The sequence below is a fragment of the Harpia harpyja genome, chromosome 14, assembly GCF_026419915.1.
Source record: "Harpia harpyja isolate bHarHar1 chromosome 14, bHarHar1 primary haplotype, whole genome shotgun sequence".
Classification (NCBI taxonomy): Eukaryota; Metazoa; Chordata; class Aves; order Accipitriformes; family Accipitridae; genus Harpia; species Harpia harpyja.
In genome coordinates this window covers 2013204-2156858 of record NC_068953.1, presented here as the reverse complement: position 1 = coordinate 2156858, position 143655 = coordinate 2013204, and the positions used below count along the sequence as shown (strand labels likewise).

Genomic DNA, 143655 nt, shown 5'->3' with positions numbered 1-143655 from the left:
ATATTGCAGAATTCTTTCTTTTCAATTCTTTTTCTTTTTTTTTATTGCAGCTTATTTTTCTTCCCTCCTGCTCTGCATGTCAAAAGATGATTGATACGTGTAGAAGTGGGCCTTAAAAACACAAGTCATTGCCCGAGGTTCTTCCTATAATCAAAGCACATGCCCACCCAGAGCTAATTAGACATTAGCCTAATGTCAACTGGTTGATTTAGAGCAGTCCTACCACCCACCCGAAAAAGAGCACAGAGCCTTTGACAGTGGCAACGGAGGGAAAGTGGCACCTGAAGAAGAGGAGGTTTTGCCTTTAAAAGTTCGTGACGTAAACCCTATTTGTGTATATTTGTGTAAAGAAGATGCAAAGCAGTTTTTTCCTCTTTAGTGTTTGTGTTAAACAAAAGGAACTGATTAGCAGGAAAAAAAAAGTTAAGGTCCATTCCAGACAAATTTAGGAGGTTTACACTGTTGAAAAGTTAAGTGTAGTGGAGTATGTCATCATGCAAAAGCAATGGTCTTGCCTCACCCCCAAGCACTGAGGTGAGACCTGGCTGTTTTGCTGGGTCTAGTCTTGCACTTTGTCATAAGCTAGGAAAATACATTTGGCTACGATTTAGGTACAATTTTTCAAAATCCTTTGCATTTTTTTCTTTTCTTTTATTTTCTCCCCCTTCTCTTCCCTCCCTCCCAAACCCCACCACCCTCCCCACTCTGGATTTATGGGTCAGGAACTCTCAAACATGTCCTGATGGATTAAGCAGAGAAAAGTTGTATCGAGTAAATTAAAAATGAAATAGTTACAGCTGTTGGAACAGTCTCAGGGCCAGAAGAGGTAAAAGACTTTCTACCCTCAAGGGGCCTGAAAGTAATCTGTGAAGCACCAACTGCTTAAATAAAGACAGCTTGAGCGAGGGCTGGTATCCCGAAGGATGGAGAGAGCATCCAACACCCTTGGGCTTGAGCATGGCTTAAGGGAAAGCAAGGGAGCAGCTACCCTCCAAACCCTGCTTGCTCCAAGTGTCCCCAGACCCCCGGGTCCCAGAGCCGGGAGGGGAGAGCAGGGAGGACAGTGAAGAGGGCATTTTGGGACAAGCGAGTTCAGGGATTTCGTTGCTGTTATTGTGAATCTCTGCCATATGTCACCAGCCCATGGGGATTAAAGCTAGAAGTTGTCTCGTGGTTTCCAGGCACAAAGCAACACTGGGAATGCTACAGAGTTGAAGGCACACAGACTCAGGAGTAAGAAACCTACCCTTCATCCTACCTAACATCTCCCAGACAGCCAACCCTACGGGGCATCTGTTCACAGGTGGTGACGCTGAGGCTGACCCGGGTGAAGATACCCGAGTTCTCTGTTGTGTTCAGCCACATCTTCTTCCTCTCGTTTGGCAAATGCTTTGCTCTTCAGATGCCCTTTCTCTCCCCAGCACTCTGCTTTTTATATTCTGTTTACATGCTGTCTATGCTACTGTCTTGCTCTGGTTTTTGTGGGTTGCTTTTAAAAAAAAGCAACTCTAAAAAGAGTAGCATCGAGCCGAACAGGGCGATTCAATGAACCAGGGACTGTAGCAGCGGCAGTATTACAAGTACCCAGAGCTAAATACTATGGCACAGGGAAGGCAGCGTCTTATCCGAGGGCCTGATCCTGTTTGATTCAGCTACCCGCAAAAGCATAGTCTCTCCCTATTGATAATAAATCAAACACAAACACATTCATAATTCACCTTTTGTGAATTCCAAAGTTGTACAGAATGACCCTTTTTAGTCAAATAAAAGCACTCCAGAGTGCCTCGCTGCAGCAGGCGCTGGCGAGCCTTCCCCTGGACACACACATACGTACTAACGATGTTTGGGCCAGTCCCAGAGTTAATGGAGCAGAAACGACAGGGACAGCTGGGAATAACACATAGAGGAATTTTTCATCCCGACTCATCTTCAAACAGCGCCCATGAGGTGTCTCTGCCTTGCACGCAGCGATGAACCACGCTCTGCTCCCAGCACCAGCAACAAGTTCTGCCTCTGAATTACTGCCTTCAAACAATGTTTAAGGTGGAATTTGTCTCCGCAGATGAGAGGAGTGGCTGAATGTGGTCCACGATGCAACACTCCCCTTAACTCAGCAGCATCTGCGGGAGGAAGCGGAGGAGGACGCATCTCCAGCAGCAGAATCTGTGCAACTTAACGTTTCTCGGCTATAAACCTTTCAATAGCTGGAAGTAAATCCTTCAGCTTTCTACTAGAGCTCAGCTTCTGCAGCTGCAAATTTATTCGGCAGGCAGAGAATTGGGCCAAAAGAAGTAAATATGAGCAATGTGACTGATAGTGCTAGAATATTACACAACCTCCCACACAGCTGTGGTGGAGGGCAATTCCCTGGCTGCTAATTCCCCGCTGGAGATCTCCTACCAGAAGCTGGAGCCATCCTCCCCAGGATGCTGGGCAAGGGAGGGGGACATAGCGACAGGAGGGAGAAGATGTTTCTGGAGGGGGGGGTCTGCAGAGCTCAGCTCTGGAGTGGCAGTTTTAGGCTACAAGGAGAGCTGCAAGCAGGGATGATGCCCTTCTCCATTTTGTTTAACATGCCACACACCTCATTGTCTCACGTATATAAAAGTACTATAAGGCTATTTATTTGTGACTACTGGAGGTTTAGCTTTTAGTGGTGGTCAAGCACTAGTCAGCACATGGCACTGGCAACACCACAGAGGTCCTATTAATTGTAAGACTGTCAGAGCAAAGAGACTTACTTAAAAGCATAAAGACCTCACCGCACAGGAGATGAGCATTTTGCCACATGTGTTACCCCGTAACCGTCCCCAATTAACGCACAGTGCGTTAAGCAATACTCTGGGGCGAGTCTCGCATTTTCGCCGTGCTCGGGCAGTTCTGCCCAGAGCCACGGAGGGAAGCAGACAACGGGGATGCGGGTTTGCCCGGAGGGACTTGGCAGCAGCCGCAGGTGCAAAGGGTGGGGAGTAATCCCAGGTCACACACGCCACCATGGAAAATCACAGGGGTTGCCCGGGTTAGGAGGCAGAGCGAGCGAGACAGCTCTTAATCTGTCTTTCCTGGGCTCTCTTTGCACAGCAGCCATTGCTTCCCAAAACGCGGAGTAGCATCTCGGGCTGTACATGAAGGGGCTATACACGAGGAGGAGAACACCCCTGTGAACCCATTTCAAAGGCTGGGTGGAAACATGTATTTATCTTGCCTTTCCATGCGAAAGCCAGTGAGCTGATCTTTTTAATGCTGCTCTCCAGGACGTCTGCCGCGGGACAGAAGGTCCTTCAGCAGCATTAGGGGCTGCTCTCTAGCTCTGCTCACAGGCATCTCTGCCCAGAAACCAAACGAGCCACAATAAGGGTGTTTTTTTAGGAACTGTCAGAAGTTGCTGCCACTTTTTAGTACTCAACACCTCAGAGAGCAAATCCCCCCCCTCCCAGCCTCCTGGTTCACCTCGCTGCTCCACCCCGCATTGGAGACTGGTTTCCATTAACACTGTAAAGCTAATAAGTCTCCTGAAATCGGAGTGACCTGGATCATGCTGAGAGAGTGTGTGTGTGTGGGTGCTGCTGGCTAGTGAAGACAAAATGTTAGGTTGGGCTGTTGTGCACACAGACACACTTAAAAGGGGAGAATATTTCTTCCTTTAACCCTTAGGATGCCCTGCTCTCAAACTTTACCAAGCTGCAGCTATATGAAGCCAGGAGGGGCTCTTTCTCTTTAGTACTTCTTATTTTTTCTATTAATTGATGGGGTATCCTTTTATCACAGCCTTCGTCTCAAGAAGAAAAGGATAGACACCTATCCTACAGCGCAGTATAGGAGAGAAGGGATTGGTTGACTAGTTGCAGCATTTCAGTAAAGCAGTATTATTTCTATATGCCAAACTGCCATGATGTAAGCTGGGGCAGAGGGATGTTCATTGTCTTCTTTTGTAAAACTCCGGGTTTGGAGTCATGTGAATCTCAAATTTCACTTAAATCCATGCTGCTTCTAACGCTCTTGTTACACAGACAGCAGAAACTATGATCTGAAATACCCTCTCAAGTTTTAAAAACTAAAAACCAAACATGAAGGATCCTCATTTTCAAATAAACCTTTATTATTTTCATTCATTTAGCCAATGTCTTTCTTCTGGAAAAACAATTTCTTGAAAGACTGTGCTGGTAATTAATATTGAAGGTGCTGCACTGGTCCTCGACCCAAAGAAATACAAGAGCTGTTCCCTCCCAGAGCTGTGCCAGCTCAGGCTCCAGAAAATGCAATACGGCCACGTCGTATTGTGCTACCGTTGCCTTTCTGCTTTATTGTATTCATCCATGCAGTCACACATTATAGCTGCCCAGGTAAAAATCAATATAGTCTGGTAGTCCAGTGGCGTGTGTGCTGAGCTGGGTGAGGTGGATGCCAATATTTCTACTGGTGTTATTGCTGTTGTTGTTGCTATTATTACAGTTCCTATTGAATTAACACCTAGGTCCCCTGTCACAGAGTGAGAGCCCTCAGTGCTAACACTTACAGATGTGAAATAAAATTGTGAGGACTGGCCCAAAGCATCTATAATCTGACTAATACTTTTCCTCCCCCTTACAAATTGATGTTGCTTAATACTTTTGGAATCTCGCAGCATTTCAGCCATGTGAGATTTTTTTATAGCCTTTTTTTGTACAGGGACCTTTTGGGCTTGGAGGGGGTTGTTTGGTTTTGTTTTGGCTTTGCTTTGATTTTGTAATTTAAAGGAATTCCTTGCCACTGTATTGTAAAGGGGTTCCATCAACTTGCAAGCACATTGACAGCACACAGCATCTAGCTTTCTCATTTGAAAAGGACACTTCATTTGGTTGGGGTCTTTCCTGCTAATTTTCAATGCAGCAAAGCTAGCTTTTGATCCAGAAATATCTCCAACATGTAGTCACTTCTTCAGAAAAAGAATGGGGGGAATAGCATCTATTCTGAGTGCTGAGGCACCGAGATAATGCTGGGCTTCAGAACAAGCTTGCATGGGTCTGCCTTTTTCGGGAATAACAGTGTGGAGCATCTAGATCTGGACTTGAGTTACTTACAGAGTCTATGCCACCCCCATCACCCCAGGAGGCAATGCCCCTGAAAAGGGACAGGCCCCACAACTGATGGAGCGTGGCGGTCCCTTGGCAAAACACGGGCTGTCCCTCTCCCAGCAAACCCCCAGATTACAGCTGCAGCACAATAACTTATTTTTTGCAGTAGGTCGCCCAGCGATGCCACAGACGTTACTCACGGCTGCATCCTGGAGCCCAGACGAGAACATTCATTTCACACCGCAAACTTATTTTTTTCCCCCTCCGACACTTTCTTTTATCGAGTTTCAATATAATAAACAAAGGGGACGATATTATTTCACTGGCAAAGACTCCAACTAATGCACAAACAGTTTTCAATACTGGCACACGGAGGGACTTTTTCACCATATACTGGCCAGTCAGACCCGTATCAGTCCTAATGGCACAGGGAAATGGAAATTCAGATCTTTCACCTTGAAGAATAGCTGCAATTCATACACTGCTTGTACTCCCCTCTCCCCTTTTTTCTCTTTTATTGCTAGCGCAGCAAAACAAGTCATCACAGTGGTATCAAAGGAAACTTTTCCAAGCTGTTGACAACAGCAAAGGGACAGTTTCATATAACTCAGCATTTAATTTTCTCAGACCATGGCACTGTGCTTTGTGTGCACACTTTGGTTCTCATAATGACTTTGGGCACGTTGCTTCACTCCTCTGGGCTTCTGCTGCCCTTTTAGATGGTCCATTTGGATATAAATTCTTCCATCTGAAAATCATGAATTTAAGCCTTATTCTTGTGTGCCAAAGCCATTCCCAACAGACTACGTCAAAATTGGTACCTAATTAATTGGGACAAAGGGTCAGAGGCAGCTGAGTCCAGCTCCATTACTTTTTCTGTCCTATTGGCTTTTGCTACAGGTGCCCTTAACCGTGCTGGCTCCTGGGCTCCAACAGCCCTTTGACTAGTTACCAATACAAGCCATATTTCATGTATTTGATAAGCTTATTCTATAACTCTATCTATTGTTAATCTAACGATAAAGCACCAGCAGTGGTTAAAGCAAACAAGCACTTTTTTATTTTTTTCAGAGTTAGCTTTTGAGCATTCCTTTCTGGAGCTGAAAAGATACTGAACTTGCTAAAGACAGCCTCTGTATGAGTGTTTTATAAAAGCAGAGGTTTTGCAGGCAACCCCACAGTATGAGATCCAGAAGTACCTGCCAACTTTCATGGCAATGACAAACTGGAGTGCCCATCCCACCAGTACATCCACAGGGTAGCACTGGGAGAGCACACTCACGGAGGGAAGTGCAGGCACTGGTAACCAAGAAAACTCGGGGCGGGGAAAGCAAACCTAGCGCAATGCATCTGGGTAACTCCATCAGGCAAACTTCTCTACCCAGAACAAGCCAAGATTCATTTCTGGCCAAAATTCCTGCACTAACACTAACCCCCACTTGATTAAGTGATTTTTCCTAAGATGATGATGCAAGTCATTGTCAGAGGAAGGGGCTTATGCAAGGCTGCAGCAGTCCCTGCTGAACGCTTGAGCCATTCAATGGCCCAAGCCACCGCATAACCCGTCAGGCCTGTTACCTGCAGTCAGCTCCCCCATTGGAAAAACATGCAATTTTCCAAAGGTAAGGGAGTCTTGGGTTACTAGGAACACAAATCATTATGAGTAAAACTGCATTCCCAATTTATTGTATTTGTTTTATTTATAATTTTATTACTTACTCCACATTTTCCATATTTTCCATGTGTTTCACGTCATCCTTGTCCATTCAGGCCTTTACGTGGAAACTTGGGCGCTTCTCCACTGCCTAATGTGTTGAAGGCTTTATAAACAGCCTCGTTTCATTGTTTGCTCTGCATGTTTCCTTCCAAGAGCATGCGACTAACATTCTGCCTGGTGCAAGTCTGAATGTTCTCTCACTGGGGAACAAGATGGGGCAAGAAGTGAAGAAAAGCAACTATTAATGTGATAAGCTGGTAAAAATAAAGACCATCAACTTGGTCAACTGGAGTTCTAACAAAGAACAGCTTGAGACTCCTCTGATTCGAGTTGGGTTTTTTCACGTTAGGGATTTAAGTTGTCAAAGACAGAGATTTTTTCCATGCACCGCAGTCAAGGCTGAAGACTGATCAACGTTGCATGTGCACACCCAGATTTCCCACCAAACCAAAAACCACAGTTCAGTGAATGACAAGGAAACTCCTCCCAATGCTGGCAGGTTCCTTCTCTGCTCTACGCTTCTGGAAGGTAATATCATGCATTTGTGTGCACAGTTAATTCACTATTTTCCCCTCTCCTGGATGCATAGGCAAGTATTTTCTTTCATGCTCACTTCTGACGGCAATCTGTGAGCAACTCAGGAGTGTTCAGCAATGCCGCTTTTAGCTGCGCTTTCAAGGTTTTGTGTCAACAGGAACATTAGGTCAATTTGCAAGCAGCCTTGGAAAATCTGGTGCAGCATCTCTAATGCTATTGACAGGGCCTGCTTAAATTCGGCATTGCCGGGCTAACAGTTGTCATTCAGCTCTTGAGCATATTTACACCATCTCATCTATTTTTCATCAGTCTTGCACCCTTCATGACACCCTTATCAATTCATGAGCGCATTCATTCTGATTCAGTGCAATCCCACGAGTACTGAGTCACACATGAACCTGAATAATCTCTCAGATGATAGCAAAAGGATGCTCAGTTCCTGCAAAAAAAACGCAACAAGTTTATTCTAGATTCTATAGTTAAGGTGACTTTTTCATATCAGGGACTCAAAAAACAGCATAGTATTTGATGGCAGAGGAGGGGCAAGGAGATTGGATTAAAACATCTGGCGAGGTAATTAGATTCACTAAAAAGTTTACGCTCCAAACTGCCCCTACATAATTGATGGGACTATTGTGATGTGTCACTTCCACTTACTGGCGTTCAGCAGCCGCTCTCGCCTTGCTGCGCCCTGCGCTAACCTTCGCAGCTGACCTGCTGCGGTCCCCCTATTAAAGCCGCAATTATGGGGTGACTCTTAATAGCGAGGTCTTGCTTCAGAGTGGGGAAAAATGTTTCTGTAGCTCACATGCGACAATTAAAGATAATTTAAAATGTAAGTAATTGCACTGGGTTTCTGGAAACTACTGTAGAGGTCTTGTCCCAGGCATCTGACAGGCATGGTGGTGTATTTTGACAAGTTTTGCGCAGATTTCCATTAAATACCAACTAGCAGCTCTATTTTCTTTGGAGTCATTGGTCAGGAAATGGAGATTGTGAAAGGTCAGGCCTGGAAGATTTGGGAGGGGATGGAGGTGTTATTCATGTTCTGATCCATGGGGATCTAGTTCCAACGTAAATCCTTCAGTCATTTGATTCTTGCTTTCTGCGTAGTCTTTGAGCAGGAGAAAGGTAAGGACCAATCCACGGAGAAGAGCTTCTGTTGAGTTACTTTCACTCCTGCAGAGATGCCAGGCAAGGTGGGACCCACAAAATGTCCATCTGGTCTCTGGAGACCTATAGAAACCTGGTGAGTCTGGCTTGAGAGACCTGGCAAACACCAAAATGTTTGGTGGGATCTCCATCCCACCACAAGCACTGCACTAAACCTCTTAGTTTGCAAAACTAGATTTGAAACTGCAACTTCTCCAAGGCTTCTGCGAGGTCAGTGAAGTGTGAACATCATGCAGAATGCACCCAGATACTTTCAGAGATTCAGCAGTCCCTGAAAGAGTTTTGTATCATGAAAACAGACTGTCAGATGAGTTTGGATTCTGCCACATGGTCCTAGTGATAATAAGCCATCTGTGTGCATCGTGCTGCACACCACCTTTCCTCTCTCAATTTTGTCTCCACTTTTCTTCCAAGCCCTCTCTGATTTGACCTACATTTAAGTAACCCAACAAATGCCAGCAGTGCACATAGCAGAGTTAAATACGCGCTCGGTTACCAACATGCTAATGAAGAGTGAGTCCATCTACATCAGAGTGAAAATAAACACGTGAAAATAGGATGATCCATAAAATGGAAAAGGCCCCATCAGGAATATAATCACCTTCTGCCACATTTGACTGATTTAGGCTCCTGTCTCTGATAGTGGGGCTTTTGCTCCTAAATCACTTGGGGTAGGGTTTTAAAAGATGTTTGGTAACACAAAATGCAGAGAGGAAACTCGTACGACATTGAAAATTGCACTTTTATTTGCTTTTCCGTAGCTGGATTTCTAAATTATGTTCAAAAGCTAGAGCTTACATCTCTGTATTATAGATGTATTCAACTTGTGCCACTGCATAATAAAATTAAATATGTTTAAAAGCAGTTGCAGGATCAGGATGTCTGAAAGCTTTACCCCTTGTATAACTTTATATAGGACAAAATACATATAGGAAATAAAAGCTAGGACAGACTTGCCTTCATTATTGCTTTCAAGTGGCTGTCTTTCTGCCTGTAATATTTCAGATGCATTGGTAACACCATGGCAGCTCACCACAAAAAAACCATTGCGGGACTTCATAAAAACCAGAAAATGAAATTAAATATAAAAAAAGAAAGAAATTAAACATGTCTCTGAGGCAAACGCAGTGAAATGCAAACTTAAACTGCACGACCACAAAAGAAATTGCATCAAACTTTAAAATTATTTTTCTTCCTTTCTAAAACGAAATGATCCCAAATAAGAATATGCCTGAGCCCCTGGTCTTTATATTTATTCCAGTGCGGTGTTTTTAATGAGGGACTCAAAGAGAAATTACCCTTGAATGTAAAGAGAGGTTCAGTTCTTATTTTATCGTGACTCAAGTATCACTTATGCCATGGTCAGAGCCTTATGGATGAGCCAGAATGACAGGAACTGGTTTGGGGGTTGGTTTTTGTAACCCAAAATCGCTTCCTTTTTTTTTTTTTTTTTTCTTTTTTAAATTAAAAAGTCATCGATGTGCTCAGACACAACACAACACATGTAACAGTGACCCAGACAGAGGGAAAAGGGTCCGCGCCCTCCGGAGAGCCGCGGCTGAGTGCGCCTGACAAATGCCACCGCGTGGCACCGAGCAGAGACAGGCGCTGCAAAAAGCATTCCTGGGGAGATTTCCTGGTGCCTCTCCAAGCTGACAGAGGAGGTTTATATTAACATCACATGGCTGTCTTCAGCTGCGTTTGTTAGCACAGCCCATTTGGAGATCTTGCCATGTTGGGCTGCATGGGGAACAGGACAGGGGGGGAAAAAAAGGGAAAAAAAAAAAAAAAAAAAAAGCAAGCAAAACATTTTGGTTTTGAACGCCAGCATCTTCATTGGTACCGCTATCAAACCCAGGGTCCTCTGGCCTTGTCCATGCAAAACCTTTGTACAACACTTGGAGGGCAGCTTTTAAAAATGTTTTTGAACATATAACACATAGGAAAATAACACATTATAGAAACTTGGCAATGAGTTTGCCTCAAGTAGCCAAGCTGGGCATGGAAAAAAAAATTAGACAATAAAAGGTCATTTCTAGCCAAGTTTTAAGTGAGTATACAATACATACCTTTTTTTTCCCTGCTCTTTGCCTTAGTTATTGGCCAACTTGGCTAGGAGCTTATGGAAAACACTGAAGTGGAATTATTATAATTGGGGTTTTTTTCTCTTTTTGACCAAGCAAAAGTTCTTATAAGCAATAATTTAATTACGGCAAAAGAGTAACACAGACACGGTTTTTAAGGATGCATCATCAAAAAAACCCTCTTTTCTACACCATACTTTAAACTAAGGCTAGTTCATGAGAGCCAGTGATCTAATACTACTGCTATTTATGATTTTTTAAATTATTTATTATAAAGTATGTCATAAAGTGGAAAATTACTGGTGCCGATCACATTTCCAAGCAGGCTAATTTAGAACCGAGTGCCGTAAGTCAATTAGGATAATAAACCTGCTGGAGTGAGGAGGGGGGACTTCTCTTGGAATTAACATTTTCGTCCTGCTGCTGGCGTGCTGTTACGTGGGGATCAAACAGGAGACGTTTAACAAGTGGCTTCTGAAGGCACCCTTCCGCCTCGCCGTTTGTGTGGCAGCTCTCCTCCGAGATGGCTTCAGTCTGTTGCAACATGTTCCCACAGCCTCCTTCCTTGCCCCCAGGTATTTCAGGTGGATGGTTGATTACGAGCAAGCTCCTTGCTGACGTAGGTTGCGTATTTAACATCCTGCTCTGCTTCATACCTACATGCGCCTTGGGTATTATTTTATTTTTTTGGAAGGGCAGAGTTTGAAAAAATCAATTAAAAGGAAATACGGGATTTTTTCCCCTCTGATAGCTTAACTGGAGGCATCCTCCTCACCTTTTGAAGGCTGTGGGCTTTTTGTCTGGAGAGATCTTCTGAGATGTTTGACCTAGAAACATGGGTAATTCAAGCTTGCATCAGCCCAGGCGTCTGTGTGGCCTGGACGAGATGATACTTCAGAGAAAGTTGCATAAACAGCTCATAGACAGCAGCTTCTCTGCGCTGAAATATCCTAATGATGCTGGGCTATTTTGATGCAAGGACGCTGACTCTGGATGTAAGATGACATAAGATCAGTTTTGAAAAGCTGACCTCCTGCATGAGAGAGAAAAGGAGTCAGGCATGACAGTAAAAGGGGAAAAAAAAAAAACAGATTTGAAGATGAAAAGCAAAAAGAAACAGGGACCACAAGCCTGAGACCAACAGAAGTTTATACGCTGCAGGTTTGGGCTATGTTTAAATAAGAACAACGGTTTCCTCTCTGTCACTTGTCAATGGAAGAAGGCAATTCCTTTTCAAATAGAGCTGATCTTACATTTTCTCATATTCTCTTGGAAACATCCTTCCAAGCTGGATTACTTCTTTTTTTAGTAAGTGAAGGTTTTGCCAGATGCATTTACCTCTTCGAGGTTTTTTTTGTCTTTTCACAAAATAAGAATCTAAAGTTAAAAAAAAAAAATTCCATTTCCATTTATGCTACTGGAAAATGGGAGGAAGCTGCAGCAATGGAAAAAGCAAAATATCTTCAGTTTGGAGAGACTGATTTTTTAACAGAAAATATTCATGGCCAAACTAATTGTGCAAAGAGAAGGGTATTATTTCCCCCGCCCCCAGTAATATTTCATAGCAGAGTGCTACAAGTCACCTCCAAGCCCACGTTGGTTGCAACATGTAAGCAGCAAGCAAATGGGAATGGGTTGTGAGCAGAGAGCATCGCCCAGCTGGCTGTCACGACTGTTTTTTGCAAACCCACAGGCAGGCGTCTCCAGCCCATGAATTTGGCACCGGGCGATGCGCCGCAGCGATGGAACAGCCAGCCCTCTGGGCAGACTTCATTGCAAGCTGTTTACTTGTGCTACTGGGGGGTTCGCAGCCCAACAAGCCTTGTCAAGCTCAACATGTGTAAGGCGGGTGTGGCGATCTCTAATTATACCCCTTGGGAAGGACTTACATGACCTAACATATCTAGCACATAAGAAGTCCATTCCACACTGTTTAGATGGCATTCGTTAGCTGGCACGACTGGTTCTGCGCTGCAGCAGCAGGGAGTTGGGTGGAAAGTAAACATGGTGAGTAACGCCAGAGTCACGTTGGATGTGGCAGGTAATAACTTGATTTGTGACAAACGCAGTGGAGAGACTGGCTGATGCGACTGGCTGCCTCAAGGAATTGTCTCTGGTGATGTACTGCTGGTGCTTCGCGTTCATGACTTCATCTGCAGAAACATCTACAGGTGAGACTATCAGCCATAGTGGTTCAAAAGCACTGGATGGACCTCCTTGAAGAGAATCAGTGGGAAGGGTATGGGATTGGGCTACGCTGCTCCTACTGCCTGCCCTGTCCCCGTCTCATCAGGCTGCACATTTTTTGGCGAGGGGACTCTCCTTTATTCAGCGTTTGTGCAGTGCCTCTCTTGCATCTTTCTCTTTGGCTCACCTGTTTGTTAGTCATGCTCCAGGAGAGCTACTGAGAACTTCAACCACCCAACAGACGCGTGTGCATCACTGTACTTCTCTCATCGCTGGGGAATCTGCCCAGTGCTATCGTAGACAACTGGGGAGGGGACAGGGCAGCCTGCTACCCTTTCCTCAGTGACAGGACTGTGTATTCCTGCACTGGTGTCTGCAGAAGTGCCATAAAATGAAATTTAAAAAAAAAAAGTCTGTGCAGAAATAATGAATAGAGGAATATGCCTTTTGCTTGCAAAATCCAGAACTCATCCCACTGCTATACCATCAGTTCTACTCTTGGTCTCTGCGATCGCCTTGTCTCTTCCTCAGCCTTGCCCAGACACAACCCACTCACTCATCCTTTGTGTTGATGGGATGCAAAGTCTCACCCAAGTGCCAGACCCTCAAAGCATCAGCAGGAGATCCCGCCTGGCCAAAGAATCTGGAGGTTTCTATCTTTTACAAGTCATTGTCGTCATCTTAAGCAACATTAGAAGGAAATTGCTTTAGGGCACTGTCATTAGTGTTTGAAAGTATTTGTTGACAGTGCAATGACTGTGCCATTTTTATGAACCTCAGGCTGGGTTAGATTTGAATGCAAGATCACCAGCTTTAGCACCTATACATCAGCCAGCTAATCTGAAAAATGAAGGTCTCGGCATCACCAGGAACTGGCAGTTGCTTAAAAGTTACTACACATCTTTGTGCACAGTCTTTGCCAGCGACAAATGAAAAATGATGGACCTAGCTTAGTTGAGGACAAAATATAATTAAATGCCTACATACCAATGTAATTACAAAGAGGTAGGTGATTAAATACCATTACCAAGCTGGACCAAAACCTGTTAGTAGGAAACAGTAGATTGCAAATAGTTACACACTTTTGCTAATGAGTTACACAATCTTACACTCCTACAGCTACCAAGAATCTGCACGTTTCCAGGTCTGGCTGGCGCTCACATGGTCTGATGGCATCACCAGGAGGGTGCTCATTTATTCCAGACAGTGAAAGTAGCATAGACTGGATGTTTCCCATGCAGGAATTAGACTGACCCATGCATCATCCAAAAGCCCTCCTCCACATACATCATTGTAAGACATGTCACTAAATTTAGTGCTTACAAATGAACCTCCAAGTAGACATCACAGGTTTTACTAAAAATTAGGTGTGCATTAGCAAGGCTGCTAATCACTGGGCCATTTTCTCCCAGCTTTTCCTCCTTGACAGCTCACAAGATGCTAAGTCTCCACCTTCTTCACCCCAGAGATGACCCTGGATTCAGTGTGAGGAAATGAAGATTAAGTGAGAACAGAAGTTCCCTTTTCCTTCTCCTCGACGAATCCCACCACCAGTGATTTAGAGCTAGCACCTTTCATGTCAAGAATTAGATGCCAACATGACCTTCTGCAATAGCTTTTTGCCCTGGATGCTGAAGTTATCTGGTGTATATGAAAATGGAAAGTCTATGATGCTGATTGATCAGCACAGGGCCAAATTTGTACAGAGGTAACTATTTGTAAGTATTTGACAACCCCAGCCTCCAGCATCCCAGTCTTTAGGCAGCTGGTGGCAAGGTCCATGGAGAGTCTAAAGTCTGGATGGAGGAAAGAGGCAAAGGGGTAGAGAGACAGAGAGATGTCATTATCGTCATGAAAGTTAGCCCTCCCGTCCTTTTCCAGTTGGAGGCTGTCTCATGCTGGTGAAAGGTAGGGATGGTGGCCTTTTCAGGATCAAGCCATCAACCTCATAGAGGAGCCAGGGCACTTAAAAAGCAATGAGAACATCCCTGCGTGGAAGGTGTCCTGCTGGAGAGAGGTTCCCCAGTGCAGGCAGAGATGAGGTGGACAGCACAGGGCTCCCCTCCGAGGGTGTTTCCCATTCCTTGCCTTGCAGGCAGCTCCACCGCTCCAGGCTATTGACTCACCGTGACAGCTCAGGATGCGTAACCTCATCATCCTCTTAGCAGAAAGCTATTTCTGTCTCCCAAACAAACATAGGAGAAGCTTTGGGGAGGCAGAATGAAAAATTGCCGCGTGGGTTCCCTAAAGGACGCGAACGCAAGGAGGTGATCGTCAGCCATCTCTTACCATCTGATGGGGCTTAAACCCAATTTTGTCCAAAATCTGTGGACAAATAGCAGTGCTCTAACCACAGGATAACACACTCAGAAAGGCTGGCTGAGATCCTAGTGTAGCTGAAAGCAACTTGAGACCTGGCCAGCCCAAGCAGAGTATTTTGTTGTTGTTTTTTAAAAATGATATTCATTAAGACCAGGAGTCGGGCAAGGTTCCTCTCTTTTCGTCAGGCCAATGTGCTCTTCTGCAACTGCTAGTATTGAAAGAAGGAGATGGGGGAAAAAGAAACCTCGGAAAATAAAACTTATTTGGCACTGCTGATTAAAACCAGTTTGTGTTTCATTGTGAAAGGCTGTGTTTGCTCAAGGTTTATTCAGTTCTGGTCTCTTCCATCCACATAAGGTTTGTTTTAATGACCGTGGAGTTATATGAATCTATTAATTTTTTTTCCTGAAGGTTTCATAATAACAATGCCTGTTTTTTCATATAGCACTTTACAGCCACGCGTCTGGAAATGCATTGCAAATGGGCAATTAGTGTCAGCCCTATTTTGAAGATGGAGAAACTCACACAGAGTCCAAGCAAGACAATTCCTACAATAGCAATGCCAAAATCAGGCCTTTAGCTTGATCTTGAAAAAATTGGAGCCAGAGCCTGAAAAAACTCTCAAAGACAGTTCAGCAAAGACAAACGCAAAGCATTTCATTCAGCAAGGAATAACAGAGTGCACACGCACAGAAAGGGGAATGACTGACACAGAGAATGACTGTCGATCACTGGGCGACCCTGGGACAGCTCATGTTGTAGTCAAGCAGGAGTCACCAGTCATCTGCCCTCACGAGGAAGGCGACCACTCGACCAGAAGGTATAAATAGGATTATGGCGTGCAAAGGCCTTAAGAGACGCACTTTCCTGCCACCAACCCTGGGATGCTCACTCCAGCTCATGGCACCCATCATCTTGTAGGAGTGCAGTGGCCCGGGACAGACAGACGAGGGGACGGTAGCAAGGACGGATTGACCCACGTGGGTGCCTTAACCTGAAGAAGAGAAGGAGGAAGAGGACTGTTTCAGTAATGACAGACTTCAAAGAAGCCGCTGCAACCACTTATATCCCAAATCCAGTGCTGGGGGAACCCACTCTAATGAAGGTTTAGAGGTTCCTATTTTTTGACAAGGTCTTGTTTCTTTTTTTTCCCTCCAGGTGTTTTAATGGGAAAATCTGGAAAGGTTAAAGCTCAGAGGAGAAAAACACCGAGATAATATTGAGGCAAATCTCTAACCCTTTACTTGGGCTATGTGGGAGGCAAGAGAAATGTTATATACAGGGGAATATTAAATTATTAATATTATGTCTAGGTTGATTCCAGAGATATAATAACCACCTGCTGCCTCCTCGGCTATGGATGTGTGGAGGTGTGCATTTAATGAGCAGACTCGCACGAGGAGGACCACAGCCTGCAGGGAAACAGGTCCTGGGGCATGACACGCTGCCTTGCACCGCAGGTCTGAATCCAGCCCACCAGGGAAAAAACAGCAGTTGCGCAACAGCTCCTTGTGCAGCGAGCCGAGCAAGCACCTGCAGTCCCACCAGGAGTCACGGGGAGTGGGAGGGGGCTGACCCAGGCTGTCTTCCCACCCTCCTGTGTGGATGGTGCAACCGCAAGCTTGTCTTCCCTTCTTTTCTCCTCCAGGATGAATGGATGGTGGGGAGACTTGCTACCAAACCTGGGCACCACCGGAGATGCTGACACCAAACCTGCCCCCTTCCCCGATGCACTTGGCTGGATAGGCTTCTGCAAACGAGAGGCTGTGGTTGTGCCGGGGCACGGCTGCCGATTTGCTCCCAGAAATATTGTGGAAATGCATTCAGCCCTTGTCAGAGCTGCTGGGTGAAACTCCGCAGCCCCTGCAAAAGCTCAAAACAGTCTGACCCCGGGGCACTGCGCAGCCTCCTGACCTCTCCATCGGGTCCAGCCCGCGCCGGGCTGCAGCATCCCGGGATGCCTGGCCCTGGCTGGTGCTCCTGAGCCACTCTTCATGGATGGGCCACTCCAGAGGAGCACCCACGAGCCACAGAGAAGTAATTGAGGTGGTGCAGGGCACGTGGGCTGGCAGACAGCTGGGAGGAACTGCCGGCAGGTTGGGGACATGGGAGTGGGGCGAGATTAGAGCCAGCCGGAGAGCCGCCGTCATATTTCACTTTTCTGCTGATCCCCAGAAACCTGTCCATAGATCATCCTGCAGGAGCAACACGTGGATCCAATTCTCTAATGCCAGGCCTCACTGCGCCGTTATCCACATAAATCCTGAAGCCCTGACACCAGCCTTTTCATCATTTAACTGGAGTTTGTAAGGAAAAGGGAGAGGAGGGAGCGTAGGCTTGGAGGGAGAGATGGGTCTCAGCAGCAGGCATGGCTCCTCTTTCCTTGTGGCCTTTATCCTCCTTAATAATCCTCTCTCTATTTCATATATCAGCTGATAACATGTGGGTCCTATTTCCCCCCACCCTCCCCACATCTGAACGAGATGGCAGATAAAGCCGTCCTGCGATCTGAGGCATGTTTGCAACTGCTCTTGATTAAAAAAGAAAAAAACCTCTCGATGCGATGAATGCAAGGCTCAGAAGGGCTCCCCACGCCATCGCAAAGTGCCCTGGGTGACTTTGGTTTCAGGCTTCATGGTGCATATTCTTGGAGCTGAACCTCTCCTGCCTTTGAGGTTACGGGCCAGTTTCTCACCTGAGGCTCACTGGCACAGGGAGAACCCTGCCTTTTAATTACTCTCCCAGCTCACTTTATCTACTTAAACAAATATTAAATGCATTAAATAATTTCAGTGGCATTAGGAATAAACATATGCATTTTGGGGCAGGAGATTCTGAGAGTGTTTCATCCAAAATGTTTTTCAGTGTGAAAAATCAGGAGTTTTTTGTTTAAAAGAATAGAAAAAAAAGCCAGAAAATCTGCAATTTTAAAATCAGAAGGGGAGGGGGGGAGGAGGATTAATGAAGGCAAAAATTCTCCCTCTTTTTTGCGGGGGGTTGGAATTAATAGAAGTAATTTGGGGCAGGGGGGTGGGATGCAGTGGAAAGAAAAATTGCCTGATCAAGTGAAGTAACAGAGAAAGTATCAACCAAACTGGGGACATTTTCACCCGTCGCTGCAAGTCCTTGAAGTTTCTCCTTCCTAAAAAACAGAGAAAGATGATTAATTCAGTGCAGAGCTCAGGACCAGTTTTGTCCTGAGATCATTTCCCAGCACCATCAATAGCATTTAGCTTCACACGTTCATTTATCTATCAATTCACTTGAGCAGATGATAGTCTAAATTTCCAGCCTTCCTTTTGCATTACCACCCATCGGCTGTAAATCAGGTCCTCCGTAGGTTTTCTGTGGCTTTGCTGCCAACCCAGCTGTGGGCTTGAATCGAGGGGGAGGGTGCTGCCACCCAGCCCCGTGCCAGGGCTCTGGGGCTCATCCCTGCACTTGGGTACGTGCCCATGTTCCATCTGGAGGAGTAGCCCTTGCTAAGCCCTATGGTTTGGAACGATCCTGCACCAGGCTGGTAAATCTCAGTTAATTCCATTAGAGAGCAGGTCCTGTTCTTTGAAGCTGCCACACACCGGAGCTTATGAAAAGTGAAGAGTGAAGAAAAATTTAGAAAAATACAAAAGAAGAAAAGATACTGAGAGGGAAGGAGATGGTGAATGGCAAGAAGGGAGTTAATGAGAGCCAGAAATGCAAGTTGGAAAAATGTTGATTTTATTTAGCATTAATTGCAGGAAAGAGCCTATAAAGTGCGGTAAAAAATTATTAAGTACCACTATGCAATGCCAGCTTTGTGCCAGCCATCCCTACGAAACAGGTGTATTATTCCTAGTTCCCTAGGTATAAATAAATAATTGCTTTCCCACATCTTTTTTATGATGGCATTTCATTATTTTTTACTGCCGTATTGTTACGGCTCCAACTCCTCCAGAACAGATTTGGAGATCGGCCGGCGAGGGAATGCGTGTGCATGTGCGTGTACGGAGGCACACGTGGGTTGGCACGTGTGAGGTGGGTAAGCGGTGAGGTGTCTCAGATCATAGCATCCCGAGGGACCATGCAAAGCCTCATCCCCCTGCCCACAGGTTGAAACAAGGTCTCACCTGTCGTCCAAGCTCTGACAACAATATCCAGATGAATACAGAAAGGAAAATTGTGGCCACAGATACAAGACAATGTGCATCACGTCAGGGAACCACTCAGCAATCCAGAAGGAACAGCTGTAATAAACAGGTCAGCCAAGTTACCTTTCCCAAGAGAGGAATTGCCCTGGGACAGCACGTTTTGGAGGACGTCACCCTGGTTCAAACACTGGTATCGCATCAGCCCGTTTATCTTGATGTCAGGGACACAGAGCTGGGGTTTCCCTGAGATATTCCATCCATCCATGACCCCCATTTGCAGGTACTGAAATTACAAAAGGAAAATAAAACCTGTATTCCACTCTGCTTTTAATTTTCTGCTCATGATCTGCCCATATGCTCTTCCCAGCATCGTTACATGCAGACTCTGATATTGCCTGAGTGAAGAACAACGAGGCCAGATCAGATTTTTCCTGAGCAATGTTTATATCAGCATTTTGGGGCTTGTTTTATCGAGTCTCTCACTTCTCAGAAGGAGACTCAGCAGGGAGATAAGCGCTGGATGCGTTTTCCTAGCAATGTCTCTTGCTTCAGATGAGGCCACCAAAGACGTTCAGGGAAGCAATGATTCCCTGGTAACGCCTCAGTCCAAGCTCTGACCTGGAACCGTGGGCTCTGCAAATACGCATAAATCTTCAGCTCACGTCCAAATCACTGCAAGGTTCAGTGAAAATAGCAAAACTGCCAGTGAATCTAACCTAAGCTTTAATCCAGCTCCGGCATGATTTATGACCTCAGGTGGAAACCATGAAACATGATGGCTTCAGCCCCAAACTGGAGGATGGTTGGCTACCCCAGCCCGGAGTTGGCTGTGTTCAGTGCTGAAGAACTGGGGACAGCCAGAAGCACAGATGAAATTAAGCAGCACAAACACATCCCAACAAAGTCTTCAAACCCTGTTCATCGTGTGTTGAGTAAACATAGCTGACACACAAATCAAACCAGTGTCCTGCTCAAGTCAGAGACAGGAAATTAAACAAATCAAAGAATAATAAGGGCAAGCAAGCAATGAAGTTACTTTTTCTGGTTGAAAAATAGCAATTCACTAGCTTCACCATTTGTGAACAGCGCTTCCCTAAATGCAGAACTCTGCAATAGTGCTATGGTATTTCGGGACATTTATAATGGCTTTTTAATATTTATTCCCCTATCAAAATATTATTATAGACAGTAGGAGACACAATTATTTTTTCCTACCTAAAAAAAAGAGGAAAGAGAGGGCTTCAGTCTCAGTGACCCAATTTGCTAGGGAAGAATGGGTGTCACATCAGCAGGGAAAGATGCTTCTGTTGTTCTCTGCTGGCAAAGTTCCCTCCAGACAGAAGCAGGAATGATTATCTCTACAGAGCATTAACGAGGCCATTTCCTCTCCTTTCTCTGACCCTCGTTATCTATCTACATATTAGCTTGGAAAAACTAACCACGATAACAATTAGCATAAGATCCCAGGTGACATGACCAAGAAGACTTTTGACCAGTCTAGATATCAACACTGCGTATCACTAGTAACCTCCAAATAATCATTCTCATTCAGCCCTTGAATTTTGAGTCTTTTTGATAGTTTAGCTGAGAAATTGGTGGGTGGGGAGGGGAAGGATGGGTGAGGGAAGGGATTTCTGCATCATTACCGTATTGAAAGGCAGCCACGAATTGCTGCTCGGCTCCGAGCCTGCAGTTTACAGCCCATGTTGACGTGGGCTCACGGCTGTAACATCTGTATCCCGTCCTGGTGCCAAGTTCGTCTTTTTTCCAATACTCGGCATCCCCCCCCCCATGTGCATGTAAAGGGAAACACTGCATCATGGATTTTGACCAAAAAGGTAATCCCGGGAGGTACGTTATAGCAACACCTGCAATGCACTGTGCCTTTTCCAGCCCAGACTACCGTTATTGTGGCACCGGGCTTCCACCCCCCCACACCCCCGGGGACCCACAGACGGCCGTGAGCTAATAAGCCGCAACGCAGATGGTTTACAACACCCCACAGGCTTTTGGGTCACGAGGCGATGAGAAACGGGTCACCCGGCCAGCGACTTCGGGGGCTCGGGGAAGGCGATGCCGTGCGTGCAACAGCCCCGTGCAGCGCCCGGACCAGGCTCAGCGTGACAGGGGCAGGGGGCTGGTGGAAAAGGCACGTGCCACGTCAAGACAGAGATGCCAAGAGCAATCAGGGTGCCAGGGAATGGGACAAACTGAATTTCTGCTTGCTGGTTGAACAGCACCCAGAATCACTAGCTCTCTCTCAGTGCTACTTCCAAGCATTTCAGTTACTGTTTTCTTCCATTTCTTTACGCTGAAGGTGAGCGACCGCTGTTGCGACAGCGAAGCTGAAAAACCGAGTCCTTGCGGCTTTTCCCAATTCTCCCCCATCTCTGCCGGGTGCTGTGCAAAGGAAGCTGGAGGCGAACGGCCCTTTCTGACGGCAGCACTGTGAAAGTGATGATTCCCTGTTTCTGGGAACATTACCGATGTACCTCATCTGTTCTGCACCCCTCGGCAGTCTGCAGCCTCCAGCGTATTTACCAGGCTCCTAACACTCGTGACACAGCCGCTCCTGCCTTCAGAGGGGTTAGACTAGCTGGAGATGCTCAGGAAAACATCTCTGATGCTGAATGGGTTTAATTCACTGCAGAAGCAAGAAATGAATCACTTTACCTTTATACCACATCCATTTCTTCAGGCAGCCTCCTGATTTTTCATAGCTATTTCTCATCCCTGAGATAGCAAGTGTGATGTGGACATAGATGTCACAAAAAAGCCGCCTCACCCCAGCGCTCTCTGTTAAAGCCTAACACGTCTGGCCTAGTCTGATCAAGCTTTTTCTTTGAGGTGGATGTTGGCAAAAACATAATCCAGAGGGCTTATTCGCTCCTTCTCTTTCAGTGCAAAACCAGAGAGATTCCCAGCTCTCCTCATAGGAAAAAGTAAGCTTGCACTGAAAGGGTTTCTGCAGGACCTACCTTGTAAACGAAATGAGATTAGTAACAAAGTTTTTGCCTTTTTTTTATATTTCAAGTGAAAGAAAGAGTGTGACAAGGAACCAGGAGTCTGTCTGCCATGGAATATTCCTGCAGTACTTGGGGCTGTGGTTTATTTTACTAGTGGTGACTAGTTCAAGCCACATTTAGTCAATAAATATGAGATATGAGGTCACTCCGCCATTTAGCTGTTACCCTGTCTACATATTTCACAGCTGGGTAGTAACCTTTTAACTAGCGTCTACCTCGGTGGGGAGTCTCCATAAAAAAAGAGCCAGGATCCATTGGTCGTGGTGGGGGATCAAGGCATAGGAGCACCACGGAGATTTCTGAGCAAGCTGAGTGGGAGAAAGGGAAAGCTCAGGGCTTCGCTTTTCACTTTCTTTCCCCACTTTCCAGTGACGTAGCACCCAGCCGAGGCTCAGGAGCCTCCGAGCTGGCCCTGCATCTCCGTGCAGATAACGGGCAATGAAACAGCACATCCCACACGCTGAGTTTTACAGTGAGTTTTCCCATGTTTCATACAGGAATGGGTCAAAAGACAAATTTCCTCCGGTTTCCAGCTTTACAGAACAAACGTATCCGAGCCAAACATTTCCAAGGTGTTAATTTCTCCTTTTATCCACATCTTATAGGATTTAACAGAAATTCAACTTCTTTAAAAGGTTAATTCTCCTTTTTCCGAGTCCGTAGCTTCTCCTTGCTGCCTTTGCTTTGCTTTGGGATGAGGAGGGCTCTTCCCTGGTTTCTGAGCTGGTAACTCCGGGCTGAGTCTGGTTAAGATGGAGCACCCCCGAGTCCAACATTAAACCTTCACACCAGCACATGTTGCAACGAGAGCAAACTTTCTGTGATAGTCCCAGCTACAACCGGGAATAGAAGGTGCATCCCCAGCCCTGCCCCTGCCCTGATTTGAAACCTCCAAGGTTTCAAAGTAAGTGGATCTTAAGGTGTTGTTCCTGTAACCCTACCTTGTGCCCATCCTGCTCCATCACTGGCGTGGTCCCGCCGAGGGCTCAGCCCCAGAGACGGCGGCAGCAATCCACAAGAAAGCAGCCAGCGCCAGAAGGGACCCGGGCCAAGTCACCTGGCCCGGCTCCAGCAAGGTATTTAGGTATCGAACAGAAACGAACTGTACGAGTGGATGCGGGGAGAAGCGGGCAGGGAAGAGAAAGCAAACCCGCGAGTGAAAGAGGCCATGTTAGGGAAGCCAGCTGCGGACCAGATCATGGAGCCGTATTGCTTTACACCAGCTCTGCCCATCGTGCCGGTGTACGTGCGCTGGAGATGAACGGAGACCTAGGACCTCAGCTGGCCTCGTCCTTCCCTGCAAACTCCTGTACCTGCAACGCAACTGCCAACAGTAAACCCAGGGAAGGGGGGGAGATGTGCCCGACCTGCGGAGCAAGGTGCTAAGAAGTCCCTTCCAAGCATTGCACACAGTCTCCAAGAGGCGAGCCAGGAAAGCAGCAGCTCAGCGCTGCTGGCAGGGCCGCGGCGATAGCTGGGGTGAGCGCCCGGCTCCTGCCCTCCGGCACGCCGGGAATCCCAGCCTGGCTCTCCCTCCCCGACGTCACGGCCGGGGCTCGGCACCAGCAGACGCGGCTCCGGCGCCGGGAGACGAGGCCGGCTCCTCCCAACTCAGCTGGAGCCTCCAAAATCAGAACCTCTTCTGTCAGCTGCCTTTTATAGGGCTATAAAACCACAAGTTCATGTACGAGTCTGTCAGACGTTGGCCGGCACCAGCCTCTGCCACCTTCATCACCACCTCCCCGGCTCCCGCACACACGTGGTCCCTGCTCCCTCCACCTCTATCCCCAGAACCACCACCTGAGGACCAGTACCCCTCAGATGGACAAGTGGACGTGGAAAGATGGACTTGCAGCAATGCCAGCTCAGGTGGACGTGCCCAAGCAAAACCGGGTACGAGCGAGGCAATGAAATGCCCTTGATTTGGAGCCTCTCCATCCTAACGATGCTCGGAGGCGTAAACAAGCCCGGCACCATCGGCACGGGGCTGCGGCTGGACACCCACCCACCAAACCCTCCCCACCAGCCACCGCCGCAGCCTCCCAGCCCCTCACGGCAGGTTGGGACCAGGCAGTCGTGCCACACGCTATTATCAGACGCCACTAATAACGTGTACACTTGTAATGCTGGGCCCAGCGACAAGAATAACATGAAATAACACTGCACCCACCCACTGAGAACACCAAGTGTGTCACACTCCTCTGTGTCATGTGTTTAAAAATATCTCTACTGACGGCCTTTTTTTTTTTTCTTTCCCCCCTTTTCTCTTCACATTTATTTATATTTTTTGAACGCCTAACTTGGCCAGGTGGAAAAAGCTTGCATCAGAGCCGAAGCAGAGGATGGTGACGGGTGTCTGCTTGTTTTACGTTAAATGGGAGGAAAGGAAAAAAAAAAAAAAAAAAAAAGAGTTTGCAATTACATGTTCTTTGCGGAGAGGTGTGGCCATTGGCACGGCGAGACGTTTCAGCCTAAACCGCATAGACAGATGCTCAGGGAGGTGGCTTTCGTGGCCAGTGGAAATACACAAACAGGGGCAGCCTGCAGCTGAGATTTTATGGGAGCGAAGGGATTAGAAGCTAATTGAAAGGCTGAGGAAGAATTTGGTCCTCCTGAGGGCTTCCGCTTTGTGTTAGTCGCTTTGCCCAAAGCTGCATAAGAAGTTGGCAGCCCCGGGTGACAGCGCTCGGATCCCCGTCCAGATCTGCGGCCGCTCATTCCGGCTGAGGATCTTGTTGCCGTGGGGCTGGCGGCTGTGGCCATCCTGAGCAGCGAGTCCCCGTCGGAGGAGTAAAGCTGCATGAGCCTCGACTAGCCAAAACCGGCAGCGCACCAAGGTCCATACCCCGCATAAACATTTTTCCTACCCTTTCACTGGCTGCAATTTCTTTTTTCCCCAAAAATAAGTGTTGAGGTTATATTTAAATCATCAATACGCATAAGTTAGCTTTCAACCTAAAGCATCCACAAATGGAGGCATCTGGGAGCAAGGCATATTTGGAGAACAGCCAAAAGTAAACAAGTCAAATAATGGGTCAAATCACAGGCGTAAGGGGAATTTTGCCAGCTGAGAATCAGGGCTTTAAGGCAAGGCTGAAGGAATTGGCAGGCTGGGAAACAATGGAAGTGCGGGAGAGAGAAAAAAACCAAATTTTGGTAAAATAAAGGCTGAATCCCTCTATGTTACCCTTGTCTGCCCTACCAGCCTTGCCAAAATGACGTAAAATTAAACCGAGGACAATTACGCTTTTAACAGGTACACCTTTACACTGAAGACGGGACGAGCCAGATGAGCGTGAGCAATGCAGGCGTGTGCAGCTGGGGGAGGCTCAATTTCTTTTCCCTTGAAATTCCTGGTGCCCCTCTGGGGCAAACTCTTCCTTTCTAAACCAGCATAGAGTAGCTTGAGTTTCTAGATGTTGCATTTAATTGTCTTTTATAAACCTTCCCAGAATTGGTCAACCATTTTTTGTCTTTTCCTTTTGCATAGGTTTCCAGATTGTCAGAAATTTTGGACTTTCCCCCTTCCCAACCTCACGCTGCAGCCATTTGGGCTTCACCCCATCATGCAATCAATCCTGCAAACATTGATCTCCCAGGTACAAGAATGTCCTTTCTACTGCTGACGCTGTTGATGCCCACCACGAGAAAACATACTTGAAATTAATCGCTGAAACAGTCCCAGCTGTAAGTATTACATTATACTATATTAGGTTTTGAGGTTTGTTTGGGTTTTTTTAATCGGACAAAAGCACAGCCACACAACAACCATCTAAAAGTACTTCAGTGATGCTGAACTACTCACATCACTAACACGGGGTGTGCCAGGCCGTGGGAGGTACGATATGGCCGTAGCTGCACTCCCTGTGGAAACCTGCTGGCAGAAAACTCGTCCTTGAGCCCTCGGGAGCTGTGGCCGGAGCTTGGCTCCACCAGAACACTTAAATTCACAAAGTCGACATGACTCTGTCTTGCCCAACGAGGCATAAAAGCATCAAGAGCCGGACAGTGCTGTTTCTGTCATCTCTTCAGCCTAATTTAATCGTGCAGAAAAATGGGCTTTGAGCTATTTTTGATTCTTTTTCCAGGATGGGAAAAGGATAAAAACAATGCAATGGGAGGCCCTGAGCTTAAAATCTCTCCCCTTAATTTTTTTTCCCTTCTTGCTTTCTTCCACAATAGCAGGCTGAGACACCAAATCAAATTGCTGGCCTAACGCACGGCTGCTCTAGGGTAGGAAAAAAGCAATTGAGCGGTGCCTACAATTGCCATGTTGTGGCTTTCGGGAGGCTCAGCTGCCGAGCTAATTTGGTGCAGTTTCCTGTTTTTCTATAGCAGATAGAAAGAGAAAAGGGAGATGCAGCTAATCTGAGCTGCCTGAGCTTGCAGCTCTCGTGCTCCTGGGCTGAAAAGCTCAGTGCAGCACGCTCAAAGCCCCAGCTCAAGCCCATGGTCAATACCAAGCCCAAAGCAGCTTGCCTACTGTGAGGCAACAGATACACAAACTACCAGCTGGCTCTCACAATGGAAAGCCAAAAGATGGGGGTTGATTCGATTGCTTGGCAGTCATTTCATTTTGCAGCATGGACTGCGGCTGACCAGCCAGCTCGGAGCTTGCACAAGCCCCTTCCAGCTTTGAACGATCATCGCCGACATCCCCCAGGCTCAGAAACCACTGAGTCTACAATGCTTAAGCCTGATAGGTGAGCATTAACTTCATCATTATTCTCCAAGTATAATGGTGACATACATCTCTAAACTCCTCAAAGTCTCTGCACAACACACACAAAACCAAGAGTGTATGCATGTAAATACGTGTGTACACACTGCATATACACACACACTACATACATATATAATCATATTAATAATACATAACATACACATATGTTGAATGCATTGTAAGGATAACAATTTCCAGGGCGCTACTATATTTTCAGGAGCCAACTTATTGACAGCAACACTCACTTGGCACCGTGCTGAGCTGCACAGCCATGCCCAGCTCCTGAGACAGGCATTACAGGCTCAGACCAGAGTCAGCGACAGCAATTCGCCAGCCAGAATTAAGCAGGGGCTGCTCATAGAGCCCCCCAAGATCTCTGAATCAAGGAAATACCGCTTATAAACAAGCTGCTTTGGGGGCCTTGCTGAAATATCTGCCCCACCTCCCTTCACCCAGCGCATCTGTGCAAATAAATACGAGCCACTTCAAGCAACGGCCGTCCCTTCTGCATGAGGCAGGGGCTTGTGCCTAATCAGTAACAGTGAGAAGGCTGTGCATGCCACAGCCCCTTGTTTAAACATCTGCTGTCCCTAATAGGAACGGCAAAGTACAGCACACGCCAATTCCTGACATGGATGGCGATGGATGGATCTTAAAAATGCATTTCATCATCTGCACAAGGGAGGGATTTCACCACAGCCAGTTGGTCCCATCACTAGCACAACATCCACCGTCTCAGATTATGTGACGCTGCAGCCAGGGACTTCAAAAAGGACAGGATTATAGTCTAATTGGATTTCTGGTCTCAATTAGGGCAGAAGGGAAACCAAATGCAAAGCTGACAGGGAAAGCTTCAAACATCTGTAACAACAAGTGGCTAATTTACAACGTACCCACCTAGGAGCATGCAAGCAGGATGCAAACCTTCCTCTCGAGGTGACCAGGGACTCACCTGCTCCTAAATGAGCCTGCGGATACTTCAGATCAATAAGGACCAAATATAATCAAACATTGCCTCCCTTCCCCGCAGCATCGCGGTGATGGGGATGGTACCCGGAGGAGCGGGTTCAGCAGGTGATCTCTGACTCCTTCCTCCTTCCAGACACGGGCTCGACTGCAGGAGACAAGCGGGATTGAAGGGGGCAGCACCCCTGCAGCTCGTTTGAGAAACCTCAGGAAACTCAAATCGGTTTCACCTTGAAATCAAACAGAGATTAGGGCCTAACAAGCAGCTGAAGCAAAGTAATGGCCTGGGCCACATGTTGCAGATCAGATGCCATGTGAGGCTAATTATTGCAGCCCAAAGGTTAGAATGGCTGCTCAAGCATTTCCACATGGGCTTTGAGAGCCAGCTCTGGAAGCACCAAAAAATAAATGAGTGAGTCAGTACAGAGGTACCAACAGCTGATGGCCAGTGCTCCTGCTGCGCTACGGGGAGAGGCAAAGCCGGAGCAGGGGGGAGCCGAGGCAGCCCCTGTGACCGATGCAGCTACTGGTGTGGCCGTGCCATCCTGTGCCTCCCCAGCACTGTCCATCAAAGGACCCCAGAGACCTTTAGGCTAAAGCCAGGCTCATCCTGCTGCTTTGTATTGCTACGGCAAAGCAGCGCTGGCAGCAACCCCAGCTGCTGCGTGCACAAGGCTTGTACCCCAATCCCTCCTCCCTATCCTCCCAGCACAGGAGGCGGGAGGAGATGAGACTGGGACATGTCCCAGATCACCCAGTTAACTGGCACTGGGCTCTGCCAACCAAAACACCGGTGATTGCACCCCCATCTCTTGCTGCTGAGAGCCAAAGGGCTTCCTTACAGTCACTAAAATCCAACGGCAACCTATAGCTTTCAAAACCCGTGCTCCTGGGAAATAAACCCTGGGAATAGCCACGCTTCATGCTCCGACTCTCCCTCTGCTGGCTGCTGGACCGTGGCCACTGCCCACCCCTCGTTCCCGGGACCCCCGCGACAGCCGAGCCGGGAGCGGAGCCGCTTTCCCGTGCACCGCGTGCGGCCGACAACCGGCTGCCGGCCCGCGTGAGCACGAGGATGGGTCTGCTCCATCGGTCCCGCTCTGGGCTCTTCAAATGCAAAAGCATCCCCACAGCAATGTACGGCACCTCTCCCCTCCTTGATCTCCGAAGGGCATCGTGCCGGGGGACGAGCCCGCCTGTCCTTCCCACGGGAAGGGGCTCCAGGAGCCTGGCACTCACTCTGCCAGCACTGCCTTCCCCTCTGCGAGAGCAGGAGGTTTGCATAGCATTAACATTTCCCTTCAGGGCTCCAGATTAGATTGTTTAACTATATCTTGCCAGCTGATAGAAAATTTGGGTTTGCATGCATTTCACGGCATGTTTACGTACCCATAGGGCTAAATTCCACTTTGTGAACGCGCCATAGATGATGCAGTAACCCCAGTGGCTCCATATAATCCCACTCCTGCTCTAGCATCACAAGACAAAGGGAGGGAGCAGAAAGTACATTAATGTTTGGGGTGACAAACTCCTCCATCCCACTGCGTACTGTGCTGATGCAATGAAAAAATGCACAGTGCACCGTTTTTTTCCCCAAAAAAAGGCCTGTTTCTTGCTGACCCATTCACCAGCACCCTCCAAGCCACTGGGCTGCGGTGCTGTGGCCGAGGGGCCGCAAGCATACCGGGGCTGCAACCGGGGTGCACGGGCAGCGGAGGGGACCGCAGCCGCGGCACGCCACGCAACCGCATCTTATTTATGAGACAGGTTCTCATGATCGGCTGCAGCCACGGAGGAACTCCCAGCAATTTCCACCCTCAGTAGACACAGGTTTTCAGCACCGGCTATTTTTGCTGCCCACAAGTATTTTCATTCAGCTGGTTCAAAATCAGGGCTGTAAATGTAGCAGGCTGGATGCTGAGTGGGTGCGAGCGGCTCTTGCTCCATCTAAGTCCAAGGGAGATGCTGCCATTCTCACCCACACAGCATGAGATTATTGCTTGGCCCCTTTCCAGAGGGGCTTCCAAGCTGGTTTTTCCTTTCTGCTGAGCAATCTGGAATTTGACTTTCCTCTGCTGTGCGTTTTCCTCAGCGGTAGACATGGGGACTGAGGGTTCGGCACAACGTTTTTAATGCTGCTGCTCAAGAAGGGCTGGAAGCAAGCCTTGGTTTTTGGAGTGCATCAGCAGTAGGATTGGGAAATGAACCCCTGGCGGTCACCAGTGCTCTCTCCTATATCGAGGCAAAAAATTAAATGAAATCTCACAGAGATGGCACAAACAGCAAACCAAGTGGAAAGAACAAATGCTTAGGAGAAAAAATAAAACAAACCACAAAAGCTGCAAGCAAAGTGGTTATAGAAAATGTATGCAGTTTAAGTGTGTGATTCAGAGTCTTGTCTGAGTGTCAGAGGTTCAATACTATTGCCTCCAATTTAAATCATTTTTAAAAGAAGTGCAAAAGAAAGGTGATGAAAGGGCCCTAACGTTGTTCCCTGGTCGGAAAAACACAGCCCACTTGTGCACTGTGGTAAAGTTTTGCATTTTGGCTAGACATCGCGTGCAGGGCTGTGCTGGAGCCTTTGCTTATTTTTAAAAGTTGAAGTCACCAGTGATCCATGGAGGGAGAAAATGCTTTTGCCTTTGAGGAAGATGCTGTAGAAGCAGCATCTTCCAGAGGAAGGGAGCACAGCCACTCCTGGGGGGTCCGAGGGGGCCATCACACTCATGCGTGCCTCCCGGTCCAGCAGCGCGTGGGTGAAGACCAGACCTTGGACTGCCACCTCCTCCTGCTCGCTGGCTGAGGCCTGCCATAGATCATAGGATGGTTTGGGTTGGAAGGGACCTTCAAAGATCATCTAGTCTAACCCTCCCTGGGCAGGGACATCTTTCACTAGACCGGGTTGCTCAAAGCCCCGACCTTGAGCACTTCCAATGATAGGGCATCCACAACTTCTCTGGGCAACCTGTTCCAGTATCTCAGCACCCTTGTGAAAAATTTCTTCCTTATATCCCATCTAAATCAAATCATAACCACACTCCTCTCCCCACTCCCACTTTGGAGCGGTACTCGAGGACATCAGAACTGCTCACAAGCAGTGGCAGGCAGAGGGTTCCCTCTCCAGCACGGAGAGCCACAGATCAGCCACGCCGCTGCAGGGACCGAAACACATGCATGCTGGGATGGGGATGCACGGCCACATGCCGTAGCTCTCACAGCACCCTGAGTTTGGGTAGCATCACTCAGCAGCAAAGCTATCCCCATCCCTGTGCGTGCAGGATCCGAGCGACCCCGATCCTCACCCCCAGAGGCACAGGCAGCAGGTTTTGACATACCCACCCTGGCTCCCAGCCTCGCCTGGGGTTCCTGGTAGGGAAGGCTGAACCCTGCGTGTTTTCCAAGATAAATACGCTGGGCTTTAGGCAGTTTACTCTACGGAGGGCTTTTGCCACGGCCCGTCGGCTCTGACCAGATGCTGGAAGTGCCGCGGCACAACACGCCAGCCCGCCGGGAGCGACCAGCGCATCAGCCTTGGAAGCGTGGTCCTCCCCGAGGTCCGGGTCCACGCCAGCACCCTCCCCGTGGGGAGATGATGGAGAGGTGGCCCGCTGCAGGATCCGGCCCATGCGGTTGGAATCACCGGGGTTCGCCTTGCAAGACCTGAGGTCCCGCATCCAGCCCCTGCAGTCCTCAGTGGAGCCTGTTCTCCAGACAGCACAGTGCCGCAGCAATGCAGAACTCCATCGCCCTCCAAAGAGGACGGAAAAGCCGGGCACAGGCATCCACGGACAACACTGGATGGCTGGAAACAGCCACTTCACTCACGGAAACTGCTTTGCACTCACATTTTAAAACAAACTGGGGGGAGAGGAAAAAAATATAATTTTTTTCTGCATTATTCATGCACCTAGACATTTCATGCACCAAGCTGGGGTTGATAACCTCACCTGAGCACGGATCACTCCTGTCCCTGCATTGCATCTTAGATTTTAAGCTCAACATGAGCTATTATTATCATCCATCTCCTTTGTAACCCAGGCCAGAGACTTTCGCTGCTGTATCAAAACAATAACTTCTGAGTAAGCCTGCCAAACTACTTCTATGTGGATGTTCCCTCTGTATTTTAAAGGAGAAAGATGCGTAATGAACACCCTTTCATTACAGCAGCCTTGTGGATTTGGGGTGTCCATATGTGTGTATGGGCTTGTACTGAAAGATAAGTTTAACAATCATGTGATTTTTTTCTATTTTTTTTTTTTTTAACTCCCCTCCTGCTTATGCAGTGAGTTACTAATATCCTGATTGGAACCAGATTTGCATGAATTAGAAGTCGAAATTGGAGCAGCAACTGCTGTGCAGAGGATGTAAAGGGAATAAAATGAATGGGGTATTAACCTTCAACCACTGAATATTAATCAGTGTTTCACAAAAAAGAAAATACAGAGGCTGCCACACTAAATATTTTTAGCATTTATTGACGGGCTTGATTTCCTCTCTCTTTTAGACCTTTTGCTTCCAATCACAGACCATAAAAAATCACATAGAAGATGTGGAGGGCCAAAGAGGGGGAGGGGGTGAAGAAAAAAATAAAGATCATCCATTTTCTTAAATGCTGGGTGATATTTGTGAGTTATAGAACACAAAAACCCACTAACCAACAGAGTACCTTATCCCACAACTGATCGGTTCAAAGGCTCATTTCTCCAAGTCCCAAACCAAACAGAAATCTACCCTGAAGTACAGCGAAGCCTTCGGAAATGAATGCACGATAAAGAAATAAACTTCTTAAAAGCTAAACTTCCCGTGTGCTGAAAGGTAAAATGCAGTTGAAAATCAGCCTAATAAAAGAATCAGCTCATTAAACGAAGACTTTTTCTTTTTTTTTTTTCCCCAGTGTGCTCCAGTGCAGTTCATAAAATAGCTCCATGGAAAACAAAATATAAAAGCTTGCCGAAACGCTCCTTGAAACGGTGACATCTCCATCGCGCTGGAAATGCCTTGGCCCGAGAGCAATAGCCAGAGCACGGCTGGATGCCGCGTCCCCCAGGTCCTTGGGGGACTCAGCTCTTCAACCGCCCGTAGGATAATGGCTAAATTGGGAATTTTATTGGCATTAGCAGCAATGGCCACGGTTCTCCTCGTGGTGTTACGGGGTGCAGGGGTGGGTTGGGCTGTGGGAAGGGTGGGCAGGTGGGTGCGATGGGTGGGGGGGGTGGCTGCTGGGACCGACGCCGGGAGCGGGGGCTCCTCGGGAGGTCGGGGTTCATCGGGCGGAAAGCGCAGCCCCTCTCGCCCCCCGGTGCGAAACAGCTAGCAGTGAAACCACGTCGCATTGTATGGACCAAACCATGTCATCCCGGCGCTTTCTCACAAACGTCTAAAATAACAAAAAAAACACAGAAGTGGAAAACTACAGAGCCTCTTCTTTTGCCATTTCTCCCCTGCAAAATTTGGCACCGGGGGATTTTAAAGCCAGATGTCCCTTGAAATCTCTTTTCAGCAGAGACAATTCCCTCCCTTCCAAACACTGCTGCCCTTCTCCTCAATGCACCTTTGCAAAACAGAATTCATTTGTTTTCATTAACTTCTTATCAAGTTACCTGGATTTGTTTCAATACTCAGAATGTATTAGGGAGAGGGGGAGAGAGAGAGAGAGAAAACAGTGGTAGGTTTTCAGGAAATAGCAAGTTCTTTTTCACTGAGATAGAAATCATTTGGCAAGCCACAGTGAAATACTTCTAGGTTCCAGAAGAAAGCAAGGGGGGGGAAAGCAAGCAAGGAAAGGGAAGATGCTAATGAACTGCAGAGGAGAGAAAAATAAAGTTTAAAAGAAAATGAAAACAAAAGAAAAAAAATGAAACACTAACGTTGTTCATACATCCACATCCAGCTGATCCGTAGAGGGAAACTGCAGCATCTCTAAGTCACTAGATAAGGACCTACCCTCCTTTCTTGGTGAATGGTTAAGGATAGGAGGCGTTGAAGTCCCAGAAATAACCAGCATTTAGATCCTTTTTGCTAATAAATCCCTAGGCACGAGGTCAGCAAAAATTTTAGGGGCATGCTTCCCTTCTGCCTTAGTAAGACGAGAGCCCAGCAGGTTTCTGTGTCGGTGTAAATAGCAATAAACATGCCTAACTTTAGCACACGCTTAAGTGCTTTCTTCTTAAATGGCAATAACTGTGTTGAAGTTGTGCTAGACTCTTTCATTTGGTGCTCTAAAATCTCGTAACATACCAAAAACCCCTGGGTTTGCTTTAATTCCTGTCCTGCAGCTGAGCGTTAGACCAACACAACGAAGAATTGGGTCCGACTTAGGCAGGGATCAGCTGCCTCCAGTCCCGGGGTAGGGTAAATACCGCAGTGTTTTTTCCCAGGAGAGGGCCAGGACATCCCAGCACCTCCTCAGCCGCCTCCCAGCACTCCCAGTCAAGCACTAAGAAGCAGCCTCGCACGTGCACGCACACCTTGACTGATGTGTATTTTGGAGCTCTAAGCACATCGAAGTAGCAAAGTTGACTTATTCCGTATTCTCAGGCCTTTAGTGCTCACTCGGCTTCTTTCCTGGGGAGGAAAGGAGGATTTTTTTGCTCTTTTTCTTTCTTTGCATTTTCTCAGAAACAAGGCTGCATTCTAATTAGTTTGCATTTACAGGCTGCATAATGGAAACGCGATCCCTCCTCTAACCTTTATCATCTGTTTCTTATCTTCAGAGCTGCACAGTCCCCTTAACTCTTAACGCACAGGGAGACATTTAAAAGCCCTTCTGCTCTGAGAAGAGCCACAGTGAAATGGGGAGAAGGAAGAGGCAGCAGCCCCAACCCACACGTGTATCGTGGGGGGAACGGGGACACGGCTCTCTCCTCCCACCCCCGTTTCTGCTGGCACACCACCCCCGGGAGATGTACGGGAAGATGCTGGCTGCCGTGTTCATGTGGGCTGCACGGTTGCACCACCGAAGGTACAACAGCACCTCGTGTTCATCCTCTCCCAGCATCTCCCTATACCGACCGTCGGTGGTGGCAGGACAGTGCGATGTGCCACGGGGACCACGAGGGTGATTCTGGATGGAGGAGCGGGGAACAGAAGACACCATCTATCAGACATGCTTTGAATTAATCTCTGTTCTGCCCAGACCTTCACACCAGAGGCTAGAGCAGCACAAGGAGCAGCACGCAAACGAGCCCGAAAATGCAGCAGGAGGGAGCCTGCAAAGGCGCTCGGTCAACTCGCTTTGCAGTTGCTAACACCGGTCCGGCCGAAGCCGGCGGTAGCACTCCCAGAGCAGTTTGGCAAGTGATGAGCGTTTCTGCAGAGCTGAAAATTTAATCGCTTATTTAGATCTTAAATAAGCCACATGCCTGAAAAAAACATCTTTCTGCAGCAAGTGTCTTCGGTTAGACGTTTGTATATATAGCCCCTTTGAGCCGCACGTTAATTGTAGGTTGCTATAAAAAAGTTTTTTCCCCTTGCACATTTTAAATCTGTCAGTTTTGATTTCCATCACATGCTACTAATGCGAAACGTCCTGGGGACTCTCTCGGCGTGGAGCAGGGCTCATCCCGTGCTGTTCCTCCTGCGCTGGGAGGGGAGGAACGTCCTTTGAAGTCCTCCCGGTGATTCATGCCCGAGTCCTTCCTCTCCCCTCCCCAGGAGAGGTTTCCCCAGGCTGCCCTGACCTCCTCTCCTCTCCGACTCCGTGGCAGACGCAGGGAAGATCAAGTGACCTTCCCAAATCCCAGGTCAAGGAGGAAAGCCTTCCTGCCCTGCTGAGCCTTTGGCAGCGAGGGGACCCAATTCTTCCAGTTTTACACCAGAACCGGATTGGATTTAACTGTATGGGAAGACAACCTGTTTTCAGCCTTACAAATACTCCGTGGGGTTTTTTCACCTGGGAGGGATCTATTAGGATCTTTTTCAGCACAAAGTTCAGGGAGTTTCACCAGTGATTACAGTGGTGAGACAAACAAAAGCCTTATTTGTTGGCATCCACGAATCTCCATCCTGCATCTTGCTTTGATAATAGAAGAGTGCCAGCTGGATTTTTTTTTTTTCTGTTTCTCTTTCTTCTTTTTTTTTTTTTTAAACAGACTGTATTGCTTTCTAACCATTATCCTGTGCACGTGGTTCAGCCTTTTACAAAACAAAACAAAACAAAAAATCCCTAGGTGTGAGAAGATTAAAGATTTTGGGATCTGGACATTTTCAAATCAGAAACACATGTTTAAAATAAATCAGGCTGGCAGTCAGCCACCACTTTTAAAAGCCAAAGAGCTGTTGCATTAAAAGGATCCCCCAAAAGCCTGAAGAGAACAAGAGCATCAGCGGCTCCCTCCACCCCGCCGGCAGAGCCAGGGCCAGGACAGCTCCATGGGGTTTTATCATGCATCTCCATGGTCTGTGCTGTCTCCTACCCACATGAATGTCACAACCGTTTTTCAACCAGCCCTAGCGTTATCTGTGTGCACACACTCTGTCCATCCATCCCCAAAACTTCAGCATGCTCAATCTCCTCTGAGAAGACCTCAAAGCCCAACCTCTTTCCTGCATGGCCCAAATCAGCTCCCGCCAAGATCTCAAGGGGAAATTGCAAGGACAAAAGCTACAAAAGCCCCAGTCTCACCTGAATTCATCAGGCAAACAAGACAACCGCCCTGCAAAGGACAAGGGAATGGCCAGAGCCCTCTCTGCTCCCATGAGCAAAAAGCACATCCCTGCAGGGATGTCAGGAAGAAGAAGCAGCCAAAACTGAAGAAGAGCATTGCTGGATCCAAGTCTCCTGGCTCGGCCAGGTAGCTGCAGTCAGGAGGAGATGGCTACAAGCTGCCTCTTCTACCTCTTCCCAGCTGCTTTCTGCCTGCAATCAAGGTTCCGACTAGCTCGTCCCCCAGCAAAGACCCAGACCATAAAGACATACATGCTAGCCAAACAAGCTCTCCAGTCCTTAATTTAGGTCAAATATGCATCATCTCACCAGCAGCAACTGCTGTACAGTACTGGGGACCCTGAGCTATCTTGAATTTTGCTGGCGGGAGTGCTCACAGAACCTGGCGTGGCTGAAATGCCTGCCCAAGAGGGTCCATCACAGCTGGGATGGAGCTGCAGACTGCCAGAGCATCCAAAATAACCGAGTTTTTTTCTACATGACAAGGTAGCGGCATTTCCAACCAACAGGAGAACATTCCAGAAAGAGTACCAGGCACTTTGCTCACCACCGCCCAATTTTCTCACTCCTGGCATTTTCCTAGTTATTAGCAGGAGAACCATCTAGAGCAGGACTCTGGGTTTTGGGGACCTAATTGGTGAGGAGAAAAAAAGAATGAACATAATTACCTCACCATGATGTTCAGAACCTGCTTTACACAGAATAATATTCTTCGTCCTACAGTTGTTTATAGGGTCTTTAACTCTTCCCTTTTTATAGGGGGGTTTCTGAAATCTATTTTATTAGGGGAAAAAGATTTGAGTGTATTAGGCAAAGTGCCAGTAGCCATGGTAACCTCGGATTTTTCCATCTTCATTACAAGTTCAAGTAAAACCTTCATATAAAATCTAAATGAAAGGGTACATTATAAGTCCATTTTGAAATGTTTGCCTGGAAGTAAAACTTTGGACTGCATCCTTTTTTCTCTGCTGAACATTCTGGTTCTATGCGGAACACATTTTTCAAGTCAGATTTTTGTTTTCTTTCAAATTTTATTCCGTTTGCTCATACAGGGTGGGTCGTCTAGTGGTTAGAGCAAGGCATCAAGGCAACTGGTTTCCAGTCTCAGTCTGTTCCTGATCGGTCAGGGAGTGTTCCCAATTTTATCCAGGTGACTTGGGCAAATCCTGTCAGCTCTAAAAATCCTTTTTTTTTTTCCTTCCTTACCAATATAACAATGATGATAGTTACAGTCCTGAGGTTGCACCAGGATTCACTCATTAACGTTGAGAAAGAAGTTGCTCCCCAGAAGAGCAGCTCATCTCTTCCACTGCATTTTCTCCTGGGTCTGGAAGCCAGACTGAAAGGTTGAGGAGAGGTCGCTGCTAGAGGATGGCATGAATTGTCTGTTTTCTTTCCAAAGACTTGATTAGGAATTATGACATTAGACTGCCTGCTGTAGATACTGACACAATGTTGTTCCAGGAGATACTCAACATACTTAGACAATCCTTTGGTGCCACTTGAGCGGATTAATTCTTGCACTGTGCCATCTTAAAGTGCTCTGGTTTCATCCAGTCTTGGGAGGAGGCAAATTCTGCAGCTGCCTTTCATTTCTGGGCACCATCTCACCTAGGGTCAGAAAGCCCTGATCATTGCGAGGACTTCCTTCTCAAACAGTCCCTTCTAGTGTACATTGCTGAGCTGCTTCTCTAAGGCTGAATCAGAAGGAGAAATCTCCTCTCCAGCCTCTGTCCCGTCCGTGCAATGCAGCCCACCCCTGGGGACCCTGTGGAGCACCTGGTACTTTGGTTTTCCCCAGGAGATCTTGTCCACGGCCCGTTCTCAAGGCTACAGAAACATATGGGCTGACGCACTGTATGCAAGGAGAATTTGTAGAAAAGCTCTGTGTTAATCCCCTCATATTTCAGCCCATAGATGGGTATCGTTAATGGCTAGAGCTGGTTTGGGCTCGTGCCGTGGCTGCAGTGCATTTTGTCTCTGCATGGGCTGAGGGCGAGTCAAAGTGGTATTTCAGTGCTTTGTCCTGGCTCTGGGCTAGCTGCAAAGCTGGCTGCAAATGCTGGGGGCATGACTTCTACCCGTTCATGCTAAAAACAGCACTTACCTTCACAAACGGGGTTTTATCGGAGCAGTCCCCTGGTCCATGCATTACATAGGGTGCAGCATCTGCTGACGGTGGGGCAACTTTTACCCTAAAGGACCACCACGTGTGGCTCAGAGGGGCTGGAGCATGCTGGCACGGATGCCAGCAGTCGGGGCGAGGCGAGCAGGAGGCATGCCATGCTACGTGCCAAGAGCTGCATACAGCAGACAGGGCAAAAGCAAGCCCTCCTGCGCTCCTCGCTGGGCAGGGACAGGGCACAACCCAGCCTTTAGTGCTTTTCATCCTTTCTAATGATGCTAGAAAACATTTTCCACATCTGCTATTAGACTGAAAGGAGACCCTGCTCCTGTTGAATCTGATTTCCCTTCTGCTCTGTTACAGTGAAAACTACAACCTGCTGCCTCCTGGCCGTGCGCGTTTTGGGAAGGGGAGAAGGGGGGTTACGAACAGCGCGGAGGCTTTTTTCTTTTTTCGATACATCCTTCCTTCCGCTCTTCGCAATCAATTAGTGGGCAAAGACTTCCGAAAAGCTCTTTCCTCCCTAACCTTTCGCAGCCTGTTGCGATAATGACTCTGGAGAGCTCGACCTGGGCCTTTGCGTGGGGTTCGTTACCTTCCCGGGGCAGCGGAAGGTGACCTTCATCGCTCCCTCCTCTTCCTTTCCTACCCCTGCAGCTCGGATGGTCTCAGGGAGGAGGAGGAGGGGTTGAAGGTGCCTCACTCTCAGCAGATAGAGTTTCTCTCCAGTGTCTTTTTTGCAATCAAAAGTCAGACGGTGGTTCTAGAGACAACATAGACCCTGGGAGGTGGAGGGGGGCTGCCCTTAAAAATAACGATTGTAATTATGCATACCTTGAATCAAGACATCAGGAGATGGAGGCAAAAGGGGCTTTCTGGTTTTAATTTGTAATTTCTTTCTCCCTCTCTCACGAGGCATGCTGCTTTCCAGAAACCAAGCTCCAAGCTGCTGCAGCTTCCCCCCAAAACACAGCTTACAGCTGAAGCAACTTATTTTGCCAGCCGTAGCAGGGGGGGCGGGTTCGGTCCCTCCATGATGCAAACACACAGGTACGATGTACTAGCAGAAGTTTTCCCTGGCACCTGCAGCAGCTTTCGCAGCCCGTCTGCCTGGGGACGGTGTATCGTGGGCTTTTCAAGCAACACCTTCTACGAAAGCATCCCTGCTCCACAGGGAAGCTTTGTGCTGGCTCCCACACAGGCGGGAAGGATGGGAAGGACGGCGGATATATCCTGGGACAAGCACATTCCACTCAGCATTTACACAAGGTCTTCTTCACAGCCCTGACAATACTTGCCAAATCTGGCAAGTGCCTCTCCCGGTGCACCACCGTCACAGCATCCCTCCTCCTCCACCGCTCGCAATTCCCCGCTCCGCGGAGCCGCGGTCCTGCCGTGCCGCAGGTGACACTACAGTGGTTTAATGACTCACATCACTGTCCCCAAAGAGGAAGCTTTCCAGCTCATTTTTCCTCCTGTCACCAGCAGGATAAATGAGGGAGCCACCTCCACCCCAGCGCTGCTGCCCACGGAACAGCTGCACCTGGGGAGATACAGCAAACCCAGAAAAATAGCTGCTAAAACCCATGATTGGGACCGTGCAACCCACTAAACGCAACACTTTAAACATATCGTCCTGATACAGTCACAGCTGCACGGATGCAGTTCCTTCTTCAAATGCAAAGTGACCCCCTGAGGAGGAAAAAAAAAAAGGGGGCATTTTTTAAAGTTACTGCCAAATTCAGATAATGCAGGAGATGTTTTTCTCCCCGACCATCACCTGTACCAGCAGGGTGTGAGCAGCCACCTGTGCTTCAGCTCCTCCCTGGCTCAGCATCACCCCATTTGCCCCCCCAGCACCCCGCACCCATTTGCTGCCCACTGCAAAGGCACTGCACATAATCACGACCGGCTCTCACCCACTGACGGCACGTAATCGAAACCATCACATCCAAACCCAGCTGAGAGCAACTGGAACCACTTTGAGGCGAGAAGCCTATTACTGAGTTATAAACCTCTCCCATCCTCCGCAGGAGGCTTTCATAGGGCCAGCTAGAAAAAATAATAACTCAAACCCATGTGGTGAGAGGGAGAGAATACAGTGTCTCCAGGTAACAAGCATTTGCTTCTTTCGCTATTGTTCCAGCCATAAAATGGATTTATTAAAAAAATCCAGAATCTGATTTAATTTGAATTAAATGTGAATGTGCCCCTTTGCTCCCCACTGAGCGTTGCTTAATATTTTTTAAACCACGAAGTCACAGCTGAGTGCGTATGATACAGAAGGCTAGGCTCTCGACGGCTAAAATAGCCCGGCTTCGTTGGCGTCAATGGATTAGAATGGATTTACATTAAGTATTAAGATTGGGCATATGGCGCGTATGTGCAGGCAGCGAGTCAGCATGAACAGGTCTTGCCACAGGCAGATTTTCTCCTCCACCATCCACCGAAATGCAGAAGTCCCGGTGCCCCTCGGCGCATGGACTGCATCCCCGCTGCCGATGTTTCACATCAGCTCTGCGCAGTAAGAGTAATAGGAAGAATCAAACTTCTGAGCCGCTACCGTGAAACAAAGCCTTTTTTCCTCACCGTCTCCAGTTTCAAAAAAATTCCCCAATTTTTGTTCGTATAACTTTTCCCCCACGTGGCCCGGAGGGGCTGGGAGAAGCTCTCATCTGCTCTCTGTAAGCGGGAGCTGAGCAGAACCGTGCCCGTGACGCGGTGGCAATGCCGCACTCCCGGCAGAGGCCGGCTGCAGCACGCTGCCCGCCCTCCTCGGATTCCCAGAAAACACCTGAAACTTCCAAATTTCCACATTTTGCTTCCCCATTTACTCTGCTTGAACTGGCACCACCAGCCTCTCGCCCCACTCCAGTAATACCCTTTGGAGGGATGGGATTCCCTTTCACGTAAGCAAATGGATTAAAAATCAAAATTTAGGGTCGTGGATCTGCCCGAGACTGAGATAACAGCTACTGCGCAGGAAAACTTCATACCCATAGGACAAAAAGTCCATCACTACATGGTCTTTTAGGATCATTGCTTTTCTGCTCCTTCTCCCATGAAATCTCATCTCTGGCCACTAGAAGCAGAAGAGAAAGTCAAGAGACAAGCAGAGGACATGGTTCCTACTGCTTTGCCCCCTCCTTCGCCCAAAATCTAATAAAGATGATTAAATTACATGTCTTTTCCTCCCATTGAAATCACCGCACATTGCTCGAATATTAGAGCTCAGGAAATAAGGCACGACAACTTCCCTCGTGAAACTTAAGAAGGCAGAGCAGGGGTCTGGAGCGACAGGCCTGCAAGACTGGGCTGCTCTAATTAAGAAATCACCCTGCTGAGCAGAACCTAATCTAAATAAAATAGAAAAAGGAACTTAGTTCAAAACGCTGCCTTGCGCTCGCCCCCCTTCCCGCCAGCCCACCTCCCCCCCGTAAGGAACCCATCCAAGTCACAGGGAGTTTTTCTCTTCTGCTCTTTCTTGGAGGGTGAGGTAGGCTCACAGAGAGCCCTGTGTGTGCTTGGGGTGGCCAACTTCCAAAGGAAAAATACACCAGCCATGTATGGCAAAAGGCTGTGATTTTTTTTATTGGTGATTTTTTTTATTTTTTTTTTTTTTAAATGATACTTGGCCTGCTGTTTGCTAAGGAGGGGAAAAAAAAAACCAACCCTCTGATGATTACATTGTTGGTATGGCTAGTCAAAACTGGTTTGGGACAGAAAATTGGAGGTTAGGTTACACTTCCCCCTCCCCTGACAAAGTTTCTGCCTTTTGTGGAAAAATGTTGAAAAAATGAATATTAAAACTAAAAAAACATTTTTTTATTATAGAATTTAAAACCAAAATATTTAAGCCAAAAATCTCAGCTGATTTGATCATTTACCACCTCTTCTCAAAGAATTTCGTTATGTTCCCGTTCACCCCAACAGATCAGATTCCCCAGATGAAACAAATCTCCCGTGAACCAACAGCCCCACCTCCCTTGTGCCAGTGCCACAGATCGCCGTCCCCCAGCCTGGACCAGAGATTTGACCATCACCTGCTGCTTGTCCAGGTCTCCTCCAACCCCCTTCTCCTCTTCTCCCCATCACCCCATTTCCCAGACGCCCGTGATTTCTCTCCCCCTTTCCAGTTTGGAGTAGGTGTCCCACCACGCGCTACGGCCGCTCGGTTCATCAGCTCCTCGCATTCATGAATTTCACAAGCGTGAAGTTACCATGCGAATCGCTATTTAAAAGCTCAGGCACAGAAAGATTTATAGCAATAAACAGAGGAGCACAGACATTCCCGTGTATGTTTTAAAAAAGTACTTACCTGCTTAAAAGGGAAAGTGCTGCTACTTGAAGGTTTCCTGGCCAGACCTGAAAAGTAAATCAAACAAACACTATTTGCATTTATTCATAATTCCCAGCAGATTGTTGTTCTAGGAGCTTTTGACTTCAGTGGAGTTAATCTGACTCTTGCCAGCAAAGGACCGTGCTGGCTGAAGATGTTCTCCTAAAGACATCAGGAACAGAACGAGACCAGAACACCAAAACCAAACACCCCAAATCCATATTGTGCAGGTAGGCACCAGCTGAATGACCATGTGGATTGAGAAACCTCAACTAGAGGACATCTCCTTTCCTCCTCCACGTGACGTGATGCAATGCTGTCAAGCATCATAGATGCAAGTGCACACAAGGGCTGCCATTGCCAGCACATCATTTAATCTCTGAAAGAACCAGAAATGAAACAGAGAGGAGGGCAGAGCCCCGTGCAGCCTACCCAAGGGGGTTCACCACCTGCAAGACCACATCTGCAGTACCGTGTCCAGTCTTGGTTCCCCCTCGTACAAGACGGACACGGACATACCGGCTTGAGTCCAGCAGAAGACACCGAGATGGTGGAGAGCTGGGGACAGGCTGAGAGAACTGGGTTTGATCAGCCTTAGAAAGGAAGAGGATGGATCTTATTGCTGTCTTCAATCTCCTAATTTGAGGGCACAGAGAAGATAGAGCCACGCTGTTCTTGGAGGGGCACAGGACAAGAGATAATGGTCACAAGCAGGGACATGGGGCATTAGGAGAAACTGTTTTCACCATCAGGGTGGTCGGACACTGGAACAGGGACATGGAGAGGTTGTGGGATCTCCATCCTTGGAGATATTCAAACCTTGACAGGACATGCACCAAGCAACCCAATGCGGTTAGCCCTGCTTTGAGTGGGGTTGGACTGGAGACCGGCAGAGGTCCTTTCCAGCTGAAATTCTTTGCAGTTCTGCATCTTTCTGCACACACACCCCCACCAGTGCCCCCAAGTGTCCTTCCAGCCTGCACTTGCTCCCAAGCCTCTGAAGGGGTGCAGCGTGCTCCCAGATGTATTACTCTCGCAATTTCTTTTCGAACAGTGTTACCATTTCTCCATAACTCAGCTAAAGCATTAACACTCCTGTTTCAGTTTTTTTTATGATAGCCTCAGGCTACTGCCAGCCAGGTTCCCCTCATCACCCAACCCACTCCACAGCAACTCCAACTCTCTTACAGTGCTGCCTGTTCTCCAATGGAAAAAAAAAAAAAGAAAAGTAAATAAATACGCTACAGAAGAAGAACGTTGGAGTTATCAGCCAACAGAAAATGGCAACGAGCCAGCATGAGTCCTCAGGTCCACGCTGCGCCCACCCCACACGCCACACGTGGGTCCAACCTGCTTCAGCCAGCAGAGCTGCCGGGATGCAGCAAGGCTGGTCAGAAGGACAGCAGGGCTCTCGGCTGGTTATCTACAGGGTTTGTGCCCGTTCTTCATCCCTCGGGCTATAAAGGGGAAAAATAAAGGGACTGGAGTGGAGTCTGGTGGGTTTTCTCCCTGCCGTGGTCTCTCCTATTTTCCACAGGGCTTTGCACAAGTCCCACAGCTGCTCCTCTGACTCTGTTTCTTCCCTGTAAAACGGAAAAAAGATTGTTTTAACTTTACCGAGCGTTGTGAGAATGAAACCCACTTGCAATGTATCAGGTGAGGGATGGCCACTGTTGTATACAGGGAAAAATAAACTCCTGCCAACGTCTGCTCCCCAGTGGGGAGGCATTATCACACACACACCCCCCCCACAACCGCTCCCCCTGAATACAAGTGGAAAGTGCGTTATGCAGCGATCCTGGTCTGAGACTGCATTACTATTTCTCCTAGGTGTGACGCATTGCACTCGGGAAGTAGCACCAAATAGACAGCATATTCCTGCTCCGAAGAGCTTATGGCCTGAGTAGATTTTAAGTGTGGGAGCGTGATGACAGATGATTTCTCAGCTTAGTGCTGCATGCAATATTTTATCACAGTGTCAGAGGCGTCCTTTGCATCTGCTTCTTTCTCTTTTTTTAATAAAACCAATAGAAGACTTTCCTCTAACATCTACCAATGACAAACTCATGGCAAATCGGTTTTTCCCCCCACCTCTGATTCATTCACTACGAATTTCTGTTCACTTCAGTGTTCAGAACAGACCCTTGATATTTAGTGCAGTTCCAGTGTGATTCCCTGGGACACTTCAGTAACTGCGGTTTCATTGCTATCGCCTGAGTGAATACATCAACACTTACCACAAAGACTGTGCCCTCCTTCCCTATCTCACCATTACTGGGAGTGTTCATAATTAGCATCATTCTTGTTGAATAGATGGGAAACTAAGGCAGCGAGACACATTAAGTAATTTGCCACCGGCAAAAAGCATAAGCAGAAAGGGAAAAATGTTTCTTTTGAACCTGAGCCTCTGTTCAACCCCCAGGCAAGGCTCTCCTGGGTGTCCATAGTCATCCCTCCATCCTGCTAATGAGGACACACGTTTCTAACCACCTTAACCTCACTCCATTTTGCAGAAATAGATAACACAATAAAGTGCAGCACTGAGAGGCATCATCACTGGGTAAATGCCAAGTAACACATCAGAAGAAAAGAAAAGAAAAAAAATATTCTAAATCTACAAGGAGATTTTTAAAAATTCCTGACGACCTAAATGTTCATTGCAACTTAAAATTTTCTTAGCTGAAAACATATGCACAGCTCAAAACTACAATCACCATAAATTTTGTGCTCAATATTACGTAAAAGCTCTGTACTTGCACAGCATATAGCATGCTCTGCTGTGTACCTGTATATGGACAACAGATCTCTATTTTACATTATTAATACAGTTACTATTTTACTCATATCTTTTGTGAATGCCTGCTAAACTTCAAGAAATGAGTCAAACCCTTTAATAAAACAGAGCATGCCAGAGAGGAAAGCTCAGTGAAGACGGGATGGTGCCAGATGACATTCAGCCACTGCCATTCCTCTCCCTGGACCGCTGCAGCTCCGTTCCTCAGCCCTGCTCCAGGAGAAGACACGTTCAAAGAGAAGATCCTACGGCAATGCTGCTAAGACCCTGTACAGCTATATAGTTTCCTGACCTTTGAAGAAGTTAAACTCTCAGCAACAAAAAACTGGATTTACTTCCCATTTCAGGTTGGGGAAAGAAGATGTTAAGAGTTTTCGCACGGGCTGAACATAGTATTGCTGGGACAGGAACAGAGGGAGGGCACATATACTGTACATATACATATACACACACACATAGGCATATACATACCTACACATCCCAGGGTTTATGCGAAGCCATTCCAAGGTCATGCTCTTCATTTTCTACCCTGTTCATCTGTGGTGGGGATCCCGGGGCACCTCTGCAGACCACGGATGTCCAGCCTCCCCAGAACAACACGGTGCCATCACCTGGACCACGTCTCTGTGGTGCTACAGAAACCCTCGCGCTCACGGGTGAATTCACAGCCCAGAGAACACTGCAACGAGCCGGGCAACACACCAGGCAGGTGCATGGCCACTACTTGCCCACTCCTCAGCGAGCGAGCACCCGTGACGCTCACGGGGACCACGTGGCCCAGCTCGAAGGACAAGTTGCCCCAAAGCCCCTGTTCAGGACCAGCTTCCCCCCTGTCTCTGTCCTCGACTTTGTTTTCTGCAATGCCAGAGCTTCCCAGAGAGCAGGGACCACCGAGCCGCAGCCCCGGCATCCCACCGCGCTGCAGCAGGGACGAGCAGCGAGCCGGCTGCCGCCGCCAGCAAGGAAATGAGGCTGGAGCACGCTCCAATCTCATCTTTTATACCGCTTTGTTTATAAGCTCTCGACCCATTTTGGGAGGCAGCGGCAGCGAGCAGGCACACGCAGGGAATGGAGAAGATGATGGGTTTTAGCAGGAGTCCAAGGACACCTTTTCTTAAGCTTCATTCATAGCGGCAGGCACGGTACAACAGCCCAGCAATTGTTCTCTCAAACGTCACCTTCCCATGGAGGCCACTGACAAAAACCTCCCCTTACAGGCACACGTGGAAGGCAGGACTCTTTATTTTTCTAAGCATTATTTTTTTTAACCCTGCAAATATCTCCAGAGAAATTCCACCACGCACAGACCAGGATTTTTTTTTTTTCCCCCCCTCCCAGCTCTTCCTTCTCTCCTTTGCTTTTCCTTTCTCTCCTTCTCCCTCTCTCTTCCCTTCTTCTCGTAGCTGGAACAATTTGGCTCTGTTCACCTGCATTCCTGCGGGCCTGCTCCTCGGGCTGCCCGCGCCGGGCTCGCTCCGTGCACGGGGGACGCACAAGGTCTGCATTCAGGCAGGGGAGGGCAGAAAAGCGAATCTAATGTACTCGGGGGATTGTTGTGCCATCAACTTAATACCTGCGCAGGGAAAACAAAGGCGCTTTAGAGAAGCGACTTTGGTGCCGTGACCCTTCCCCCAACCCAGAGGAACCCGAGAGATAACAAGGGCTGAAAGAAAAGGCACAAACATAATTAAAACTACCCAGGAGATTTCTGGAGGTATTATAGATGATGATAGCCCAGAGGATAATAGTATTCCTGGTATTATTAACATCCACTGGCACGAAGGGACAAGCGGTTTGTTTGCTTTTTTCAAGCCCTTCAGCATAGTTATTTTAGAGGGGGAGGAAAAAGTTCTTTTTTGGAAGAGAAACCTGGGTGCAGCCGGAGCCGGGAGCGGCGCCGAGCCCAGGCTCCGCGGTCCTTTCTGTGTGCAGAACTGCGGCGATGGGACGGGCAGCCCCGGGGGTACGGCCACCTCGTCCCCTTCCTCCGGACCACTCCGACCCACGGGCTCGGTGTGCCAGGGAGACGTCGAGGCTCCCCCGTGCCAGCTTGGGAGTTCAAACCCATCAGGCGCAGCTCGGCGCTCTGTCCCGCGAACGCGTTGACTGAAAAGCACGGTTAATTCCTCTGCTGCGGCCGGTTTCTTCTTGCCTGCAGTGTCATGCCTGCTGATGCAACCCCGGCCGGGGCAGAGCGAGGTTGAACAAAGCTAAACAGGTGCAAGGGATTAATATCCCAGACGATCTTTTTGTTCACGTGAAAAAATTTCAGGCTCTCGGCTAATGAAGCCCAGAATCAGGCTATTCATCTTTCTGCCCATAACAACGCTTTCTTAATCAGGCCAATTGATTCCCAAACCCAGGCTTGTGGCACGAGCGAGCATCCCCTCCATCCCTGCCAGTACACGCTGTAGGATGGGATGTTCCCCAAGCACCATGTCACGGTGGCCGGGCAGACCCCAGCCCTCTCCTTCCCTTGGCTTCAGATGCTTTGCCAGCCCCACTCCCACCGGTAGCACAGACACGTTCTGTGGGGTTTAACTATTCACCTAAAGAAATACCACCAGTCACTTGGGGAAAGTGCCTGTCCAGCACGTCTGGCCCATCATACAGGCTCAAGCAAGCCAGGTCCACGTTCCACCACCAAGCAGACCTCAGCTCTCACAAGCTGGGAGTTGGACTCGGTGATCCTTACAGGTCCTTTCCAATTTGAGTTATTCTGCGATTCTAATTTGGGAGTTTTCCCCATCAGTCATGCCAATAGTCCACATCACTTTGAGCCTGGATTTGTCAGTCCCACGGTGCAGAGCAGCAGGTTGGGGATTCAGGTGGGAAAAGCACCAGCGAGATCAAGTGGAAAAGGCTCCCCGGGCTGGGCCAGATGGGTTGTTTCGGCAGGGTGGCTCGAAGCCAAACAACCACAACCAGTCAAGGCAAGAAAATGGTGTCACGAGCATCACAAAAGTGGAATTTTCCTGAGAAATCACAGAGATGTTTGCAAAGAGTTTTTCACCCTGGTCTGTTGCTAGATAGAGCCAAATTCCATCATATTCCTGTTGCATAATATAATTAATAGTAATACAAGCTCTGCCGTTATGCAAGAAAATTGGGGACACTTTCTATTCCAGTTTCATCTCACCTTAATCACTGTTTTCTTGCATCGGAGATAACACTGTTTCCTCACTCTGCACTCAGTGTAACCTCATTAAGCAAAAGCATAAGTCTGTATTATTTATTTATTCCACATGATAAAACCAGGATATTACTCACTGTGATAACATGGGTTAATTTTCAGCGAAGCCTCTCTTGGCAAATTTTTAATACAATGAATAACACCCCTATCAGATCCAAGATAAAAGGCTGTCATATTGTAACCTCATTTCAGTCTTTGGCCCAGTAACGCTACACTTCAAGGTGCTGTAATTACGTTCCGCTTTTTTTCTTAATTGTTACTCATAAAAACCGAAGCATAAAATTAAATTACTACGATGTTATTTAGCATGAGCTTTGTCCAAAGCCAGAGCCCGCATCAGGCCGGGAATGGCTGTGTTAAACTCCACTTCCAATGCACCTCTCTGCTGGTCTTTACGTTTGAAATTAGGTGGACAGCAGTTGGGGTGAGTGGGATAAATACTGTCACCCACTCCCTTCTAAATATTGTCACCCAACCTGCGCGAGAGGGTGCAAGCAGAGCTGGGGGCAGCCCTTGGCCATCCGAGCCCCCGAAGCTGCACCGGGAGCGGGTATCTCAACGCTCCCCTTCTACGGATGGGAGAAAAATGGGGGAACAAACCTGACAGCTGTTAATTTGAGCTATTTCTGGTAAAAGCAAAAGAGGAAGAAGCCATTACAATTTGGGGGGAAAAAATACGAGAGAGTCACAAATTAGAGTTACCATTTTGAGCCACTCCAGCTGAAGTCTGGTTGCAATGCTAGACCCTAAAAATGAGCCTTTCCTCCCGCATGAGGCTGCTTTAGTCCCAGCAGAGCCCAACGCTGCTTCTGGGGCAAACGTAAGCAATACGGGCAATGCAGTTAACAGTTTCTGAAAGGCTGGATCGGCCTCATTGACCTCAGATCACTTCTTCCAGCTTTATATTCTACCAGCATAAGCGAGTAGAGAAATGGCCACATGATTTGAGGGCAACGGGGTTATTTTAAAATTAGAGGAGCCTTCGAATAAGCTATTCCATGAATTTACTTTGCAAGTTTACCTTTTTCTTTTTGAATATCTAGGACAGCAAAGGAGTAAAAATCTATGCAAGAGATGGCATGAAGCATGCTGTTAAACCAGGGAAGCCTTCACGAGGTGTCAGAGCCATGATAAGTCCTGTTTAAACTTTACCCAGAGCTAAACACCAAGTGTCAACATGAGCCGCTGCCCAAGCTCTCTGATCAGGCCAGGCAAACATCCAATCAGAAGTATAAATCAAAGCCGAGACACATCCAAGTGAGACTGGAGTGTTTAACTCTACAATTCCCATCTGACCAGGACTTTCCCAGCAGGTTACCCACAGCCAGGTCTCTCCCCAGACATTTATTTATATAAGAAACCCAGCTGTATGCATTATTTTTGTATTTATTTTCCCCGGTAGGCACAGACACAAAGCAAATGCTCCGCAGGGTACACGGTGTACCAGCCCTGCAGCATCCACGGGGACTGCTGGTAGATGTTGTATTTGCTTTTCCTCCCGCCCCATCTCCCCACCACCAACCCTGCTGGCCCCAGGAATCGGCTTCTGTCGGCCGGCCCAAAATTGCAAATAACAGGAGGGAAAAACCACGCTCCTGATCTCATCCAGTGGGAAAGGAGAGAGAGGGTCACGCGTTAGCTTGAGGGTCATCGGCCTCCCTCCACGTCACCCTTCCTCCCCCTAAATCAGGGATTATATTCCCCATGCGAAGGGGCACGGCAGGGAGGTGCTCTCCTTTCGGGAACTCTTTAAAAACCCCCAAATGCCGCTTTCTTAAACCTCCATCAGAGCCCACCGTTACCTACAAGACTGGACATCTACTGCCAAGGACGACACGACATTTTGGCTGCCAACTACACATGCCTTTGGGAGCTGTTGGCCGCGGCAGTCACCAACCGTTTGCTTCCAGGAGTGGATTTTGCAGTTTTCCCTGCCAATCCTGGTGCCTGGAGAAGAGGGGGGACCCGCTCCAGCAGCCACCCCCACCGTCACCCCACAGCCCCCCATCCCCGTTGCCCTGCTCCGGCGCTTGCCCATGTGTCAGCATCCATATACCTTAACACGTGAATGTATTCCGGGCTGGCAGTCTGTCCCCTGAGCTCACTAAGCTTCGGATTAGGCCTTCAAGTGATGTAACTCATAATTAAAAACCCATGTCAATATTCTGAGAACTTTTTTTTTCCAGATTGGGCAAAAGAAAGGTTAAAAAACACCATCTGTCGTGGTAATTTTTTTTCATATTTCTCTGTCCTTTCCCTCGTTAAAGGGAAGTGGGGAGGGGAGAATGTTCATTTGAAGCTTGCAACATGTTTTATTAATTGATGGCAAATAATCCCAAGATAAAGTGCACAATAAATTTTTTAATGAGAACATATGGTGGGGAAAAATGATAGGACTGAGCCTTTGAAGATTTCTTTGCGAGCGCAGTTACAAGAGGAGCAGGCAAAGACTTGCACAGGGGAGCCCGAATACTCCTTAAAGGGAGACCAAGGCAAGGGGAGATGGGGGGATCACTGCCGTCACCAGCCAGGTACCAAGTGCTCCAGCTAGTCATGGTCCCTGAAGCGATGCCCCAAAACCCGACGGGTCACAGCCAGTCTAAACACAGAAGTGTTAAAAGCTCTCTAAATTCACCTGTGACTTTGATCCATGCCAGGTTCCCTGGTGCCACTGGCTCTGGGGACACTCCTTGGCATCGACCGGTTAGGAACGGGCTTAAGCTAAACTGAAATAAGCTGCTCATAAAGAACAAGTGGCTCAGGAGTTTATGCCCATTTGGCCACCTTAATTAAACAAGAGTGAGTTTGCACAGGGATGCAGGCTTGCTTTGGTCTGCTGTAAAGCTAACAGACTCCATCCTGGAATGACTTTGGTAAAATCAGGAGGAAAAAATCTTGTGTTTTCATGTTGCTTCCTGCTAAACCCCACGGATGACCTTTAGCTCCTCCATAACCTATCCTCTGCAAAGCCATGCTACACGGAGACGATGCAACAAGGAGATGGGACGCCTGAACCGTGCCCTGTGCCCGCTGCCCTGCCCAGCATCCCCTGCCCCTCCTCGCTTCCCTCGCTGTAAAACTGCTGTTAAAGAGCAGCCAGTTTGGGCTCTGTCCTGAGAAAGGCAGCAAAGCCCCAGCCAAAGGGAAATGCCCAAAAGCACATCAGGAACTGTCTAACATGAAGTGTTTTTTCTTAATAATGTAATTCATTTATTATAGATTTATTAGCAGTACCCAGCTGTGCTGCCAACACATTCACAAAAAAAGGGGAATACGACAGCGGGGATGGTATTTAAAGCAGCATCTCTCTGACAAAAATAAATAAACAAAAATTACCTCCCAAGAGCAACCTGATCCCCAAGCAGCCATATCCACATTAAATATGGGATTCTTCCAGGGACAAAGTGACTTAGGCGCACAGGCCTCCAGCTGATTTTTAGAGGACTTGTGCTCACTTCGGCATCTCCAAATATCCCATTCTAATACAGGTCCATAAACAGTTACACCTTCCAAATCAAACACACCCTGGCCCTTAATCCACCACTCCCAGAGGAGCCTGAGAAAACAGCCGAGTCTTGCAGGGTATGATGAGAATTAGCTCATGTAGCCAAGCGCTCCCCACCACCCACCAGCACGTTTCGGCGCTCGTGAACCAGTTCTACGTCAACGAAGCCCGACCCCTGCCCCCCAGTCTGTCTGCTGGGGATAATACCTTCAAAATACATGAGATTCACTGCGTGTGTTTTGGGAAGGAATTTTGCCTTGTACCCCGCAGCGAGACACAGCTCTGGGCGATTCAACACACTTAGCATCCCCTCGAGCCCCATCGCAGGGTGCGGATGCACAAACAGCCCCAGGGACTTGGGCTCAGGCTGGTGCTGCAGGGCTGGAGACCATGCAAACCAAGTGCTACAAGCAAGAAGTGTCCCCAGACTTCATCAAACAGTCGCTTTAACATATAATTAAATCCCTCATTAAATGGAAATAAAGAAATAATGAAATGAAAAGGGCGTCTGGCTTTCACATTGTTCATATTCGCTCAGGGAAGTGGCTCTCCTCCACTGAAATTTAGCTTTCAGGTAGGGAAAGTCAGGATTCACACGGTTCCGGGAGCTGGAGCTTTAAGGAAAATATCCTCAGAGCGGAGAGCCCAGTGCTTTTCCAGCCTGTCGATATTTCTTGGCCCCGTTCGATTCAGTCATGAGACCTGGCCGGGGCACCTCGGGTCAGGAGCTGGAAGTGCCAATTTGCGTCTGTAACCCATTAACCACAGGCAGATACGGATATTGAAAGAACTTTGATTTAAAAACATATAGCCCCAAAATAAGATGCCTTGCACCTGGACTTCACAGCTTTTTGCCATTCATTTAGGACTCCTGCCTAACACTTTTAAGACCCTGATGAGACGGACAAACAATTCTGGACCAGGAACACAACGGAGGCTTATAAATATAGATATTTTTCAGTAGCACGTGATAAAGGATACTTCCATTTTCAAGCAACCAGCCCTATAGCCCTTCAGGGGAGTGGTGAAAACCATATCTTTTGAAGATACGACCCAAAACCAGCCATCAGCCCCCCCTGCCCTGGGTGCTCCTGCCAGCTCCTGCCCTGGGCAGCGCGGGAGGACCCCCAGCTTCCCGGCCCCGGCTGATCCCGGTGGCCTGAGCCGGCAGGATTCCTCTCATTCTTCACGTGGACTTTCACCGCTCAAACCAAACACGGGAGCAGAGCCGCCGGGCAGGGCGGGCAGGAGGCAGCAAGTGCCCAGGGGAGGACGGGCAGGATCGGCCAGCCCTGCCGACTTTCCCACGCTTCCCGTGATCTCTTTTTATCGGTGTAGTGACGAGAGATGTCAAGGACTTTCTAATGATGCCAAAGGTGCCTCTCTGGCTTCGTGGGAGACTTTGCCTTCCTACGGTGGGTCCTTCCTCGACACGGCAGCCGGATCCGGGACAGCTCTGGGACCCGACACACGGGAACACCTCGGTGCCATCCTCAGGAACAAAATACTGCAAAAAAGCCCCAGAGCCGGCAGCACCCCGTTATCATCCAAGCTGGCACAGAATCCTGCAAAACACCCCCGGGGCAGAGAAAAAGGTCCTGCAAATAGGGAGGGGGTGAACAGCAGTAATAGGAGGGGAAAGAGCCAGCAAAACCTGGCTGGACATTAAAACGGGCTCAGGACCCCAGGGCCGTAACGGTACAGCCCCAGGGAGGAGCGCCTGCAAAGTGTCCGAATACCTGCACTGGCACCTGCTTTAGGGAAAAACTTTTGGAAAGGCCAGGATCGCTATCGGTTTGTTTAACACAATATTCTGGGAGCAGCTGCGGCGCTCCCTCTCCCCACTCATTTCTAGTGGGTTTTCCAGCTTTCTGGGGCAGGTTTTGAAGGAAAAGATGTTTTGTCAGAAAAGGTGTTTTGTCATTTCGCGAGTCAAAACTAAATGCTGGGCAGGGGCAGGAGGATGGTGAGGGTTTAAGGGGAGGGCACTTTTTTGGAGGAACGGGGGGTTATTTGCTTGGAGAGCCATATGCCCATCACTGCCCTTCCTCCCTGCCAGTTCCCCGCACAGACCGACCAGTACACGCACAATATTCACCGTTGTTCATGCACCTACTTCCAAAAGCCTGCTCTTTATCCCTGCCAGTTAAAGACCTGAGACATAGGCAGGATAGGGAGGACAGAAAGAAAGATTTTTTCCTATTGCAGCGCCTAAAATTAAGATATACAGAAAACAAAGGCAAAACAAAAAAGGTAAGGAACTGCGTAAAAATACTTGCAACATTTATCTTAAAGTACTACTGGAGCAAAAGGCAATCAGTACTGAACTGAGATATTGCCTATAGCTCTTGAAAACTGGCCAGTTCCATTAACGCAATAAAGGCAATGTGCAAGTGTGTGTATATATTTTTCTTTTTACATATATATATATATATATATATAATTTTTCCCACAGAACTTTGGACTAAGTGGAAAGTTGGGCCAGGAATCCTATGAGAAGAGAACAGGATTTCCCAGGAGATTTCCATCACTTCCTCCCTATGCTCAGGCCGGAAAGCTGGTGCTGTGAGAATTGTCCTTCTCTGGATATTTTGGCCCATCCTCTTCCAGTGCGGAACAACCCGGGGCCAAACTGATGGGAAACATCAGATTATCTCTGGTTTTTTAATTAAAAAAAAAATATATATATGTAAATATCATTCACGATTTGGATAAAAGTTCAGACTTCAGAAGCCATTTTCAAACTGGGACTCTGCGATCAGACACAGGCAATAAAGCTGTTGGAGCCTGAGGTTGCTCCAAAACAACATTGCTTTGCAGTGGGACCCACCAGCTGAAATGTCAAGCCACCGATGCAACCCAGACCAGGCGCCCTTTGGAAAACAGGGCTTCGGTCATTTGGACCATGCCTTGTTCCTATCTGTTCAAAAATGAGGCATCCTTCTTTGGCATAAAAATAATCCATCGAAGGGAGAAAGAGTAGGATCAGCAGGCTACAGGTTTTCAAGAAAACCCTTTTCTTTGCTCCCTGGGACCCAGAGGTCAGGCCATTCCACCCTCAGTGCACTCTTTGGGACAGACATACTATATAGAGTGGAACTTCTCTACTAAAAAAATTATTTTCCGTGTTTTTTAAGTTGGGCTAAAGATACTTTTCCTTATTGGCTGGCGTATCAAAGAAGCAATCATAAATCTTACCTAATTTTAAGGAAGTGGGGCTCTGTAAAGAAAATGGAAATGCAACATACAGCCCTGTCATATTTGGTTACTGTCCCCATCAGTAGCCTGACCAAAGGGAGCCCCACGAGGCCAACAATTCGCCCTATGCCAAAGAAAAATTAATTTGTGACTTTAGAACTTCAGGCAGACTAGGAAATATGACAGATTTAATTTTTTGCAGACCTACAATAATGAGCCACTTTCTCTTCACAGTCACAGACAGAAACCTGCAGAAAATGCTTTGCCCATCTGCTCCTTCCCCACAGAGCAATGCAGTATCTGTAATTCTTTTTTTCTGTCTAGAGACTAGATGACAGGTCCTTGGGAATCTCTTTGCATTGTTATGTGCATGACACAGTACGGGCAACAGCACTGAAAAATTCCAGTTTCTAAAGATTAGGTACCAGCTGAAAAGCAAACTGAAAACAAGACAGTTGGATGTCCCTCACTTCCAAACATCCAGCACTACTACATAAATAAAACCCACCAAAACTATCCAACCTTGCACCACGGACAAGGTTTCCCCAGATTTATTGTCTCTACCACTGTTTTTGCTCTGATTATCACCAAATGCCAAACTCATTTCTTTACGGTAGCTTTTTTGGACCCACTGCTCCCAAGCAGACGCCAAATTCAGCCACAGAGTCCCATCACCACCCAACGCCCACCTAGGGATTTTCTCTGTACAAGTCCTTCCAATTAAGAAAATACAAATCTTAGGGGGAAAAAGCAAAGGAAGGATCTCAGGAGCTGGACTGAGGGTTTTTCCAACTTCAAAACCTGGAGGTCTCACCTTTGTGAGGAAAGAGCAATGCCCACACCCAACTCGGCACACAAAACCAGCCCTGTGTGCTCAGCGGCCGTAACTCACCCACATTTCGGACAGTAATTAGCGCCGCGTGTCCCTCCCCAGCTCTGCCCGCGTTCAAGGAGGTCTCAGGTCAGCGGGGAGGAGGTGGGAAGGGAAAGAAGGGGTGTTTAGAGTGAATTTCAGACTTTCGCATCCCCTCTCCAGATGTGCCGGGTAAGCGCCCGGGAGTGGAATCTGACTCCGGAGGAAGGGATTTAAGACATGATTTAGCAGTTTACCTCCAACGTTTGTCCTGAATTTTTTACGGAGCGGTTCGAAGTCAAGCTGAGAAGTTTCTCAAGCCCTTGTCCAAGCCGGCGGGGCCGCCACACCGGTGCCAACCCTCGCCCTGTACCTCCCCGCAGATTCTAGGAACTTCACCCGAGCAAGGGAGGAATTTTTCTGCAACCTCCCTACCTCGCCCTGTGCTTTTTGGCTGGGGCTGCGTAATACTGTTTGGCCTGTCCTGGCAGCCAAGTGCCAAGGTATATATGTACGTACCGATCAAAATGAATGGAGCTGCTGAATTAAGTGTTGGAGCAAAACCCCGCAGGACAATAAAATCCATTGATGGTGGAGCAGAGTCCAAGTCTCCGTTGCTCCGAGACAGAGCTCCTACAGCAGAGCCCTCTTGATCTGAGCCATCCCTGCTGTGGGATGGTCACCAGCCTCCCGGCTGGATTCCTCCTGGGGAAAAGCCACTTCTCTCTGGAAGCATGATGGGCAGACCTCTGCTGCCAGCTCAATGCGGGCTTAAGTCTTCTTTCGGGGCACCTACCACCTAGCTCGTAGCCCTCTCAAAAGCTGCCCAAATCCACGCTCATTGGAAGAGGGAGTCCACACGCAGACAATGTCCTCCCAGTCACTCAGTCCACATAAACTGGCACTAGGCACGGATGAGTATGTATTGGTCTACGCCGAGTCCAGCACATGCCCTGGAAGCCTGCGTGACTCGAAGCAACGGTGGCTGCTGTCCCTTTGCTTTCTGGTGCTTTCCATTTGCCATGCAAAGCAAAGAGTGAAAGCAGCTTCCAGCTGCCACGCTGAGTTTGGGAGGGAGAAATCTCACTGCGACTCATAAATGGAGCAAATTTGATACGGACAGCCATTGACAAGGGATAAATATTTTAAAAACCCTAGGATGTCAGTTTTACAGTTGCTCTCTGGCTCTTTGCTGACCGTAACCACACTTTAAACACTAGTTTATGATGCAAACAGCCAGCAACCTACTGCTGGAAGCTTGTGGAACGAACTACCCACTTTGCAGAGATAGCAACAGCCCAGGTAGACATGGGCAAGCCAGCTCGCTTGAAGGCTGAGCCAGGACAAGACGACTTGCTTGGCTCTGGGACGCAAACCACAGCTCTGAGCCATTGATGCTGGCCATCTGCATGTGAAAAAGCAAACATATAAATAAAAATTACTGTGAATGGCAGAAAACGATGCCGGAGTACATTCCCGCCGGCTTGGCTTCTCCTTAGCCCTGGAAGCAGAGCTGCATCGCAGCCAACGCTCAGCCAGAGCCAGCCTGCAATCGCTCGCCCACCTTCGCGCCCAGGCGTGCAGGCTGGGCTGCAAACCCTCTCCCACCCATGCTTGTTGGAACAAGGGAGAGGCTGTACGCTTGCAGCTTTGAAAAATTATTAATAAAAATGCCAATCGGTTGGTCAGACCTTTTTTTTTAAAAAAAAAAATTTGGTTTTGAATGACACTAACCCTCCTGTGTTGCAAAAACTCATCTACCACAGGTCAGTTTTGCAAACAGCGGAGTTTGTTTTCTGCAGAGGACTGATCCGTGGTCTGCCCGGCTTTTGGGTGAGGATGGAGGTCAGAGAACTCACTGGGCTGCCTCCGGGACGGACCTGCTGCATGACCTCAAGAGCTCGTTTCAGCTCTCCCCCGTGGTAGCTGGTTTCTGCCGTTGAAGGCAGGGGAGATTCACGCTCGATGGCTGCACCGTTGCCACCAAACTGGTTCCTGGGGGTTGCTGGCAGTGACACCCCAGTACACACGGGGAGTTCGAAGTGCAGCAAAGAGGCAGGGGCAGATTCTGCACCGTGTTCCCCGCTCACACACGGCCGCTCTGCAGCAGCTCTTGAACACGGAACACCCTCACTCTGTTTGCTGGATCTTAAAAAAAAACAAGATGAGCCAAGAAGTGTGCTGGATACCCAATCTGAAAGCTGCCACACAAAAAAAAAAATGCAACCTCAGCCTCTCTTATTTTCACTTCTTTTTCTAAAGGACAGTTATGTAGTTTTCCTCTGTGTGTCCGTGGATCTGTCAGTCTCATAACTTCAAAAGTTATTTAGATAAAGTGACCCTTTGGCCAGTTTCAAGCCTGTTTGGGAAAGGATGGAGCTCCTAAAGGATGAAGCTCTGTGGCAGAACATGGTCAGGGAGAGGAAGAGAAGCCTATGGATGTGGTGACTGAGAAAGGACTGCCCTGTGGACACACATCACATAGATGCATTGGACATAAGAGAATTTACCCAGAGAAAGCTTTTGTCAACGCCCCAGTAATGGGAAAAGCTTTCACCTGTCTGCCCTGCTAACAGAATAAGAGTTTCTCCCACCTCCACCTCATCTTTGGAACAAGATTTATAGGATAGGAACAATTTATTTCTAGCCCTCTTGAGCCAGATGTGCAGTAGCTGCACACCAGCACCAGAGCATGGTCTCACGCCGCACCCAGCACTCGGCTCTTTCAAAAAGCCCAGTCGTAACCTCTTACACTTGCCATTTACCACGTTCCTGCAGCCTGTGCCGATGCCACTGCAAAGGCTGGGACTCTCCAGCAGGCAAAGCATGCAAAAAAGGCCATAAAGACCGAGAAGGTCACACCGTGCCATTCACACGGGGTCACCAGCCCCTACAGTTTTTTCCACCATAGCAAACCCTGCCACTGCAAGCAAACACCCTACTGATCACCCTGCAGTTACCAGCAGATCTCATTAATGCAATTCACCCTCCTGAAGATCATAATTAAATAAAAAAAAAAAAAAAAGAGAGACAGGTGGCACACCCTTAAATAGAGAGGTTTTCATAATGGTTAAGCATTGGCCTGGAGCCAGACCACAGCTCTGAAAGCTCAGGGGCAGGAGGAAGGGACTTAGGATCTGAACTCCAAATTTCACAACTGGTCCCATGCACGCATAGGGACTAGCCCAAACCCCCACATTCAGGAGGTTGAAGTCAGATCTCGATCTGAATTTGGTGGCTTGGGCCAGTTTCAAGAATCACAAATTACCTCTACTTATTATTATTAATAATAATAAAGTGTTATTTTATGCAGGAGCTTTGAGGTTCATTGTGATATGCAGACAAGCGGTTAGACCAGGGGCAAAATGCGCAGCTGGCAGGAGCAGGTGGGATTTGCATTGTCTCCAGCGGCTCCCAGTGCCGGGGCCGAACTCTGCCTGAACTCCGTGATGGGAACATGCCACGTGCAGGTCTCGGCACCACCTGAGCTCCACACCAGTCCCCGGCCCGAGGCTGAAGGCGTTCACCTCGAATCCCCGCTCCCGGCTGTAAAAAAGCAGCAGCTCAGCCTCCTGCACCTTCACCATGCTCACCACCGGCCGGGCTTGTCCCCTGCGGTGGCCGCAAGCCCAGGGCTGGCTCTTGGTCTTCTGCCAGGGAAGGAATTTCACCCGCCAGAAGCAGGGCAAGGTGAGATGCCGAATCAGTTTGGCACAACCCACGCTAGCTCAAGTCTGCGTACGGCAATCTTGTTGGGCTTTCGGGGAAAAACTTTGTGAATACGGTTGTCTAGTTGTTCTTCTTGTACTGCCCTGGTTTTGGAGTTTGTTTAGTAAAAGACAAACCAAAATTGCAAAATAAAGATGTTGCTTCAACCTACAAAAGGAGGAGGGAGGGCTGGAGCCTGGTGAGGACCCACTGGAGCATCTCTTTCCAACCTGACTTCCAACAGTTTTCCAAGAGCCCAGCCTGAGCTGCTGACCATCTTCAGGCCGAGCCAAACCGAGCCAGCAAAACCCTCTGTGTTCCCTAGAAAAGGACGCAGACAAGCAGCGTTTCTGCTGGTGCCAACTGCTCCACTGGCTCCCACCAGCTCAGAACCTGGCCCCAACCCCTCAGCAGACAGTTTTGCTTCTCCTCTGTCTTGCCTTGCAATGCAAAGCCTCCCCCACGATCTTCGACATGCACAGCCAGGTCGGTGCTACCAGACTGGCTGCCTTCAGGCTAAGACCACTGGAAGAGCTGATCATGTTCCTCAATCACGTTTGCAAATGAGCACTCATTTCCCGCTGGCCGGGCGAATGCGGGCACTTTGTCCCTTTAAATCCTTGTCTTTGGCCAACGATACCAAACACCGAGCAGCCCTCGCTGCAGACGTTCAACGTCATCAGATTCAAGGAGTGGGTAATTAATATTGAAAGGTGTGATTGCAGCTGAGCAGGCTGGCTAATCAGCTACTGATTTTGCTCTAATATCCTAGATCATTTAGAAATATAATCTGGAGGTGGTGGGAGGAACAGGGGAGCACTAACTGGAATTACTGTGGAAATGCAGTATTCCTTTCCACGTCTAAACACTGCACAATTACAGCAGCGACTCAGTTACCTCCTTATTCATCAGGCCAAGGCCAAGTTCCCAAACTAAGGAACGTGGATGTATTTTTTCCTCTAGCCCTTTTCTGCACCGGGTCAAATGTGACTCTGCAATACTGCGATCCTTTCCAGGGTACTGCATTAGCAGTTGGATCAGGGAAAAAACTTCAGGGTCAGTTGGGTATCTGCCTCCCCTAAATCATAAAACACAAATACCCATTTCCTAGTCATACACTGCTATAACACAGACCCAGCCTACCTGCACGCACATAGCCAGACCGAGGCTGTTCAACTGATGCAGCTCTAAGCACAAGTAAAGAGAAGAAGAACACGGCACCATCTGGAGATTTCTTTATCACAGATTACCAACTCTGTGGATTTTGTAAAACCATTTAAAGTGGTGCATTACTGTGACTACGTTCAGAGATCCCATAACAGAACTGTTTCTTTAAAATTCAGTACAAACCAAACCCCGTGCTTCATTTATAGGGTATTTTATAAGTGCACTATCTTGTAGATGGGCTATATTAATAGTTGGGGTCCTGTTTTGAGGAGTTGGAGTCTGCAAGGAACCATCTAGTTGATTTGGCCTCAGGGAACTATCAGTGGCTTCTCAAAACGCAGACCCCCGAGGTGACCATAGCTGGGACCTCAGCAGAGTAGGTAGCTCTCAAAAATGACTTACGACACAGCTGAAACCTGCCACCGCATCCCTCCATCACTCCGGTCTTCCTTATCCCTAACAACGTCTTTCCACTAAACAAGCCACCCCGTGGCACAGCAAGGGCACGGTCACTTAGCACAGCACTGTAAATCTCCTTGGCCAAGCTCTTTGCATGCCAGAAAAATGCGGTGGAAAGCTGATACTGTGCTGAGAATTTCATCCCCTCTTTTCTGCAGAGCCCATCACCAGTCCTGGTGTGCCGGGACAGAAAACACTCCCCAAGCCATAGCCACAGGGTGTTGTCCCACCTTGTGCAAAGGAGATTAGAAACCAGGATCTTAACACTACAAACAACGATGCATTCCTTCTCCTAGATTTCAGCAGATCATTGCTCTCCCTCCCTTTTTTAATTAATTGAAACAATCCCTCCGCAAAAACGTTCCCGGTTTTTCAACCCGCGAGGGTTTCCGCACCTTCCCCCTCCCGCTCTCGGAGGGGAGGACAGCCCTGGGACGTCAGGACGGTGAGAAAGCGCACAGACCTGGGAATCATCTTCAGCGAGCCTGCATCCCGCGCGACGGCTGTTTGTTTTGGATGCGAAGCCTGGTGCGTTGGGTTAGATGTTAGTTAAACTGACCTTTCCTGTTTTCTGAGTCAACCGTCTTAGATCAGGCAAGTCAGGCACAAGATGTTGAAAATTAATCAGCATCTGGGGCTGACAGGGAACTGCTTGATTGGAGAAATGGCATGTGGTGGGAGCAAACAGCCTCATTTTCTCAGCTGAAGCGAGGACCCCTAATGCTCTGCTAAAAAGCCTTCCTGGGGCCATCAGGAGCCGCTGCAGAAGAAAGCTCTCATAAAGCACCGAGGAGTCACAACCCCACCACGGAGTCAGCTGAAAGCACTCAGCATCCTGCAAGGTCAAACTCCAAGTGCTGATTGCTGTACAAGGCTAATCCTGCTGATTGCCAGGACTTAGCCTTTGCGGGAGGGAAGCACCGATTCCCCCGGGAGAGCTCCGATTGAGGGTGGCAGCACCAGGTGGGGAGTTAATGGCTCAGAGCTCTAGCTTCGTTAGCCCAATCCACCAGATTCCCCTAAAATAGTCCAGTAATTTCCGATATTTGCCTTAAGAGCCTTACCCAGGCAGAGAGGTCTCCTCTCACACGGGGACACGCTCCACAGTCACCCAGTTGTACTCCTGGCTTTTTCTTTCACAAATGCTGCCAGACCAGTAAGACTGGATTTGATTTTCTTCGGGGGGGGGGGGGGGTTGGTTTTTTCTTTTTCTTATCCCAAAATACATCCCTCCTACCCCAGTAATACAGAAAAAATGTGGGTGTTATCTGTGTAGTTTCAGGTCATTTTGGAGACCTCAGATTTGTCACCTTCTCAAGAACTGTGTCAGAGAAACAGACCTCTTGGAAATGATTTGGTTTGGACACCAAACCTGGACCGTTAGACCCCAAAAGATTTAGGATCTGATTCCGGACCTGAAAATCAGACTTTGACCCAACTTAGGACAAATGATAAGGTGATGAACAAGCAAATAACTAAATAAAGCCCGCGAGGAGTGGTATGGGCAGCAGAAGATGGGAGCCTGCCTCCCTACAGATAGTCCTCAGCATCTGTGGATTCTCTGAGGTCTAGTATAGGGGAAGCTCACGTCGCCATTCTTTTTCTCAGCAGTGTTTTACTACATCTTCACAAATTACAAAAAAAAAATCCCTGATCTCTTCAACATCCTCTTTGTCGAATTTGGCTGAAGTTGGAGCAGGAGTTGAAAAAGGAGGACGCAGGGCACTGATGAGGGAGGAGGAGACACACATATACATACTTGTACTCTGTTCGGTTTGAGTTCAGGCACACAAAAGGGACGCTAAGAAGCCTCGCTAATAGCAGACAGGAAAAAAAACCACAACCAACTGTTTTATAAAAAGAAAACATTCCCCACTGCCAGGCCCTGGGGCTGGTGGCGCAAGGACGGTCCCGTCGCAAGACTGGCAGAGCAACGCTGTCCCAGGCAGAGCTGATCCAAGATCTTCCTTTGTTTCTCAACTTGGCTCTTTGAGTTTTCTTTGCCTTTTTTTTTTTCCCCTTTTCTTTTCTTTTTTTCTTTTTTTTTTTTTTGTAAGGTAACAATACCTCCTTTCAGGCACTGCCAAAGTCCTACTCAAGCCCACTCAGATAAGAGCTGGCAGGAAAGGTAACTGCCATCAATATTTTGGTGAATGTTAACTACCTGAGGACAGACTGGGTGGGGGATCACAACAGTCAGTTGCGAGCACCTGGGCTATGTTTAAAAACACCACATTAAAAGTCATCTCCCTCCCCGGATCCCCCTGAATTCCCAGTAAAGTCTCTCCAGCGTAAGTGGCTGTAAAAGACAGCGCTTAGCCAGTCGGGACTAAGTCGCCAGTCGTGCTCCACACGAAGGTATGTTTTCATGATGCTTCTTTTGCGGCCGTTTCATTTACTCCACTAAAATATTATTCTTCAGCCAGAGTTTATTTTGGATAAGTGCGGCAAGTAGAATTTGTAGCCCTAGATTCTCAAGTGCAGGTTTCAGAATTAAATGTTAAAAAAAAATAAAAATAAAAATAAAAATAAAATTGGGGATGTCTTCTTTTGCCGGGATTTCCCAGAGAGCTGCGGGCTATCGCTCCCTCACCCAGGCTATGGGAGAGCAGCGTTTTGTCTGTCTTTTCTGAAGGCAGCACCTGTTTTCATCCTCTTCTTCAAAGTCAAAAATCGTTTTGTATGTTATGAGTAGGAACCCAGGATTACGATAAAGAGTGGTTTCAGACTGACAGCAAATTAAACTGCAAGCCAAGGTATATATACACCATTCGGAGACATATTTATAATAGGTTTTTTCCTAAAACCAGAAAATATAATGATATTCTGTCATGGAGTCCGAGACTTTCTGTGTTATTATTAAGACATAGCAAACATTTCTAGGTAAAAAACTGGGAGCTGGATGGTGTTATTCTCAGAATAAGCTTTTCCCACTTAGCAGCAGGATGATTTTTTTCTCGTGTTCGTGCAAAAAAAGTATGATTTTTGCCAACCTAAATGGCCAGCACATATTTCTAATCTGTCACAGATAGGAGAGGCAGGTAGACAGGCAGACACAGAAAAACCAGTACTCCCTGCCCTCCCGATTTCTGTTTTTCTATCATACTCCGCTTTGCTATATTAATTTTAACACGATGAGCGTTAGGCTATTTTTTCTTTTAACCGTAAGCATGCTGTTCCTGTGACAGCCATTCCTTTTTTTTTTTTTGGTACATAAATAAGGCAAATGAAAATAGAAGGAAAATGGAATAAATGATACGCCCCTGCAAAGTTTCATTGTTAGATTAAAAAAAAAGTAATTCTGTTTACGGAGTAAACAGTGATTTAGAGAGAAATTAAAACAGCACACCTCTGGCTTGGCTGTCCAGCACCAGAGCAGCTGCCGGGCTGTCCAGCCCGTCGGAGGCTCTGGGTTGGGACGGGTCCGTACGGAGACCTGGACCTCAGTCCAGCCCCAGGGCAGTTATTTCAAATCAGCCTTTAATTTCAGCACCTTTTGAACAAGGCTCACAGTCCTTACCCCGGCCCCTTTGGCCACCCACCCCGGGAAACTCCTTTAATTATCAGCACGGGGCAAAAAAGGGAGGAAATGGGTGAAGCCACCATGAACTTCTCAGGGATGCTGGTCTGCCAGGAGCATCCCGCCAGCCCCGAGTCCCCGGGTGCCCATCAATGCCAGCCAGGCACCACCATCAAAAATGGGCACTTTAAAAATGCCTTGAAATGCTTTTGCCATGGGAAAAGGAGCCTGGGAGCTGCTCGGTGCTGTGTGCCTTGCTTCCCAGGACAGAACACCTTCAGCATCCATGGGGAGCGGGGAAAACGACATCCCACACTGAGTAGCATCCTTGGGGCTAGGAAAATGCTCAGTGCTCGCTCCCGGCCACATCCTGCCCCTAACTGATGGGGAGACACGGCCACATCCAACGGCTGAGAAACCAGGGCAAAAAAGCGCCCAAATTTAAGAAAAGCAAACCCGGACTGCGGCGGTTTCAGCATCCCCTGCGGTGGGTGCCCATCGGGACTCACACAAAACCAGACACCGAGAAGCGAGGGAACAGGGTGGCCCTGAGCACACCCTTCGCTTTCCCCATCCAGCAGCCCCGAAGAAGTAGTACAACACCAAACGCAAAAAACTTGCTCTCTAAATTCTTAGACACGTCTGAAGATTTATGTTATATGTAAAATAAAATATTTATATAGCGCTCGGGCACGTAGCTATGCACTTGGCATAAAAGAGGAACGGCAAGACACAGATATACATATTTTCAGTATATATGAGCGCATGCATACGTGAGTCTGTCTTTAGATATATATATAAAAAACTAAAACAAATCCCTGTTTATTACTCAGTAGAGAAAACTGCAGGTTTTTTACATAAATAATCCCAGTGTAAATAAACTCCCCACCCTGAGCAAACTAAAAGTGATCCCATAGCAGATTTCTCTATTTTTCAAATAAATCATCATTCCACCCGAACATGGACCTGGCAGCTAGAATTTCCAAATCACTCAGGAGCAGCGGTGGGATGGGAGCTGGAAACAACCCAAACAAACAATTTTACAAGTTCCAGAAGTCGAACTCCCCTCTGCCCATATCCACCATCCCCTTCTTTTTTTAATTTCTTTTTTTAATTTCTTTTTTTAATTTGAAGAGCGGGAGGGGTGGGCGCTGCCGCGTTCGTTGGCCCATAGGAAATCGGTGACCCAGGGACATCTGCAAGCCATTAGGACACAGACTTCAGGTAGCTCCCAGAAACACGTGCTGTCCACATTACACCCTCCAAGTATATTTCCACAACTTTACTTCTCCAAATAAACAGTCGGGCTCTCCCTGCATTAGCAAGGAGCTGCACAAACAGGTAGAGAGAATGGCAGTTTTATTCCCCTTTCCAATTCTGATGGATTTCTTGTAAGCTGTCGCTGGGCTGTGTAATTTGAACTATTGCTTGGAAAACATAATAGGACCGGTTTAAAATTACAGCCATTTATTTATCTGTATGTGACTATGAAACATCATGTATGATTTGCACAGCATGTTAGCTCGCTTCCACCCTTTACCCGAGCTGCCGCTTATAGGACCGTGCTGTACGGAACAAATGGGTCAAAATAAAACTAAAAAAAAAAAAAAAATATATATATATATATATATAAACTAGAATCTACCAGGACTTATAATTGGGTTGAGATTTTTTTTTTTTTAATTTATAAGCAGGTTTTATACCTTGCAAAGCAATCACACTTCTCTTTAACCTCGCTAAGAGAGTGAGCCTTCGCGATGCCACGCACATCCCTGCATGAGCACGGGGAGGTGAGCGGTGGTGGCTGAAGCCACCGTGAACGGAGGCAGCGATACCGACGGTGCGGCACTCATCCATTTATAAGAAAAAATGGAAGAAAATAGGTAGAAGCTGATGCTGACCACTTGTTGCCAGCATTCGCTCTAGGGCATTTTTCCTTTTCTGGAGAGCTCAGTATTGTTATGAATGAAAACTATGTCTTTTGTCCTCATTACCGGAGCTTTACTTTTGGCTTTGATCAGTTTACCCTGAGTGATTCGAACCAGATTGATTTATCTTAGCATCCGATGGAGAACCGCTTCCAGCTCTGGCTGACATCCGCTCCGAGGGGACGGCCAGGGGATGCTGTGGCTGGCAAACAAGGCAAATCCACAGCCAACAGCAGAGCAACAGACACTTCTGATCAGGCCAAAAGTAGTCACACAAGTTAAAGGTGCACCTTAGGGGGAAAAAAAACAAAAAAAAAAATAATAATTCTCCTCTTTTTCTCCTAGGAGAAAAATCCGGCACTTTTAGGAGGGTATTTCCATTCCACTTTAACTGAGCCTGATAAATTTTCCATTTACCCAAGTTTGCAGAGCTTCGAGCCAAATGCTGCGAGCAAATAAATAAATAAATAAATAACCCCAAAACGTATCGCTTTAATCTCCAGAAAAGAGCATTTGTGAAGTACAAGGTTGTGCGCAGCGGTTTCCAGCTGTGGGAGAAAGAGCAGAAAAGAACGGCGAGGTTATGTCTATTTACTATGGCGGAGCCTGCGCGGGAGCCAGGGAGTGTTAAAACTGCTCCAGCGCTGCTCAGCTCGGAGATCTGGACTCCAAAATGTGAGTGAGAATAAATCCGTCACTGGATTTTCCTGCGGGGGAGCAGCTCAGCAAACCGGGGAGCTGCTGATCAGCGCCGGGATTTCTTATTAGCGAGTTAAAAATCCCTGTCCTTCCCCTCCTTTTCTCAGACCCTCATATTTTTAGCATTTTCAAAACTTTTTCCAGGGGGGAAAAAGCCTTTCTCTGATCCAAAAAGACCACAACGCCTTTACCACCATCTCTGAGACTCAGCCTAACCCTGATCACCCCCGGCAGGATCCGGCCCCCGGCAGCTTCGTGTTCCCAGGATTATTTTTTAAGTGGTAAATCTCGACGCTATTTAAAGTGATGCTATTTCACCAGCCACAATGAGTGTGCAGTTATTTAATAGCTAAAACAGACAGATGTGGTCAAATTAACACTGCCACCCAGCTCAGCCCTTGTTAATAATCAGAATCATTTTACTGCAGCGCTGAGATTATTCTTCTGAAACTTCTGAATTTCTTTCACTTTATTCTACACAGTGAGTCCATCAAGACAGTATTTTTAGGCATGAATTAAAACGCCGTAAAAGCAAATATCCTTCAGGCACTTGCCTTGGAGTCTTCAGGCTCCCTGTTACCTTACACGCTGAAAAAGGGGGAAAAAAATGCCCGTCCTTCAGCTTTCTCGCCCATTCCCAGGTCAGCATTTGCCAAGCTTAAATCAACACACTGCATTGTCTCCAGCTCAAGCCGTAGCAGCTTTCGAGGGTGGTATATTATCATGACAGGCCAGAGAAATAGATAGATTTTTTTAAAAATTAATACAATGACGTAAATATACAACATTAAGGAATTCTCAGCTAAATTTACAAAATGAATGACAGTTCTGCCCCCAGTATATCACCAATCAACTACTGCTCTTTCTCTCTTTTTTTTTTTTTTTTTTTTTAACTGTACAATGACCTTCCGATAAGGACATGTCAGAACATGCCTGAGAAACGCTGGGGCTTTTGAAAAATAAATAGATATAGTACAAAAGGGGACAGGACCGCAGCTCTGCGCAAGGCAGAGGCTGCAAACCCTGCCCGGGAGGCCGTGGCAGACGTGGCCAACAGCCCCGGCGCGAGGTCGTCTCCGCATCGGGTGGAATCCGTCGTGGCATCGAGGGTCACCTCGGAAGCGGGTCGGCACCGACCTCATGTCCTGGGGACCGCGGCCGGTCCCACGGCTCTTGGGCAGGTCACCCTATAAACCAAAGCGCAAGCCCCATTCCTGCATCGGTAACGCTTTTGAGATGGGAAAGAAATACAGGTCGCTTAACGCAGTAACACCCAAATGGGAAAGATGTAAGAGACCTGCCCCGGAGACCCGACCGCGACTGAAAAAAGGTGATGGAGAAAAATTAACTAAAACGCTAACATCTTGCGCTGCACGTGAAAACGTTTGGTGGCGACCAAGGGGACGGCTGACCCTTCCCAGCTCGCAGCCCTCCTTCGTTAGAGAGGAAAAACCCAGAGCGCACAAAGGCTGTTCGGCTGCTGGCATTATTTTGTGCTTGGTGGGATGCAGCACAACTCTCGTTTTTAATAAAATATCATTGTTTAGGAGGGAGCGATTTTTATAGGAGGGAGCGATAATTACACTGCAATTAACTGCGCTGCACCACCCCCGGGACTTGCCTGCCGAAAGCCGCCCTCCGAAAACACCGGAGCAGGCTAACTTCAAAGGCACGATCGTATCTGACGTTCGTGTTTTGTGCCATCGATCAACGATCGATACGGTTTTGCTATCAAAATTAAGAGACCTGGTGCGGGAACACCTGTGTTTTTCGAGAATTCCACTAGAACCCAAATCCTGCAGTTTTGCCCCCATTTCGCACCGTGGCAAGCGCGAGCAGGGAGAGCGTTTCTCTGGACGGGGAGACAGCGCCAGCTTCTCCTTGGGTTTCTCACCGACCCGGGGGGGGGAGACCGCTTTGTGCCAGGGCACGGAGACGCTGCCGGCCCGGCGTGAGGTCAGAGGGGATGGGGTGACATCACAGCGCCCGTCAAACAGCCAGCCCTTGGCCGGGGGGGTCGGACCGCCTGCAGCGGGGAGGAGAGGCACACAGGCTTTAGGAAGGAGCAAACTTCATCAGGTGCAAAAGGGGGAGCTGGATCAACCCCCCCCAGCTCCCACAAAACAGCAGTAAAACATAACTTATTTTGGCATAAGGGATCTGCCGCGCATCGATATTGTATTTGTAAGGTTGGAGAGAAAAACCTCCCCAAATACCCCACACGGGTGCTATTCCCTTCGCTACCAAAACTCCTTCGCTCTCTGCTCAGAGGCTTGGAAAGCTTGTTTCTAAAAACCGGTGATTTGATTTAGCACAAGGCAGAAAAAAACATCAAACGAGGGCTATAATCCACGCGCTTCTTGCTGAAAATCTTTCCTGATATCTGAGCTTGCCACTTACGATAAAACAACGTTAATTCTTTAAAAAGAAAAGAAAACTTCCATCCTGACGTAAAAGCAGCAACAGCTTGTCGCTTTAAAGGAAACTTCTAACCTTGCAAAATGACTGTGATTAATCAACTTGTCCATATCGTCTAAATAGTCCATGGAACAGAAATTAAAAATAATAATTCACAAATTATAAAATTACATGCGATAACATAACTGGAAAGCTCTTTTCCATTTCTCTTTTGTTTATTGTTCAAACTTGTCAAACCACTTTCTTTTGTTAAAACAGATTCTTTTGTAATGAAAAGGCAGAGTCCCTTTCAGCAGATGGACTTTCAGAATGAAAAATGTTCTAATTATTACACTTTTCATTAAATCAATTATCCTCCCAAATTGTTTTTGTGTTTATCTCTGCCAATCAGCAGTAAAGCCATGGAACAATCTGTTGTCACCATATTTTTCTCCTCCAGGTACATTTGTTCAGATTTTTGCTACAGCAGCTCCAGCTGAGATAAGAACAATCTACTGCCTGAGTTTTCTTTGATGTTCCTATAACAAATACATATATTAAAACAGATTTGTTGAGCTGAATTCCACTCATGCACTAGCCTAGAGCTGAAATTGCCAAGGGAAAATAGTTCCAAATTATCTCCTTTAACGTTTACTGTGTTTACCTTTTCCCCTGCAAATAACAATACAAAATTCAGCATATCTTCTCCCGGACTACTGCATGTTTAGCAAAGTAAGGATGCATAACGCTGTGAAAACCATCTTTGCTGTCGCAGGCGTAAGAAACCCCAAATGCTCAGGAAGAAAAACCACCCTCTGCTCGCAGTCCCCCTGCTCTTTCAGACAAAGGCTCTGGAAACAGGACAGACACTTACCTTTAAACTCACCCAAAGAAAACTACTTTCCAAAAGTTTGCAAGCCAAAAAAAAAAAAAAAAATCTCAGGGAAAGATAGCAAAAGACAAGCAGGGTCTACCAGGGAGATTGCTTTCAAATGCATTTATTCAGAGCTCCTTCCCCCGCTGCCTTTTCCTTTTTTTTTTTTTTTTTGACTTTTTTTTATGTGTCATTTCCAATACCTTTAAAACGCACTTATTAACGGAACGGTGATAATTGTGATAAGGGTTCCACACCAGGCTGTGGCTACCGAGCCGGCCACTGCCCCGAGGACTGTCCAACAGGACAAAGGCTGCAAATCAAAGCAGCAAATTAAAGCAGCTTCGATAAAGCACCAACTTTAACGCTCGAGTTGAAATGAAAAATTACGTACTGCGTATTTTGTAAAGGGAGAACGGGTTGAAGGTCTCTCCCCCCCGAAACACGCTCGTGGAGCCGAGCGTGCAGGGAGGGACGCGGGGGCCGGAGGGCAGCTTGCCTTGCAATCTGGGCTGAAATTCAGTTCTCACCGAACCCCCCCTCTCTCCTTTAAACCTTAAAAGACGAGATCTGCTTTATTATCTACCTAGGTAAGGACTTCTCTCCTGCCAGCATCCCTGATGTTCAATTCTTACACGCACGGAAAAGCAGTTTGCTGATAAAATATGATTTGCTATAAAGAGAAATAGTTGCATTTATCTAGAGATAACCCTAGAAAGCTCCCAGCGCTCGTTTGTTTGCTTTTTGTTTTGATGACAAGAGTGGGTCAACTCGGCAAAACTTTTTTTTTGGGGGGGGGGGGGTGCAACCCCCTTTCCCCTTCCAGAGCTCCCGCACGGGTGACACCGAGCCGCAGAGCGGAGCCCGGTCCACCCCCCCCCCCTCCCTCCGCGGGACAGCGCGGGGGCCACCGGGCTGCGGAGTAGTGAAATTAAAAATAAAAAAAATAAAATAAATGAAAAATAAAGGGGGGGGGGGTATGATACGGCGGGATAGGAGGGGCGCGGGGAGACGCCCCAATAAAAAAAGAAAAAAAAAAAATAAAGTGGGTTCGGGGTGTTTTAGGTTTTACCCCCCCCCCCCCCTCCCGCGGAGGGGCGCGGACATCCCCCCCCCGCCCCGCGCGGGCGCGCAGCGCTCCCCGCCCCCGCCGCGCCGTTCCTGGGCTTTTGGCGCCCTCTCTGGACGGCTGCGCGCACCGCTCCCCCCCCCCCCCCCCAAAAAAAACCAAACCCACCCACCCCCTCCGCGCCCGCGGAGAGCTCGCCCAACCCCGCGGGATAACCCGCAGGGGGCTGCCCTCCTCCCTCTCCAACGCTCGTTCCGGGAATCCCCCCCCCCCCTCCAAAAAAAAAAAAAAAATAAATAAATTATATAAAACAAAACACGGCGGCGGGCGCCAAGCGGCGCTGGGGTCCGCCGCCGCTCCGCACCCGCGCAAAAGGAGCTCGCTGCTCCGCGGCCGCCTGCCCCCCCCCCCCAAAAAAAAAAAAAAAAAAAAACCACCAAAACTTTCCTCCCCCCTCCCCTGCGCGGCGCTGAGCGGCTCTACGCGCCCCGCCAAGACCCCTCCCCGCCGCCCGGGCGTTGACCAATAGCGTTCGCGCCAGCCCCCGGGGGCCGGCCTCCCATTGGCGGAAAGCTCCCGAACCGAAATCGCCGCGGAGAGTATTTATTCCCGCGCCGCGGCGCGGGCCGCAGAGCCGCGCTGGAGACCGGCGGGGCGCGCCCGGCTTCGCGCTGCCCAACCGACGGCCACCCACGACCCCCCCACTCCCCCCCACGGTCCCGCTCTGCCCAACCGACCCCGGCCTCCCGCCACCGCCGCTCCGGGGTTTTTTGGGTTTTTGTTTTTTTTTTTTTTTTTTCCCCCCCCCACCCTCCTCCTGCCGTCCTTTCTCTCCTGCAACTTGCAAAAGTTTCTTCCCCCCCCCCCCCCCTTGTGGCTTTGGTTCGTTGATATTTTTTCTTTTGGTGGTGTTTTCGGGGGGTTTCTTTGACTTAAGAGGGGTAGGGAGAAATAATAATAATAAAAAAAAAAACTTTTGCAAACTTTTTCCAGCTCTCCCCCTCTTCTTTCCCAGCCCGGCTTCAAGCTGGTGGAGACTTCGCCTCTCCTAGTTTTCCTTTTTTTAACCCTTCCCTGCCCCTTAGCCACCTGATTTTTTTTTTACTTTTTATTTTTTCATCCCCCGTTCCCCCCTCTGCCACTTTCTCGCATGAATCTCCTAGACCCCTTCATGAAAATGACAGAAGAACAGGACAAATGTATCTCCGACGCCCCCAGCCCCACCATGTCGGATGACTCCGCCGGGTCTCCCTGCCCCTCTGGATCCGGCTCGGACACGGAGAACACCAGACCCCAAGAAAACACCTTCCCCAAGGGTGACCCGGACCTGAAGAAGGAGAGCGACGAGGACAAGTTCCCGGTGTGCATCCGAGAGGCGGTGAGCCAAGTGCTCAAGGGTTACGACTGGACCCTGGTCCCCATGCCGGTCCGGGTGAACGGATCCAGCAAAAACAAGCCCCACGTGAAAAGACCCATGAACGCGTTCATGGTGTGGGCACAGGCGGCCCGAAGGAAGCTGGCTGACCAGTACCCGCATCTGCACAACGCGGAGCTCAGCAAAACCCTGGGCAAGCTCTGGAGGTGAGCGGGGAGGCCGAGTCGGGTCAGCGAAAGGGGGGAAACTGGGGATGCTGGGCGGGAGGCTGGAGCCTGCAAAGTTTGCTCTAACCTCTACCAGCAGTCAGAGGAGGGAGAGGATGGTTTCAAGCCTGGAAAACTCGCCAAAAACTTTTGCGTGTGCCGGCAAACTTGTTTGGCGTAGGAGAAGCCAGAATAGTAGGGGGAAAGTAGTTCCCTCTGGCTGCCTTCTGGTCTTGCAAGTGGTTTCTTTCCCTTGAGCAATGCCCCGGGTGGAAGCTGGCCCCACCGGGCAGGAGGGGGCTGTGCGGGGGGCTGACAGAGCCCCCACGGCCGGCCGAGCGGGGCCTGCCTTGGCGTTTGTTTGTTTGTACTCTTGTCCAGAGGAAATGATGGTTTTCTGGATTGCATCAGCTTGGCCCGGGAGGAGAAGCGATGCGGGGCAAGGAGGGGGGTGGTTTGGGGGGCAGAAGCCGGGCGCAGGGCGAGCGCCCGCGATGCTGTGCCAAGCCCCGGGTGGGTGGGTGGGTGGGTGCGATGAGTGGCGCATGGCTGGGTGCCCTCCGACTTCCAAAATAAGGCAGGGAGGGGAGAAAAACAGAAGGAAAGTGAGTCACCTGGCCGCCTCTTACTCTGTGACTGCAGAAGGGGCGGAGGGCCGGGGGGGGGGGTGGAAATCCTAAATTTGCAGCTGCTCTTGAGGCAGGAGGAGAAAGGAGTGAGCAAACCTGGCCCTGGCAGGCAGCGAGGGGGCTGTCACCTAAAGCACCCCAGGGACAGGACGGGGAGGGCAAGGGCCAGACCCTGCCGTGACTCTTGCACCTCTTGTTCAGCCACTGAAACAATCTGGGGGGAGCAAGAAGGGGGGTGACAGCCAGCGTGTGCCCCAGACAGGGCGTTTGGTACCGTGATCCCAGGGAGAGATTTAGGCTGGTAGTAACGCCAGAGCGGGGGGAGTCGCTCATGCCCCCCCGTGAGCTGGCAGCTGACCCTTCACCCACCGTGTCCCCCCCCCTCCAGGCTGCTGAACGAGAGCGAGAAGCGTCCCTTCGTGGGAGGAGGCCGGAGCGGGCTGCGGGTGCAGCACAAGAAGGACCATCCCGACTACAAATACCAGCCGCGGCGGAGAAAGTCGGTGAAGAACGGGCAGTCGGAGCAGGAGGAAGGCTACCCGAGCAAACCCACATCTCCCCCAACGCCATCTTCAAGGCGCTGCAGGCGGACTCCCCGCAGTCATCCTCCAGCATCAGCGAGGTGCACTCCCCCGGGGAGCACTCGGGTATGTACCGGCAAGTTTTTTTGGCAGGGTGTGTGGGGGGGTGGTAAGTCACGGCTACCTACAAAAAGTTGCATTCTAAACCAGGCTGAAATTGGGATTGGGTAAGTGGGGGGGGGGAAGAGGAGAGAGACCCAGAAACGCAGTGAGAAGGGGACGACAGGGGCAGAGCTGCCCACGAGCCTTGCCCGTAGCACGGCCGCAGCAACTCTCCACCCCTGTGTGCCAGCCCCTGCGGCCGCTTCCAACCCCTCTGCCCAGTGGAAACGTGAACCCATACTTTTTTGGGAAAAAAAAAAAATAAATAAATAAATAAATAAACCAAAAGGTAGGCCCCGCTCTCGCGGCTCACATCTGAAGGCTCGGTAACTTTACCCGGTTTTGCAACAGATCAGCGCTGATAGGGCTCGCGTCTGTGTTCCTCGCACCTGGAGATGTTTGCGTTCCCCACCGCAACCGCTTTCAGAAGCGACGCGCTGTTATCCGGCCGGCCGCGGGTTAACTATTAACGGCGTTATCGGGGAGCGGGAGCGACACCCCCTTGACGCCCGTGGCCTTTTTTTCCTCCCTCCCGCAGGGCAATCGCAGGGCCCCCCCCACGCCCCCCACCACCCCCAAGACGGACGCGCAGCCGGGCAAGCAGGACCTGAAGCGGGAGGGCCGCCCTCTGCAAGAAGGCGGCCGGCAGCCGCCCCACATCGACTTCCGAGACGTGGACATCGGCGAGCTCAGCAGCGACGTCATCTCCAACATCGAGACCTTCGACGTCAACGAGGTTCGATCAGTACCTTCCCCCCAACGGTCACCCGGGGGTCCCGGCCACCCACGGGCAACCCGGTCAGGTCACCTACACCGGCAGCTACGGCATCAGCAGCACGTCGGGTTCGCAAACCGGGGCCGGCCACGTCTGGATGTCCAAGCAGCAGCCGCAGCCGCCGCAGCCGCCGCCGGCCGCAGCCCCAGCCCGCCGGCGCAGCACGGGTTGCCGGCGCTGAGCGGGGAGCAGGGCCAGGCGCAGCAGAGGACGCACATCAAGACGGAGCAGCTCAGCCCCAGCCACTACAGCGAGCAGCAGCAAGCACTCCCCGCAGCAGCTCAACTACAGTTCCTTCAACCTCCAGCACTACGGCTCCTCCTACCCCACCATCACCCGCTCCCAGTACGACTACACCGACCACCAGAACTCCAGCTCCTACTACAGCCACGCCGCCGGCCAGAGCAGCAGCCTCTACTCCACCTTCACCTACATGAACCCCACGCAGCGCCCCATGTACACCCCCATTGCAGACACTTCTGGGGTCCCCCTCCATCCCCCAGACCCACAGCCCGCAGCACTGGGAACAGCCCGTCTACACACAGCTCACCAGACCCTAAAGCCATTTTTTTCCAAGGGAAAAAAAAAAAAAAAAAGAAAAAAAAAAGAAAAAAAGAAACTAAAAAAAAAAAAATAATCAAAAAAGCACGAAAGAAGCAACAAGAAGAACGGAGAACTTCCTCAGACTTTCTCCTTCTTCAAAATTAAAATAATAGTTAAAAAAAAGACGCTACAGTTAAAGTCTGGCGGGGAGGAGAGAGCGCCTCGAGCCTCTGCACTACAGCATCCTCCAGGAAGTGGCCAGACCGCTCCGAGAACCGGCAAAACTCGGGACAGACTTTCCAAGGACTGGACTTTAACTCAGCTTCCAGGCGCGCGGCATGGAGATGAGATTTCTAACCAACCAGCTCAGCTGTCTGTTCTCTGGACTTTTGTAATGATTTTTTTTTTTTTTAGCAGTAATTAAAAAAAAAAAAAAAAAGAAAAAAAAAAGGGGGGAAAAAAAAAGAGAGAAAACTCAGAGTCCTCTTGTGAGGAATATTCTCTATTTTAAATATTTTTTAGTATGTACTGTGTATGATTCGTTACCAATTTGAGGGGATTTATACATATTTTTTAGAGATTTTTTTAAATGCTCTTATTTTTCCAACAGCTAAAAAACGACACTTAGTGGAAACAGTCCTAGGTTTTCTTGCAGTCAGAGGTATTTTTTGTATAGATAAGTGTCTTTTTCTCTAAAAATAAAAATAAAAAAGCAAAACGGCGTGCTTTTAACTCGAACAAAGCTCTGTTAAGTGGCCAGCGTCAGGCTGAGCGATGGTCAGCTCTGCAGCGTGGGAGACGCGAGCTGAGATTGCGTGGGGACGAGCATGGGAGAGGCTTTATTTTTCTAACTAATAGCAAAACCAGCCAGGAGGAGATTTTAACTTTATTTTTTAATAAACTTGAGCCTTAAGAAAGAAAAACAAAAAGATTAAAAAAACAAAAAACAAACCAAAACAGCAAAAAGCGCTGTTGAGAAGCCTTAAAAGCAGCCCTGTGATAATCACTTGTCCCCAGCTCTGCCCGTCCCTGGGGCTGGGGGGGCAGAGCTCGACCCCCTCCACCACCTCCAGTCTACCCCAGGCCTGGTGCAAAAACCCATCCAGGGGCTCCTCTCTGCTTGCGGGACATCACAGATACTTTAAATTATTTATTTTGTGAGAAGAGCAGTTTTTAATCACAATTTTCTTTTTTTTTCTTTTTTTTTTTTTTAAATCTCCCTCCTATTTTTAAATCCTTTCAAAGCGATTGCATTTGTCGGAGCATTATTTGGAAGGTAACCGTGCCTGTTAAATTATGGTCTAAACTGTAACCAGTCCTTTATTTATCTCTTTAATTCTTTTTATTATTATTATTATTATTCTTTTTGGAATCTGTGTCCTGGGTTTGTACAAACTTGTGCTCTTCCTTTTTTCTTTTGTCTTAAGGATAAACTGGAAAAAAAAAAAAAAATTTGTACAAACTAAAGATTGCAAATGTAGCGTATCACTGAATCATTTGCCTTGTTTTCTGCCTCAGCTCTCTGGGACACACGAGCTCGTGCGAGGACGAGACCCAACGCCCCGGCCGTGCCGCAGGGGCGGCACCGTTTTAGCCTTCCACCCCCAAAACTGGTTTGAGGTGGGGACACTGACTTTGGTGAAGCTGTGGCTGAACAGTTAAGGATTGCTTTTTAAAAAAGACAGCAAACTTTTTTTATTTAAAAAAATGATATATTTGTTAACTTTTTTTTTTTTTTTAGGGATTCAGTAGAAGAAAAAAAATCTTAAAGCACTCTTATAATATTGGCATCTTTCTATTTCTGTATAAAAGCAGATCTTTTTAAAGTATTTCTGTAACTTAAAAGACCTGTCATTTAAATCATATTTTGTCTTTAGGTAAGTTTGTTTCGTTTTGTTTGCAAGATCCTTCTCTTTGTGAAACTTACCTTTTTTTTTTTTTGTATATTATTGTTTGCAATAAATATACATTGTATTAAAAGTTAAACACCCCACCGGTGTCTGATTTATTAACAGCCTTCAAGCAACGCCAGGGCCACGCTGAAGCCCCAGGATGGTTTTGGCTTCACTGATGGGGTGTGGGGTGTCCCCCCTCTTTTATCAGGGCAGGTCCTGAGCCCAGCCATCAAAGCGACGGCGGAGCCCTGGCACGATGCTGGGGAAGCGACGGGATTCGGAGACGGACAAAACCGGACTCAGCCAGGGCGACAATTCGGGGTGTGAACTCCAAAGGTGACAACCGAGCTCCAGCTGTCCCCAAACCGTGGCCGATGGGTTTTCTGCTCCGGTTTGGGAGGATGCTGAGCACTAGCCGGGGGGAGAGGAGCTGCCACGGGGGTTTGGGCTTTCGGGTCATTCTTACAAAGCTGCTGAAATTCTCCCAGAAAAGCTGGAAATCTGCTGAACAGCCAAGCGGGACACGTTATCATCCTCAAAGATCAATGTCACTGCTCGTCCCTGAGCCCTGCTCTCCCGCAGCCCCCAGAGACACAGCGCAGGCACCCCAGCGAGGAAATAACCTCCCCCCCCCAACTTGGCCAAGCATTGCTTTTCCCCATCGACCCCATCCAAATAAATCACTGCTCCAAATTCACGTGGTCTGTAACCCCGCTGCTCCTCGGGAGCAGCTCACGGTGCTCCGGGCAATCCAGCCCACAGCTTTGCCACCTCAACCTGCAGCATCGCTTGCCATACCCCTGCCCTGGGGCACGGCTGTGCTGAGCTTCGCCAGTCCTCTGCCCCGCTGGTTCCCAACGCTGAGAAGCGTTGCACCGGCTGCTAGCATCGTTGCAAAGGTCACTGGTGACGGCACGAGTCTGTGAGGGTCCCCTCCCCTCCGTTCCCTCCGAGGGCACAGTTATTCACGTAGGAAAACTTCTGCAAAAAGTTCATAACTTGACCCAGGCTCTTCACGGAAGAAGCATTTAGCACGGGGCAGCTCGGCGAGCCGAGCACATTGCGGGACACCTCGGGGTGCCCCCGCAGGGCACGGCCCAGAGCGGGGGCTATGTTAATAAACCCTACCAGACCGACCTGATCAAACGTTACTTTGCCAACAGTTTCTTCTCTCCAGCCTCTTTCCCTGGCCGAAAAGCCCACCTCTGACCCCAGCAGCGAGACCTGCTCCCCGGAGCAGCCGGGCTCACCGTGGGCACCTCGGGGCAGGGACGCTGCTCGCTGGAGCCCCGGTACAGAGCACAAAGAGCTCACGACTGCAATGCAAAGCCTCCGCACAGTTGTAAAATATTTACTCTTGCTACAAGTAACACTTAAGCCAATTAACTGAAAGGGATTCATTTACTTTGTGCATTAGTTAGGGTCAGTGTCACTATTTACCTGTGCAATCAGCCACCGCGGCTGGTGGGAACGCTTCGGTCCCAGCCATTTTTTCTGCAGCACGTGGCGGGTTTCCCCTGCCCCGCTCGGACTTTGCCCGCTGCAACTTTTGGATTTGCTGCTCCTTTGGAAAGAAGAACAAACGCAGCTACCGGCGTTATGGCGAGGAAGCGCCCGGGAGCCCCGGTGAGAGTTTGGCAGGCCCGTCGCCGGCACGGCATTGCCGAGAGCGGCAGCCGGCTGCAGACTAACAATTCAATAAACCAGTTAATGTCTTTCTGATGCTCGTGTGGGTGGGTTGGGCTGTTACCCGGCGACAAGCTGGAAAACGTCCCAAAAACGGGACAGCCTTTGCCTGCCCGCCTCTCCGGGGGTCTGGACCTGGAGGGACCCTTCGCATCCCCCCCCCACGCCCAGTTTGCACTGGGCGCAGCGAGAACCAGAGGGTGGGAGCGGGATAGAGCCGAGACAATCCCAAGCAGGCAGTGCCGCAATAAGCCGCAGCAAAGCCCCAGCTGCTCTCGGGGTCTGCGGTGGCATTTCTGTCCCAAAACAGCCGTGCTCAGCTCCCCTCTCCCTCCCTCTCCACCTTCCAGCTGGAAGCATCCCAGGGATATCTTCCTCGCAAGAAACCGAAAGAGCAAAGCTCATGACCCAACCCTAGACCTATAATTTCTCCACTGTTTACTTATGGTGTGGGCTTTAATGCTCTTGGCCTCCATTTGGGAAAGCCAAGCTGGACACTGGTCCCAGGGCAGCTCTGAGCTTCCTGCCCACCCACCGCCGGGGCTCTGCAATCTGCATGGGGGGAGAACCAGAGGGGGACACCGAGAGAGACAAAAATGCTGGAAAAGCTGCAGAGCTTCAGGGCACTTTGTGCTAGAAAGCAGAGCAGGAGGGGTGGGGAGGAAAGAAAAAAAAAAAAAAAAGATAATGAATTGAAGGGAACTCTCACAATGCTGCAGGGCAGGTTTGAGCCGCAGCAGATAAGAGCAGGCGCAGAGACAGATGTGCACCGGGGCTGCTGCAATGCTGCACGGCGGGTCGGGGAGCGCCGGCAGCGCTGCAGGCAGGGCAGGGTGGGGGGGACACCGGTGGAGCCCCCCCAGCTCCTCCAGAAAGCCACAGGGCCGGGATGACGGGCAGAGCGAGGCTGAGCCGCACGCCTGGCTGCTTTCCCTTTTGCAGTGCCGTATTTTGGTTTAGTGATGAGTTTGCTTTTCTCAGCAGAAAAACATAAGCCTTTTTTTTTTAAATTTAAAAAAAAAAAAAAAAATGGGGAGAAAGTTTCAAAGCAGCCCTGGCACACCCCTTCTTCTCTGCCCAGGTCCCTGTAATGCCCCGTTGTGCCGGGCTCTACGCCCGGCCAGCTACAGCCACACACAGCTCTGCGTGCCGGCCGCCTGCAGCGGTGTCAGCTGCTCAGAAATGTAGCTTCAATTTGCATTTCCTCGGCCAGCTGTTCATGTTGACATCGTATTAAAAGCCGGGGCTTTCTCCAAGAGAGAAGGCAAGATCACAGCCAGCTGTGTGCCGGGATCCTGGGATCGGCTGCGGTTCCTGCCCAGCTGTAGCATTTGGGACACGTAACAGCGATATATCACAGCAGAGAGTCAACCGAGATTTGCTAGGGTTTCTCTTTTCCTTTTTCAGGGCCCAGCTCCAGGAGTCAGGTGGTTAAATGAGATGGAGATTTATGTGTCAAAGTGAGAAGAGCAAGCTGGGTTTCCCCCCGCATCTCAGCGTTAGGGTCCCTCCTGGACCTCGCTCAGCAGCTGGGACTCCCCGGCCGGGAATTGCTGTCACCCCAGGAGAGGTGTCTTAGGAAGGGGGGACAAACGCAAGCCCCCCTTTCTCTGCTGACACCAGCAAAATTTGACTAAGATGCTTGGATTCGATGCTGTAAAGATAAACCCATCTGGAAAAGGTGGGGAGAGAGGAGAGCTTAGACACACAAGGCACGAACGGGTCCAAGGAGTCGGAGACGATACTGAAAAAAAGCCTTAAACACGTGTAGCACAAGCCTCCTGCTTTCCAGGCTATCCGCACGATCGGAACGGCAGTGGCTGGGGATGCGCGTGCAGACGGCAGCGCGGGCGGGATCGGAGCAGCTTGCGGCTCGGGAAGCGGGTGCCGAGGATGCACCGGGCAACGCTGCAAGCCACCGAGCCGCTGCTGTCCCTTCTGCCACCCCCAGCCTCAGGCTGCACCCACGTGCCCTGGGTTTGCAGCACCAGCTCCAACGTTACGAGGGCAGACGGCTGGATGCGGCCAGGGCAAGCGGTTGCGCAGCACCCGTCGCACCCGGGACCGCGCTAACGAGGTGCGAGGGAGGGGAGGAAAAGGGTCCCGCAGACCCCTCTGCTCCCCCAGCAATCTGTCTCCTGGAAGGGAAGGCAAAGCCACCTCCGTTGCAGAATTAACCCCTCTGGAGCGGGAATGGGTCATTATGGCTTGGCCGTTCACGGCTCACGCAGCAAAGCCCGGTGTCACCCGCCCATCCGGCAGACCCCAAAATTCCCGGGAACGGGCCACAGACACCACAGCCGCTCACATCAGCGTGGGCACAGACATGCCGTAAGTGCTACTGTAATATAAATAATTGATCCTAAGGTGCCTCGGGGGCCATAAAGACCTCGATTGTTAGCTCCTTGGGTCAGAGCCCACCTCTTTACTATGTGTTTGTACAAGGACTACTCTAATGGGGCGCTGAGCCGCAATTGGGGTCCTGAAGTGCTATTGTAATACAAATACTAATCATGCAATAGCCATTATACAAGCAGCCCCTGCTCAGGGCTGCGCTCCGAAGGCTCATAAACCGGGCAAGACTCTATTGAAGTCAACAGGAGCTTGGCCCACGCGCGGGGAGCTGGATCAGAGCTGCTCAGCCAAGCCTGCGGCTGTGAAATTCCAGTTTAATTCTGCATGTATGTCTGTGCGTGCATGCTTCTGTGTGTGTGTACATGCGTGCACGTAGAGGCTGAGACCATCAATGGCGAGTAGCTCGAGCTTTGAGACACGTTGTTTGTAGAGCTGGGATGGGGAGGGGAGCTATTTCTTCATTAAAACAAAGTCATGTTTATAAGAGGCTCAATAAAAATCGTTTGAAATAAGAAATAACAGCAACTATATGAAGGGAAGGGAAACAAGCCTCCAAATTCACATTTCTAATTAATTACCTGCCTGGGAGCTGCTCTCAGTTTTCAGTGACTAAAACATTTTACAGGGAGAAAGTCTGAGAGCTCGGTCTGTGCAGCTTACGAGCGCTGTAACCGCAGCGCTCCGGGAGCGGAGACGCAATAACACGGCTCTTCGGCCCGACAGAGAGAGGTGTAACCGGGTCCAAGGGCTGCCCAAGCCAGACAGATGCAGCTATTCAGCCTGGAAATAAGTAAAATTTTAACAAGGTCGTAGCTCCAACTTGAGGAAACCCACAGGCTGAACAACGTGTGGCCGTCCTGAGACGGCCACGTGCAGAAAACACCCACGCAGAGTCAGAGCTGCAGAGGTACCGGTGTGAGCAACCTGCATGGTGGCAACCCGGTCTCATCCCCTGCCCTGCGGCAGGTCAGCTCCAACCCCTGGATCTGGCATCATCTCCATCATCCTCCTTACAAATCCCATTGGGATCTGCACCCCGCAGAGTCCAGATCCACGGTCCAATTTCCCAGTGTTTCAGGGGACTGTTTTAGTTCCCAGCCTGGAGTTCCCTTCAATATAAAGTGAAGTTTCTCACTACTGGAAAGGATTTAACCCTCGGTGCTCAAGGCGACAGCTCAGCGCAGGTAGGACAGTGGTTCTGCCCAGCAGCCCTCCCAGGTCCCCTGCACGCCCTGAGATGTGTCAGAGGGAAAGGATGGGGAAAAAAAAAAAAAAAAAAAAAGCTTTACATTTTATTTTCCTTCCCCCGATGCGGGGATTAATTATACACGTTGTCTGGGCACAAACCAACTATCACCAAGCAAAGTCTCACTCCATAAATTTTAAACTGCTAATAATAAGGCTGGACAGGAGTTTTAAAGCTTCAGTAGACAGTTTACAATTAACCTACTCCTGTCAGCTGGAAAATCACCTTACAATGTGATTCCAGTTCACGTCTGACTCATTTTGAGTTAGAAACTGCTTTTGAAACCCAGTAAACGTATCGTGCAGAGCCAGGAGGAAGGCCCAAGGGGCAGAGTTTCAGCCCAGACCTGACCTGACTTTCTCCTACATTGGGGCAAATTTTTTGCCAGGCGTCTGCCAGCACAGCCCTTGGGAGCTGGAAACCAGCCTCCCCAAGTTTTGAAGCTTTTTGGACTCATCCCAGTCAAGTTTTTAATCGTCTGCTCCAAAGGGACAAAAACCTGGCTCAACACACCTTTAGCACTTGCAATGCAGGAGAGGAAGAGGAAGATGTACATTTTGAAGCCCCAAGCTACCAGAGATGCACAGGGGATGATAACCCAATGCCATCACGCCACAGAGCATAGGACGTGCCCACCACACCAGCCCTGTTGCCTCCTGACTCTCCATGGGCTTTTTCCGAGCTGTCCAAACTGGGAGGTGAAATCCATGGGCTGGAGCCACCATCCCTGTGGTCACCTCCCAAGCAAGCCAAGCCAAGCAGGTAGACATGGACATCCCTACGGTGCCACGACGGCTTACATCACTATAACTCAGTTGTGTCTGATACCCTCTTCTCCCTCTTTTACCAGCTCACTTGCAACTCTCTAAAGATAAAAAACATACTACAAAGAAAGTACGGAGTTTCTTTAGTGAGCAGCATGTGCATTTAGGGAAGCTTTGGCATCCAAACCAGCCTACTCGGAGCCTGCAACCTCACAGACCGAGACTTCGGCCCCTTGTCTTTGGTCACAGCCACAAGGTGAAGCTTCAAAAAGGTCCCATCTGAAATATCTTTAAAAAAAACCCAATAGTGAATTGCATTAGTGAGGGCTAAGGTGGGGGGGGGGAGACACCCAGTCATTTTCTGTGATTAAAAGGCAAATTTTATTCCTCTAGAAACTTGGAAGCAAATGTGGCGTTGCTATGGTTTCACACCCACTGGCTGGAAATGACAATATTAGCAGGGTGACCTGGTAATTAGAAACTGTGCCCCCAGGTCAGACTGCGGAGAAAATAAAGAGAGATTACGGAGTCCTAAAGACACAGCATAATGCTGCGGGCTCCTGGGCTCCCTACCTTTTATAACCGGCCCATTTAAATGCAGATTATGACTTTCCACCTGGGGCTGCTAATCTGTCTCACAGCCAGATCAAACAATAAGGCATCTCTCCGCACTGTGGGGCCAGGGTGCTTTCGAGCCTGGTCTGTCATCAGGTCTGTCAGTCTGTCTATCCCCCTTTTCTCAGGGTAAAACCCAGAGTTTTTCGTTCGCAGATGATTATTTTTCCACCCTGGATGTTTACGTCCTCCTCTCCCTCCCCCAAACCCCAACGATTTGGGGCAAACCAGGCTCAGATTTTCCTCTCGGTGATGCAGTGTGAAACAAGGAGAAGCAATCAAACTCATTAGCATTGGGCTGGCACATCCCTCAATTTAGGGGGGAAAGGATTATGCAGTGGTGCTGAGATAGCAGGAGGGTGATTCCGAGGAAGCAGGTGGCTCCTCTCAGCCCAGCATCCCTACGACGGCACAAGGAAGACTCCAGGGCCCAGAGTCACTCCCAGCCCAGCAGACCCTACTGGTCTCAACTGGGTGAGGGTGGGCACATGCATGTCATCCCTGTGGGAGCTGCCTGCCCCAGCACCTGGGCAATCCCATCACTCCAGCCCTTCCCCAGTGAGGTGTCTCACGGGAACAAGCAGCATCGGTGTCAACAGCGTTTGGAGACCACGCTTCACACTGACAGAGAAGTCAAACCTCGTGTGTCTGAAACAACAGGGTGGGATCCCTTCACATCAAAGCAGGGGAAAGTCTCCAGATCCAGCACTTGCTGTGGTCCCCACCTTGCCTTCGCCTTAGCCATCGGCACGATGAGCCCTTTGGCATGCAGAAAAGCCCAAGGAGTCCTACCCTGGTAGAGTAAGTGTGGTTCATCCCTGCCACTCTCAGCAGAAGGTTGCTTAGCTTGGGGTCTGATCAGGGAAAAAGCAGCCCAGGTGTTTTCAGCTGTGTTTTCTTTGGTGGCAACTACTGGTGGTGGCTAGGTGGGGACTGTCCTCACCCAGGACTTGCATGGTACACGAGGAGGTTAGAAAGAAACAACACAGAAGTAATCCCTGTAAACTGGACTTTAAAAGTACATCCCACCTTTTAAAAGCTGACAGAGCAGGTAATGCCAATATCATTAAAGCCAGATGACTACATCAACACCAACAGAGAGTGAAAGGTTTAAGCTCCTTAGACTCTTGCACCTGGCTCTTTAATGCTCTTCGTTTTCACTAAGTGAGAGAGCATTTTAGTGAGGGCTAATAACAACACTACACACTTAGCAGCCTCCATCCGTGCGCCTGTCATGTATTTTCTCACAACCCAGAGCAGATGTCAGGTGCGTGGTTATCGGGCGCCTTCTGCAGCTCTTCAGAGAGCGCCAGGAATTTTGTCTGCTTTTCTGAAGATGCCAAACTTAACACCTCAAGACGCAGTTTGTCATACCATGAGCCTGTGACAGACCCCGGTGTAACATGTGGGGTTTCTAGGTCCTGCTCCCCCCCCTTGGATGGGCAGTTACCATCTCTGTCGCTTTGTGGTCCTGGAAACCAAGCTCAGACAGCTCCATCCATGACCAGTTTCAAACATGCCCCATTCCAGAGCCACCTCAACCTTCTCAAAGTAGGAAAGAAAAAAGGGAAAACGATGCCCAGAAGACTCAGGAGGAGACAGCGGAGGATGCTGTCTTCCTCCCATATCCCGCTCTTCACAAAATGCCAAACAGGAAGGAAAAAGCCAACAGGGCATCCTGGAAAAGAACCCAACTGCCCTTGGGAAGATCAGCCTCTGAATGCAGCTGTGGACGAAAACCTTCATTTCCAGCTGCCTTTTCTTCAGTGGTAAAATAGAGATTGCTCCCTGTAGCTAGGCTAGAGTAATAAAACAAGGAGGACAAGTAAGTGCTGGAGTGCAAGGCACTGGGAACATAAGAAAAGCAAGACTGGATCCCCCAAGCCTTCCCACGCACACTTCTGGCATTCAGGCAAATCTGAGCTCTTCCGTGCCTCAGTTTCCCCCTACTGCTTGCCCACCTGAGATCCAGCTGCACAGCACTGCAAGAACAACTCTCATGTGACACTTGGAAATCAGAGACACCCAATTTTGCACAAGATGATTGCAGATACCAGCATTGCAGAAGTGATTTCAGTCGCCTTAGTCCTGCGGGCAGCAGGAGCTGCTGAGGCCCAGCACAGGCACGTCTCTTACCACTGAGAAAAGACCCCAAGAAAAAGCCAAAACTGAACCTTATTAGCTTCATACTTGCCTTCCTCAACCCCTCTGCTGCCTCCCGTCCCCTTTCCTCACCCCCAGTCCTCCTCCCTTCCCAAACTGTCATGGTTTGTTTTGTTTGGGTGGATTTTCTTTTTCTTTTCTCCCCCGCCCCTCGCAAACAGATAGTTTTCCCATGGAGATCCAGCCTGCTCTGTGCCTATTAGCATCCTTGTGCATAATTAGAGCCCAAGGCATTGTCATGCAAAGCAGCCTCGGATGACAACACTTCAGCCTGGACGACGCAGAAATGCTGCGAGGAAGTTTCTCACACTGGTTTTAGCCAAGGCAAACTGGACTGTGCACGGGTTTGAGATTTTAATTAATCGATGGGTGCTGGGCTCCCTTCGCAGCCCCACCACTGCACGAGGAAAGAGCCCCAGCCACCTCTGGGCTCCATTGCACCCATCCAACCATGGGCTTCACATTTCTGTGTAATACCTTTAGCTCATTAAAATAAATTAAAAACCCCACCCCAGGCAGCCGCAGAATCATTTCCCACCAGCCACAAGGGACGACAGGGCTCCATCAGCCTCTCCATCGCAGCAACGTGTCTCTGATGGGCTCTGTCCTCACTGCTCTCCCTAACAGCTCGCATGCAGCCAAAAGGCTCAAAAAAGCTTTTTCTGCTCCCAGGTCAACGTCTTCAGGGGTCATCTTCTGGCTCAGTGGGTCTGGCTTGCTCTAGCTGGATACTGGTGGCGTCCCTTGGGAGAGTTCACGAAGCATAATGATGGTTGGGGGAAACATGAGTGACCTGGCCCAGGACAACTCAACGGAGAAGATAGACTCGATGCTGAGCCCTGCTCAGCCAAACCCACCCTCTCCTGAAACCTTCCCCTTCTCAGCTACCATGTCCCCATTCCTTGGGCAGCAGATGTGAGCTGGTGGGTACACGTAAAGGCACGAGGACAGAGAAGCCACGTTTTCCCAAGGGCCAGAAATACTATAAATTAGGAGAAGCAGATTTTCAAATACCTTCAGCAGAACCAGGGGTAAACATCCCTATCTGCCTACCCCTCTGAGAACAGCCACATTCACTGTATAGCAGAGCAAAAGATCAGCTCATAAAGGGAGAATAAAGGTAAAACTATAAGCAGGCTCCAAGAAATACCCAAGTCTCGTTTTCAGAAGGAATTTAACTTCCTAATGGGCAAACTCCCATTCACTTGTGGTGGGATTTGCATGCCATGTGCAGCAGTCACTTCTGCAAAGAGTTTAAGAGCCTCCAGTTGGAGGATTTTGCTCCGAGGGAGAACATTTAGAAGCATTTTATCACCCCCCAAAACGTTCACTGCAAAAACACGCCATGTCTACTCCCTCCTGCCCCACACCTGGCTGGAAAGCACTGCTTTCCAGCACTTTGCAGGCAAACCCGAGCTGCCTGTGGCCACTGAGTTTTTAACTTTCACCACCTCCAGGTTTGCTTTCAGCTGGAAGGGGCTTTTCCCCACGGCCGAGCAGCGTCAGAACTCCCCCTTGGACAACAGAGTCGAGAGTCCTCCCGGCCCTGCACATCGTTAAGCAAAGGCACATCGCTCTGCCTGCGTCAAGCAGCGCCTGCATCATTCCTGCCTCCTCTCCAGCACGGTTTTGGCAGGTAACCTTACGCACATCTCTTGCAAAACACAGCTGCCCCTTCTCAAACAGCAGCACGGGCAGGCAAGCGGCCTCTCTCCTGCCAGCTCGCTGCCCGGGGTCCCAAACGTGCATCCCTGCGAGATCGACAGCCACCAAAGCAGCAGAGGCCAGAGGGTTTTCCTCCAGACCCATCAAACAGAAAAAAGCAAACCCAAAATCCTGCCTCCGCAGTCGCTCCTGAAACATCAGTAATTCATCCCGGAGCGCTGCCGTACCTCCAGCGAGCACTGCAGCTCACAGCGGGGCTTGGGGGGGGGACGGTGTCGCAGCAGGGGCTGATCGGAGGCGGAGAGGCATTCCAGGTTGGGTGTCCATCCGCTTCCTTAAGATCTAATAAGAAGCCCCCAAAAAGAGCCACCAAAAGGTGAAGAAGCAGCCGAGTTCAGAGCGGTTCTGGGCAACGCAGTCAGGTGATTGAAATGTGCTGAAACAATTTGGGATGCTTCTGGGAAGGGCCGAGATTAACACACCTGGCAGGTCTAATCCTTCCTCAAAGCAGCACCCTGCAAGCACTTTCCTCCCCAAACACTAGCTCCTCTGCTCCTCCACCAGCTGAAGTGGATTTTGGCATCGAGGTCTCAATGTCTTTTCATATCCCTTGACATGCTTTGCCAACTTTTTCTCTAACAGTAACAAGAACGCTTTTGATAGAGAAATTTCAGAGAAAACCTGTGGGAAATGAGGGCTGCGGGGAAGGACAGCATCTGCTTTGAACCCCTTCTGGTTATTATTTTTGCCATTCTTTGCCCTCCCTCACACCAATTCCTGCTCAGCGGAGGACGGGGTTGCAAGCACCACGCACATACACCACGGGAAGCTTCCCAACGCACAGGAGACGGGACCTCGCTCTACCTGAGCAACCCAGAGCTTTCCACCCTTCAGACCACAGGCATCGCCCTGACTCAGGCTCGCACTGCGGCAGGTTGACTCACAGCAGTTGTGGTCTCGGAGGAGGTATCTGGGAGGTTTCTGAGGTGCCCTGGGTTTAACTGTTAACCTCCGAGCTCCGCTCTTTGGTTTCACGCTGGGAATTTGCCCTCCCTCAAAGCAGAGCCCGAAGCAGCTGCATTTAAAATGCGGCTGCAGAAGCGAGCAGGCGTGAGTCAGCGAGAGGAGGATGGGGATGTCTCCCGACCGCATCCCCGGAGGATGCCAACACCCCATATCTCCAGCTGACCGACCCCGCAGAGCTACGCCAGTCACAAAACTAATGATTTCAGCCAAAAACACAGCTGAGGGCCACCCTGTATACCAGTGAGTCGTTAAAGGCTCTGGTACTCATTAACAGTCCTGCAGGGCTGTGTGTGCCTGTGTAACCTCCCCCCCGCATGACCCTTCCCTGAAGGGGAATAGAGGAAAAAATCTGCGGTGAAGGAGCCGAGGGTGGTACAAACACCCACGTGTCCCTCCCTGCGTCCTCTCCTGCTCCCACCCACCCTAAAACGATGAGAGCTCAGCCGAGGGGACACTGTGACCAACCTAATACCAATTGACTGGTGAATGCCACGGCTGCCTGGTGGGTGCACGCATTGGACACGGTGCTAGAGCAGCAGCAGGGAGACCGTTTCAGCCACAAGCCACCAAAAAAACCGAGACAGATCCTCTTTGAAGGTGGCATCATTTTGCTCAGCCGTCTCCGGGGGCTTTCTGCTCTGCTCCCCGCATGCAGGCAGCCACCGAAATGTCCACCACGCCAGCGGGCTGGAGGAAACCCCCACCTCCATGGATGCTCGGGGCCAGGGGAGGTCAGGCATCGCTCCTGGCTGGAGCTCCCCGGCATGTTTGCTTTGCTTGCCCCCGGACCCTGCCGCAGCAAGGCAGGCAGAGCCGGCAGCTGGGGCTGACCCGGCCAGTGACCCCTAACCAGCCCGGCCGAGCCCCTGATTGCAACCTTCTGGAGGGGACAGCAGGTTTAATGCGTTCCTCTCGGATGGGGAGCATGCCAAAAGGAGCTGCCAGCAGCGCTTCCCCTCCAGGTTTGGATGGTTCGGTTGACAAGAGCCTCCTGCAAAGCCAGGCGAGGAACGGCTGAGCGGAGGGAAGCAGGGCACGGCACGGCATCCGGGTGCAAATCTCGGAGCATTTTCTAGGCGTGAAATTCAGGCAACGTGGCAGCCCAGCCCCTGCACCGGGAGGAAAAGCCTGGGGAGAGGGACAAGGGCATTGCCGGCAGCTGGGGAAAAGGCACAGAGCAACGATGGAGCGGGACGAGGCCGCAGCGGGGGCTCGGATCGCACCTCTCCAGGGACAGCCACCGAAGGCAAGCCGGCGGCAGAGCCACAGAGCAAATCCAGGTTTGCTGCCCGTACCTGCTCCTGCCGATACCCTTCACCGGACCACCGCTGCAGGGGAGGTGGTGGCCGGGGAAGCGTCCTGGAAATGCCTCTGGTTCACCAGGATGCTTTTCCAGTTCCCTGACAGGAGAAGAGATCGCTGATCCCTTTCACAACTCTTGTTATTTTTAGCAGTTCTTTGCCAGCGAGATCTTTGTTTTTCTTCCTGTAAGGTTTCTTGCCTGGGAAATGGTTTTGCAGCAGGACAAGAGCTCACTGGGGTAGATCACACATGGTCGTCCCATCACAGAACAGAAAGAGGTTGGAAGATAGAGTAGAAAAATGCAAATTCCCCATATACCCCTAGTCAGCCGCTCTCTTCCTCATTCATTTTGGAAAGTGAAAAAATAACCCAAAGAAATTAAATATTCCCTAAAGTTAAACCTCCAGCACACTTTAACTTTCAGCAGTTCAGAAAATGACAAGTCTTTGTTTAGACTTTCTCCTAATTCATATTTTATACGGGCCTCTCATAATCCATAGTCAATCCATCTTCCTTCTTATTTGTTTTCTCTTTCCCCCTCCTTTTTTTCTTTTAACCTGTTTAATCCTTTTAAGTTCAAGGATTTGAAAAGTAAATACTATAAAAGATGAAAGGTGCGTTGGAGGAAATCAACTTTGATAAGAGGCTTTTATGGCTTGTAAACCTTATTCCGGCCCTTTGGCTTGAAAGGCAACACTAATTTTAAGAGCCTTATGCAAGCCTCACGTTGAGCTTAAAAAAAAAAAATCGTACCAGCCTAGAAATGATAGGCACCTGGCTAAGGGTCTTCTCATCACAGCATGCTGAAGGCTTGCCAAAAGTTGGACAAACAACAGGGCAACTCTGGGCTTTTAATTCGTTTGCAAGAATCCACGCAACAGGCAAAGCAACTTTTTAAAGGAGAAAAAAAAAACCCTAAACATTAGGATTAGTACCACAATGCTGAACAAATTGCTGCTGTGATACTCTCCTGAGCTTAAAGCATTGCACCTCCAACCCACCCCTCCAGAGCAAGGCAGCCAGCAAGCTCCGTGCCGTGGCCCCGTGCCGCAGGACCCGTGCCCAGGTGAAAGCAGCACTGAAAGCGTTAAACAGCCCCAGCTCCACTTCACGGACACGCTTCTGCTTCCCCCATCGCCAGGACCTGGGTGCAGTTAGGTCACGGCTTGGCAGAGCCGCTCCTGCTCAGGGCGGAATCGCGGAGAGCGCAGATTGCGTAAGAGGAGTGTTTGGAGACGGAGATGCGTTCTGTGACAGTGTAAACACACGGCTGCATCAGTTGTTTGAACACGGGCCACAAGACTCGAAGGGAAACGTCTGAGCGGACAGACCCGAGGTCAGGACAACACCTCTGAGCGGCGGATGTCCCGTTCCAGGTACCCAGCGCTCGGGCTGGGACCAAAGAGCCACCACCTTCTCCTCCAGCAAGCCCTTGGCACTGGGTACCACCAGCAATGCCATTCCCCCCATTTGTCGGTGGGTGACTGCAAAGCGGAATCACTTCCACGTGGTCTCTGGAGGTGACCGGCCACCGCTCAAGTCAAACACCCAACGTCAGACCAGGCTTTTACAATTGCTCTCCTCAACTTTGACAAGCGAGACAGCTTGCTCCTGCACAAGGTCCTGGCTGCAAATCGCCCTGAAATGGATTGCTGCTAGGGGCTGAATAATTATGCCGGGAGAGTGAGCGGCTGCAATCATCATTACCTATAATGCTGCTTATACAGAGACAGGCTTGGCACTAATTCGCATCACGTGGGAGGCTCATGCAAAGCATTATTATGAGGGAAATTAGCTGCAATCCAGAAGAGGAATATCTACCAGGAGACCGAGGCTGGTTCCTCAGGATGCTGCTCTTCCTCGAGGGGCAGGGAGGTTCAGCGGTCTCCGAGTGTCACAGCGCTGGAGAAAGACCAGCCCATTAGGTGAGGGAGAGGAACTCGCTGAACATCGGATTATCGTCTTTCAGATACAAGGCTGGAGACTCTTTTTAGTGGCACAAAGGGTTTGAATTATTTTAGTGACTTTTACACAGATTCCCATGGTCTCTGGAGCAGACGAGGAGAAGGTTATCTCCACCACCCCATACCATACGTGGTAGCATGCTCTTGGCCATACGCGGGGACAGATTGGCACCTTCCCCACGCTATCTCTCTGTGCCTTGCATACTGGGTCCCATCCCAGCTTAAGGCTTTGAGCCAAGTAACTATAATAAAAATCCCCTCCCGGAAACATATGCTGTTTCCACATATCCCCAAAGCTGGAGAGGAGTTTGTTGATCAGCTCCTCTGAAGTTTTAGCCCGAATCTGTGTCAAGAACTACCACAAAAGAAGGGAAATGATAAAAATTCTGCTCCGCCACCACACGGTTTTCCCAAGCTTTGGACCAGGTCCTGCATATGTTTTTGGGACTGCCCGGTGCAAGAAAGCACAAAGAAACTACAATCATTTTTCAGCCAAGCCCAGTGCAGAGCTAAAACATTGAGTCCTCAATGTCACAGAAGGACAGTGCAATGAGCTCCAACACCCCGGCACAGGGAACGGTTTTGATGGACCCAAAGTAGTGGGATCTGTGGGAGTTTTGCATGTAGCCTCTGCTGCTGGGTGCTGCTAACGAGCAGCACGTTTAGCATGAGCAGGCTGAAATTTGGGCTCTGCTCTGCACAAATGGGAAGCAACAAACAGGTTTTAACTTAAATATTTTCCAGTCTAAATAAGCAAAATGGATAAAGGGTGTGAGACAATGTGACAGGCGGAAAGAGCAGACTTAGAGAGCTTAAGGGATTTACCCCAGCCACTGAGTGGGGACTGAAAGCTGGATTTCTGTATCCCGGACCAGTTTGATCCCAAACCCCTTCATGCACCACTGCCCCAGCCATCGGGAACCATTCCTCTGCAAAGTCAAATCCGACTGCAATTCTAATCGATCTGCTTGCAAGCACCAAACCAAATATCAGTACAGATGCTATGTGGGAGCACTGCAAACCCGCTGCTCACCCCAGGAACAGGGACTGCAGCAGCTGAAGGTGTTGAGATCCTGGAAGAAATGCTGCTGGGACACAGAAGTCTGTTCCTGAGGAACGGACTTTTGGAGCTCAACCTTACCCATGGGGCTCTTGCATTTATTCCCCTCATTATTTACTTTTTTTTTTTTTACTGAAAAGCAAAACTGTTTGTAAACACTGTAACCGAGCAGTTTTCACAACTGAAAAATGCTTCCAGCAGATCTAAACTGCAGAAACTGTTTCCACTACCAATCCTAGATCTCCTGCAGATCTGCAAACCCGTGAAGCATCTCGTTAGTATGCCGGACCAAAGAAACACAGTGGGCTAGAAATTACAACAGTGAAATCAGCTCAGCTTTTTTCCATTATCCAGGCTGAAAAAATGCCAGTAAATAATAACAATAATGAAAATAATCAGGGGAAAATGGCTAAGGACTTTTTCATAACCATATGTAGGAGAGTTATCTTGGGAAAGACTTTCCATCTCAACCCAGATGTCAGGTGTTACACCAAGAATCCTTACCAGACCCAGGCTCAATTTTCAAGGTCTTTTTTTCGAGTGAACCAGCAATAGAGTTATTGTTTCATAGCAGTGCTAAGCAACACCCAATCTTTGGCTAATTTTCACCTGGGAAGCACTTTAGGTGAGTGGGAAGCTGAAGCTCAGAGCCGTGCTCAGGCAGGAGAGGAGGAGATGAGATGCAGCACATGCTGTCCCTGTGCCACCTCCAGCACGAGGACTGGGACAGGACGGACACACTTTGCTGCCAGTCGCCGCATCCCTCTTCCAGCCAGATGCAGAAACCCCAGGAGCCGTCAAGCTGTGTGAAGATGAGGTGGGAGAAAAGCAGCCTCCGCTCATGGGATACAAAACCTCAAACCTTTTGTATTAAAGAACTTTATGGCCAATACAATGTCTTTGTACCGCAAGCGTCATCCTATGGGGACTCCAGCCTGCTCCGCAACAGTCCCCCTCTCCTCACTCAACAACACCAGTGACCAACTAATGTTACACAGGAGAAGGAGAGGCAAACCTAGCAGCTGTTTTGTTAAGCAGCCCCACACTGCAAATGCAATTTGCTAACAGTCATTACAACGTGCCTGCAACATTTGGCCACCAGACTTGCTCCTTATTTGTTTTTAGAGGAGGAACGATTGCTCAACAGCTGTTGTGTAGGCCTGGTTAGCCAAAAAAAAAAAATAATAATACCCTACCCTAAGCACATCTCCAGGGATACCAAGTGGTTTTTCCACTTATTTATACACCACCAGTAGCACCAAGGGATTCTTACCAAGATCAGGCCCTTGACATACCAGCCCTACATGGAGGGAGAGGAGCCACCCAACCCCGCGGGAGCGTAGACTGCAAGGCAAGGAGCGAGGAGAAGGAAGGACTGTCCTCCCCACGCTGGGAGGTGCAGCACAGAGTAGCAAAAGAAGTCACCCACTGCCATAATGGGTGGCCATGGCTCAGCTGGACTTAAATTTCCAAGGTCTGAGTGCCCAAAGGAGGAGAAAGCACTTCCCCAGCTCACAGGGCTGTTTCCAATAAAAATGAGCATCCAGGGGGAGCGGCTGCCTGCGCCTCCCCAGCTGCGGTCACGCTTCCCGGACCCATCCATCCAGCGGTGCAGGAAGCCATTGGGGCCAAACCAAGGAATGAGGTAAGGAGCCCAACGAGCCTAGGAATAGCAGCACAGACACTTGGACCACGTGTGCATCTTGCACGAGTCCTCGGCTGAAACCAGCCCCGTAGTCCAAGAGCTGGTTTGACTCATTTGAGACCTGGAAGGTACCCAGAAGCAGGGAAAATGCACACACAAGTTGTATGAAGGGACAGGCAAAGCTCCTTTGAACTTCACAAGCCCTTAAAATGTTCTGTGTCAAATATTGGGAGGAAGATCCTAGTTATAATGACTTTTTCTTACACTTGAAGCAGTCGATATGCCCCTCCTACTTAAAAATTAGGTTGGAGAAACACAGCTGCCTACCTACCTGTCTTCCAAAGGTCTTCATGCCCCACAGACCCACCAAGCCAACACTGGTCCCAGGAGCCTTTTCACCCAACAGATCAGCACCGTTTTGGATAGGAAAAGTATCGGAAACGGGTCTCTGGATTTACAGTTTTCCACTGTGGCAAGAGGGGATGGCACGACAAGTATCCCCACTCTTCTGCAAGAGCATCATGTCACAGTAATGTCACGGTTGGCACCTTAGTCAATAAACCAAATAATGGACTGAATACCTCCAGAGCAAATACAGTGAGCTACCAAACGGCTCTGCCCTGGGAAGAGACCACATCCTCTGTGGATCAGACACAGAGACACTGGAAACACACTCTCTCAAGCACTTCCACTAACACAGTCATGCCTGAGACCTTCCTTCCTCTGCTCCTCCCCGGATCATCTGCCGAGAAAGGCTAGAGCTGCCTCAGCTGCCCAGGGAAGCTTGTCCGCAGGTCACCACATGCAGCCCTTGCTCATCCTTCAGGACTTGGGCAGGTTTGCACATCTGGCCCCGCTTCTCTCCCAGAAGCCAGCGCAGTTGCACGGACACCACGCAGCAATCCAGCCCCACGTTCTTATATTCGCTCTGAAGACAGCATGCGCCAAAGTACCTCGTATCAACATTAACCCCCATGTAATGGCAAAAAAAAAAAAAGTACAAAAAACTTCAAAGATTTTATGAAGAAAATAATGAGCCTTTTATCCTAAATTAAAATCCTTTTCTTCCCTTTTCCAACACAGCAGGACTTACACTATCTCCAAGTCTGATAAATAAAAAGAGCTTTCATGTCAAAAAGGCTATGTATTTATGTAGGTATCTCGAGCAACCTTTAAAATGTTCTTTTAATTAGCAGAAGTTTCCAAAGCCTGAAGTTACACCAAAACTTTCTTCATGAAGGTGCACTGTTGCCAAATTAGCAGAGGTGGCACCATGCCGATTTTTTACAGTACGTCCCAGAGGAGGTGAGTCTCCGTAAGTCTACATGGGCTCCCAGCAGGACGTAATGCAGACTATGGCTTCAAATGGCAAGAAAGACAGGGATGAGGAGAAAGCAACCCCATATTGTAGCAATCTTCTCTTCCCAGTCATTAATTGCATCCTGCTGGCACAGCCCTCTCGAAATCTGGTCCTAAAACATGTCAAACACACTTCCCTCCTCCAAACACTTGTTAAAGAGCCTTTAACCTCTTCACTCCTGAGTCCCAAAGAAGTCTGCTGCATCAGAGGAAAGAAGCTGGAGAAGAGGTCCAGGGGAGCAGCACTCAGAGGTCACCAGCCAGCGTGAACCTCAAGTGCCTAACTTCCTTCTTTTGCAAAAAAAAAAAGAAAAAAAATGGGGAGGGGAAGGGGGCAGATGCCTTTGCCCGGATGAACACTGGTGGGAACCCACTCCTGCTTCTCAGCTTTGGGAGGATATGGTCCCAGCTGGGGGTCGTCTAAGATGAAAGAGCATTTGACATTTTCAGACCAAAGGGTCCTATTTTTATTTTATTTTTGAGGGCCACATGCAGTCAAATGCCTTTAATGGTGCTAGAAACAGATGGGCCACCGTTTTCTTTGCTCATACAGAGCACCAGACATAAAAATACCACTGAAAAATGAGGAGTAAAAGCTTTCCCTTTTTCATTTACCATTTCTGCTCCTTTCTAGCTCCTCGAGACTGGCACTGAACAAGGAAAGTGGCTGGAGTGGTCAGCAACCGCCTAAGGCCAAGGTGTCTCCAAGGGAAGAATGACGCCACAGAGGAGTCAGGAGATTGGAAATCAAGACAACAAACTGGGTTCAATTCCCAGTTTTAAGACTTTTGCAATGTGCAGACTCCCTGGACCAGACTTATCTCAGGCCTGTGTTGCTTCAGCCTAGCTGCACCCACTTTCCCTGAATCATCAGTGGAGAGAGGTCAGCACTGCTGAGGGGTGTGGAGGTCCGGATCCCAGTGGGTTTCTCCACATCACGTGCTTTTCTCCCCAGAGCTCTCCAGGGGAGCTGAAACAGCAGAGACAGCCACTTCCAAGAACGGCTTTTTTTTCCAAGACTACTTCCAGCCATCCCTGCTAAAAGGGATGACTTAACCCTGCTCAGTATTCAAGACTGTTGAGCAAAAACAGAAGCAGCAACAGGTTAGTGTTGTTCTGGACAGGAGTCAAACCCTGCCAGCTCTTCAAATGAAGGAATATTTCTGATTTTCAATAAGAAACCAAATGAAAATTTTCAAAGCTTTCCAGCTTCTTGATTTTTGCTTTTGCAGTTCTTGGGATTATTTTTCCCCTTTTTCCTTTACTGAGGCAACAGAAGGAAAGGAGGAGTGAAGAAGTAAAAGGGAAACCACAAGAAAGGGGAAGGATTGAGGAGAAGCCGCTGAAATATCAGAAAACTCAAATCCAATCTTTTCTCCACAAAAAAGGAATTAGAGAGGTTTCAGGAAAGAAAGGATCAAGCTTTAGTTGAAAAATTCCAACCAGGCTAATTAAAATAACCTGTGAGCCTTTTGCTCAGGGATGGTCCCGAAGGTCCACATCACACACCCAAGCTGCAGCCCTACGAGAGGGCAGCCCGAAACCTCCGGCTCCACGTGCATGAGGCACATTATCGTGTTTGGAAAAGCGCAAGACCTCTCCTCTCTCTCCCCTTCTTCCTCCTGGAGCATTGTATTACTACCATTTCTGCACGAAGCGTGCAGCCAAAGCAAACACAGATTCCTGGAGCCGACTCTCGGGAGAGCAGCTGCACAAAACTGGCAGCCCACATCCTTCGGGACCCCCTCTTTGCCGTCATCCCCGTAGGCCACGTGTGCAGAAGGCTCTCCCGGCAGCATCCATGTGCTCCAGAGCCGGGTTCTCACTTGCACATAAACCCATCAGCCGGGGTTGTGGTCCCACAGCTGGAAATGCAAATCCAGCTCCTCCAGCATCAAACCCCCCCACAGTCTCCTTCCACCCCAGCTGCAACCCCCCTGGCATCGATGGAAATATTAGTTCTTGTAACGCAGGGTAACTTTAAGCATCAATCTGTTGTGAGCTCCCCAAACCCAAATATTACCTCCTTCACTTTCTATCCAAATGTGCTCTGCAATGGGCAAGACACATCTGCCTCCTGCCCCAAAGATAAATCTATTTCAGGATACTTGTGGCATAAAAGTCATCCTCAGACCTCTGGCCAAGCCAGCCATTGCCCATCATTTCTCCAGTGAGCTACCTGCACTGGCAGCCACTCATCCAGCTCTTCCCAACTAGACATCACAGCGTGTTTGCCTTCACCAGACAAGTGCCCATCCCGAGACATCGCAGAGCTGGGACTACGGTCACACAGAGCTTCAACTTCCCCTGAATCAGTCCATACCGAGAACCCTTTCTGTGAGCCTGCTAAGGATGCACAGCAAAATTTCCAGGCAAAATAAAAAGCAAGAAGAAAAAAAAAAAAAGCAAAAAAAACACGCTTATGTGCAGTTGGGATTGGGAAGCCTAGGATACAGACAGCTCTTCGGAGTTACAGTCTTTGCCCTCAGCCTGCCTGTACATCCGTATGGACAGGTACTCCAGGTATGGCCCTTGGAGGGGGGTCACAAAGTTGGACATGCAGGTGACTGCTGGGAAGGCTCCTGACATCTCCCAGGGTAAAATATCCTGATGCCTGTCCCAGGAGAACACAACCACCCCGTACACACAGTCCCAGCAAGCCAGGCTGGGAGCTGCTGCCCCTCTGCCCACAAGAGGGGAGCTGGAGGAGGCACGCAGAGCCTGCCTGTGGGAACACATTACCAAGCCAGAATAAAAAATAACCCAACCCTCAAAAGAAGAGGGAAAAAAAAAAAAACCAAACAGACAAAATATTGGGAAAAACAAACGAAAAATGGCTAAAGAGACCCCACTGAAATGTATTTTTATCAACAGCTCCAGGGCTTCGCACAAGGAGGCACTTTCAGTCTCCAGGCTGGCAGTACCACCCCTGCAGCACTGGAAGGGCATCCTCTGCCCTGGGGCTGGGCAACCAGTGCTTGGCCTGCACAGACGTCCTGCGTGCACATATTTCACCTCTATCTGCATGATTAGGACAGAGGGAGGTTTTTCCCATGATCTTTGCAAAAGCAATTTTGAAAACAAACCAGTTTAAGTTTTCTGCCCTGGGATGGAGGGAGGAGGTTGGCCAGAAGCTGAGGCAGAGACTCAGCTGCATCCAAGGGAGCCACGTTAGCAGAGAGAAACCAGCCCCTTCTTCCCGACACGTTTTCTACCATTGTGGGAAACCAACTGATTTTCATCCGAAAAGCAAGGCGTAACCAAGCATTTCCAGTTTCCAGCCCTGCTCTGACAGCACCTGTAGAAAACAGTTGAAACAAGCACTCCTTCCCAGGAACAGAAATAGATTTTGGTCCAAGAGCTATTTTTATTCTCTCCAAAAATATTTTGACAAAAACCATTTGCATCATCTCTGACACTTCCTCTCGCAGACGAGGTATTGCGAGAACAGATCCGCCCATGGTTTGAGGAGGAATTTGACAAACAGCCGTCTTTGGCAGAAACAGAAAGCCCAAAGGGATGGAGAGCCATCACAGCAACGGGGCAGGTATCACCCAGGGCTTTCCGAGATCCTGAAAAGCAGCGATGAGCCCAGGCAGCCCACACCAGGGTTGGCAGCAGTGGGATGGGAGTAGCTTGGCTCAGGTAGAAAGCAAGTTTCCCAGCACTGCACCTGGTGGAAAACAGGGCTGAGAAGGAAGAGCTGCCTGCTATAAATTTCAGCCTGGGTTGCCAGGCTGGCACTGTTCACCATCAGCATTGTTTCCTTTAATAAAATTAAAAAAAAAAAAAAAAAAAAAAAAAACAAACACAAAACCAGCCCATACAAATCCTATTTCCTCCCTTTTGAACTTAATCATAGCCAAACTCCATTTTCCCTTCTCCCACTGCACAGTCACACTGCTGCAGCCCCCCCAGGCCCACCACCACCCTCCACACCGAGATCCCCTGACCCAGCCCCAGGATGCCGAGCGAGCCACTGAGGGCCAAATACAGGCAGTGGATGTGTCTCCAATCCGCAGGGTCCCCAGGCTGTCCAAAATATTAAGGAAAAGGGCCCCAAGTCACATTTGCAATACGTCAGAGGACAAAGCGGTGGGGAGGAGAGGCTCCTTCCATCCTGAGCAACCAGAGGACACCCTGAAGCACGCGATTAATAGAACACACGTGGTGTAACTCGGCGGTCTGGTTACCTTTCAGATACCCTGGAGACACCAATGCACTTGATGACAAGTCACACCTCTCAGCTCAACTTTCTACTTTCAGAGCTGCTCACATTCAGCGATGACTTAGATACCGAGGAGTGTCGGAGCCTGGTTTTCTCCTGCCCCACACCTTGCTCACCCCAGACCAAAAGGGAGATAAAACTCCCCCCAGGGCAGGGCAGTTACGTGCTCTTTCTCCTTCCACCACGGCGAGCAGCCGTGAGATTGAAGGGAGCAGCTCCCTGTGCCCTCCCTCATGAGAAATAAATGCTGAGCAGATACTGCTCCGCAGCATGGCTGGGGAGCGATTTCATCCCCGTTCCTTTAGGGAAAAGCCCCATACGGAAGAAATCCAGTTGCCTGGGACCCTCTTCAACACTCCCTGCTTGGAAGTCCTTCCCTTACTTGCTCTGCTGCGTCACGCAGTTACAACATGAAAGAGAAAATACTCATTTTCTGCAGGAGCTCCTGGACCTTTGTGCCCTTCCCCGACACAGGGACCCCACCAGCTCTGCAGATGAGGGGCTGCCCTGTGGTGCTCTCTCAAAACACTGCCTGGTCTTCCCCAGGAGGTAGCACAGTGTCAGTGGATGGTGAGGTTAGAGGGATAACTGAAAATCTCACAAGCCTCCCCCCAGTCCCTCAGCTGACCTCACCTTAGCCTCCCACTCTTCCCCACATATCTTCTCCTCTGTCAACAGCACCAGCATCAATTTTCCAGGCCAGAACCTGCTCTCCTGGCCATGTTTCAGCTGGATCCAACCACCACAAAGGGCCCGTTCAAGCGGCAGCCTCCTGCCAGGCTCAGACATGGCAAAGTCTGGGTGGGCGAGTGGAACAACACCCCAAAAAAACACCAAAATCAACCCAGGGATCCACGGTACCATCATACAGCCATCCCCCTGAGTCTCCCCTGACCCACGCAGCCAAGCGAGCTGAACCACACGGTGGTTTGGAGACGTGGACCGATGACCACCAGGGAGTAAGGAAAGAAACCTGCCAAATACCATGTGCTGGAAAAGCTCAGCAGTTTCAGTTGCCTCGACTGACGCTTTGCCAAGGACACCCTCTTTTCCCTTCCCTCTGCGGTATTTCACACCGAGCTCCAGGTCTGGAAGCCAAACTGGAACCGCCTCAGCTTGCCTGGTTTAGGGTTGACTGCTCAAGTTTTCCCAACCTCCTCACAGCTATGCTGAGCAGCTTCCCTGAATTCCTGTAAACGTTTTGGCCAGCCTGGTCTGAATTAAGGGTTTACAGAAAAACCTGAGTGTGGGTGCTGAGGCTTGGAGTTGGCCACAGCTCTGCTTTGAGCTAGTCCTGGTGGCTCTTGAAGTTGGAAGACCAAAAAGAAAAAAAAAAAAAAAGAGGGCTGATGGAGCCAAGTAGGGAGAGATGAATCATGCCACTTTGGGTAAGTTGGGGATGATGGGGCAGAGAAAAAAAAAAAAAGTATATGGTTTAGTACAGGGTCACATCTTCAGCCAAAAACTGACATATGCTAACAGAGGAATACCAAAGTCCATAATACATCAAGTCCTTTTCAGCAACACACTTGGGGGAAATAAGAATTGCTCAGAAGCTGGGGTCTGAATGAGGTGTTAATCCATCTTCAGCCTGAAGCCTGCCACAGTCTCACCTGCAAAGCCAGACCACCCCGGGGGCATTGCAGCTCCCAAGCCTTACCGGTCAGGGGTACCCTGGGATGGGCTTGTCCTGCAGGAAACCCACCTCCCTTTGGATGAGGAGAGACCCAGGGAGAACAAACCCCATTCCACAGCCACGCACAAGCGTGGCAGGGGGTGAACATCACTGTGGAAGATGATGGGGGGCATTGGACTGCCCTGCCAGCACTACGAGGAGAAGAAGAGCTGACACCCCCTCCACCCCCCCGCTCGGCAGGGATACAGCCACACTGCAAAGAGCCAAATTCATCTGGAACCTAAATTCTCGCCTAATCGATGCAAGGATCTTTGCTTTCCCGGTGCCTGCCCTGCAGCCGTCGCATCCCGTGGTACCTGGGATGCTCCCAGCAGGCACAGCCGCAGCGTCTGCCTTTCTCTTTCCCTTTCCCCTTCCCTCCGCAGGCAGGCCCTCGGTTTTTCCCCGCAGCGGGAGACCAAGGCCCATTAGACAAGGCCTGATTGCTCCTCCTCACCTCCCCCGTGACACAATCGAGTGCGCATACAAGGCAGAACAAAACAGTGACAATTGGTGACAAATGGACTGCACAGCATCCCGTGGCCCCGTCACCAGGGAGACCCTGGCCAAGCATGGGCGGCCGTGATTTGGGGACAGCAGAGGGGACACAGGTGCTGGGAAACCGGTATGGACCCATCTGCTAATTGCACCCGCCGGAGCCGACGAGGGCAGAGCCGCTGCAGGCTGCCCCAGCCTGCGCGAGCACCGAGCCCCGGCGCAGGAGAGAGGACTGCAACCCATCAGGCCAAGCCAGCTCTGCCTCTCCCGGGTCGTCCCCCCTTTAATAAGGGTAATTTTCCAGAAGTATTTTCCCAGGTCAGAATAGTGGTTTGACAACAAACAGAAAGGGGAAAAGGGTTTAACCGTTGCTAGCACTGGCCCAGCAAGCATCACCAAGCACATTTCCAATGCTAAACAACAAAGCTCTGTGCTGGACATTGTATCCCCAGCCCCACTTTGCCAGGGAAGAAACCGAGGCCAAGAGAGGGAGAACGACGCTTGCTCTCAAGCTCTTTGCTGGCAGAGCCAGAAATCTCTTCCGGGAACATCTTGGAGTGACTCAATGCCTTTTACTTTCAATGCAAGTGATGTAAATGCCCCGCAGCCAGCGTGGAAGCGCTTCACACTCACCCAGGGCTGCAGACATTCTCCAACACTCGAAGCATCAACAAAACTGGATGAGCGGTTTCTGATATTCCGCCTCCCTCCTCCAAGGCAGGGGCAAACGTTGCCCTGGGTTGGGCTTGTTTGAGTTGTTTCCCACTGAATACCTGCAGCAGACACCCAGAATAGCCACGCAGCAGCAACAGCCCCTGGAAAATGACTTTGTTTCTTCCCCCCACTGCTTCCAACAGAGTTGTACGTCTGCAGTTTTATTCTCTGCAGTGCCCCTTCACTGCAGTGACTCTCAGGAGAGGTGCCAGAGGTGAGGCCAAGCATCCTTGCACGGGCTACGTGCATTCCGGCTACGCTTCCTCCCAGGTCCCCCCCCCGGCTCCCCATCCCGCTGTGCCGTGCAGGTGGGTAAGAAAGAGTTAAGGCTGCAGCTGCCAGCCCCGGCGGTGCAGAGTTATGCTCAAACTGTTCCCACTGCTGCATGAAGTCAGCTGTCATTAGGGAACAAAGGCGCCCCGGAGCAGCTCGAGTTGTGTCACACTCGGGAGGCGAGGAGACTGCTCCCTGATTAGGATTTCTAAATCAGTCCCATCGAGGCCCGGAGAATAAAGCCACAGAACAATGAGCGGGGGCACATTCACACAAGCAGCAGCCCCCTCCGTCCCCCGCCATCCTCCCCACCCCCTTGCACGCTTCTCCTCCCACCCGAGCCCTGCAACACTTCACCTCTATGTCCCGCTGAGGACCACAACCTCCCCGGTCCGGAGGCGGTGGGCACATCTCCTGCTGCTCCGGGGCCTGACTCTCCATCCCTGCTCACCCTCCAGTTGGGGCACCTTTTAAGTCATCAGGATGGAGCATCTCCTCAGCGGGGACCTCTTGCCCCAGGAGGGGGGCAACTCAGCCCTGTGCTCCAAGGTGCCCACCTTGGCGCAATGCAGCGAGGCGGCTGGAGGAGGCGATCCCAAAAAAGCGCCGCTTTCTGGCATCCATCCCGAGCAGCCGCCCCGGCCGATGGCCGGACACCGTCCCCGCCGGCCTCCCCTCGGCCGCTGACCATGGTAGCGGTGGCCACCGTGGCCATCTGCCTCCGCATCCGTGCCCCCAGCCCATCCCCGCTGGCTCACCATCCCCAGGGACAGCCAGGCACACTGTGCCCCAGCGCTGCCCGCCAGGGTCGGGATGGACCAGCAGGCTGGCTGCTGGAAGCAGATCAATTTTTCTTTAGAAATAAGGTGCTTTCCACACGTATAGCAAACCTCACCTGCAGCGGGACTTAATAACCTGCAAGGACACATCACCTCATTCAGCCCTGGGCTGTTGCACCACTGCCCCTTCGTTACAGGGGTGCTGATGCTTGCCAGACCCCCCCAAGCTGACCCGGCACATCACCTGCACCCTCATCCTTGTGCTTGCCCCACAGAGGTTTCTTTTTCCTACTAAGACTTTGTGCACACAGAAACAGATTGAGGCTGCAGACCCAGTTGCTAAACTCATCTCAACGGAGGCAGACTTCCTCCACGAGCACGCAAGTTCTCACGCCACGGGCAGGAGGGAGATGTTGGTTTGGCTGGTGGGGTCTGTAAAAACTGTTTTCTTGGAAAAAACAGGAATTCCAGCACAAAATGACGCAGCACAAGTCAAAAAAACCTGAAGGGAAACCAAGACAGTTGTGAATTTGGGACATTAAAAACACAGACGCAGGAATTCAATGGTAGTAAATGCTATTCTTGGCTCCAAATTTGACTTTGCTCACGACATTGGCTTTGTCGATTAAGAGCTCTTTGCCTCAGTTCCTCCCATGCGGAAGGAGGAGGTGACCCTATAAGCGGTTACTTCCCACAAACACAAATCCTTAACATCAAGGTTCCCACAAGTAATGACAAACATGACGGGACTGTCCTCCCACCGTGCCCAGCTTGTCCGGAGCAGTGACCGGCCGGGGCACCCGGGGGTCTCCACCGAGGTGGGATTGGGGACCAGGCTCCTGGGGACCCTCCAGGCAGAGGAGGACAAGCTGGCCAGCCCAAAGCCCACGCCTGCCCATAGGCTGTGCCATCAACCCAGACCCCAACCACACCACCCTTCCTTGGAGACATCCCATCTCCATCACACAAAGATCCTTCCATTGCACAGAGCCAAAGCTACAGCTCCTTTATTCCCGCCCCCCCCCCCCCCCCCAGCTTCGGATTTGGGAAAACACAGGGGGATAGGAGATCGCAAAAGGGTCGAGAATTTACTGTGCTCCCCTGCCTCAAGGTTGGATCTTCAAAACCGCAGCGAAAGGCTGGCGGGCAGCGGGAGGCCAGCAGCCAGCAGGTGCAATGAATAAATATCCCGGCAGAAATCAATATGGAGAGAGGGGGAAGGGAAGGAATATAGATATCGGGCATCCCGCCCCCCGCCTCCAGCCCCCGGCAGGACACGCACGCAGACACACACACACTAATCCGGTGGATTTGGCCGTCATATGACATGCCCGGTCCGTCCGAGGGAGGGGATTTAAGGCACGCCTCTCCTTTCACGCCAGGAAAGGATTTTCATCTCTCAAGAGCACAATGAGGGGGGAAGGAAGGAGGAAAAAAAAAAAAAAATAGAAAAAAAAAAAGCCAATCAAGCCGGGATCAGCTGTAGGCTGGGCTGCTGCAGGTCTGCTTGTCCCAGAGGGGGGTGCGGGGAGACATATTGGGCCGTGTGGGAAACCCACAGTCTCAGCTTCTCACACATTGTTCTCCACCCCGGCTCCCCCCAGCCCCCAGCCAAAGCCGTTAATGCCACAAAAGATACTTTGCCCATTGTGCCGGGGACAGCTGAGAGGATAGAGTTAGCCTTACACAGCTTTCCTGCCTCCCTCTCCCGCTGGAGAGGGGAAGAGGGGACAGAGCAATCAAAATGGAGAGTTTGATGCTCACCATACAAAAGAATTAAATCCACTTAGGCCCCTTTCTCGCTAATCTCGGACTGTGGGGGGTTAAATATGGTTACATTTTCATTAGGTACTAATAGCAAAAGGGCAGCTAATGGTAGCACAGACCGCCGTATTGTCATGCAGATGGATCAGAAAAGGGCTACCCGGCATCGCAGCATCGGCTGCAGCACGATGGCATGCTCGGAGTGGGAAATTGTGTCACTCGGCATTGTCGGAGCTGAATTCCATCAATGGGAAAAGTCATGTTTCCTCCGCCGAAAGGAAACAAGTTAAAACGCCCGGGGAGGGGCGGAGGTGGTGGGGAGGCACCTGGGCTCCTCCTGCAAAGCACGACCACTCCGGCACGGAGCGATGCCCGGGGCAAGGGGCTGCTGGTTTTACGTGGTCACTTGCCGCGCAATGAACCCGGTGGCCGTAAGCCATTAGATCTGGAATAACCAGCACAGTCCTCGCTGCCCAGGCACTGGGACAATGCCCCGTCCCCCTTAATTTGGGACTTGGGGTGCACGGGACCCGTCCCCACTACGGGGCCGTAGCGAGCTGCACCACTCGTCCACCACGCACTCGCCGTGAATTTGGACATGGCAACGGGAGACCAAAAAGCTGGTTTTGCCCTTTATCTTTTTAAGTACTTTGTTTGCAGCCAGCTCAGCCTCACTGGGGGCTTTCTCTGCCCCCACTTCCACTGAACTGGAAACTCCAGATTCAAAAGGACCCGGAGCAGTGGGAAGCACCCTGCAGGTCCGAGTCGCTGCCCGCATGACCCGGCTGCCCACGCAGCCGCTCGGGCTGCCTGTGATCACCGCCACCATGGCAGCTCTCCCCTTTCATGTTCTCCACTCCATCCCCAGCGGCTTGCCCAGCAGATAGAGCTATTCTTCTCCCTTCATCCCCCTCCTGTCACAGGTTGCATCAAAGGACCGGGCTCCGATCGGCACTTGTGCAGGCAGGGTGCCTGGCTCTGGTGCACACGCGTGCTGGGGCTGTCTCTGGAGCAAGCAAAGGGCTGGTCCTGTGGTCGGTGCAACTGGTGTCATCCCTTTGGGAGCCCCATACAAGCACCAGCACCCGTAGGGTCACAGTCTTCCAAACCTTCAGCTTGCTAGAAGACCAACCCCTACCATCCCTCTAGCTTCAGGCACTTAAGGATGGTGTCTCAGCTGAAGGTGTGTCATCCCTCAGAGACCAGCAGCTCCAAAGGGATCCCAGACCACTCAGGACTGCCCTGCCTTGGAAGTACCCACCAGAAACAGAAGCAAGCCACTCATTTGGGTGCCCCAGCTAAACACCCACACTAAGAAAGAGAAGTCAGGACCTGTGTTGCCCTTGAACAGAATCCCAGCTTATTTAGTGCTGGCTCGCTAACACAATATGGACAGAAAATATCTGCCGGGGTATATTTTATAGGGTGAGAGCACTCTGGGATTTTTCTTTTTGCAGGGCCTTAGAAGAGAGACCCACAACCCATACAAGTCAGTGAAGCTATGTCCTTTCCCCCAAACCAACTGGCGCGAAGGTAAAAATCCATCACTCGGGAACACGCAGCAGCCGCAGCAAAAGCCAAGTTAAACAAGAACAAGGTCAGCATCGAGATGGCGCAGCCAATAACTGTAAAGAGGAGGAAATTGGCAATACAGTCAAGAGTACAGGCACCTACAGCCCCGGCCCCCCGCCAGCCAGCATGGCATCCTGGGGAACTCGGCAGTCGGAGCCCTGGAGACCATCCATGACCGTGAGCGTGTCCCTTCACCTCCCTGTGCCTCTTTCCCCTCCCCATCTGCACAGGCCACATATTCCTTGGGGCAGGCACCACTGTCTTCTCTCGGTTTGCAAAATGCATCTTGGGGAAGGGGCTGGAGGACCCTCAGCCTCTCTGCCAGGAGCTCGAAACCCCACTCAGAGGAACAAGTGGGAAAGGGCACATTTCAATTAACAGAGAATTATTTCACTCGCCCTGTACAACGCTGTCAGAAGCCACTTGCCTGGTGTGACCCGCTTTGCACAGCGCCGGTCCTGTCACAAGCTCACATAGACCAAGGACAGAAAAATTATCCATCTGCATTAACACTCAAGTGCAAATTTCCTAACAAACTCCAACACCACGTCTATCTCGCCTGACTGCCAGAGACCAAATTTGAGCCAAATTTCCTGCAAGCGTTGCTGAGTTTTGCAAGCTTCAAGTCCTCGGAGAGTCGCATTTTCATGCTTCCCTCTGTAACCTTGAGAGTCAGAGCTTGAGTTTTTATGAAAGCTGAGATTCTCGATGCTCTGGAGCCAAAGCTTTCAGGGAGAAAGCAGAAAGCAAGAGCAGGGGAACCCATGAAGATTGGCTTTCTGCAGTATGGCAGATTAGATTCTCTGGCACACTTAGATTCTCTGAAGTCCTGGTGTCAGCAGGCTTGAGCTGAAATAAGGTTGCACCCTTCCCTTCAGCAAGAGTTCAAATAGGACCTTCTCTTCTGCCTTCCTCTATCTACACAAAGCCTGCTGGAATTTGATGTATTTTATACCTCTGACACACCAGCAAATTTTGTTGACACTACCCAGAAAGACTTAGTTCTTGACAGTGAGACAGATGGATAGATGGACAGCACATCTCAAACCTCACTTCCCCAGGAAAGCCCTCTATGGAATAGCGTATTGTGCAACAACCACGATAACATCTTGACAGCTTGCACCGATATTTTTCTGGTTTTGGGGAGAGCTGTGATGTTGCAATCCAGGCTCAGGGTTAAGAGCTGGAGTTCTGGAAAGCTCATCTCTATGAGGAGCGTCATGGAGAGGCATCACGTCCAACGGGCGCCCAGGCGGCTGGAGGGGCAGGAGCCTCTGCCGAGAGCAAAGCCGTGCAGCTCCGCTGGACCCACTCCAGCGGCTTACGCAGCTGATGATCTGTTCTGGCCCAAAATGTTTATTGTTTCCCAGCAAAGTTGTACTAGAAGCACAACAAAATATAATACAACAACACTCAAAGGTTAACACGTGTTATTTTTCACTATAGCACCTCAGGACTTTCCAGCACTAACATCAGCCAGGGCGACTCATTTGCTTCCTTCAACCTGATAGACCAAAAAAGGGAAAGGGGCAGAAATCAAATCGCTCCAGCAACGGGAACCGCTTTCACGGGGAAGCTGCTTTCGGAAACCTGGCCACGTCCAAAAATTACAACTGGTCTCGGCAATTACGAGAAGTAAAACATTAAAAAGCATGAGGCAAAGTGCATTTGCATGCTAAAAGCTCCCTTCAGCGGGGCTGAGAGGCTGTATCCAACACCAAAGCAGAGAACTTCCCTCTCCGAAGATACGTTAACCTTGGTGTCACGTCCCCCTCCCGCTTTGCACCCCAAAGACCAACGGGGTGCAGAGCTCGTAACGGGCACAGCCACAGCACCCCTCCACCAGTTGTCTCGGACGTGGACCTTGACGGATGTCTAAACTTGCTGGACAAGCAAAGCTGGAAGGGTTAATCCGTGCTCAGTCATCCCCATCGAAGCACAGCCCCTGGGGCTTCATGGGGAGGGGGGGTGCCAGGAGGTTTCCTTGAACGGGGCGGATTTGCTGGAAAGCAGCGTTCCTGCAAACCCAGCCTAGTTCCGCAATTGCTGTTGCAAAAACAGGTTTCAGTTTGATCCAGAGGCTGCAGGTGGGCACGTTACCTGAAGGCCATGAGGAGGAAACTCCTACATCCGCCCCGAAAGCGCAACCCTTCAGCTGGCCAAGGGGGGGGGGGAACAGGAGAGCCTCCTCCGGGGCTAGGGTTTCACCTGAAAACACAGCTTCATGCTCAAAACATGAGCTGACGGGAAGCTGAGCCAAAGCCCTGGGCTGAGCGCTGGGAGAGGCGAACTGAAAACCCCAATCAGAGCTTTCTAAACTTCTAATGAGGAGCAGCTAGAAAGCAGGGCTCTCCTTGGGGACTGTCTGCAGAAATCAGGAGTCTGTCCCACCCCCATTTCCCCATCCCAATCTCATCCATCAGCACACCATGGGTCCTTGGTACTGTAAATCCTGCCCTGAACTGACCCGTCTGTGCTCCTCCTCTTCTCCATTCCTCTCCCCTGCAAGCAGAGTCACCCATGGGTTTAACTGGGAAGCCAGCTGGTCTCAACAGCACTATAGGGATGAGGTATCTTGCTGATAAAGCCATCAGGCCATTTCTTGCACAGGGCTTGAGTCCATGCCTAGAGTTCACGGGGGGTAAAACAGTCCTTCAGAGACCTCCCAAAACACCCTGAGCTCTGGGAGCACCTAGAGAAGTAACTGATTCATCGGGTATCTAAGAGCAAATAGGGGATATAAAAATAAGGGGCACATCCAGGGCTTGTTACACACAAATCCTACCCAATTTCTGTTTAAGTCAGTGGGGGAGACTTGTCAATGACAGGCTGCAGGAGAAATACAGCTCTTTGTACTTCAGAAGGTAGTCAGGTACGGGACAGTGACCCTGGACATCCAACCTCCTAGTTTTAAGTATTGCAGAGCAGCAGTCAAGATGAAATGCATGAAAGCACTCGACAGCCCATTTCGAAAAGGTATCAAATCTCAGATTTCATGGCAGAAGTGGCAAAGGGTTCATCTTTGAGTTAAGTCAATAGTCATGCTGCCAACCTTCGCTCCAGGACACTGCACTGGTAGGGTGATGCCTCCTTACACCTTCCTCTTCCTCCCAAAGCCCAGCCACAGGATAACAGACACAATAACACTTTCCAAAATGGGCAACCTCTTAAAACAATGCATGAAGAAAACTCTTAGCACAGAAGGATTCCTTCCTATTTCTATGTGTAGAACCTCAACTTTAGCTGCAAAATTATTTTCTGTTAGAGAACTGGTGGACAGGAGCAAGCTGGGAATGAAGAGGGGAGACAACCCTCCAGAGACTGGCTTGGAAGACAGACAACACGCTGATGAGCTGCAAAGCTCTCTGGTGTTGGAATCGGCAGGAACGACAAAGCAATATGTAACATCATACAAACACGCACCCATATGTATTTTTACCAAGCAAGGGCATTTCTGCATTCAATGCAAAAGAAGGGCTTTCCTAGAGGAAAGCTCATTAGAAGTCCTCACCAGTCCAGTACCTTTCCCCTCAATAAAAAAAAAAAAAAAAAAATTAAAAAAAAAAAACCAGGGCATGTTCTTTTGAAGGTTGTTTTCTTTCATCCCTCCTCCACCCCCTGTTGATCTCCTCTTCGGCATTTGTGGCTGGCCTGTTACCTCCGGCTGAGAGAGCAGGCTGCAAGCCAGGAGAGCCCGCTCCAGCAGCGCTCCTGCCAGGGCCCCCGAACGCATCCCACGGCAGCCAGGCTCTCCTCCCGCTGCCTCCGTCCTGCCTCACCCCAGCCCTGGTCCATCACCTCGGGGACATCTGGAGCCCCTGCCAGGCGAGAGGGCCTGGGAAATCAAGTCCACCCCAATTAGAGCTCAAGTCTGCTGCATGGCAACGGGGAGCGACGGTGCTGGGACAGCTTCCCCCAGGGAAGACTTGGTAGGGATGGAGGTTTCTGTCCAGGGAACAAAAAGGAGAAGGGTTGGGAGAGTTTAGGTGGCTTTTTTAGTGGTGGTGGTTTTTTGCTTTTTTTTTTTTTTCCTCCTCTTTTTTTCAGGCAGTGGCTGTTGGTCCCCTACAAGGCACATGGTACCCCATCACAGCCTAAACTCTCTCTGACCCTCGTAGACGAGAAATGAGCCAGGGCTGGATACTTAACAAGGTTATTGTTGAAATCTCTGCCAGCGTAGAGGTACAGACAGTCTTTGCCTGCTTGCTGAGCTTGAATTTTTGCCCAGCCAGGCTTATCTGACAGCAGATCACATCATGGAGATACATCCTAGAGCTGGGCACCAAAAGGAGGTGTTGGAGGTGGAATCACCAGAGAGGTAATGGGGTCTACAAAGCCTCTTCCAGCCCACCTCCCCAGTTAGCCCTGCCAGCAGCTGTGCCTTGACCCAGTTCACTACCAGCCCTGATGCAGCCATTCCCCAGCTCCAGGTGACCGCATCCAGACCTGCCCAGCCCCAGGAATCAGAGGCCATCGGGGCTGAAGAGTGAAATAACGCCTTATCCTCACAAAGGCTCGCCACTTAAAAGTCCCAGCGCCAGCCCAGAGAGGGCATCCTTCATTTATATCACAGCCACACCAGCAAGATTCAGCCAGGCTGGGGATCTCAAAGGAGGCCCTGAAAAACACACGGGAACTCATTCTGCTCTGCTCAGCCTTTCCTACCTTCTCTGCACGAGAGCAGGAGTGGGCAAAGCTCCCGCTCCAAACTCATCGTGTCTTCCATGTGTTTTACTGCTTTGAATAATGGAGCAAGGCGGAAAGCAACTCAGAGCCAGGACAAGAGAGAACGACAATCCCTGCCCCCAGAGCACTTATAAACCCAAAAGACAAGATGTAACACGAGGAGGAAACAGGCTGGAGGCTGGAGGGGATACCATAAAAATAGGATGTTTTAGAACATCTTTGCTGTGGGCATAAATCACCGCCCATCTCTCCACTGATCTCAGGAGTACAGAGCAAGTCTTCGAAACCAAACCCACCTCCCCACAGTTTGTACCAGAGCAGCACAGCAAAATCCATCCCCGGCGCAAATGAGATGGGCAAAAAAAGGCTGTCTGAGCCCTGGGTACCAGATGGGGCAGGAGGAAAAGGGACTTGAGTTCAGTGGCAGAGCCAGGGATGGAGTCCTGGTCTCCCAAAGCTTTGATGAAAAGACCCTTCCTCTCCTCTGCCCGCTGCTATCTGCCGAGGAGGGTAAAAATCCTCCTTACACCAGCAAGGCTTAAATAAATCCCACTGCTCCCCACAAAGCTCATTCGCCATCTCTCCTGCCTCGCTCTTCATCCTACCTTCCCCACACCGCTCACAAATCTGGGATGGCAAAGGGATTTCCCGCCTCCCCCCCCAAGAAGGAAAGAGAGGAAGGGTTGGGGGGAAGGGGCATCTTATTTCAAATAAACAAACAAAATTTATTGCCGGACATATCCCTAAACCCTCGGCCCGGGTCGGCAAACTGCAGCTGCGATGTAATAAGCACATAAATAAAGTTTACAGCTAAACTAGCCTGACCCAGTATTGCCCCGAGGTGCAGAAGCAGTATCTTGTCATTAGTATGCAGAACACATCACCTTAATGTCTGCTCATTTGTTCTCAGCCCACTTGGCTCTATAAATCTCCACAAAAGGGCAAGGCAGGGCTGCGGGGGAGAAGGGGGAGCGGGGCCGGCAGGACCAGGGGGATGGGAATCGCCTACTGTCCCGCTTCCAGCCGGACAGGCTCGCTGGCCGGAGAGCAAGAGCAACGTGGGCTTCACACGAATTTATTCTTTCTTTCCTTCCTTCCACACAGGGACCACCAGAGCCTGTTTGAGGAAAATCATAGGCAGCTGGGAAGTGCCCGCACTTGCCTGCCAGAGCAGAGGGGAATGGAATATAACTGGTATTTCTGTGTCAGCACAGGTCCAAGTGCTACCTGCGTGGCAGGACACCTCACTGGCTGCTTCCAGCTGCAGCAGTCTGAGCACAGACTCGGCACTGAGATGGACACAAACACAGCTTGAAAAAAAAAAAAAAAACCACAAAATCAACATTTCCCTTTTTTTGCATTGCTTTAAATCATCATCCACCCTTTCAGACCCTCCCTCCCTTCTCACCTGCAATCAGCATCTGCCAACATCCCACACAACACAACATACCCCCTCCCCAAAACACATCTGGCAACCCCATCCTTAACAGCACCTTGTTGTAGCTCTACCAAAGCACTGTCCCAGCCGCCGGGCTACACCCAGGGGAGCTGGCACAGGTGACAAAAGTATGGCATGATTTGGGGAGAACGCCTGCCTTGACAGTAGCATCAGGATCAGCACCAACAGCATCTCCCTTTCCTCCAGCACCCTGCTCCAAAGGCAGATGTGATCTTCCTCCCACGCTGCAGCCTCACAGGTTGTGGTGAGATGAGAACAAGCTCTCTGATTTACTGTCCCACATAATCCTGCAAGAAAGTAGCCGCATCGCTTCCGTGCTTTGCACTGCACAAAACTGTTTTCTGTACAGGGAAATATTAGCTACCCTTCTCTGTCATCAATCTTGTTGGGATCTCCCCCACATGTTTGAAGAAAGCAAAACATGATTTATTGGCTGACAAAAAAAAAAAGTGGAAAGAATGAGGCAAAGCAGCCACACAGCAGATCAAACATCTGGGGAGCAGAAAAGAAGGTACCTTGAGTGGAATGTACCAAGGGGAAAAGTGTTGTCTTCAGAGGAATCTGATGGCTCAAGAATTGGAATTTAATTAAGTACAAAATTCAGGGAAATGAGGCAGTGTCCTCAGCTGAAGTCTCTGATGGAAATGACAGTTTCCCCTCCATAGCACATAGCAAAGGCAGCTGACCACTGCTCAAGCTTCAGGCTTCAAGTTGGCACAGCCGATCCCTACTAAAACACCAAATTCCCCAACTGCAGCAGTGTCTTTTCCTCTTTCTGCAAAAAGTGCTCGTTACTGCACTCTGAGAAAACACAGTACTCGGATCATAAGCTTCTCAAAGGACAGCTTTGTACGCCTGTACACCACAGTGCAAAGAGTCACACAGTGCTTCAGAGATAACACAACATAAATGAACATCAATGCAACCCACCGCCTGCAGCAGCTTTCAGGTGTTTTCAAGCAGAAAAACTTTTGAGTATTCCCAAAGTATTTTAGCATTACACCTAAAAATCCAGAACATCTAGGACCTCAAGCACTTCCTTGTGGGCAATATCTATGGTAAATTCTGGGGACCTCGACGGAGCAGGTAAGCGAGAAAAAGCCAGATGCAGAACCAGTTCCTACTGACAGAGCCCCATCACACAGAGTGGCCAGGGCACAGCGCCGGGCTACAAGTTGCCTCTCCCAGGGCATCACCCGGCCAACATCCCATCAGGGAGAAGAACTGAGACAGAGAGCTCTTTCTTCTAAGTTTGGCTTACGGGAACAGGAGTGACTTGGAGGAAAAGGAGGTCCCAGCTGCGGGACGGATGGGCAGCAGGGAGGAGCGCTCCTCGCTTGCTCAGCTCCCAGCTGGGTTTCCAGCCTTGTTCTGGAAGGGTGAAACAAGAGTCTGCAGGGCCTGAGGGCATCGGTCCTTCCCACTGCAGACAATAGGAAACCTCTCCCTGACTTCCAGGAGACACTGCTCTGAAGGCTCTGTGCTCTCTCCCACTAATGAGTGGGAAATGAGGGTGTGGGATCCACTCTCCACATGGGAATGATCCACCACAGCACTGACTGAAAAACACACCCCAAACTGAAAACCAGTTATCGACTTAAAAGAAAGTAAAGGGACTTTCCTTCCCAGCTGGCCCTTCAGCCTGGGATTGGCATCAGGGAAGACCAGCACGATGTTGTGAAATAGAAAATAGCTCCAGAGACACCAGAGCAGAGGCTGAGCTGGCTCAAACATTGACCTGTCCCACCTCCGCTGGCACATCTTGCCAGGTCTGTGCAATCGGGAGATTATCTTACAGAGGAGCAGACTTCCTGATCAGAAAGGTGAGGCCAGCAACCAGCTGAACTTCTGATTCCTTCTAAGCTCAGCACCTGCTCATTTCCAGTGCCTCCCACCGCAAATGTCATCTGTGAGCTAAAGCCACTTTTAAGAAAGACGGACAAGCCTCCCGAGATTACCGCATCATCAGTGAATTCTTAAGCACAGCAGCCCACTATTTATTCAAAAGGCAAGATTTGAGTTCAGACCATGCACTTGGTCTCATCACACACTTTCTCAAGCAGCCACTGCTCAAGAAGCCCTGGGTTTTGCAAAGAACTGGCAGAGAAGCTGTTCCAGGCTGCAGTGCTCCCTCCAGCTATCATGCTCTTCAACCCTCAAAAGCAGCCCATCCACACCACGTTCCTAAGCCTTCTCCCTCACGCTCAGGGTCTTCTGCCATTTGGAGGTCTCAGAGCAAAGGTGTCAGGCAGGGAATAATGCAAAACCGAACATGTGGTACTTTGCTGCATGTAGGTACCTAGACAAACCTGAACTTTAGAAGCCAAGATTTTCCTAGTATGCAGCAAGAAAGTCAAAGCTATGTTCCCTTTAAGATTCCAAATACTTAATTTTTGTTGCTTTTCAAATAACGAAGTTTGCAGACATACTAGGTTCACACATTGTGGAATTCTTTCAATGTTTGAACGTAGATGAGATGTGGTTCTTCAGCAGCACGCAGGCACCTCAGCTCTGAAACAGCCTCCAAAACAAGAAGGAAATAAGACATGTCCTGGAATAGGAGATTTAAGGGCAAAGACTAAAATGAAGAATAAGCTTTGAATGGCAACTTGAAGCTATAGATGATTTGCAAGTTTGCAGGTGGTGTAATCCTGTTACCTGGCTACTTTGCATGCATAGGGTGCCTTTAGATTTCCTTTTTAAGCAGCTGAATCAGCAAATCACATCGGTTCCCACAGCCTTCACTTCAGGCTAGCAGCGAAGAGCTCAAATCCAGCACAGCATTTACACAGTGCTGTTCTGGATCAGGGTGGAGGGGTGAAGCCTGAGAACATTTCTGATGTCAGAAGCAATCAGGAGATGCGAGAAGGTTCCAGAGACACAAAAAATTGTGATGAAACTACTAGGTATTTAGCATCTCGTTACAATGGAGGACTTCACTTCGTAACCTTGCAGCCCAGTGGTGTTAAACACGTCCTTGTACATGAGCAAGATTATATTTAAACATGGCAAGATCCATTGAATCTCCACCGGTGGCAAGGCAAGTGACCTCTCTTACCTTAGGTGGGAAACCAGCACATCCGGCCTCTGATGCATCTCTCAGATACGCCAACTTGTTAGGTGATAACTGACATGCAATAAATCTGGTTTTTAACTCAGTTAATTACCAGTATTGCGTTCATGAGTAATATGATAGCATTTAAGGCGGGGCAGATTTTCCATTACAGAGCCCTGGTTGCATGAATTCCATGAGAAGTGTTTTCTGTGGATGCAGCTTTGACAGAAGGCAGCCACGCTCCAGCCTAAGCTTTCTAACCCCAAACCACCCCTCCAAAACATAACAGCCTTCTGCAGAGGGGGTCCTTCTGCAGGATAACACTGAGTCACCTCAATACACGCACCACCGGCACTGCTATAGTTGACCTTGGACTGATTTCATACCTCTCCAAGCCTTCCCTTCCTACAGCCCTATGGCACTTGCATCAACAGTGTTGGCAATATCAGATGGATTGGAGGGGACTATGCCTAAAAAAATAAGGAAGGAAATAATGCAACCCAGCCAAAAGACTTAAGAAAAATGAAGTTCGAGGAACTGTGCACTCAGGTTCGCAGCTGGAAATTGCTCTGAAAGCATGGTTCAATTCGATGTAGCAGCAAACTGGAGGTTTTGGTAAAGGGAAAAACAGAGCCCCAACAGGAGGAAACTCTCTAGGAGAGAGGACAAAGCGGCTTATAAGAACACCACTCTGATACGACAGCAAACTCAAAACATAACCTCTGTAATCCAGACCTCACACAGCTCACACAATGTGTTATATTTTCAGCAGAGCAGAACCCACAGAGATAAACCTGTTTCTCATCTGAAGAGGCTACTTTTCCAAAATACCCTTTTGTGGAGGCAGGTAGCTTCAGTGGAACCTGCATCAAGGCTCAGTACAGGGAAGTTTTTTCTCAACAAGCTAGAGGAAAAAAAAAACATATGCCCAAAAACATCCATGAAGAATTTTGCACAAACGTACACGCACAACACAAGGAACAACGGGAAAGTCCCATGGCCACAGCCCTTGCCCCAGACCTGGAAGCCTGGGCTCAGCTCCCCGATACAACACAAGGTCAAGGGGAAGGAAACACCAGCAGACCAGCCCTGGTCTTACAAGAAGAGCCACAGCCTGGGACTCCAGGTGTGAACCAGCGAGGGTCAGAGCAAAGGTCTGAACTGCTGTCCCCAAGGAGCTCGGAAAGCTCAGCCACTCCCAACACAGTCCAACCACGTAACAAAAAACCTCATTTTCAGCCCAGAAACATTTTGGAGCTGTTGGGAGCTCCACAGGTAGGAGCACAACATAGTCAGCGGCTCTTTGTGGAGCTGCAGTGCTTTCCTCGTCATATTTGAGCCCTTCGCCTCCGGGACAACTCAGTGCAGCCACTGCCACGCAGATTTAGTCCGGGCTGCCTGAAACCATACCCCTACTCTCCTACAAAGAGGGACCCAATGCATTGCTACCCAGGCACCCAGCCCCAAGCTCTTCCTTGCCACCCCTCCTTTCCAGCCGACAGCTTTCGGTCAGAAAAAGACAAAAGATGGAGGGGACAAAAAAATAAAAATAAATCCCTGCAGATTCTCATCTTCCTTTTCTAGTCTCCTCAAGTCATTGTTTTGCAGTACAAGTATTTCAGCTCTCACTGTACCAGAGAACAGGATTAGACAGGTCACTGTGGAATCAGATTACAGACTTTTACCTTTTTAACTTTTCTTCTCAGCACGTAGGCTGGCGAACTGACACCCGGCAAGGGAGCAAGCAAGGGACAGGCATGGGTGGAGGTGGCAGCAAAACGTCAGTGATTCAGAGAGATTTGCCAAGTCATTGGAAGTTCTCACGATTCCAGGACCTAAAACAAAGAACCAGATGGGTTAAAATTAAAGGGTGCAGAAGCAAAGAATTTTACCCAACCCATGCAAGCAACAAAGGGAGTAAAAATATCAAAAAGTGTCCTGCTAGAATTTTCGCCTAAAGGGCTTAATTTTCCATGCAATTCAGAATTGCATTTTCCCTTCTCAGCTCCAGGGCCATGGCTGCCTGCAAGGCTCCTGCAGAGCCAGAAATCCCGTCGGTATAACCCTTGGCATACCCTTGCAGCATATGGCCAGTTTGTGAGGATGCAGAGTCCTGGTATTTGGAAAGGTCTGGGACCTTACAGGGGACTGCTGTGGCCATGGACTCCAAATCATTAGATGAGTCTTGTGGTTTCAGCGGTACAAATTTCCTTTTAACATGGTGTTCCCTCAACCAGGGAGTATGTCAGTCCTGTCTCAGCCTTTCTTTTAATTTCTTTATGTGTCAGCATCCTGCAATGCCTGCACCAAGTCCAACAACTAAGACTGGACAACATATACAGGAAGACAGTCCCAGGCTTGATTGGGAGACATCAAGGAATGGAGAAGATGAAAAGCCCATTCTGAAGGGTAATCATTCGGGTAAAAGCGTGTGTTGAACTTGTTATATCTGTTTGTAAATTAGAGCTATTAATGCTCATTACGATCTTTTGTGATAGCACAAGAGAGCTTGCATTCACTTTCTCTATCACAAACTGAAAACAATGCTGCCTGTCCCCATACCACCTGCACAGGAGCATCATAGGAATTCATTAATATATGCTTGAAGCAGCTTAAGTATCGTTATTCGAAACACCTATTTATACTGAGTCTTCTCACTGTAGTTAGCACTACTCCTGCTGTATATCGACTCTCAATATGAACAGTATTCAACTTTGAGTGTAACAACATATTCCCCCCCGCCTGTGAGATACAAAGGTTACTGAATTTATTACAATTAGCCTTAAAACACAAGGAATATAAAGAGATGAAATGACTTGCCCAAATTTATACAAGACAGCCATGGCAGGGAACAACACAAACTCCTTTTCCAAAGAAGTAGACCAGTGCCCTAATCAATGAACCATTCTTCCTCTATGAATCCCTCAGGTGACAGGGGGAAAAATAATTAATTACCAAATAAATTATTTAACCAGCTTGACTTTTTTTTCTTGTTCACCAATTACCTTTACATTTATTAACCTGGTTACCCACCACCTTGTTACTCCAAGCCACAAGAATCCCCAGGTGTTAACAAGACAGCCATTTCTAGCACAGCACTGTGCACTGCCTGAGGTCACCGACACTGTCAGATGACACATGGGTCGCTAGCTGGACCTAAAAGGCAATTCTCATCTCATCTTACATCTGTCTTCTGCAGCAGGCAGCACAACTTGCCCATGAGTCCTGCAGAGCAGGTAGTGGTGGTGGAACACTGAGGAGGCTCCAGCCAGTCACAGACTCAAAGGCAGGCAAGGATGTGGTGTGAAACAACATCCATTAAATGCCCAAGACTTATAAGTTCAAACGACAAGAATAATTGTACAAGATGACCAAGAACTACCTCTAGCAAATCCCAAGCAGCCAAGATGCAAAATTAAATAATCCTGTTTTTCCCCTGCAGGGTGTTGCTCATGAGTAACGTTACAGCATCCAGGGTGTGCCTTCACCTCCCAGCGTGATGTCCATCTTGCAGGGGCTACAAACTCGAGGGGAAACACTGCTCACTCGCAAATCACAGGCTGCAGAGAGCAAAATCAGGGCAGATTTCCCTCAAATAACATCAATTCAGGGTCTAACCCCCAGGGGCACGTTGTATGATTTTATATTTCTCGAAACTTCTGAAGAAGGCTCCGACATATGAGTTCACCTCTGAATCATCTCCATTTGACCAACTCAACTAGACTTGCCCAGTCAGGAGGATAACGAAGACAAACTGATGCAAGTTGCACACCAAAAAAATAGATCCACTTAGCTTATTCCCCCATTGAGGAAACTATAGGCTAAAAACCACATTTCTTTAAAAGCATTCTTTCAGCATGTTCAATATCCATATACTGAGTTTGCAATGGTTTCATCGCATTCAAACAGGAGAAGCCTTAAGCATTAATTTCCAGAGCTATACAGTCATTTCACATCATGTGGTTATTTTATGAGTCTTTCCTACACGGCATAGCCTCCACAAGTTAACCACAGGCTTCCTCCTTCCCACCCCTCCAATGACACCCATGAACAAACAGAAACAAGAGAAACCAGCGGTTTCAACCGAAGACCAGAGGGTAGACTTCGGTCATCCCAAATGAACCTCTGAAACGGAGGACATCGGCAAACCAACGACCGGAGCCATCTGCCCCAAGTCCTGCTGCCGGGGACACCCCAGGGCCAAGCCAGAGCCCTCCGACAGCCTTTTCCTGCACCCGGGGCTCCGCATGGCTCCAGCACCGCTTCACATATTTTGGCACATCCCAAAACGGCCCAGAACATCTTTGTTAATAAAGTTCCCGAGATAAAGACTAACGCAATCCTTTTCACAGGCTTCTGCTGGGTAATTACAAGCCTATCACTTCTGAGTTAATTACATACAGCTAAAGATGTTATTATGTGTAGATGGAAAAAAAACATCGTACTGGAAACAAGTTTGTTCTGCCCTTAGCTGGCTGATAGCTAAATATTTCCAGAAAAGAGGAAAGGTGGGAAGTCTCCATTTAACCAGCAAGCATGCTGTTGTGCAACACTTCTACCTTTGGAAGAGGCAACTGGGATCAAACACATCTCTCAGACAAAACACCACCTGAACCAGGAGACCTCTGAGACTCCGGTTTGTATTTACACTCTCGCCATGACGTTACAGGCAGGCAGGGCTCGGGGAAGTCAGCAGAGATGAGCCGAGGGCTCTTGGAATTAAACCCGCAGTCCTCCAGTGTGCCAGCCCTGGGGAGCAGACCCATGTCAGATCAGAGCATCGTTTTCTCTAGACCTTCACAAATTAGGCACTGGGGCATCCCAAATGGTCACCTGAAGGCAGTCAGGGTCAAAAGCTGATTTTCTTTTAATGGTAACAGGGAAGGGTAGTATGCACAGGGAGCTATGAAGCAGTAACAAGTCTTGGTTCCTATTAACCTTAACTTCTTTTTCAACTCATAAGCAAAGACAAAAAGACATCATCATATGAATCCTACATGCAGCCCACTCCTTTCTTGTTTTGCGAGGGAGCAGGGGGTGGGCACCACCCGTATCCCTGCAAATTTCTGAAGACAGAAAGTTTCCGAGCAACGTGTTTAGTACGTGCACCCAAGAAGCCCACGCAAAGGCATGAAGAGCATCATTTCCCACCCCTCCTATGGCTGCTCTGTTATTTTAAGCAGATAATTTTGGAAAACGCGAGAAGCAGAAGAAAGTCTGTCAAGCTGCAACGATTAATAAATGCCAAACAGATGCACACCATCCTCCGCGGGATGATGTATGCGACAGGCCAGGGCAAACCCCAGCGAATGCATTTCCGAGCTCAGCGCCTAAGGGCTAGAACAGGTACCAACAGAGAGGGGGGAAAAAAAAAAAAAAAAAAAAATCACAATTATAAAAAGCAACTGTCGGAGAAAACGCTGAAAACAAGCAGGCGAAGAAAGTGACAGTGCAGTTAAACAGCGGAGGTGGTGAAAGTAGCTGGAGACGAGGCGATGCTGTCAGGAGGCTGGGAAGGGCTGTGTGCCATAACCAGCCCCGTTCCTGGAGAACAGCTAACGGTCCATCGCACGGTCGCTGCAGCCCTGCCGTGGGTACGGGGGGTGATTTGCACCCCAGGATGGACCCACAGCCTCCCTGGGAGATGGTTTTCCAATAGCTGCTACGGCCAGGAGGGTTTGGCTCAGCAGCAAACGCTGGGAGCTCACACGGTGAGTTCCTACGCGTGGATCAGCAGCTCATGCTGCAATGACAGCAGGTCTTTCAGAAAGCTGCTTGCTCTCATTAAAGACTCCAAGGGATGGAGAATTTACTCTCCCCTTCCTCACAAGCTGGTCCAGCATTTAATTAAATTCCAAATAAAAAAAAAGCCACACACGCTATTTTCCAGTGTGAAATTGGCTGATGGCTGTTTCCAGCCCTGGGTGTCTCTCTGTGTTTCCTGGTGTTGGGAGTGTTCATGTATCAAACACCTTCTTGGAAAGATGCATCACCTCATCTCTTACCACTCACCCCGTTTAGGTGCTGCTTCTATACTGAGTCAATCCTTAAAATATTTGCCATCAATATGTCAGGTATGTAAATTAGTATTTAAGTTCTGATGCCCTGTACCCAATTAATGACTTAATCTCCAGCTGCACAGCCAAGACAACGCTGCCAAGGAGGAGCTGTTCCCAGACTACAGTTCACGGTTGGTCCCTGCTACAGAAAAAGTCACCTTCTTTCAATAATTCCTACTGAAAATTAGAGCTACTCCCTACATGCAGCCACGGGGAAATCCCAGCTTTCTGCATTTTGATCTGGCCCTGAAGGACGGCAGCCTCAGCTGGGGTCCGGCCATCGCCGCAACGCTGAAGGTTTGACCCAACCATGGCCAGGGCTCTGCCTCCACCAGCTCACCTCTCCACCCAGGGGAGAGCTCCTACAGCAGCTCAGGTGCATTTTTGCCTTTGACTACCCACCCGCCAGCCAGGCTGGAGGAATGCAGCGTGGTCAGTCCTGTTTGCTCATGGAAACGGCTGGCTTTGCTAGCAAATGCAGAACTGAAACCATTTTCAAGACGTTTGCTGACCCTCCACACCCATTCTGCAGTACAGGAGGCCAATAATTATTTACCCAGCAATACGTTAAATAAAGAGATAAAAAAAAAAAAAGCTTTTAGGACAAGCAGAACTACTTATCATTTCCTTCAATCTAGGGTTGGGTTTTTGAGAGTCATTCGCCTACAGGTGATTGACAGCAGTGTTTTATGATGAAATACTGTTTGCAAAAACATCTTGCCTAAAAATGGTTCCACCAGAGCTAATAAATTCCATCAGCTAATCTGACGTTGCCACCCACAAAACTTATTGCTCATGGATACAGATGTACAAGCCCCAAGACGCAGCATCAGTGGCAACAGGGGCGGGGAGCCGATTTAACTGATACTCTCCAAAATTCTGCGTCTTTGCAATGAGGAAAACCAAACACTGATTTTAATGCAATCTGCCCCTTGAGAGTCAGGGATCTCACCATGAATGACAACGCCCCAGCAAGCACTGTTTGGTCCATTCTCAGTCTCAAGGACCTTTGCACGCCCCGGCCGCAAGCCCTCCGGGTGCCCGCTGGCACTGGCTATGCTCTCTTCCATGAACTGGTTGCAGTGAGCAAACACCGTGCACGAGACAAGACCGAACACGTTGTTTCCTCTTTGCGACGCGTTAGGACGCCAAAAAGCACTTCTTTGTAGAATGCCTTTATTCAAACTGCCCAAGACAACAATAACGCAAACGCAGGGAAGGGTTTACTCATTTTCCAAGTGGAGAAGTAACATTAAATATATTTTGCAACCTGTGCTGGCAGGAGGGAAGCTACATTCCCGTTCTGCACAAGGGGAGACAGGGATACAGAGAGAGGTAAAGTGATCAGCCCAGGGTTTCTGAAGACCACTGGTAGCAAAGTGAAAATCAGGAGCCTCTGCATTCCAGTGTACTGCTGAAGTCTAGCATAGCATCATATTTTTAAGACAGAAGCCCAAGAATGTTTCAAAACTTAGATTAGCTTCAGAAAGCAGCACACAGGGACATCCTTGAGGTCAATGATCCCATTGGCACACTCAGATTAAAGTTTAAGATTATTTAAGAGTTCTCAAATAACAGCAGGTCAGTAAAACACCCTGTCTAGCCCAACTGAAGTGGCTCATAAGCTCAGTCTTCTTATACCCAACATTTACTAGGTTTGATATCATCTGTTGCTCTTTAAACAGCTCCCTGAATATTCAGAAAGCCCTCAACAAAAATGAGCATACAAGCAGAGAAATAAATGCAACCTCTTCACCCCAGTGTCCCAAACGCTGTCAGCTCCTTGGAGAGGAGCATCTCTCGCTAGGCAGGGGAGTCACCCCTCCGGCTACTGCCTTGCTTCCCTTGGAAGTTGAAGGAGAGAGCTGGGAGCCTACATCCCATCCTAAAATAAAGGTCCAAGGCTGGTGGGTTGACTTATCCGGTTAGATCAGCCTCTTCGTTTCTAGATGACTAAATTAGTTGTGACAAGTTTGGCCTGAGTTCCATTCAAGCAGCCTCACGCAGAAAGCTTTCCAGATGCTGCTGCATTAACCTCAGTGATACACTCAGTAAATCCAAGGGCCACCCATTCTCGTTACAAAGCCCTTGGGCAGTTTGCATCAGGCAGCCCAAGCCAGGTCCACTGTGCTCGCACCCTGCCCTGGGGTTAGCTCACGCGTGCTGCACTGTCCCTGCGAGACTCTCGGGCACAAGTCCACAACGGGGTTTGGAACAGACATAAGTCGAAAAAAGAAAAAAAAGAAGAAAAAAAGAAAAAATTTTTAGAAAAATTAAAAGGCACACAAGGTAGAAATTTTCAAAAGCACGAGGCAGGGAAGGTAATTAAACCAGCTCGGGTGTTCCCTGCACCTCGGGCTAGTGTCGGGAAAAAAGCCCATATGAGCACAAGCAGAAAAAAAGGCAATAGCCCATAATATGCACCCCGGTGCTTCTCAGAGGCTTTTACCTAAACGTTGCCAGGGTGATGTGTACATAAGTCTGTCCTTGCTCTGAACCGCAATCACCAGCTTGACAGAAAACACCCAACTGGGATCCGTGGACAGGTATTTGTCAGAGGAGCAGAACGAGGTGTTTTGTTGGGATTGTAACCTGAGAGATCCCGCCGGCTGCAGGGAGCCCTCGGAGCACCCGACAGCTCCCATTCCCCCCATCCCACGGGGGATGCTGAAGACCACGGGAAGAAAGAGCCCGTGGGAGAGCCGGGCTGACACCACCCGGCTTTGCACAGACCCAAACCCATCCACGTTTGGGAGGAGGAGACCAGCACTAGGAGTGCGTGGGAGTGTGCAAGTGCAGGGAAGAAATTTGTTTTTTTTTTTTTTTTTTAAAAGGAGACTTCCTAAAACATGATTCACAACATCAAACAACAAACTCTTTTAGGAGGTGAGGAATCTCCCCAGGAGCTGCCCCCAGGTGTTATTGGCAGGGACCTTAACTGCAGCAAGCGAGAGGTGGGACTGAGCCCTCTGCTAGAAGAGACATTTGTGGGGTGGACTTACACCCACAGAGAACAAGCCCCCACCAGCTGCTAAAGGAGCAACAGACCCTTTCACATGAATGGGATGAATTTAGGACAATGCTCAAAAGGAGCCTCAAGGACCACAGCCAAGTTTAGAAGATGCTCAAGTGAACAGCATTAACCCAGCCTGCGGGGACTCCACCACCCTGAGCTCCCTGGACCATTGCACAAGCCTTCTTACACCTCAGCACCTGAGCAAGGACAAGAAGTCTAAAGAAACAGGCTTGGAAAGCCACCAAGACAGAACCAGACCAGTACTGTGCTTAATGCAAAAACTCCAAGAGCTTTCTTGCAGAAAATTACACTTCCAGGATTCAGCTCCTGCAGCCCTTTACAGGAGTCTGATGGGTAACCTCCTCCACAGCACTCTGCATCCCTAGAGGGAAATCCATAAACGTGCAGAAAAATCACCCAAGGCCCCTGGAAACTGTTCCTTGTTTTGCATGCAAGTCCCAGCAGTTGTGAATACTTGGGTCCTGCTGCTGCTTTAGCTTAACACAGGAGAGAAAGTGCCATGCAGCCAGCACAGGACAGGGCAAGGAGCAAGTCCTCTGCAGACTGGGTTTTTGCCTGCTGTGCTGGTTCACTCCATCAGCCTGTGCAGCCCATGGGGATGAGGGCTCCAGCAGCACCCCGATAGCAGCAAACTCACAAGTCTTAGATTCCCAACACAAAACCAGACCGAGACCCTCAAGGGATTCTCATCATTTTGAGAAACCGAGGAAACGCTAGAAGACATTACTAGACCAAACGCAGCCTGATACATCTACTCACAGTGAACCTCTGAGCTGTGCCCCACCACCCAACCAGAGCAGACCCTTTTTTTAAATCACCTTTGACAACCTCCCCCTGTTTTGCAGATGATACTGGCTGGAGGAAGCAGATTGAGGGACCAAGCAAGGGCAGCCTCACAACTCCCGGATTTTCTGAAGCAGTTTTGTTGAAACTGGCAACTTAATTAGCAAAAAAAAAAAAAAAAATCCTCTGGTATAATTTAGGAAGAAACATTATTTCCAAGTTAATGAGAAAAATATTTTAATTACAGTATTTAACAAGTTATGACTATGCCAAAACATTCTCTTGGGAAGGCTGCACATGCTTTCCCTGGACTTCAAGCAAGGGAGAGCGGAAGAGGGAAGGGGAGAAAGCACAGGAGGAAAACCACAGAAAGGAAGACAAGCAGCAAGGAAAGGCTTTTGTAAAAGCAACAGCAAACTTTTCAGGCCCCTAGTCAGCCGTTAGCTGATGTAAAATGAAGGTAGAGTGGTTAAGAGCATTTTGGTGGCTCTCTACCAGTACTGGCCAAGGAACACAAATCCCTCGATCTTGATAATTTGCAGCCTAAGAGATCCAGGGATGCTGGCCCAGGGTGGCTCTGCACGCAACTGCTGCCTGGTGTTGCACATCGCCGTCCTGCTCCAGGTCCCTCCTGCAGACCTGTGCGAAGAACACATTTTCTCCAGGCTTTCACGACGCCACCGCAGCCCGCAGGCACGTGGGTGCCATGTTAACTGCTCAGCTTTTGGCAAAACCGAGGGGTAGGAAGCTTTTTCCTTTGAAGGCAGCTGATGGGGGTGATATTTGTTTTCTCTGCACGGCTCAACAGAAATATAAATTTCCTCATCAAAGCTGGAGACAGCAGTAAGTGGTGGTTCCTGTCAACTCAAGTTTCTTTCCTGGTGAAGTTCCTCTAAAGCAGCCAGGTCTCTCTCCCTTCTGGGAACGCTTTGGGCTTGCTCAGTGACCATAAGTCCCACTGGCACCAGACACCACCATAAAAATAGCATCAGTTTCAGGTATGTAGCCTGATATGCAAAATTGCCATACCTGGCAGATGATTCATTGATCCACATCATCTTATGACAGGTTCTCAGGTCTTTATTATTCCTGAATCACATCTGCTCATAAATACCAGAGGGTTTTTCACACCTAGTATTATTACAGTGAACAGCCAAAGGAGGACTCATTTCAGCTGCCTTAGAAAAATATTTCTTCCTCTTTTCAGCTTTTACAGGATTACAGGAAGGGACCAGCAGCAGAGGCTCCCCAACAAACAAATCATTACATATGTTGGGACTTACGGTTTCAGCTACTCTTGAAGTAATTAAAAGGTTAAATAATGGGAGAAAGAAAAAGAGGACTAAGATAAAAACAGAGTCATTGTTTACTTCCCCATGTTGGTTTTTAGATGATATCAAGCTCCTAACCAGGAACTCAAACAGCAGGGACTCACTTGGATAAAACATATCCTTCCTCCCTACTGCAGGCATTTGGGTAGTAGCTCCTGTGAGCTTGTGATCCCCGTTCCCGTAGAATAAGAGACTGGGATTTTCCAGTCACACAGAGATGCCGAACGCCCCGTCGGGCTGGCAGATCCCAGGACCTACCAATAGGGCTTGGAAAATTGTTGGCTGTTGGCTCGCTCACCGAGCTGAGACAATTCCCTTTTTTGCCTCGTGAACCCAGAACCATCCAAGCTTGAGTAAAAGAGGAGCTGGGGTCAGAATGAGGGGGGGACAGACACAGGACTGCCTCCAGAGGGGCATCTGGAACCCCGAGTTTTCAATACGTTTGATCAGAATAGTTGCAGAAAAAGCGAAAGGCGACTTTTCAGCAAATAAAGTATTCCCTCAGCCCTTACTTAATGGTAAAGGCCTAGTAACAGCCTATAAAAACTTCTACCTCCATTTCTCTGCAGGAAGCAATAGAGCGATTTCCCCACCGCCTGGGGAAATAACAACAGTGAGCCATGCTAGGAAACAGAGTACCGCGGGTCACGTCGATCCAACGCGGCAAGTTCGTCCACGAGCGGGGCCGGCTGCAAGCCCGCGCTCATGCAAACCTCCTCCAAGACCTGAACCTCTGACCTCCCAACCGGGAGACCCACCTTGAGCAGTTTGCCACACCGCAACCTGTCGAGTTGATTAATGTCATCGACACGCAGGGTTAGCGTTGGCTGCACGCTAAGCCACCTGTGTCATCTGTCAGTCCTCAAGAAGACACTGTTAACCACAGCTTCAAATTTCCTGAAACTGGAGATAATTGTTGGTTTTGGCCCGACTCTGAAACGTGCCCAGTGCGCCAGGCTCAAATGCTCCTTGGGAACGTGTGATTTAATAGGAGACGAAAAAAAACCCTGACTCCAGCAAAACTCCAGGCTGGAAAGAGGCTTCAATATACTTCAACAAGCTGCATTATTGCTTTTTAATGTTCCTCCTAAACCACCTCTCCCTCCTGCTTCAAACGCCCACTGCCATTAGACCAAAGCACTAGTCAAGAACTCGGAGCTGCGATAAAAGGCTAAACCATTGCTGCTGCTAGTGAAGTCACGCATCGCCCTGCATGTGCGCAGCCCTGCCTGGCTTTTTCCAGCTCTCACCCATCCCAGGCAAGCACTGAGTTTTGGAAACCAGCATGCATATGCAGGGAAAACCTCAGGAACAGGGGCAAGGTACAGCTTCAACACCGCTGAACACCCATTTGGCAAAACCTCCCTATAAAACCTCCCAGGCAGAATCCAGGTGCCTAAAGGATGGGGACTGGGTTGCTGGAGTTTGGGTTGGGTTTTTTTTTTTCCTCTGCATGGAGATGGAAAAAGTTTTTTCTTTTTTAAGAAACCCCAAGGCCTCCAGCAATCGTGTGGTCAGCTCCATGCTCCATGTACATGGCAACAAGTAAGATGCCTAATGCAGGTGGGTGCACAAGAGGGGGTACTCAAGAGAGCTCAAAGCTGCAACGTAAAACACGTCTCAGAGCTGGCAGGGGCTGGGTCTGCTTCAAGCAGGGTAGATTAAAGCACAGGTCTGGGCTATTTATTTAGTATTTACCAGGGACCGTGGCCCTCTTCTGCAGGCTGGGTAGGCAGGCTTCCTGGGAAGCTGGACCCAGGTGGGCTGGGGTGAAGCAAACACAGCATTTCCCAGAAGAAAGCAGGTCATCCCCCTTGCATTGCACAGAGCTTTCCCCACGGGACTCTGTCCACTTCCACCCCTTCTTGGCAAAATGGGGACACTAAACCTCCCTCTTATCGCTGGCCACGCAGCCACAGCCTGGGAGACTTTCTTCCTTTCGTTATGTGCCGCATCCAAAGAAAATATTTTGATGGCACTTTCCCCTGACAGGTTGCACATACCCAGGGAGGTCCGCAGCACACCTCCACCCCAGCACTGGGGTAGCCACTGCTACCGACACCGTTTGCTGATCCAGGCCCTGGGAAGGCGGCACAGGGACACCAGCATGTCCCTTTGCCAGGGTCAGGCTCCGGGGACAGCTCGGAGCACCGTGCAAAAGCCCCAGAGCGTGAAGGAGTTAAAGCAGGCTCATTGCTGAGGGATTTCTCCATAATCTGTACACATGTCATGGGGATCAGGACTGTGGGTGGTAGTGCTAGTCTGTGGCAGTCGTTCAGGCCCATGGCCCAGCACCTGACTCGTTCAGAAAGCCCTCTTATCCAAGCAGTTTTCAAATTTAATTAAGAGGGACCTATGACGGGCTTAACACTGCTGCTGTGCCAGCCTGAAAGCTCTCTCAGGAGTTTTGCACAAAGGCAGGAGGGAGCGGTGACACAGCTGAGGGATCACTTGGTCGGCATGGGGAGCCTTAGAAGGGTTTTGCAGAGTTTCACCCAAACCACAAAGCAACAGCAGGGAGGAGGGGAAAAAAAAAAAAAAAAAAAAAAGAAAGTGAAGGTGATGCTGAGAGCGAGGGGTCAGATTCTTTTCTGCAGAGGTAATAGTGGAACCAGAAGGAAATGCAGGTTAATAAAAAATGGGCTCTGTTAGTTAAAGTTTGCCAGCCCAAGAACGCAGAGTATCTGCTGCGCCCTGGGACACAGCCGGAGCCCCTGCGTTGAGCCGGGTCTCACCCTGCGCACGGCCGGCGAGGAGGGTGCTGTGGGAGGGGAGCAAGGCAAAACTGCCGGCAGCGCCCGCTCCGTGGGGCAGAGAGGTTGGGCAGGGGATGGGGAGCATACACAACGCTCTTCCAATGGGAAAATTACCGGTTATCGCAGTTCAGGCCCATCAGTCCTCAAGGATTGTGTTCATCCCTCCTCACCTTGGAAATGCATCCATCCTGGGTGCCATTGGGGTAAGAGGCAACCACTGGGCACGTCAACAGGCACTAATTTTAATGTCTCTTTAGGACAATTTGTCCCAGGATTGCTCCATTCAGGGCAGGGACCACTGGTTTGACAGCGTAATGGTGAGAACACCAGAGTACCGGTGCAGGAGGAAGATCCCCAGCTAATACAAACAGGCTAAATAGAGACTCATTTCCTAAAATTAGTGCTAGGCCAAGATCCCACGTGGAAGTTATGTCATTAACTGCTAATACAATTACCTGGATGACAGTAGCTATATGCCCTGACTTGAAATTTGAAGTCTTGGTTTGAGGTTGGGATTGAAGGGTTTGGGTGCCCCCCTCTCTATTTTTGGCTACTTGGCAAACTCACCCAGAGCAGGAAATTAGGAAGAGAAACAGTCTCAGTGTCAATACTTCTCGAGTCTATTTACCATGGGCTATTTGCACTAGATAATCGCTCAGAAGTGTCTCACCTCCTCCACTCTTCAAGAGCCAAATGATGTCATGGAAGTGGCATCCAGAGCAGGAGCCAATATGAACCAACATAACCTGGGCCCAGGAGGAAATCGCTCAGGAGCGCCTACAGACCCGTCAAATACAATTCCCTTTCTCCCCCGGGGCTGCCCATCGCCAGAACAGGGGCGCAGAAGGGGAGCACGTCCCCTCGCCCACCCCAAACAGCCCCAGCCTGGAAAGGAGCCCAGGGCTGAAGTGCCACCACGCGAGTGCCTGAGCAAGTCCAGAGCTCACAAACACGACTGCACACAGGTAGCTTTGTGAGTTTGGTCCTTTGCCTTCAAATGAGCCCAACTACAGTCGTTAAACAGCAAGTTTGCCAAATTTGAAAACTAGTCATGGCTCCGGCTGAGCTCTGTCTCCCTTTAATTCCTCTTAGCCAGCGAGAGCCATGGGACCCATTAGTATCCAACAGCCTCTGTAAAAGCTAAAATTGCCAGATTCCTCCTGGCTGAGTCCCAGCCTTTTTGCTCCGGGCAGGCCTGTCAAACCCTGCCTGTCTGTAAGGACATTTTCTCCTCACCACGCACAACTAGAAAGACTTATGCTGCAACAGTGGCAGGCCCCCCAGGATGCCCTTGGGAGGCTCCTCACTCCCCACGAGGACCACCAAGAGCATCCTCACAGCCCGAGGCACTCAGCAGTGAGCAGGGCCAGAATGCAACCCGGGTAGCAGCAGGTTTCCAACACCCGCATCCCTGTCTTGCGTCTTAACCCACCCCTCCGATTTCTGAGGGCAAAGCCCCAGCTAAACCCACCGATTCAAACACGTGAATGAGCACCACGACACGGCAGCCTATGCGCAGGGGGGGTGGCAGCAGGGGTCCGAGCCACATAGGGGTGATTAACAGCCCGGTGGCCACCTCCAAACCGTGACAGAGCCATAGCATCTCACCCGGGGCCACTCAGCTCACTTAGCTTTTACTCCCACAGGAGGCAGCCACAGAAGAAAAAAAAAAAAAAAAAAAACAAAAAACCACCAAACCCTGGGAGCAGCCGAGGGGATGAACCGAAGGTACTGAGTACAGAAAGCAACACGGGTCCGCTGGGGTGGCTTCCGCCGTGGCCGGTCCCACACCCACTGGGGTCACCCGTGTGGGCTCCCACCCAGCCCTCCGCATTCCTGCACCCTGGGAGCCGCTTCGGTCCAGCCAGACACAGGCTCTGGCACCGCGCTCCCAGCAGCAAGCCCTGCCTGCGCTACGAAATCCGTTAATCGGGGCGAGCAGCAGGGAACCGGGGACGGAGCGTAACCGCCTGTCGCCGAACAAAACCACGGCTGCTGCCCACCCACGTCACGGACGAGCCCCGGGGGAGACCCACGGGGTGCCAGCCTCTCCCAACGGCACCCCAGCCCCGGCGGGGACCCCAGATCAACACCTCCAGCCCCATGGCAAGTGGCCACCTCCAGCACGGGGAGGGCGAGGGGGAAACAAGGGCGGCAGGAATGCTAATACACCCCTCACATGTCCAAACACGTTTCCTCCGGGCTCTTTCAGGGCCAGGGAGCTGCTGCCCAGCTGGGGGAATTTGGATGAGGATCGTTCTTGGGAAGAGCTCCCAAATCCCACTCCAACTCCCTCCGCGGGGCTGCAGCCAGCAGGGCAGGGCAAGGGGCTGAGCACAGGCACCGGGCAGCTGCGGGGGTCCAAGGCACTCCTCAGAGGGGACCCCCATGAAGAAGGGGACCCCCTTTACCTGGATGGACTTCCAGACCCTCAAAGGGGAAGGGACCCACACAAACTGGAGACAACTCACAAGTTGGCATTCCTTCCAGCTCCTTTCAGCTTTCCGTGGGCACGCTCTAAAATGCACGCACGGGGACCGCAGGGACAGGCCTGCATGATCTTTCCTTGGCAGACCTCAAAAAGAAACATCTTGCCATTTCATCCCACTATTTAAAAAAATAAAAGCAAAGGGGGGGCACATATCAGATGATTAAATATCCACAGCAGCTGAGAGAAAGAGTAGGACAGGAACACAGGAACCAAGGGGAAAAAAAAAAAAAATCTGCTTTTTATTATTAAACTATTATCTCAAATTTCTAATAAGCAGGTTGAAGTTTAAATTACAAGATCTCTAACAAAGTCAGGATCCAAACAGTTCAGGAGCCTTCAGATAACAATCGCCTTTCCCCAGATCAGTTTCAAGTCATTTCTTTGCAGAGACAAAGCTCCCATTCAGAGCAGGGCAGAGGGACCTCAGGGATTTTATTACCCTCAGCATTGTAGCCCCGAAGACACAGCAGCAGGGAGAGAAGCGGGTCCTGCTTTCCCGGCGGTGCCGAGGGCAGCGCACCTGCAGCAGGACGGCACGGCGAGGCCACCGGGACCGGGACCGCTGGAGAACAGAGGCTCGGTGGCAGCCTGGCCCTGGGAAGCGCAACCTGAGACCCTGCTCAATACAGCCTTGCAAGCCTTCCAGATTTTGGGACCAAAAAAATTTTTTTTTTTTTATTTTTTTTTTTATTTAAAAAAAAAATTAAGAGGGGAGCAGGGACCCCTGAGTGCACACAGAGTGCTGTCAGACCTGGTCTGCCTGGGGTGAAAACTGCTGGAGAAACCATCTCTGGTCCCCATAGTGGCAACCAGTTTGGATGCTGTAAAGGATAATGCCAGAGCCAAATGATGTGCCACAGCTTGTTAGAGCTGGGATTAAACCTTGAAGGGTACCTTCTACTGATAATCTGGCAGGAAGGATATACCAAACTGCTGATAAATAAAAGCTCTGCTGAAATTTAAGGGGAAAAGACATTTGATAGTCATTTGGGAAGGTGAAGCTAGGCTAGGAGAGCAAATCCTTTGCCAGGTGATAAGCAGTGAGCTCCTGGAGCACGGAGCAGCTCAGTCTCCATTTCCAGCACCACAGATCATTCCTCCCACAAGACATTGAATCCAGCGTCTTTAGCACCTACTTCAAAAGTATCCTAAACTGGAAAAGCCAGTGTTAAACAAACCCCCTCAGGACAGGGGCTCCCAAATGGTTGGAGGACCTGCAGATCACTGATTTCTTCTAATTCCCCTGTCACAGAACCTCCGAGGTCCGTGTGCATGGCTGATACAAAGATACGAGGTGCCTTGCAAACATAGACACCCCAACCCCACTTTCACCTGTGGGTTTGGATATGCCGAACCCATTTTCAGGTCAGGCACATCGGATATGTCACCACAGGAGCCTTCAGGAGCTCCTTACCCAGGTCCCACCAGCTGCTGGCAAGGGCTCTCCCCCACCTCCCTTCAGCCTGTGCCCCCAGGAGGTACCACTGCCTGAAGAGACAACAGCACTTGGACTAATTGGGGTTAATCAAGCAGGTGCAATAGCACATTGCACCATGCCATGACGACCAGCTTGTCAGGAGCTGGCTGGGGGACCCTGACACCAAAGCACAGGCTTGGCACTTGCATCCCCCAGGGACCAGCTGGCCAGCACGGTGCTCGCAGAGCCACAGCACCCGCCTCATCCTCAGCACGGGGAGGGAGGATTTGCCTGAAGATGTCACCCCTTCCATCCCTCCCCTTGCCCCCAGCCTGCTCCCTTTCCACAGCGACAGAGGGGGAGGAATCTCTTCCCCACGCTGCTTTTCCCCATGGGTCTTCCCCTCTCTCCCAGCTCCCCCCCTTCTCCCCCTCGCTCAGTATTGAGGCTGATAATTACCGCTGAATAGCCTTCCAGATTCCCATGCTCGTCAACCTGCCCTCCCTTCCCACCCGCCTCCGCCAGCCCCGAGCGGGGAAGGAAGGATTAGCCACCGCTGACCACAAAGCAGCCCGAGCTGGGGGCCACGGGGCAGGCAGGACCTTCACCCCGGCTGGGCACGAGTAGGTGAGCTCCCGGAGGATGATGCACACCCACTAGCCCAGGAATTTCTGCTGCTCGACACCAGCGGAGGGTTGGACGCAGGAAGCCAAGGCTGGGGACGACGCTGGAGACCTTTCTGCTGAGCACAGGGACCCCAAATTCCCACACCTTTCCGTGTGCAAGCCATCGTGCACTAAAGGCTCGTGGCATCACTAACTGCTCCCCTGGTTCTGAGCGGAGTCGAGACAGTGATTCCACCCATGTTACGCACCAAAGACACGGCAAAGCTGAGAACAAACCAACATCTAAACCCTCTCCCCTGCTGAAGCCAGAGATTAAGAAGGAATTTCCTCCTCCCGTTTGGCCCCTTTGGTGAAGGGCACGTCCTGGGCAGCACCTGGAGACGATGGTCCCTCGCACAGCCCAGCACTGTTCAGCCTCACCACGCCGGCTCCAAAGAACTGTCTATCCCATCCATCCCACTTCAATGCTGGTTGCGCCAGTGGCACACAAAAAAAAAAAAAAAAAAGGTAAATGCCCTGAATTGGCACTCGGGACGGTGTCACCGGTGACACATTGCACGCAGCACCTCGCACCCTTGCACACACGCTGGCCACAGCTGAGAGCAGCTCTAGCAAGCAGTCCAGGAGGCAGGAGGAAAGCAATTTAATTCCTGCTCTGCCAACAACCTATATATCACCCTGAAAAACTTGCCCTGCACCTTCCTGGCCCAGCCTTCCTTCACAATTCCTCTAATTAATTCAGGAGAAAATTAATTACAGGGGATTTTCAGAAGCACAGCATCTAATGATCGACTCCCTCTGCTCTGAACCAGATAATCTCAGGCTCCTATTTGCGCTGCCAAACCTGGCTCTCCCACCTCCCCCTTCCCACCCCAGCACAATACCACACTCTAAATTAGGCAGGGAAAGAGTCGCTTGGCAAAAGCGAATCAGAGCACTAAGGTCAGGCCCTGAAAAACAACAAAACTGCCTAAAGAAACCCCAGCGTTAATCCCGTCATGCTTCCGCCAAAGATTCCCCTTTTCAAGTGTTTTCTTCCTGGTAAACAAAGTTCTCTCCATTGGGCTGTGAATTTCAGGACATGGTTGCTTAGTAATACCGGGCTGAAAACCAGGAGGTTTGTCCTCCCCCTTCACCCTCCCTCCCCAGTCCTCGGAGGATAGCACAGGGTTTATTAAAAAAAATTAAAAAGGTTTTTGAAATCCAAAGGCAGGACAGAGCTGATTTACACCGCAATTACTCCTGCCTGAAGTGGAGTTTTGCTCCCAATAATTTGGATTTGCACGCAATGGAGATGCTCTCCCCATCCCTCCCCAGGAGCCGGCTCTGCCCATCTCCCCTTGCTCTTGGGGATGCTGTGCACCCAAAACCCAGGCTCCACATCCCCTGCCGAAGCAAAGGCTGCCCCAGGGTACCACTCCAGACCCTGCCCACAGGTGTGCTCTTGCTCACCCAGGGGCTAGAGGCATCTTCACCCCCATGCCCACCTCCCTGCCCAGCTGCAGGAGTGATGCCTGCATGAAATCCCTGGGCTCTCTCTGCCCTCCCTGCCTATATTTCCATGACCTCTACTTTCCCCGAGGTCAGTTGCACCATCTCGACACCCTCCACACCCATATTGGCGCCCAGCAGTTACCCTTCCCCTGAAAGCCACGTGCTCCAAATCGTGCCAGCCACGAAACAACAACAGGGCTCAACTCTTCCCCTTCCCATGAAGCAGCTCCTCCTCCGAGCATCCTCCACATTGCATCGGGGAGGACAAGCTGGGGCACCAGGCCAGGGTGGGAGACGAAGGAAGCGCACAAGATGGAAGTGCTGGAGCCATCCCCCCGTGTCCCTGAGCATCCTCCACATTCATTGCAAGAAAGCAAAAAAAAAAAAAACACGGGCAAGAGGGTCACCAAGGGCACTGCGCCGCGATGCACGGCTCCAGTGCAACCATCCGTGAACACAGGTTCGCACAAGCCTTGCTTTCCCAGTTGGTACAAACAGCGAGTAAAATACTCCCTCTGCCTGCCCTACTTAAATCTCAGGGACTGTTTCAGCCGCACTCAGAGCCCAGGAGGACGCATCAACGCTCTTGGCCCGGGTACCACAAACGAGAGGCCTCTCTGCGCCACGGGCTCCCAGCAGCACCCGCGAGGAGAGGGCTAGCACAGGCGCCGTGTCCGAAACGGCTCCTGGCAGCCTGCTTGTAGGCAAACAATAATCCTTAGCTTGGCCTGAAACGGGTCAGGAGCCTTTCAGTCCATGGTCTGGCACAGCCTCTGCTTCCAAAGCCCAGATCCCACTGACTTCAATAGGAGTTAGGCGTCTAAGTACATCTGGCCCCAACTTCACAGCATCCTCCGAGACGCCCAGTCTGAGCGGCTCCGGTGATGCTCCCGGCCTGCCTGGAGATCGGACATCTGCTTTCATTTATGCCCGAGCCCTGCAAACGGCATCCCGGGCACCCGCCACCACCCGCCCGCTCTCCCGAGCCCCAAATCGCTGCTTCTTGGCAGGGACCAGCCCAAGTCTGGCAAAGAGATGGGAAGCTGTTCAGCTGCATCGCCCTCCCTCTCAGGCTTGGAAGAGCCTTTCAGTTAAAGGTTTGCTCCGACTCCTGACTAGCTATGTCAGTCACACTCAGCCATTATATAATAAATGAAAAATGCATTTGCCTGGGTGGCAAAAGAGGGTACTGCCAGCAGCCAGGGCTCGCGAGAAGCAAAGCTGCACCCTCAGCTTCTTGCTTAAGGGTAAGACCACACCAGCAGCAAAGGTACATTTTTTCTCCCCCCCATCTATTAGCTAACAGGTGGCTGCCTCATAACACGGACAAGATTTTAGGAGATCAAAGCAGGCTTTCACTTATTTCAGCCTCTTAAAACTCCGTTTAAAAATTTGACTAGGTGTTACTTTGCCTAGGGTAAGGAGACATCTTTCTCTCCAAAGCCAGCCAGCGCTCAGCTTCTTTGCAAAGGTGTTCAAAGCATCCTCTGTTCCGACCTTCCTCCCTCCGCTGGTCCCACCAGCCCAGCAGCAACGCAACGGGCAGCTGGAGCAGAAATGGGAGCTGCAATACCAAGCAGAAGTCTGAGCTCACCAAGACGTTAGCATTTCATCGGTACTCCGACTCCACGAGCTGCACCAGCACTCGGCTGGAAATTAGCCGAGGAAACTCTGAACAAAGTTGTAGCTTGAAAAGAGACCAGAGGATGCATAAAAAGCTACCATTAAAGTCGCTTGAAGTTTTGGGAGGTGGGAGTTTTTTCATAAAAAAGGGCAAAGCAACCCTAACTCTTACAAAACTCAACTTTTCACCAAAACTGTTTCCAAACCCAGATTTCAGTACAAAAGATAATAAGAGAACAAAGCTGTATTAGATTATATTAGGAAAAAACCTCTCTCCCCTGAGAAAATGAGCATTAATGGTGTTCCACAGCAGTCCCCGCAACTGACAGCAGGACAGGGACCCCCACCCCTCTCCCTGCTGCCTGTACATGGGTAAAACATCTCTCCTGCTACAAGAAACAAGCAGAAATTGCAACCAGGAGATGGAAACAGAGCCAGGGCAGGCACAGGGAGGTGTCCCCGCTGAAGCGGTTGATGCTGAACATGCAGCTCTTTTTGGAGCACACCGAGGTGCCCCAGCACATGGGCAAAACTGGAGTTCAGGGCCACCGGCGGGTGATGCCAGCTAGCCACAGGATTCGGAGGCCGCAGCAGCACACGAGCGATGCATTTCTTCCCTGCACTTGCAAACGGCCCCTCTGCGGCCCGCAGGACTCCCTACAACCAGCCTCTCGAGAGATGCTGCAAAAACAAGAAACGAACCCCGACAGCAAAGCACAGAGCCACAGACGTGAGAGGGAGAAGATAAAGCCCCAATTGTGCATCCTTCCCCGGGCCGCAGCGGCGCTGGGTCGCCTGCGTCATCCTCCAGACAGCAGCACCCACAAGGCCGAGGTCTATTTTCTGTTTGTTTTCCCAATTTCTCAGCAGCAAACCAGGCCAGTTGGAAAGAAAAGGAGTAAAAAAAAACAGAGGGGAGGAGAAGGGAGGGGGGGAATTAACTCTTTGCAATCGAGTTGTCCGCCTTCATGAGATTTTAATCCTGCCACAGCAAGGTCAAAGTTGAACTCTGGGGTAACGGGCTTTGTTTTGTCCTTGGAAATAGCGTGCAGCCAGCAGCAGATGATACTGGGATGGTGACACTGGGCTGGAGGAGGGCAGCGGCACGGCCCCTGCTCCCAGAGCGCCGCTTCTGAGGGACCAGCTGCTTTTAACTCACTTTTTTAAAAAGACATTTCCAACCACCTCACCCTTGAAACCTCCAGTCTGAGTTTTCTTTTTTAAAATGTTTCTTTTGTCATGTTTTAAAGTTTCTTTTTAACTTTCTCCTTCCAGCCAGACCGCAGCCAGGTCCTTAATAAGTATTCTTTCTGGGCTGGTAAAAGATTAAGTCTTACTAAACGAGACTGCAGCTTTTTTTGGCTCCCTGAAGACACTGAGCACCCACCGACCTCAAAGGCTGCTTAAGGCATCGGCTGGGAGTTTTAGTTTCCAGGCGAGCATCCCTCCCATCCCGCGCTGGTTGTCAACACATCACGACTCTTTTTTTTTTTTAATTAAAACAAGTAAACTCTTCTTAAGCGTCACAACTCATCACGCACGAGTCGCTCCCCGCAGAGTTAAGAAGTGACATAGTGGGGTCTCCCCCGCCCTGCCCCGCTGGGCGCGGACGCGTGGCCGTGGGCAGGGAGCGCGCAGCGCGTTGCCGTGGGAACGCTGCATCCCGGCGGGGCGGGAAAAGAAAAGGATGAGCGGGCAATTAAGCAGGGGCAGCGATGACATCATCAGCCGGGCAGCCAATAGGCAGCAGAAGCGGTGATGTCATGGCCTCACACCCACACCCCCCCCCCAGCCTCACCGAGACCGAGGGGTGACCCCGGTGGGGAGAGACCCCCCCACACACACCGCCCCGGCAACATCCTTCGCCCGGAGGCATCCACGGGGATGTCACCCACTCGGGGGCCGGGCCGTGGGACCAGTCCCTGGGGGGGTGTTGGGGGGGTCTTTCCTCCCTGCAGTCACCCAGCAGAAAGGGGCCCCCGCGGGACTGGGCAGCCCTGGGGGGGGGCAAACCCACCCAAACGGCACAGTCCTACTGCGCGCCTGCAGCAAAGGAGCTTCAGCCTCTTGAGATTTTGGGCAAAGGGTTAATGTCAAATTTGTTATTTTTTTTTACTGTTTTGAGATTTTTAGCCTGAGCTGGGATTGAAGGTTTGAGCATCCCCGGTCAGCCTTCCAGGCTGGACACCCCACACGAGCCGAGATGCTCAGCCACCGCAGCGAGTCCGCAAGCTGCGACTTTGTCAAAGCATCAAAGCTGGGACAAAAAGTCCCAGCGACAGGGCGAGAACAGCCACCGCGGAGCTGCGGGCAGGGTCTGCACCGAGGCTTCGGGCTCGGATTTATTGCTGGCTAAGTCAGTGCTGAAAAAGTAGATCAAGGGGGAAAAAGGAGGGAGGGGGGGACAGAGACTGCATTTCTAGTCAGCATGGATGTCAGCACTAGGAGTGCATCAGGAAGGAGATTATTTGCACGAGAGCAGCGTCAGGAAAGCTCTGGACCCAGCAGCTCGGTCATATCTGGGGGCAAGCAACGTCCCCTCTCCGGTCCCCCATCTGGCACGGGAACAGCGTGACTCAACGGGTGACTCACCCGCCTCAAACGAAGCCAGTGATGAAGGACTTCATTCAATCAAGATTTAGATTAAGCCAAACTCCTAAAAAAGCCATGCAACGAGAAGCACCGTACCCCGCGCCGGGCTCAGGACCCCATTGCGTCCCCCCCAGCCCGGGAGCACCCCTCCCGCAGCCCCGGGGTGGCCCTGGCACGGTGCCGGCAGCAGCCGGGTGCATCTGAGTCACGGCCCACGCTTGCTCAGGCTCACCTGCTCAAACACTCGGGCACGTCATTCCCCGCAAGACGCTGTTGCCAAAACTGGGGCTCGGCCGCTCCCAAGAGACGGGAGGAAAACCCGGCCAGGCGCAGAGGACGGGTGCATGGGGGGCAAGCCAGCCCTGCTCACACCACCCAACCCCTTCACTCCCCCTCTTCACCCACCCTGGGGGGACAGAAAGGTGGCACTTGGAGGCTTTTCCCACAGGGGGATGTGGCACATCCCGATGGCGATGAAGGCAGATAGATGGGGTGCACGGCCAGAAAGCTGCCGGGGTGCTCAGAGGAGACACGCTGAGGGGAGGGAGAGACCCAGAGCCAAAGCCAGCGTCATCTCACACAGAGCCGCACTAATCGGCGCGCTCAAGCAGCACAGGAATTTTATCACCTTAAGACAACTCCAGGCAGGTTTCTCCTCCTTAGTCCCACTGTTTATTAAACACACGGGCAGGCCAGCCCTGCCTGGCCAGCAAGGCACAGGAGAGTCCGCTCTCCTCCGGTTCACGGGGCAGGTTTGGGTGATCGGTTTTTGTCTGCCCTGCTGCAAGACGCCAGCAGCACCTGGGTGAAACATGGCTGTCCTGCAGCTAAAGCTTCTCCCTCAGTTTCTTGTCCAAGGAGAGCATTACCACGTTTTCCCAAGCTCTACAATTTCCAGGCTAGTGGCTACTGTGGATCAACAAGCACCAGATGCCCAACACTGAGGATCAGTCCCAAGTTGGGCACTTACTCTTGGCAGCAACCAGAAAGGGAAAAACCCATTTAGAGCCAAGAGTACAGTTTTGGGAGCCAGGCAGCCAATGCCCCAAGCTGCACAGTCCTCAGCACCTCCCTGCTGCAGCAGCATGGGTCGGGTGATGCGCTGCTTGCAACACAGCACTGGGCTCTCCCTGTCAGCTGAGACACGAGTCACAGTTACCGCAGATTGGTGTATTTGTTTAACATCCTGCAGCGTTGAGAAACCAGGAGGTATCTTCAGGGAAGATCTTGCTCTCCCTGTCATAGCCCACTGTTTTATGTCCTAGGGATGGTCACCCAAGGGCCAGCTCCGGCTCCTGAGGATCGCAGCCTGGGAACTCAAACGCTCCTGCTCCCCAAAACGAGACTCACAGGTCTTCTCCCATGCATCTCCCCTGCT

General features: G+C 49.8%; 1 protein-coding gene and 2 long non-coding RNA genes across 3 annotated transcripts; 1 reads left to right on the top strand and 2 right to left on the bottom strand.

The window, feature by feature from the left end:
* Positions 1-4221: 4221 nt before the first annotated feature.
* LOC128151266 (uncharacterized) lies at positions 4222-17832 on the bottom strand. Its single transcript, XR_008238316.1, has 4 exons — positions 16963-17832; positions 15953-16068; positions 6774-7747; positions 4222-5802 (listed from the first exon to the last, which is right to left on the bottom strand). It is a non-coding gene; the product is annotated as an uncharacterized LOC128151266 (long non-coding RNA).
* A 29327-nt stretch (positions 17833-47159) lies between these two features.
* LOC128151351 (uncharacterized) lies at positions 47160-134605 on the bottom strand. Its single transcript, XR_008238351.1, has 3 exons — positions 134506-134605; positions 119754-119903; positions 47160-47412 (listed from the first exon to the last, which is right to left on the bottom strand). It is a non-coding gene; the product is annotated as an uncharacterized LOC128151351 (long non-coding RNA).
* SOX9 (SRY-box transcription factor 9) lies at positions 73278-76679 on the top strand. The gene is given in 7 exon segments (XM_052808707.1): positions 73278-73990; positions 75008-75266; positions 75841-76038; positions 76040-76225; positions 76228-76340; positions 76342-76564; positions 76566-76679. Coding segments are annotated over 7 exon segments (1482 nt in total). The 5' UTR covers positions 73278-73559; the 3' UTR covers positions 76638-76679.
* Positions 134606-143655: the final 9050 nt, after the last annotated feature.